Raw genomic sequence first — 144,179 nt, 5'->3', positions numbered from 1 at the left:
AATTTTTCCACCTGAGATGGTCGCATACACCTGGCCTCTGCAACCATTCTAACAACTCCTGGTCCCCCTGGGGTGGCTTCTCTTGGTTCATAATCTCCTCTTGGTACTAACAATGGTATCCTATCCGCTATATGTTCATCAAGTCGATCTCGTGTAATAGTCGGAGGGGTTCCATTGGTGTAAGTGAATTCAGGAACAGTACTGCCCCTATGTGTGTTCATGGAAGCCATAGACGCCGTCGATCATAAAGGTTCTGTTTTTGAGACTCGTTCATGTCCATAAGAATCCTCCACCCTGGTTTCTCAAGGGGCTCTCATGTACAGTCTCATGTCTGATGTGAGTAGTCGTGGTTTTTACTTCTTCCGGATTTACATAGTATTGGTGGAGTGGTCCTCCAAAATATATATATCTCTCTAACTCCTTCCGATCCATTGGAGAGTACTTTCGGCCGTACTTGTCCATTATGACCACCTGAATACTTCTGCCCTCCGTGTACGTGTAAACATACAAGTTTTTCCCGTCTGTTAATTCTTTGATGCGACGTTCGTCACATCTGTAATAGAGTGTTTGTTCTCCATTATTGAACTTATAAATCCCCACATATGTGTTGTCTGTGTTAAGGTGCTCTGTCTCATTGGTGCGTTTGAGTACCGCGTTTTGTTTCTCCATTTTGGGTGGTGCATCGGCTAGCTCATTATCTACTTTGTCCTTGGTGCCAATCATTCCCCATTTATCCACAATAAAAGGGTTATGAACCACTAGGTACATCATTCCCTCTCGGTCGAAATATCTATCCCCGTCATAATCAACATCTACAAGGTCTCTGAACTCGCTCGGCTTATTTTCCAACTTAACACAATAGCGGTCCATTCCATCCTTATAGATTTTAGCTTTAAGCACATTTTAAAATTGAAACTTCAAATACAACAATTTCACATCAGATGTAGGCTGAGAAGGACTTGCACCCATCGAAGTTGTTCCCGTAGGGTTTGACTTGTTAGAATATTCATTCATGAGGCCGTATGATCTCTCAGACGAAGTGTCAGAGAAACTCTCCTTTAAAATGGGTTCCAAAAGCAGCAGTGGTCTCTGATTCACGCTTTCTTTCGTTGAGAAGATGTTGGGGTTCCTATTCTGGTACAATCTTCTTGATTGCAGATTCATGAAGAATTGGTAATAAAAAATCCAAACCGAGTTACCTCATTAAATAGTTTGAATCTCCCGTTTGATCTTCTTGTTGGGTAGTATCTTCTAGTACCTGCAACCTGTCAAGAATTTGCTTGATAGCTGTAAGGGTACAGCAGCTCTTGTTAGTTCTTGCTTTTGTTCAACAAAACTTAGCACACAATTCCCTACACAACCTCAACAATTTTGATCCAATTTCAATTTTGAAAGAAGCACCAGGTTGCTATGAACTAGCTCCTTGTATGATAAGTTTCTGTTTCTGTTCTGACTCAAAGGTACATGGATTGTGATCCATGTTGAGAAGCCAGTTGAACTTTTGTTACTAACATCAGATTTAACATGATTAAGAGGTCTTCCAGTATCAATTTTGTTAGAAATGAATCTTTGGATTGGAGGCTAAGTTGATTTTGTCACTTTGCCTGAGCTTCTGTCAGTTCTGAGCTGTTGGAATGGTTTCTTGTATCCAATTTCAACTCTGGAAGGACCACTAGACTCTCTGTGATGCCCTCTAGCTATGGTACTAGTTTGGTATCAATTTGTGTTAGGGGAACATGGATCGCGATGCATGTTCCTTTGTGTCAAAATACACTTAATTTTGTCCCACAACTAGTCCTTGGCCTAGTGATGCTGGCTATATGGTTTTTGAATGCCTTAAAGCTTTTTTGGACTGACAAAAATCAGTTTTAGGGTTTATATCAGTGGTTTCCCCCTTGATCTGATTTTTGACACCTTTTGCCCTCTTTTTGAAATTTTCTAATAAGGGTCTTTCAGGATAAAGTGCTCTAATTGTTATCACTTCCTTGCTTGTCTTTTATCAGCTCAAACTTCCAAAAAGGTACATGGATTGCGATCCATGTTTGGCAAGATTTTGGATTGACACTTTGTGAGCTGATCACACAAGGTATGATGATGCTATTCCCCAAGTCTTTTTGGATTTGGTCAGTTTTTTCCAAGTGAGAAGGAGAATTTTGTGTCTGTTTTTTCCAAGTGAGAAGGAGGATTTTGTGTCTGTTTTGCGATTTTTTGCAAACCACTCCTTTTTTGGTATTTTGACCACCTTTTTTCACTTTTTGTCTATGGCTCCTTTTGGAAAAGTTGTTCAACTAGTAATCAGGAGTACACTGGTCAAATCTTACTATCAGATGTCTACCTGGAACATGGATCACGATCCATGTTGGAAGCATCTGGGCATGAAATTTGGTTCTGTTGATTCCTTGCTTCTAGTTGGTCCCACTTCTCATCCCTTTTGGGATTTGGGCAAATAAAAGTTTTGTTTTTCCTTTTTTCCAAGGTTTTGGTCTGCTCACCCCAATCTTTTGATTTTTATGATCTTCTAGCTGTCTTTTTCTCACCAAACTCAAGGTTCTGATGCCTGACAGCCTGTTCTAAGCAAAGGAAATAATTTTAGCACATTTTGCCAAAAAGGTACATGGATCGCGATCCATGTTGGACAGGAAAATTGGAAGTTTTTTTCACAGTCTTTTCCAACAAGTGTTTTTATCCCCTTCTTGAAAGTTTTACTGGGTTTGGTCTAGTTTTGAAGCTCTGACCATCACTTCTTCAACTTTTCAGAGTTATGGTCTTCAACACCAAAATAAGGTTTTTGATAGTTTTTCTCTTAATCCTTTTGGCCACAAATGATGGTGTAATTTGTTTCCTAACCTACTCCTATAACTGAAATGAATATGAAAACATAACTAAACTTAACAGTGCGGAAATAACAACAACGTGTGTGGTGGAACAACCCTTTCCAAGCATGTGAAAAATCAAAGAACAAAATATTGTCTTGTACTTCACTCATAACTTTCTCTGCTCTTAAGTAATAGCACTAGCTAGTCTCGGACTCCAGTCTCTATCAGGCACTAAACCTAGGTCTAGCTGCTTCACTGTCTATGGGTAAGTGGAACGGGTATCAAAAGCTTGAGACTGAGGAGTGTTATTATAACAAGGGATATGTGAGAGAACGACCATATGCTCCACAAGCTCAGGCGACATCCCCTCAAGTCCACCGATGCCTAGATATCAGACAGGCAACCTACCACGACTTGTAGGTGTAGAAAGACCATGACCAGTGTTGGGACAACAACCACCCCTACCAGGATTATGACCAGTCGGCATAAGATACACCCCCACAGTAAGTGAGTCGGATGAGAAGGATTTGTAATAGCACTGATGAATCACTGAAAGATTTTCCACCATATACCCCTATTGTGGAAGAAAATTGGCCTGAAGAACTATGGGAAACGGTGCGAAAAGCTCAAGAAAAATATGAGACAAAAACAGTCGAGTCGGCGCCTTTCTCGGAGTTGAACTTGAATAAGCCTTCATGGGATTTAGATGTTAACTCATTTCAAGGGGATAATGGTTCAGTTGCATCCGAAGATAGCAGACCAGCATCACTCAGAACTTTGCCATCATATATGGGGGACTATGAGGCAAGGTCAGAAATTCGAAGAGTACCTTCTCAAAGAATAGGCGGGTCAAATCAATTGGACACTAAAATCCTGACAGACTTGTTGGACCACTCCGGTCAAGTGTACAATCACATTGGCAGAATTGTTAAAAATTAGGCCAAGCATGTGGACGGAAGTGGGCAAATGTCTTGAAAAATTTGGTATAAGGACGCCTCTTAAGTTCTTCGAAACCGAGCTCAATGACACAGAACCGAAGAAAGTTAACACTAGACCAGTGCCACTCAACAAGGTAGGAGAGTATTGTGAGGGTGAAGACGGAAACACAACCCTACCAGTTGAATATAACAGCATAGAGACTAAGGCAATACTTGATAGTGGAGCTGGCATTGCCATTGCGACCAAAATGCTATGGGAAAAATGGGGAAAACCAGCAATACGAACAACTAGAATGAAATTGCAACTGGCGGATGGGCACATAGAAAGGCCTATAGGATTGCTTGAGGCAATTGTGGTATCTTCCTGTGGCATAGAGTACGAACATACCTTTGCCATAGTAGATTTTGGCAAGAAGAACAACTATGAAATTATCCTTGGTAGGTCGTTCATGAGGCAACTCAAAATGGTGCAGGACTGGGGGTATGATTATTTGTATCTAAGACATGCTGAAACTACTACACGAGTAAACATGAAAAATCATAGCTACCATGATGTCACGAGAACCCCTGTGGAAGAATTTGACTCAACCACCATTAGTGGATCAGAAGTCCCAGCGTGGCTTTGTAAGAAAAAGGAGATATGGATGTGCGGGGCATCTCAATGTAGTGAATTTGACCACAATGAAAAGACACTAGAGAGGGTCTTGGAAGATGATGCATATATACGAGAACCTTTTCCTGAAGAGAAGCTCGAACCCCTAGAATGGTCTCAAATTTTGGCTACATTGGATGTATGCATCAATGAAGTCACTCCCACCAAATTTTGTGATGATAATGGCTACGATATCATACCATACTACATGTTGAGCAAAATTGTGGAGGAGGACGAGAACGATGGAGATACTGAGAATATGAGGATCAATAAAACAGAAACGAAACTTGAGATTAAGATAGTGGGCTATGTGGACATCCCCACTAAAGAAATCAAGCACGAGGGAGAAGAATTTTATGATTCTTCTGATCAAAGTGAAAACAAGGATAATGCGGATGACGAGAAGTCGGAAAATATGGAGGAAGAGGACAATCAAGATCAAGAAAATGACGTCTTCTACAACTTCCCAAACCAAAGTGAGACGCCAAAAAAGATACAAGGGTAAACGACACCATAGCAGTCTACCAACCAAGCTGAGACCCATGCCGAAGTTTAGGGGTAAGACACATTTCCTTATGAACATTCATGTTGTTGATTGTGCTAAGGATAAAGTGTCAGGAAGATTTCTTAAGGTTGTTGAAGGCTCAGGATTTAAGTCCAGACTGTTGAAACCTAAGAAAACCAGCAAAGAAAAAAAAAGAGTTGCAACAGAAAAACTGAATGTCTCTGGTAGTCCAATTATGACGAAAATTGAACGGAAAATGAGATACAATGATTTGAAACAAAAAATTAAAAATGTATGGACAACTGAAATGGAAAGTAGCGATGGAACGAACGCTAGTGATGGGAGTAAAAAGATAGATGTACCTCCTCACTATTGTAAGTACACCATTCAGGAAAGAAGATTGGCGGTTCAACAACCAATGAGGGAGCCTAAATCAAACGAGTCCTACGATGGACCAGAGAACGCCAAGAAAATAAACTTAGCAGAGCCAGGAGAAAGTCCTCGACCTGCTTACATTGCCACAGATCTAGGTCGGGAAGAAGAGGACTTACTGATCAAAACACTTAAGGAGTTTTGATATGTATTTGCATGGTCGTACAAAGATTTGAAGGGGGTGGATCCTAAAATTTGTGAACATTCAATCCCTCTGAAGTCTGATGCCAAGCCAAGCAAACAACGTCCATACACGTATAATGAGACATTCGCCAAAAGGATAAAAGAAGAGATAGACAAACTTATGGAGGCTGAATTTATTTATGAGATAGAGCACACGGACTGGGTGTCACTGATAGTGGTGGTACCCAAGAAAAACGGGAAATTACGAGTGTGTGTGAATCTCAAGAAGATAAACGCAGCAACAATAAGGGACAACTACCCTTTTCCTATCACAGAACACGTCCTGGAACGAGTAGCAGGCAAGCAAGCCTATAGCTTTATGGATGGATTATCTGGTTATAACCAATTGGGGGTCAAACTAGAAGATCAATACAAAATAGCGTTTGCAACAGAATGGGGCATATATGCATTTAGGGTAATGCCATTTGGCTTGACCAATGCTCCAGCCACATTTCAGAGATTAATGACACACGCTTTTAAAGAATACTTGCGAATATTCTTGGATATTTACATGGACGACTTGTGTGTCTATTCTCTATTGAGATAAGACCATATAGATCATCTTAGAAAGGTATTCGAAAAATGCAGAACGTATAGGATTTGCCTCAACCCAGAAAAATGTGTATTCATGGTACGACAAGGTAAAATCTTAGGCCACATAGTGTCGGCTAATGGAATTACCATTGATGAAGACAAGGTAAAGGTGATCATAGAATTGCCAAGACCAAACAGTGTACGAGAGGTACAATCATTTATGGGACATTGTGGATACTACCGACGTTTTATCTACATGTAAACTGTAATAGCAAAACCCTTGTATAGTCTAATCACGCTCTTCATTTGGACCAATGAATGAGAGGAGTCATTCCAGAAACTAAAAGATGCACTGGTATCTGCACCAATTCTAAAAGCGCCAGATTGGTCAAAGATCTTCCATGTACATGTAGATGCTTCGGCATTTGCAATAGGCTGTATATTAGCACAACCACGGGAGGGTAATACGGATTTTCCAATCAGTTATGCTAGTAGACAACTCAACAGTGCAGAAAAGAATTATACTACCACTGAAAGAGAAGGATTGGGTATGATATATGCGTTAAAGAAATTTCAGCATTACTTGCTCGCGAACAAATTCACATTCTTTGTGGATCATCAGGCACTCTTGTACTTAGTAAACAAACCTTGTAACATAGGACGAATTGTAAGATGGTTCATTGTGTTGCTAGAGTTTGATTTTACGGTAGTAGTTAAGAAAGGGAAAACTCATCAAAGAGCAGACCACCTTTCTCGATTACTACATAGCGAAAAAGCTACTGGGGTAGATGATGATCTCCCAGATGCATACCTGTTTAATATAGAGATGGTACCGAAATGGACAGAGCAAATTATTCCGTTGCTGACATATGGAATGAATCTTGACGATAAAAACACGGTGGAAGACATTAGACAAGCACGAAATTACACAATGCTTGCGGGAAGATTATACCATCATGGAAGCGATGGGATTCTAAGGTTGTGTATAGGACCAGAGGAGTACGAAGCATATCTAGAGGAGGCTCATACAAAAACAGGGGGATTCCATAGAGGAAATCAAATGATGTATGAACACTATAGAAGACTTGGAGTGTATTGGCCAGGAATGGCAGGCGATGTAGCTAACTACATCAAGAAATGCGACTTTTGCACATCCAATACTACTGTGGATTATGCCACATTATACCAAGTGACAGTAGCACCCGCATGGAGTCAAGCTATTGTGGATTATTTGACTAATAAGGAGCTGCCAGGAGACTGGTCAAAAGCCAGACAAAAGGTTTTACAAATCGAAGCGAATAGGTATACCCTCATTAGTGAACAATTGTATAAAAGATGAACTGATGACCAGCTAAGGTTAGTTCCTCATGAAATTGACTACTTTCCATTATTGGAACAAGCTCATGCAGGCATAGCAAGAGGTCATTTTTCAGCAAAGAGAACCATGAAAATCATTATGGTTGTAGGTATATGGTGGCAGACCATGACTCAAGATGCAACAGAATTAGTGAAAAGGTGTGATGAATATCAACGCACTAAGGTACCAGTTAAAAGAGACGAAATGCCTTTAAGACCAATGATGAGTGCTCGAGCATTCGCTAAATGGGGATTGGACTTTGTTGGTCCTATCACTCCACCAGCATATCATTCACAAGCACAATATATCATAGTAGCCACGGATTACATGACCAAATGGGTGGAAGAAAAAGCCACAACAAAAGAAGACGCTAGAACCACGACACAATTCTTATATGAATATGTGTTTACACGTTATGGCCTTCCAATCGAGCTGGTGAGTGATAGAGGGACACACTTTGTAAATGAAGTTATCCAACATCTCTTAAATGAGTTTATGGTAATTCATCGCAAATCTGCACCCTATCATCTACAAGCCAATGGCCAAGCGGAAGCGACCAACAAAATATTGTGCACAGTTCTTACGAAACTGGTTAGTGAAACAAGAACAGATTGGGATCAAATGCTCTATTCGGCATTGTGGGCTTATCGAGTTGCATATAAAACAACACTCAATGCTACACCATTTAATATGGTATATGGGTTAAATGCAATATTGCCTATTGACTTTTTGATACCCACACTAAGGGTAGCCAAAAAATTGGACTGGACGGGGCATGAACTTTCAAAACGGTTAGAGGACATTGAAAAATTAGATGAGTTATGACTCAATGCTATAGCAGCCATATATGCAAAAAAAAGACAACAGAAAGAGTTTTTTGACAAGCATGTCAAGAACGAGGACTTTAAAACGGGCGACTATGTCTTAGTGTACACCCTTAAACAACATGCCAAAAAGCTAAAGAAAAGGGGAATGGGGCCTTATTTGATCCAAGAAATATCGTCCAGCGGAGCAGTAAAACTGTCGACACTAGATGGAAAAGAAATGCCGAACTGGATTAGTGGGTGTTGTTTAAAAAAATATCATCTACCTTTAACACCGAAAATTTTGTTTCAATTGCATTATGGAAAAGCCTATAGACAGGAACAACAAAGAATCCAGGACCAGGCTCAACAAGAAGCCAAGGAACGGATTGCTAAACGAAAGCAATTTCTAACGACAATAAACATGGTCACCCCAATGATGACTGACGAATATCCTCTTTCGACATCCCAAACAATCGAAGCGGATATACAAAGTGAAGAATTAGAAAAGACCATGACAGACTTTAGGGCTCAGGATGATAGCATCATTGACAACTTGGAAGATACGTGGTGTAGTCCTTACATAAAAGCTTATGCAGGCACAAAACAAGTTGAAATCTATACATTGCTTGGCACTGGAGCAAAAATGAGCGTCATCAGCTTTGAGCTCTTTCAGAAACTTGGACCAATGAGGACGATCCCAGAGACACACCGGTTGAAAGTAGCATCGGGTGATGAGGTGACCACGTTGGGGTCTATTATAATACCAATCACAGTGCAGGCACACCAGTACACTACAAAATTCCATGTACTGCCACCAAGTAGATCAGCAACGCCGTGTATTGTAGCAGTGTCATGGATGAAAGCTAACAGGGTATTCATTGATTTGGATACTAATGAAGCACTGTTCCGAAATGAAAACTTTTCAGAACCCTTCTTAAAATATAACCAATACATGTCAAGGAGGAAACAGGAATCAATACAACCGCAAGGATATGCCCAACAACAAACAGAGTTTACAAGTCCAGCAACGTCTTATAAAAAATCAACATCCATGCAGGGAACCAGGCAAGTTTGGGTACGGCGTACAGATCTGGCCGAGGCACAATTACATCAAAAGAGGAAATACAAAGTTTGGATAAGGCAGAACAGCTTAATTCCTATAAAAAAGGGGACATAAGAACAGACAAAACACCAAAAGCCAGCAAAACTTCAAAGAACCAAAGTCAATAGGTCGATTACGCAACGGACTATATTGGTATGGCGGCCAAAATTACCAATTCAAAACGGGCCAACAACACAAGAAGGGAGGCCAAAGATGACCATCGAGCAGTTATCTACAACTGTCAATGTCAAGCCACATCATTCAACCAGCACAAGGAAACAAACAAAATCAACAACAAAAAACTACAAGGATCTATAAGACCCAAGTCATCAAAGGAGAAAGAAAGAATGTTCCACCAGAAAATGCAACAAAATATACGACAATATCGACCTCAAAGGATCCACATACGCCAATTCAAAACCAGTGGAAAACAATCAAACAAAGAGCGGCAGATTTACAACTACTCCTTGCAAAGAAAATATGCCAGCCAACTCAAGCTACCACAGGAAACCTCAACGACAAATGCCAATAAGCGAATCGCTTATACCTTCCTCTTACACGCCATAAATTCTTTCTACATGCATTGACTGCACATGCATATAGGGCTATATTACAAGGCCTACATCAGCACGAGTTCACACCCATGCACAACACATACCCTTGAAGGTACCCTGTCGTTCGGGAGGACTCCAACTAGGAGGGGGGGAGACATTCTAAATGTAGACTCATGTCATATATTAGAGGGCAATGTTTGTGAGCAATTTTTCAACCATTTTTGCGTTTTATTGTGTGATTTTGAAAAAAAGAATATTCCCTCATAATTAATTAGAATTGGGGACGAAATCATCATACATGAGCCCCTAGGGACGTGTATAGACTATATAGAGAGTCAAATCTGGCCAAAAAAATGTCTAAAAACAGCAAAAAATAGGCCAAGGTTGACGATTATGAGTGAGAATGTACATAGACGAGAGAAAAGTGAGCTACAAAGTGTTTTGCTTTTCATTTGTATTTTTATAGGTTAGAATTGCTATTTTCAGGTTATTTTAGGAATTATTTGCTTTATTTTAGCCATTTTCTAGCAAAAATTATAGAAAAAAATCCGTAATCCAGATGGAAACACAAAAGAAGAGACGCCTGATTGGAGCAAGGTAAAGAAGACACAGAAAAAATAGGGACTGCAAAGGTGACAGGTCAAAATGACCACCGTCATGAAGGGACCTCCAACAGGAGAAATCTATAAAAATGGTAGAACAGGAGCAACCGAGGTCCAAATCAGGAAATTTGTGAGCCTAAACCGCATCTCACAAAAAGTTTTGGCCACAGGTAAAGATGGGAAAATTTTGTGTAGGAGTCTTGATTACATATAGAGAGGCTAGGCTAGAAATCTCTCATTTGAGTCATTTTCCATTGTGAGAGAGAGAGAGCTCCCTACAGCAGTTGAGACTTCCAGAAGCTCATCCATCACGCACGGTCACCAGATCGACATTAGACATGAGAGGTACGCTCGTCAACACTGACTCTAAGTGTTGTTTACTTCAGTTAGTCGCAAAACCTCGCCGGCATCACAATCACAACCTGTGCACACATACGGTTGACCGGTTGTTAGGGAGACCTAGAGGCCACCAAATGGAACCAAAATTGAAAGGCACAATGCCTATAGCTTAGCGATCAAGCCTATGACCTCGGAAAGCACGAAGGAAGCCGCTCAAAAAACCCTAATTTCATAGGACCTGCAAAAGTGCAACTGAACCAAGGTGATCGGAAATGAGCCAAAACTCATAGACAGGAAGCCAATAACCTCGACAAACCGACTGAAGGGTTAGACCATGAAAAAGTTCGTCAAAACGGAGCCTAAAGTCCCTATCTGACAAAAACTGCACAAAGCATCACGATACTCTAACGGACCGACCAAGTGACAAAATGACACCAAATTTAACAAGGTACATCCAAAAGAGGTCAACTACGAGATGGAATGTGTCCACTCAGGAAAAAAGCTCTTCCACTAGGGCAAATGCCAGCAACAGGCCATAAAGATGTCCAAATGGTCGTTTTTGGTGTTGTAAACACCAAAACAACAACTGACTGCTTGGATGGAAGGTCAAAAGGAAATAAAAGACAGCCGGAGTCATACAATGACCAAAAGGAACGGCGACCATCACCTAAGTGGTCTACTTCGACTTCACGACCAGCTAAGTGTGCAAACAGGGAGTACACTCTTCTAAATTGATTAAAACTTGATGTGTGTGTCTAGGAGAGCCTATTAACACAATTGGGGTCAACTAACATTAAAAAAAAAAGGTAAAAATGATTAAGTGCTAGTCTATCGCGATAGACTTGAATTTACAATTAGACCAATAAACTTTAGATTTTGGCTTCATGAGGGGTGCTAACAAGGAATATTAATCACCATTATCAAATCAAAGTGCAAGAGGGATCTCTTTTGGCCAAATAACCTAGTCTATCGCGATAGACTTGCTACACCAATAATTGGGGGAAAGACTTTTCAAAATTTGAACAAGATAGACTTGGGGAAGCACATGAAGGCAGTACACCAAATTTGATGACAGGATGGACTCATATGGCAAGCCGAGAAAGACATGACGAAAACTCAGAGTCAGAACAGGACATCTCGAGGGCAGACAATTAAAATTCACATGTGAGAGGTCAAGAAACCTTACATCAACTTGGAGAAGGCAGACAGATGATCATAGAGCCAAAAAATGACAAATTGACACTAATTACCAGTCTATCGCGATAGACTAAGCAGAGGGATACTAGGCCATCTAACCAAAATTTTGAATTAACAGTTGGATTCAGCATGATGCAAGAAGACTACCCACTAATTTTGAGCCCAAAACAACACAAAATGAAGGAGATAGACCAACATCTCCTTGGAAGGAATCTGGAAAAATGGGAGTTGATCCAAAAGGGGGTCACTTGACATTCATTTGAGGTGAAAATGGGATCAGATCATGTGCAAGGTATGAGAAACCAATTGGTGGGGGCACAACTGCAAAACAGGACCCCTGTCAAAAAATGGATAGTCTATCACGATAGACTGAGAAAAAGCTACAAATGAACTGATTTTCTATTTGGGATCATAGAGTGACCTTACATGCCCTGTGAACATACACCACACAAAATTTCAGAGAATTTGGACTTGTTTTCCTTCACCAACAACATTAATTTGAAGCCGTCAGAGTCGCACAAGGGAAGAGCTTGTCTATCTGCTAACATTTTACCTTAACTCATCTTGGAACTAAGAAGGCTCATCTAGATGCACGATTAAGTGGTAATCAATTTAGAAGGGAAGTACTATGTTTGTACATTAACTGTTAATTGTGAATACAGGATCCATGGATGCTTCTCCGGGGAAAAGAAAAGGCAAGAACCTGGCAACGGAAGGTGCAATACCATATGCACTTCTACCCAATTCACTAAAGCCATCGGCCACCTGGATACCTGCAGATGTGCAACAGGTAGCAGCCTTTCAGATCTGTCAAGGTTCATATGTGGATGACAAAAGAAACTTAGTGGATACAGTGATGATCCCCAAGGAGGCAGAAAATTACTTGAAAAGATCACCGCAAAGGTCATGGCTCAAAAAAGTTGGCTTGTGGAACTTTGTATCACTACCACCAGTAGGGATAGATTTCAAGAGGGTACAACACCTGATTGAGACTATCGAAGAAGATGGAACTTGTAGAGTGGCAGGCATGGATAATGAAGTGATGGAGATCCAGATCACCAAAGAAATCATCAAGGAGGCATTGAAATTGTCTGATCAAGGAGCCAACATGAGAGAAAGAAGGAAAAACCTCACAGTCTACTTGCAAAAGTCCAAACTACCTTCTTTCGAACTCATAGCAAACCCGGAAGTAAGAGAACTGACACAGATCTACAGTCACTGTTTGTTGAGCTACAACAAAAGACCGCCAAGATACACTACACCACACGGGAGCATCTCAACCACACTGACATGGGCTATGGGAATGGCCCATGAGTTATATATAGATCACGCATCATATCTGTTTGAAGAAGTGACAAAGCTAAGGTAGGACAAGCCAAATTACATTGTAGGAGGAGAAGTCCTCACCAGAATCATATACCAAGCCATAGGCGCGGCAGATCAGTTGCCACCTGCTCCCCATCAAAACGACTGGCTGGTGTTAAGAGAAAATATCGAAGACAGATCACAAAGGAAAGTACCGGCCTCTATTAACACCATTGAAGGACATAGGCTGGAAAGAGTAACAAGAAGTACACAAGAAAAGATGGAAGAAGAAAGAAGAACTGAAGAGGAAGATGTCCGACTAAAGAAGCGGAAAGCGAAAATGGAAAACAACACCAGGTTGTAGAAGATAGCAAAAATGGAAACGATGCTAGAAGGATTTACTCTAGAGAGATCTCTACGAGGCGATGTAGGCGCCACTTGGAAACCTTCTAGTAGCACTTACACACTGAGAATGAAGAATAAAAACAACCCATCTTTTGAGTTGGACTAGTTCGAGAGGTACATCCAAGAAAGAAATGCTAGGGACGAACCAGAGTTGCTACTAGAAGAGGAGGATCTCCAAACTTTGAGAGATCAATTGAGGCCAACTTCATGAGATCCGGAAACACCACCACCATCTCCAAGGCCAGAGACAAGTGAGAGGCAATCTACCCCACCTGCTGACTCTCCTTCGCATTCGGAAATCTCACACCGTGATGAGAGAGTTCATACACCACCGAGTGAAGAAGAAGAAGAAGAAAGAACAGATGGTCACCCAAACACTGGAACCATATCACAAATTGATAAAGGCAAGCAAAAGGAGGTGGATCAGACAAAAGATAAAGCTTCCTCCTCTCAAGAAATTGAGCTGGAAGCTACTATAGATGAAGATTTGCAGTCAATGGAGACAATACTAAACCAAACAAGACTGCACAGTCAATGGCTAGCTGATCAGAACAGGTCCAACAAAACGAAGTTAGAAAAAACCCATCAAGAAGTTATGAGACTGCAGGAGCAAAGAGATGACACTCTAAAATTGATCAGCATCAGAGATGCTGAGATCTTGGGGCTAAAAAGCACGGTAAATCTCCTCAAAGACAATTTACAGGAGTTTGAAGATTTCAATGCCATTTGTGAAGATACAATCAGCGTATTCCTTGAAGATGTCAGTGGCAAAGATGAACACATCCATAAGTTGGAAAAAGAAAAGCAAGATGCGCTAAAGACAGTCAAAAGTTTGCAAGTCGTCATCGATGACTTACAAATTGAAGTCAAAGATTTGAGGGCAGTAACAGATATACAAGCAAGGGAAATCGAGCGAGCTAAGAAACAAAAAACGTCTCTACCAACAACACCGGTAGAAGAAGTGGCTGCACTGAAGAGGGAGCTGGAATTGGAAAGAAAGCAACACTTAATGATAGCCGAAAGTGCGCTTAGAGCAGAGGATCAACTACAAAGGCAAATTTTAGACTTACAAAGTGAACAACAACAAGGACCAGCTCCTGACAGTGAAATGGAAAGCATTGTTTCCAAATCACTCAGGGAAGAAAATGAAAACTTGCAAATCAGGTTAAAACAGTTAGAGGAGTCTGCAGCTCAAAAAGAGATGGAATTTCAAGCTCTTCAAATCAAAAGTAGAACAATGGCTGCGCAAATCGCAACTCTTCAAACTGCAAGGCAACACCAAGGACAGGTAAGAGTGCACCTGGAGCAAGCAGCCACAGATTTGGCTGGACTCGCCGAAGTATATGGGGGTCAAGATGACTACGAGGAAGAATCAGATGATCAGGAGGCGCCAGATACACAGACTGATCAAACTGGCTCCAAAGACCAAGAAATAGACGAAGATTCAGTCACGAGATTGGAAGAGCAGAGGCTGGACGAGCAAATGGAAAAACAATCAGAGATGATATGGTACAAGGCAATGCAACTAGAAAAGGAGATGCTACAAGGGCTCTCCAGATCAGGCAAAACAGCAGCAGAGCTACGGGAGGAATGGAATGCCCCTATGTTACCCTATGCTCTGCTGAAATACAAAACTCTAACACATCAACGGCAGCTCGCAAAAGAAGAACAAGTGTCAGTGTTTGAAGGTGAATTACAAGATCGGGAACAACAAAACAGAATAGTAGACAGCCAGCCAAAGTGGAGGCGTCAATGGCTCTTGGATCATCCTAATAACCTGATCCATTTAGTCAACGCACCGCCTGAGCTGAGGAATGATAGAACTTTTTGCCCAACTCCCCGAACATACACCTACAACCAACATAAAGCACCACAAAGCAGAAATCCTACATGGCTAAATTATCCAGTATTGCCAGGGCCTGCAGAGGGAGAGAGAATATCCGGTTCTTACATGGTGAAAACCCTTCAGGGCGCCATTGCAAAATTCGGAGGCTCTCCCGACCTATCCTGCAAGATGCTATGTAAAATAGCTCGAACCTTTTTGGCATGTCTCACAGTCTTCTTAGAAAGCTGGACTTCAGAGTATATGAATACCGAAAGAAGCATCTCAGAGCTGTCATACGATCTAAGTGGGCCACCTACAGAGCCAGTATTGTATGCCTATTTCAGACGGCTAATGTTTCTGCCAAGCTACCATCTCCAAACCTTCGAAGAAGAATTTTATACAGGCTTCTTCATGTACAAGTCCAAAACTTTTGGCCCATTAATGGCAAGCGAGTCTATGCGATATGATGCGTTTCTACATCAAATCAACAAAGAAGGACGACAATGACACTGAAGACAAAGACGATCATGTAGTGGTAGACATGAATTAGGAAGGGGGGAGTGTTGGAGCCCCATTTGTCCAACTATTGTAATGAGTCCATCTTGTAAAGCATATCAAATTCCCATTTTATGTCAAAGATGTCTTATCATTTTGATCCATTCGTCTGGGTTATGTAAAGATTAATCAGTTAGTCAGGACTCAGATTTGTTCCCACTTTGTAATAATGAGTAAGAGAACCCCATGTACATTTTTGAGCTAAGGTGACTAAAGTATAAAAGTCACCTTAGAACCATTTTTAGAAAACATTATTTTTGAACATTAATCCTGTGTCGTACGAGTCTGAGAGAGAGAGAGAGAGAGAGAGAGAGAGAGAGAGAGAGAGAGAGAGAGAGAGAGAGAGAGAGAGAGAGAGAGAGAGAGAGAGAGAGAGAGAGAGTGTGTCTTATCCTCTTCGCTATGCGCTTCTCCCTCACCGGATTCACGACGTGACTACACCATTGCGGTAGTCTCTCCGAGAGCTACGCGTCCACGCCACGCATTCACATTTTTGAACTGTTCGTGATTGATCCTTCCTCAAGCTTGTTTTGCTTGTAAGTAGCACAAACAATGTCTGTTTTCAACAATCAAGTGCTTTATGGAATGAGAAAGGGATTAGCTACACATAGATACTCATAAACTAAAGTTTCGACCACTTTTGGATTATGACCTGTTAGTCTATCGCGACTGTATTCGAGATAACTAGGGTTCAAACTTGGTGAGATTAGACTTATAGGTAAGTATATCCTAGTGAGAGGATGGTGCCTAGTAAGTTTGATGCGATTCCGAGTTCATTGGAAGTTTAAACGGTGTTGTGAGCATTTAGGGATAGAGTGGGTTGTATTCTACCAGGGTTAGTGATTGATGCATCATAAAAGTGCGTATGTGTAGATTGGTCTCAGCCTGACAAGCTGCTAACGAGATTGCCTACGTGCACCTACGGGTTAGTCGTGTCATCGGATGATAAGTATGTTGTCTGTGTCGTGATTGTGAGCATGAACAGGGGAGTAGTTTTTCCCTAAAACAATAACTCAAAAATTGGCTTGCAATGACTTCTTTGCATTTTTTGGCAATTTCCCAAGTTATACTTGATCATTTTGGCTCATACTTGAAATTTGGCATGTAATATGTGTACAAGTGATAGGTGAGGTGATGATACAATTTTCAAGCCAAAATAGTGCAAAAGTAAATAATCATGATTATTTACAATAGTCAATATGTTTTTTGCAAAACTTGTAAATTTTGACTTAAACACATTCTATACGCCTAAAACAAGTCCTAAATTGAATTTGGTAAAGTTTGGTCTTGCCGAGAACCACTTTGTGCTTTGTCGACTCTGAAATCACCGATTTCTGTGACTACACTGCTTGTTGAGCTAGTTAGTCACTTTTGAAGCTATGGACTTGTTCGCAACGTAGTCATGAAGCAACTCATCCAATTTTGGCCCATTTGGATTCAATTTGACCTCGTATGTCGAATTTGAAACTTTGTAGTCTTCGAGCCATTTTCTGCTTTTTGAGGGCTTGGTTTGATTGATTTTACAAAACCAATCATATACATTGTATATAGACCTCATAGGTAAGCTGTCTGTGGAGTCAGAATCCAATTCTGGCATTTGCCAAAAACCTAGCTTTTCTACTTGGGACCCCCTCGACCCTTTCCGAATGGTCAAATGTTGATATAGAAGTGTTCTATTATGTTGGGACATGCTAAAGTTCAAATCTCATTAGATTTGGTTGAGCTGACACGCCGCTATGGTTATTTTTGGTCGTAGGTTTTCGTGTACTGCTCGGATTCTAGGGTTTTTTCTAGGGGTTTAGACTAGCTACCGGCCCCTCATGTCTCCTATGAGATGGCGCTAAAAATAGGTGACTGTGGACTCCGGAAAATACGTGCAAAGAGGGTCGAAAGGCTCTCTCTCCAAAGGCAACAAGTGGAAATGAGGTGATTTTAGCCTACCTTGGGTATCTGTACTCGGACTTTCCAAACGATTTTTCCCCAGATTCCCCTGTTAGTCCTACTAGACCGTGAAATCTATGTTAGACTCAAAACTTTTCCCAATCGGATTCATGTAGCTCATTCTGCAAGACTTCTGCAAAAGCAGGTATGGCCGCCTAATTTAGGCTTCCCGCTTCCATCTGCCGATTTGATTGAAATTATTTGTACCTATACGCCTTGTCTTTCTAATCACCATCATGTCTTCAGTTTTTCCATCTGAGCTTCTTTGCTATTTATTATTAATGTTTGACCTATTTATTGAAAAAATCAAAGAAAATAACAAAATACGCTAAAAAAGCAAAGTGAAAATTCAATAATTAAGAAAATCCATTGAAAAACACAACTTTAATGTTTTTTTTTTTGGATTTCTCCATGTTTAAATATCAATATCAAGAAAAATGACAAAAAAGGACTATTTTTTGATGATTTTCTGAGAGTAAATACACTATTTACGCTCATCGGGGAGATATTATTAGTTAAATTTCCCTTGTGGATGAATTATAAGGGCATTATTAGGTAATTTTGCAAAAAAATCACACATTAACATCATGTTTTTCCTCCCTCTTCAAACATTACCCTTAATTACTTAGTTTTTGCTAAAAAATCACACTTTAACATCAACTTTTTCCTCCCTCTTCAAACATTGCCCTTAATTACTTAGCACTCTTCCACCCCTTTTAGATGGCGTACTCCGAAACGACTATGTGCATGGGTTGAACAATCGTGTCTATTCATAGCTTTGGTTGGCTCTACCATCAAGGTCAATGATTTAGACATTCCTGAAGCTTCAGATCCGCAATCCCCATACAAGGATTGTACATCCATGTCCATATCAGGAGGTAGGTTGTCTAAACAAACTTCCTCTATAGGAGATGAATTTAGAGTTAGGATCCCATCATTGATCTCTCTAACTTTTTTCCATAAGTGTACTGGCCAGTCTTCCTCTACGAATGGAACTCCTTCTAAGGCATCTTTGTTGTCTGGCACTATAAGTTCTAGCTCTTTTGGTTCAAAGTGGGATTCTACCACCACTTTGAATTTTTTTGTATGGTCTCTTACCACAAGCTCCTCAGGTTTTGCCATACTCTCTATAAGAGATGACTTTAGAGTTAGGCTCCCATCATTGATCTCTCTAACTTTTTTCCATAAGTGTACTGGCCAGTCTTCCTCTACGAATGGAATTCCGTCTAAGGCATCTTTGTTGTCTGGCACTATAAGTTCTGGCTCTTTTGGTTCAAAGTGGGATTCTATCACCACTTTGAATTTTTCTGTATGGTCTCTTACCACAAGCTCCTAAGGTTTTGCCATACTTTCGAGCTTGGGTTTTTGTTTTTCCAGCATCTCTTGTGTGATTCTTACCAAATTTTGATAAGCTTCAAGCTTAGCTGCTTCCATGTCTGGAGAAGGATAGTTTTTCCATTTGTTTTCCATATTTTGTCATGCTTTAAGTCCTGCTTGGTAGGCTTCCAAGGCTGCATTAATAGGCACAAAAATTTTATCACCCAAAATTGATCCTCCAATTTCACGGTTGCTTCTTTGATTTCACTTCCAGTTTCTTTCACCTTTTCTTGGAATAGTTGTTTTTCTTTCTCCTTGATTTTAGCTCGTTATTTCTGTTTTCTCATCTCATACCTTTTGCTTCTGCTTCTTTTCGTCTTTTGAGAGGAAATTTTTGCATTCTCCGAATCATCAGAGGAGTTATGTTTCTTTTTCTTAAGCTGGACTCTAGTGATTACCTTGATTGGAACAATTGGTTCACTCTCAGATGAGCTACTAGGTATCACTTGAACTACGTTTACTACTGTTTTACCCTTGTTTAAAGGATTTTTAGGATAATCTTTTGAGAAGTGTCCTCCCTTTTTGCAACATTGTATGCAATAAGCTTGAATTGGCTTGAGGTTCTTGTCAGGATCTGGGCATTCATTTTTCCAATGATCATCTGCACCACAATTATGACAGTTTTTCATTCTTGGCTTAATCATGGGTGTTACCATAGGAGGTCTAGCACCTTGATTAGCCACACAATACATTGGTGCAAGCTCTGGTGGAGTATAAGTCACAAGTTCCACCATTGGTGGTGGATGTGTATTATACCAATCTCCTTCTTCCATTACTGTAGATGGGCTAGGCTCATCATAGGCTGTAATAGGCACTAGTGCTTGTTCATCTATGACTCCTTCTGAATGCATGTACTTTACAGGCACTGCATTATGTCCCAGATATGGAGGTTATTGACCCAACACGGGTTGAGGTCTTTCCATACCCATCGGTGGTCTTTGAGCTGGTGCCATGTTAGGCTGGTATTTGTACATGGGTTGTCCTTGTGGCCTCATGGGCACGTACCATTTATGTGGTCTAATTGGTTATTCCTATTGAATTATCCCTTGCCCTGGTCCCCTCATAGGTGCTTTTTGCATGTTATTCATCATGTCAATCATCCTTTTGAGCATGTCTTCTATGGCTGAAAGTGGTGCTGTAGCAACCGTTCCCACTTGTGCTGGTTTAGTGGATGATGTTTTATCACTTTGGTTATCCTTAGGGATATCTTCTTCGTTGAAAATATCACAGTTGTCTCTCGTAAGTCAATAGCATGTGACACACACTCTTCTAGGGTTGTATGCTTCTTGCTATAGAGTATAGCATGAAGTTCTTTATTTAGCAGTCCCTCTAGGAACAATGATACTAGTCGTTCTTCTGCAGGTATCTCTAGCTCTGGGCATCTGGCATTGTATTGTTTCATTTGAGTTGCACAATCCCTAACAGAATCACCTTGTTTCTGCTTAAAGCTGTAGATTTGAGCTACAATATTGTGTTTGATCCCCATTTTGAAACAAGCACCTACAAATCCTTGAGCTAATGTGTTCAAGTCCATGATTGACCTTGGTGGAATGTTTTGGAACCATGTCAATGCTTTTCCTTCTAATGTCATTCCAAACCCCTCGAATTGAGTATGAAAATCGAATATGCGTTCTGCTCTTAGCACTTGCTTAAAGCTTGCTAAGTGGTCGTATGGATCCCCTTATCCATTGTATTTTCTGAACCATTTTTGAAAATTAGCTGGTCTGACGCGTCTATTTGGTTCAACTCCCGGTCCCTTGGTAGTTGGTCCTGTTCCGAGTCCTTCAAACCAGTCTATTGGAAATAGTGACTCATGTAGCCTTGGCCTTAATGTCACCCGGTTTTTTGCATGAAGAGGTGGTTTCTAGTTTCTTAATATTACTCTTAGAATATCTCTCCCGGTGTTCATCTCTTGGATTGGTTTGCCAAGTATCCAACCTGTTAAGGTCTTTGGACAAGTTTCAACAAGTTTGGAAAAAATTTGTTCAAGTCTATCACTGTTTCGTGTCCGTGGACTATGATTTCAAGTATCTAGCTTAAGTCTCACTTTTGTGATCAAAATTTCATCAAAATTGATTTGTGTGGTCTACTTGATATGCTTGACCTTATGGTATGCTAAAATATGCAAGATTGTCAATTTTTGAAGCAAATGTAAACAATCGGGATTATTTATTCTAGTTAATTTTTTGCAATTTTTTGTCCCAACCTTGACACCAATCTGTTAAACACTTCAACTTAAGGTCTCTAGCTAAGTTTTATCAAGTTTGGACAATTTGTGGTCAAATGGTTATCAGTTTTCTGTCCGTAGACTAACTTTGCAAATTTGGTCACAATTTTCAATCCAATGATTTAAATCTTACCAAATTTGGTTTGTGGGCTTATTACAACATGGTTCTAGTGGTATGCTAACTTGGTCAAAAAAGTTGAAAAATGAGGCAGATGTAAATAAGTGCGATTATTTACAGTTGGCAAATTTTTGCATCTTTTCAGTCAATTGAGAATGTACACATGTCTATCACATCAATATAAGCCTATGAATCAAATTTCATTGAGTTTGGACAATTTTTTCCCAATTTACACTCAAGTTCTTGAAAGTCAGTACAAAGTTTATTTTTTATCCAATTTTTAGCCAGTTTGGTGATCCAAATCCAATGTGCCTTCACAAAAGTTGTTTGTACATATGCAGCAAATCACTAGTATCAACCTTGGTCAATTTTGAGTTGAAAGTAAATAATCACGATTATTTACTTCAGGCTTAAAATGAACCATTTTTTACACTTTTTTCATGGACAGTCTTTTCATGAGTTATGTTAAGCCTAGGAATCAAGTCAAAACATAATTTGGCCTAAAATGTCAAGAAAAAGTAAATAATCTGAGTTTTTGCAAACTCTTGAAACTTTTACCTCAAAGTGTCCTTGATCTTATCCACTGGTTCATAAAACTTTTAAGCATACTCTCCAGTCGGATTGAGTGGTTTGGAGTCTTTTTGTGCTATTTCTAGCCGTAGACCTAAAATTTTGCAACTTCAATTAAGAACTCACAATGATTCTTTCGGAGAGAGCAATGTTCTGAAATCCACCTCGGATCCTACTTACCCTACTCCTAGGTTCTCATGCAATGGGGTTGTGGAAAGTGTCCACAAACACTCGTTTTCTTGTTTTTTATTGTTTTTTGAGCATTGATCTTAAGACTTTTCTCGTCTATCAATCATTCTCCAAATCTTAATCTAGTTCTACAATCCTACAATCCTAAAGACACTCACAAGTACGATTACTTCCAATCTACCTCTACACAGCAAAAGACGACAATATTAAGCTATGCGGTTTCTAAAAAGAAAGTTTTTACTCTAGAATATCGTAGAGGAAGTTAAACGATAACTTCACAAGACGCTCGTGTTTTTTCCTAGTTTAGATCTCTTCGATCCCCGACAGCGGCGCCAAATGTGGGACGTGTGTCTAACCTCACTCTCCTATCTTATTACAGATCTATCGAGAACCACAATTAAATTGTCAATCCATGGGACAAATCTGACTCGACTAGTGCATAGAGGCTACTTGAGTCTAACTCAAGCTACACTCAGGTGACTCAAATCACCAAAAGCCAATCAATCACCATCGAAAAACAAATCACATCTGTTACAACATCAAATGACATCCAAACGTAACAAAACTTCTAGGACATGTTTATAAGACCTAGCATACATGCTTATGGTCTTAAATCCCACTTTAGGTCAAGTGCCAAAATTGCGATTATTAACAGCAGTGGATTTTTAACCCACTCATTTTTTACCTAGAATGCACCTAAATGCTTAGCAATGATGCCCCAATACCCCACCTATGCTTAGTTTTTGATTTTGGAGTGTAAATTCCTACTTATGATGAAATTAGGCTGCAGGTCGGCAACGCCAAAAGCTACAAAATACTGTGATGTGTTTATGTCAATACGTAGAGCTCTTACCTGCGGTTGCAATGCAGCAAACACAACTGCAATGTGACAACCAGGATGGAGTAGGAAGCACGAGAAGGGGAGAAGTGAGCGTCGTTAGCTCATGCTGTGTATTTTATTATCCAAAACTTAATAATAACTTACAAAAATTGGCTTTTATACCTTAGCCAAGATTTTTGGTGGTCAAAACTAATAATCTAGGAGCTCTAACTAAAGATGGGTACTGATAGGTTGATACAATCTAGAAGCTTGTAGACTTGGCTCATCAATTGCAAGGTTCACCCGAAAAATAGGAGTTACAATATTCCCAATTTATAAAAAATAATAAGTTTTTTTACAATGAGAGCTCCAAAAATGGTATTCGAGTGAGCTTGCTGCTAACAAGTTGCAAGAAAAAGGTACAATATTACAACAAAACGATCCAACATCAACGAAAGCACGTGATCAAGACAAAGCCAATGTAGAGAAGGCTCAACCCAAGGACATTGCCATAAAAGAATCAATCAATACAAAAAGAAATCCTGAGAAGATCAAGTGCAACATCACCAGTGAGAACGAAGATAAGCTGTCAAGTGAAGCAAAGCTAGATTTTCAGTTAGACAAGAACCTCATGTCTTTTTGCACTTGGAAAAAATGTGGCCAACCACAACTAAAAGATGCTCCTGAATTTGTGAGCATATCTGGAGACAAATGAGTAGAATGTTGGGGAATCATCTCCATCGCCATTCAAATAGGTCCACAGATCATCATAGCTCAATTTCATGTGGAAACAACAAAAGATGTACCACATAACATCATATTGGGAATTCCGTTGGCCCAAAAGGTCCTAGAGATACAGAGTTCAATGTGAAGCAGCAGTCAAAGAAAACAAAGGCTGAAGACTAAGATTGGTTGCTCACAGACGCCAACACAAAGTTAAAATGGAGACTGATATCAAAGAAGATCTTATTGAAGATGATTCATATCCATCGAACAGAACTGTAGAAGAACCTAAATCAAATCAGGCAATAGCAAGTGCATATCAAATAGAACAAAGAGCAACCACGATAGCTATAAAGCAAAGAATGCCACCAAGAAAAGGAGTAAAGAAGATCAAAATTACAGACATCCAGAAAGCAATTGTGTGTCCAAAGATCCAGACATTGCTGGCTAAATTAGTTGGATGAAAGTCAAATTGGAAAACAAAGTCTCAAGTCACCTTCCATAAAGACATGGCTAGATCAAGATGAAACCACAACAAAAGCGAGATATAGATCTTCAAGAGAATTTCCAATGGGAATAGTTATAGTTCTCAAAAATACAAATGGAGCGAGTGTCAGATGAAATGATCTATTGGATAAAGCAATAGAATACAATATGATTGCAGAGAACATCCAAAGGATCCTCCAGATCACTCCATCCAAACATGATAGCAAAACAATGCTAGGTATGCATACAGGTCAAGAAGACATGGTTGCTACACTTAGCATCCAGAAGCATGAAGAGTAGGTAAAGTTTCAAGTAAAGTCTTCAAAACACATGCATGCACATGTCATCCTTGGACATTAGTGGTTAAACACACACAAGGCCTACAAAGAAGATACAATACTACTACTCTACTTTCCAAGAGATAGCAAACAGCAGATACACGTACCATTAATGATGGATTCAAAGTTGCAAAAGTCACAAGAATCAAAGAAAAATCCTGCATACAAAGGTAAAGCTAAAATGGACCTTCCGCCGATCAACATGAAAGGTGTGATAGCATATGCCTCTACATCAAAGAACCCTCGTGGATCAGCTTCTTCATGCAAGTTAGGCTTTCAAAACTTCAAGTCAATTGTTGACCCAACTGAAACCTCTAGAAAGACACCCACAAAAACAAAGATGTATGAGCCCAAGTACTCAAGAAATCAAAAGAAAGTAAAGAAAGTGTTTGTTCAATAGCAGTTTAGTCAAAGTCAATGATCCAATTTGGATTAAAGACAGGAAATCAACACAAAAAAACAAACTCATGGGATGGATAGCATCACAATGGAGCTTAAAGGAATAGGAGTACTATAGAGGTAACAGACAGATATGGATACCGAAACCTCAGATAAGGTCATATGAAGTAACTTCAAGTCCCTCCTAAGAAAGAAGGCCCACAAGGTATTAACCTCGACAATATCCTAGGATACCTAAGAATCAAGTATACAATAGAACAACATTGAAAGATGCTAAAGTCTACCACAAATCCCAAGAGGATACAGAAAAAAGACGGATCTCAAAGAATCTTCCTCTTGGACAAGGATTCTACATAGGCTATACAAAGATTTGGCTACCAATCAACCACAAGCCAAGTGCAACTACACCAGACCTGCATGAAGATATCAAGAACTCAACAAGACCTAGAGCTCAACAAAGTCAATAAAAGAGTTACAAAGGTCCTCAAGAGATTTGTATTTCTAAGTCTTCCATTGCTCCTAGTCAAATGCCAATCCCAACATTGAACAAATGCCTACAACAACATCAAAGGCTCCTTACAACAAGCCTAATTGGAGAATCAAACAGATAATGGAGTCTTCACAGTCAAAGAAGGACAAGCCAACCAACACAAATGCAGATTTGAAGAAGATGTAATAGGTATGGAAAAAGAAACCCTCAATTCCAACTTGGTCCTTCACTAATCATCTTTTTGAAGATTCAAGCTTACTTTTACCTGAAGAAATGTTTGTAGTAAGCACAAGAATGTAAAAAGTCAAGTTGCCAAGGTACAAAAAACACTCTTTGGCATAGTCAGAGTCGGGCTGTTGAGCCATAAAATGAGCAAATCATTAGTCCCAAAGATTCAAGTCACAATAAACTCTGTGCTAAGAGTCGTATTTACTAGGCTTATGCTCAAGCTGGAAGAGTTCATCATATCTAAGTCATGTCGCTCATACTGGATGAGATGATCATAAGAGTTGAAGTCTATTAACTTACATTTGGTGGAGTGTCATAGAGTCCAACAATCATGCACAGTGCACACTAAGATGAGAGCATATATCCTCAACGATGAAAACCATTCTTAAAGGAGTGCCAGCTTGCAAAGCCACGACATATGCTTTTATAGCTACACCATCTTTTCGAAGAACCCCTCAAAGTCTTTCTTGCACAGCATATTGTTTCCCATGCATTTCTATGTATGCATACAGGATGTCCCATCATCGGACATATGCATTAGACACTCTTTTTTGCTTCCATCTATGCACCTTGACGATCAACATGAAGAAGCAATAAAAATTGGAGCTACACATTTTTCACATTTTCCCAAAATGGTCATGTATTGTAAATTCTCAATTTATTTCAAGCCATTGTAATAGTTTTAATGTGTTACGGGCTCAATGGGAGTTCCAAGCTGTAGGTGAAGCCCTAAAGGCCTTGGGTGCCTAGACATTACATTTTGAAACCTTGGCTAAGGTATAAAGGCCAACTTTGTAAAGTTTTGATTAAGTTTTGAATAATAGAAACACATCATGAGCTAGTAGCTCTCTCCTTCTCGCGCTTCGTACTCCCGAGTCAATTGTCACATTGCAGTGTCGTTTGTTGCATTGCAACCGCACGTAAGAGCTCTACACATTGATGTAAACATATCATGGTAAACCGTAGCTTTTGACGTCGCCAACCCGCAACCTAATTTCATCATAAGTAGGAATTTATGCTAGAAAATCACAAAGTAAGCATAGGCAGGGTATTGGGGCATCATTTCTAAGCATTTAGGTGCATTCGGGGTTAAAAACGACTAGGTCAAAAACTCACTGTTGTTAATAATCACGATTTTTACATTTCATCAAAAGTGATATTTGAGACCATAAGCATGTGTGCTTAGGTATTATATACTTGTCCTAGAAGTTTTGTAACATTCAAATATCGTTTGATGCTGTACGGTTATGATTTTTTTGCTGATTAGCGATTAGCTTTTGATGACTTAGGTCATTTGAGCATATCTTGTGTTAGATGCAAATTGTATATTGTTTTCCAAGACATTGACACCCTCTTGTAGCCTCTATGCACTACTCGAGTCAACTTTGTCCCATGGATTGACAATTATGTTTGTGGTTCTCGCTATGTCTGCAAGATAGGAGTGAGGTTAGAAACCTGTCCCACACCCATATTTTTTGAGGATGTTGTCAAGGATGACAATGGCAGAAAGCTATGAATGAAGAAATGGCTTCACTTGATGAAAATGAAACATGGAAATTGGTGCCATTAGCAAAGGATGAGAAGGCAATTGGATGTAAGTTTGTTTACAAAATAAAGCATAATGCTGATGGTAGTGTGAGCAGGTATAAGGCTAGACTTATGGCCAAAGGTTATGCACATATTTATGGGATTTATTCTGAGGAGACGTTCAGCCTCGTAGCTAAGATGGCTACAGTTATTGTGTTTATTGCATTGGCTGCTGCATTAAAATGGGTGTTGAAACAAATGGATATAAAGAATGCATTTTTGAATGGAGACTTAGAGGAAACTGTGTATATGGAGTAGCCACAAGGTTATGCAAATATGAGGCTAGTGACCTTGTATGCAGGCTAAAGAAAGAATTGTATGGGCTAAAGAAAGCACCTAGAGCTTGGTATGAGAGGATTGTGGTATTCTTCATTTCATTGGGCTTTGAGATGTCTGATGCAGACCATTCATTGTATGTGTGGAAGAATGCAGTAGGAACTGTGGTATTATGTATCTATGTGGATGATTTGGTTTTTGGAGATGATAATATGGCTTAGTTGAGGGCATGAAGGCTCTACTTATGTAAGAGTTTAGCATGAAAGTCTTGGGAGATTTGCGGTATCTCTTGGGTATTGAAACTATTTGCATAGAAGAAGGTGTATGGATGTCACAAAGGAAATATGCTTTGGTATGATATGACTGATTATAAGCCAATTGCAATTCCCTTAGATCAGAATTTGAAGTTGGGAAATAATGCCGGTCAAGTGCTTGATAATGCTACCATGTACATGAAGATTGTAGGTAGCTTGATCTACTTGAATATCTCATGTCCAGACTTGATCTACACATTTGGATTCGTGAGTTAGTTTATGTCATCTCCCCCAAGGAACCAAACTTGGATGCAGTGAGGTGCACTTTGTGCTATGTGAGTGCTACTTTGGATTATGTACTCTTTTACAGGGTTGATGTGGAGTTGCAGCTCTATGGCTACACAAATGCGGATGGGGCTGGTAGTACGTACAATCACAGGTCTCCCAACAAATTCATGTTCTCACTCGGGAGTGTTTCTATCACATGGAGCATCAAGAAGAAACCTATGGTTGCTATTTTGACTACAGAGGCTGAGTACATGTGTGTTTTAATGGTGGCATGTGAGGTAGCATAGTTGGGATTGCTACTTCACGACTTTGGAGTACAGGTACATAGGCCGGTTGTCATTGTGACAACCTTAGCAGCATACATTTGGCACAAAACCAAGTGTTTCATGCCAGGACTAAGCACATTGAGGTGCACTACCACTTCATCAGAGAGAGGGTCTTAGTAGGAACATTAGGGAAAATTTTGGACTCTCAAATGGGCCCTGTAAGGACTTTGACTTTCTCCCTCTTGTCCAAAAAGGACACACAGTAAAAATTTTACAAATGAAATCAAAACTTGTTGGAATTTTTAGATTTAGAATATACTCATCGAGATTTATCCATTGATATATAGCATGCCATTATATTCCTTATATTCTAGAAGATTCCATTTTTTGATGCGACAACTCCGTCTTATAAATGGAATCTCTCCCCACATTTCAGCTTCAGTGGAGAGGCAATAACTTCTACAAATCAAGTCCAAATTTTTCAGAGTTTGGGGATTTAGAACTTTCTAAGATGTTTCAAATGATATGCTGGTTGATAGGGTTTTGACAAAGTGTTTATGTACTTCACCGGGTTCCCCACTTCGGCCAAGAGAGGAAAGTCGAACCTCCTTAGAGGGCCCCTTTGAGAGTCCACATTTTTCCTAATGACATGGATTTGGAGTAGGTGGCAACGGATGATCAGGTTGCAGATATCTTCACGAAGGCCCTTGGACCGACAAAGTTATGGTGCTTTTGAGTGATGCTTGGCATATGAGAGATGGCATTGAGCCTGAGGGGGAGTGTTGAGATGTCAAGCTCAACATGTACGATTCTTGGATGACTACTACTAACAATCATCATCACTGGCACGCCTTGGTGGATACACATATCTTTGCCAGCAATACTACGGATGGACTACACCGAGTTGGTCTACCTACCGGAGTGACGACACACTTATCTACTCACCTCACTCACTAGCAATTTACACTAGAAAGTTGTACTAGCTCCCCTTTTTATGTTGTATTTTCCCTTATGTATTGTAGACCTCTTATCTTGAGTTTGTGAAGAAGAAGAAGTACAATCTTTTTCCTCCATCTTGGTGTGTGTGTGTGTGTGTGTGTGTGTGTGTGTGTGTGTGTGTGCGCTTGCAAGAGCTCAAGCTCTCTCCTTCTCTATCTCTTGAAAGAAGCCAGTTCCAAGGATGATGTGGACACCAAGAGCCTTCATGAACTAGTGTCGACTCCTATAGATTGCACAATAACCCTCTCAATGCTATTGTAGCTTAGACCTCATTTATCAGGTGAAATGGACAAAAAATTGGATAAGATGGGGCTAAAAATCCCTCACCAAGACATCCTCATAGGTGAATACATGAGTCAAACTGTACCAAAAAGACCAAAGGTGAAACCAATGCCTATAAACAAGGTGGGTGATTATTGCAAAGGAGAAGAGGGAAACACAACCTTGCTGCTAGAGCACAAAGGAGTAAAAACCATTGCTATACTTGATAGCAGGGCTAGAGGGGCCATTGCTACAAAAGAAATATGAGAAAAATGGGAGAGACCAACTCTTAGAAAAACACGAACCAACTTGCAGATGGATACATGAAAAGACTTGTGTGTATGCTAGAATAGATCATAGTATCCTCATGTGGAATTGAGTATGAGCATAACTTTTCCATAGTGGATTTTGGCAAGAGAAACAATTTTGATATCAGTTTGGGGCGACCATTTGTGGGTCAACTTAAGATGGTGCAGGATTGAGGCTATGATCATATCTACTTGCAGCATAAGGATGTTACAACGACATTCAATGTCAAGGACCAAAAGCTATAGATATATTCATCAAATTCTTGTAGAGGAATTTGACTCAACTATATTCAACAAAGCGTATATTTGGATGTGGGAGCCTGTTCAAAGAGGATTACATTCTAGAGAGATCACTGGAGGATAAGGACTACTATCAAGAGCCATTCCCAAAAGACTTGTTTGAACCTTTTGGGTGGGACCAAATATTGACTACTCTAGATGTATGTGTGAATGAAACAAGCCCAATGAAATTCTATGATGAGGAGGGTTTTGACATAGCATCCTTCCAAATGGTTAGCGTTATCTTGGAGTCGAGATCAAAGACCAAAACCCTAGAGACTCAAGAAATGGTTGAGTGCAAACGCATAGTTGATGAGGTACCCATCAGAGATTTGAGCGATAAAAGAGACAAAGAATTCCAAGATTCATGAGACAATGCACTAGAAATAGATGTTGAGGACCATCTATTGAGTAGATCTGATAATGAGACAAAACCAAACCAGAAAGAGTCAATCTTCTATGATTTCCCCAACTAGAAGTCTAGAAGATAGGAGAGGTGTTGAGCAAAATGAGTGAGGAAACAAAAGCACGTGCAAGGGAAACCTATGCCTCTTTTGAAGAGAAAAACGCAGTATTTGATGCTCATGGGAGCAAATGACTGTGTCAAGGACAAAATTACACAAAGATATGCAAAACCAGCCTCAAGAAAGACTAATCCAAAGAAACAAAGCAAGGGAAAAGCCAAAGACAAAGCTAGAACCTCATCCAGAATGACAAAAACTGAGCAAAAATGTGAGTACCAAAAATAGAAGCAAACCTTGAAAGAGGTTTACAACAAAAATATAGAGTGAGGAGGGATCTGACATGGACTTAAATTTGACCACCCTCTCACTACTAGGATATAGGATCAAAATATCATATATCAACGACCAAAGAGAGAAATTAAGGAACCAGGAACATCTTATGATGGACTTGAGAATGCCAAGCACGTTGACTTAGCTAAACTAGGAGAAGAACTAAAGCCCCAACATATATTGTCACCGACCTCACTGAGGAGGAAGAGTAGCTATTAATAGCTACGCTCAAACAATATAAATATGTGTTTGCATGGTCATACAAGGACCTTAAGGGAGTGGAATTGAGCATTTGCCAACATACAATACCCCCCTTAAGAGTGATGCAAAACCTTGCAAACAACGTCCCTATACATACAATGAAGCGGTTGCCAAAAAATTTAAAGAATAGATAGGTAAGCTTATGGAGACAAAGTTTATCTACGAGATTGAGCATTAGATTGGATGTCATTTATCATGGTAGTTCCCAAAAAAAATGACAAACTGTGAGTTTGTGTGAATCTCAAATAGCTAAATACTGGTACCATCGGACACAACTATCAACTCCCAATTACTCATCACCTTGGTGCAACCAAAGTGTGTCAACCATAGCAACAGGTACTAGTAGTATGTATGGGCTAGCAGGTGAAGATTGAATGGCTAAAGCATGTACAAAGATCCTGGGCAAGCAGGTGAAAATTGGGGATGTATGTTTAATGTGGTTTTCTAGGCCAAAGATACTCCAAAATGGGCCAGAGGGAATGGTAGGTGAAGGGTGTCCAAAGAGCCTATTTTTTTCTTGGGGAGGTGGTTCTCAAAGTGGTATACGAGCTGGTCTAGACGGCTCATTAAACAGAGCCACATGTGTGCAAGATATTTACATTTGAAGCTAAAATGGTTTGTAAATCCTAGATGGACAATGCCAGTGACGACAACTGATCTATAGAGATTGAGATGTGGATCATGTTGGTCTTTACAGATTGACAATTGGAGTCCTGCTTCCCAAGGTAGAGAGCTTTGAAGTTTTTCTAGTGGCCAATTTTGAGCCAATTTGGTTGTATTGGGAAATGTGCCATCCAAGGTTTTTTGAAGTTCAACAGGCATTTGGAGTGTAGTAACCATCATAGGGGCCAGAAGGAACTGACGACGTATCAATCGGAGTGCAACAAAGAAGATATGCCAGTTAGAAGTTGGTGCCAGCTGCCATCGGGTGTGACATCAGATGAGTTTTCATTGTTTTTTGTGGCCTCGGTTAGTGGGCCCACAAAGCTCAAAAAATGGCAGGATTGTCACGATTTGAAGCTGATCTGGTGGAGTTTCAATTCAGTTTTACTGTCGGAGCATTGGATTAGTGAGTTGGAAGTTGTTGCCAACTTAAAAGGGCAGTATGTGGAGAGTTTTGGAAGCAAATCTAGTGAGGTTTTTTGAGCACTTGAGGGCCAAGGTGTTGGAAGCATGCCATGTAGCGATGGTGTTGACTACTATGGCTAAAACACTGGAAGTGCCCAATTTTTGTAATACTTATTTTGACAAACTCGTTATAATTCTTTTGAGACTCGATTGAGTTTCCATATTTCAATTTAGTAAGTATGTAGAATCTCTAACCCCACAATAGATGGTAGGAGGTAATCTTGGTGAGTTAGAACCTCCAAGATGAGGTATAAAAGCCAATTTTTGTATATGTAATGCAACTTTTTGAATGAATCAACTTTTGAGCTCCACTAAGTATAGTGTTGTGGGTTGAGAGAGAGAGAGAGAGAGGTCTTCTTCTTCTCCCTATGCACTCTGAGAGGGCTACATTGCGAAGGCAGCATCGCCATTGTGTTAGTAACAGCAAGAGCTACACTTCAACGCCAAGTTTGTGCGCTTTTGGTCTCTTTGCAAACAGCTCTTCCACGAGCTTCAAGGTGAGTTTTCTCTCCAACCGTGCGTTTGTTTAGTGATTGCTATATGTCATTGCGACCATGACGGGATGAGCTACGCCTTAGACCTAAGCATGTTAAGAATTGGTGACCTATAACTTTTGGCATGTCTTTATACGCGATTTTTGCACCCGGTGTTTATGGGTAGTAAGTTGGGTTAGAGACCATAGGATGGCGTCCTCTAGTTGTGTAAAGGTTTAGCCCTTGAGTTTCATGATGATTTGATGATATTAGCTTACGTTTTGGTGAGAATTGGCTTCATACGAAAGGTAGTGGTTGCATTTTCTTAGTGTATTTCAGGTAGTGATTGTCTAAGAAGGTTGAGTAGGTGATTGGCAACCACCTATTTGTTTCCATACGCCTACGGGTCAAGCTTCGTCCTTGGTTGACATTTTGTTGTTTAGCCTAATTCTTGATTTGCTTGCGATTGTGAGTAGTGTGTCTGCCCAGCAACATTGGCACCGATATCGGGGACAAGAGCATTAGTTAGGTGACCTTAGACTAGTCCTACGAGGTAAAAGTACCTCCGGTTATCGGAGTCTTGTTATGTCACTTAGGAAGGATCGAGGAGTGGGACTCTTTGGATCTTAGGGGAGTGCTAGGGAGTGTGTGTCTCGCCCGAGATTTTTTGTCATAGGTAGTATTAGTCTTAGTTAGTGTTGGTTGGATTGTGAGTGATTTGTGAGGACATACAAGCGTTAACAAGTTCAAAAGAGACGGTGAAGTGTTTTATCTACTCTCATAAATACAAGTCCTTATACATGTTTTGTAGGAGTAGTTGTAAATAGGACATAGGATTGTGATCTAGAGTTGTCCATCTTTGAAATTTTTGCTTTCATGCTTGGTTGCATTTACGATCTTGGAAAAGTTGATTTTTTAAAATAAATGCAATAAACAAGCTTTAGTAGACAATTGGGCATGGTTGTGTGTTGTTGGGTATAAAAGAACATATATGTAAGAGATCTGGATGAGAAAAGTGTAATTTTTCATCAGCAAACATCATACGCATATGATGTCTAGGCCCTAGTTGGAGACCAAATTTGACAAAATAGACTAGACCGGAGTGTTCAAAAGGGGTGTTATACCCTAATGACACCTTGAGACTAGAGTCTTGGCCAACATTTAGTCCCCAAAAGACAAAATCCGAGAGTCAAAAGCGGAAAATTGGGAAACTTGTGAATCTGTGCTTTTGCATGGAGGATTGGTAAAAGTGCTCAAAAAACAGTACTAGAGACTAGGGGATGCTTGTGCATGAGTTTTGTATAAATATTCACCAGCAGACATTATATGCGTATAATGTCTCAAGGCTAGAAGTAGCAGGTAAGTTAGACTTTTGACGTCCTACCCACAGTCTGCAAGTTAAGTGGAACACATGAACCAAGTTTCACTTCAATTGAGCATATAGAGTGAGTATTGAGAGATTTTTACTCTTTTCACAAAATTCCTTAACAAAAATGAGGATATTGTGCAAATTAGTGATCCAAATATTTCTTTGAGCACACATGCATGTTGTAAACATCAAGGGGTGCCTGGGACAGAAGTAGAACTCCATTCTGAGCAAGAAGACACCATACTCGTATAATGTCTAAAGGCTAGATCTTGAGCAAAAAGGTCTCGATTTAGTGAGTCATTGTGATTAGGAAAAACTTCAAAGCAAATAGGAAAACTTAAATTGAAATTGAAGCAAGTTAGACGCTTGTAAATATCTAGAAACAGAATTGAGCAAGATGAATGCTTGAATTGATCATATCTAGCTCAATAAGGGTTAGAATTGAGAATTGAGACTTTCTAGAAGTTTTTGGTGTAGTGAAGGACCTCTGGGATCAAACTCATTCCATTATGAGCAAAAGGACATTACACGCGTATAATGTCTCAAGAGAATTTTTAGAGTCCAGATCTGACAACAGAGCTCACCAGGGTGTTAAGCATCCTAAAACAAGCTTGAGGGTCAAGTTTCACCCAATTTGGAGTATTTTTTTCTTAGTAAGCTTCCCCATAATCCGAGAGCAACCAAGGCTTACAAGGAAGAGATTGACCTATCTACAAGTGCTAGAACCACCCAACAACAAGGCTTAAAATTAGATAAGGCAACCAAGGAGAATGCATGAGTCAAGTTGGAGTCAAAACTGAGACTTTAGACATCATACGTGTATGATGTCTACATGCAAGTTTCATTCTTAAATTGGGAATATTCTAATCCAAAAGTCTTCTCTGTGATCCTAGCATTCCACCTGCCTTCACAGACCAATTGGAACTCACATAAGCATCTTGGCTTTGTATACAGTAGTACTTGGCAATCAATCTGTTAACTAAAGATTTGCAGAATCTAAAGTTTTGTGCAGACACCCAGAACGAAGGTTCCTTCAAGTTGATAGTCATTTGGGAGTGCAAAGTACTCCACCACTCTGAAGAGCACCTACAAAGAGAGTAGAGACAAAGGAGAAACTGCAAGCAGGCTTCCAAGGTAAGAGGTTTGGATTGATAGTTGTTTGAGCAAAGAGTTTGATGAATTTGAGATCAAGAAGGTGCATCCAAAGAGAAAAGAGAGTGACAACATATTAGGTTAGCTTAGTGTCAAATGAGGAGAGCATGAACCAGGCAAGGATTGATCCACTAGCACCAATTATAGAGGACGATAGTGAGACTAAGAGCAGTCTTTTTACCTCATGGCTAACCAAAACATCACTGTTAACCAACAAAACCAAGTGGGAAGAGGTAGCACCCCTAGGAATCCCACTCAGACAACAAAGTATACAACCCTTTTTCTAGAAGGACCAAATGCCCATGGAGCGCTGGTATATGCCGATGCAAGGGGACCCAAAAGCATATGCATAGAGGAAAAACCAGCCGACAGAGTGGAAGCCCTTCTAGTGTACGATGATGGGAATAGATTTTGTGATGATGAGAGAACACATTACCTCATTGTTAAGGACCCAGAGAACTATAACAAATATGGGGACAATGTTGCAAAAGGGAAGATGGTTTTTGAGATGATAGAAATGCCTCCTCAGATAGATCTTCCTAACACCACCCTGGTGCTTGACAAGAAGGCGACTAAAGTAGTAACAAGCCAAGGAGTGGTAGGAATCTACGAGTATGCAGATGGTAGGGCCAAACATATTTCAGGTGTTTAGCACCCTATGCTTTTGAATTAAGCATGGAATAGACTTTATACTTTTTTTTGTATGAATCAGATGAAGGGAGTCTCATAATGTATGTTGACAAGTATGGATTGGAGTACGCGCCGATAGAAAAAGCGGAAGTAGTGAGAATGATAGGCACTAGAATCATTTCAATAGATCCAATCACAACTCAAGGCCAAAACCCTACCTGTAGCAAGTCTAAAAATCCCTTTGAAGAAGTGGAAGATACGTCCAAGTTTACATCTAGTCAAGCTAGAGGGGTTGAAATGCCAATTTTCTCTTCATATCTGAACCCAAACCCGAAACCTTGCAATTCTGGTTGCATCCCACAGTGACGAGGGAACAAGAATTCTATAGAGGAGAAATACCTATCACAACAGGTTCATACGTAAACCCCATAGTGTCACCAATGCCCACTTATTCTTACTCTTATCCCAAGGAGGGCAAAGGACCGATGATGATATCGACCACAACAAGATTCCCCTATATGGAAAGGATCAAGACAAAAAGAAGATTTGTAGAGGAACCACTTTTGGATAGAACCTATCGAGGATATGGGTTTGTAAAAGGAGTTGATGCCAGATCGAGGCATGACCGAGGACCTATAAGAGGAGAGGGACGAGAAGATCTATACTAAGACTGGTAGATCACAGACATGTTAGACCCTCTCAAGTCCAAAAATGGATTAACAAGAAATATTTAGGGGAAAGAGACCCTAGAGACCATGTGGCTGCATTCTTGAGAGTGATCTGAGTAGAAGTAGTCAGGGCCTTTGATACATAGTTTATTGGATTTGGACTCACCTTAGAGGAAGACGCCTCCACCTGGTTTGACTCTATTGAAAGATGGTATTTTGAGACCATCCAATGAATTTGTGGAGGAATTCTCTCAAAGAGGGATAGCTCACAATATGGTCTCACAAATGCATAAGTTCAAGCAAAAAGAGGGAGAATATGTCAGGAAAGCAGCCTTACAATTGAAACGATACATAAATTTCTACCCAGTGGAAGATTTACCCACTAAATCTAGACTCATGTTGATATTCGTCTAAGGATTAAGAAATGCGGATTTTCAAAAGGATTTGCATATGAAGAAGTGCTCAACTCTAAATGAATTGACCAAGGAAGCTCTATACTTAGTAGACAATTGTGCAGTCCACAAGGAAGGTGACTACAAGGACTTAGATGATGATTCATCTCATCATAGCATAGTGGAACTAGGTCTACAAAGTCTGTACAAAAGAGTGAAGCAGTTGGGGGTCAAGAACATTGCAGAAGTGCTCAAAAGAATAAGCCCATTTTCAAATCCACACGCTAAGCAAGCAAAATGGTGTGCCATTGAGCAAAAATGGACCAATCATGCAACGAAGGAGTGTTACTTTAACAAGGGATATGTGTGAGAGAGACAATATGTCTCTCCAACCCAAGTAGCACCTAGGTATACAATAGGGAACTTGCCCGGACCTGTAGGGGTTGAACAACCACAACCAGTCTTGGGGCAACAACCACCCGTGCCAGGAGCGAGACCAGTGGGTGTAAGGTATACGCCTACCATAGAGGAACCAGAGGAACAAGAATTAGTGCATGTACCTGCATATTATGAAGAGCCAAGTGGACATGTGGCGACCCAAGTATACTATCCACCCAAAGAGACAAGAGCACCAGAACCATGGAGCGTGAGTGGAAATGTTGGACCACCAACTGTCAGACATGCTATAAGTGAAAGCAGGTATAGCTTAGATGAGAGAACATTGATGTTCATCACACATGGAGGGATAGCAATATTATGGCCTACTTATCAGCAACAACAAGGAGCCTAGGGAGGACCTCAACAGCCAAAAGGACCGTGCTACAAGTGTGATGGGGACCACTGGTTAAGAGATTGTCCCTATGAGGAGATAATCAGAGTAAGTGCAGATTGCACTAAGTGCGGAGTCACTCATCTAATTCACGATTGCCCAAATGTAATGTACCCAACATTTTTGCAATAAAACTATTTCATTTGCTTTGCAAATATTTAAGATTTGCATTTTGTTCAGTCATAAAGCGTTCCAGCAGAACGATCGGATAAAAAATCGGACTCTGGAACTATTAATTATGACCTTTATTCACTTGGAAACAATAGGTTGATGAAAAACACTTAAGCCTCAAGTCTTTTTCTAAAGATAAGTGTTGACCCTTAAGAAAGAAGGAGTAATTTTAGAAAAGAGAGAAAAATTTTAGGAAAGGAGAAGTATTTTTAGAAGAGGAGTAGGAGTATTTTTAGAGAAGAAAGGGAAGTGAGACAAGATTAGAGCTTCTTTTCTTGGAGTCCAAGCCTCTTTTCTTGGAATACAAGCCTATTCTAAAATTAAAGACTCAAAATCGCAAATCAAGATGCACGCCCTTACAAAAAAATTAAAAATAAATTTATTTTTTTAATATCCATGAACCCGCGCAAACTTATCTCCCTGCTTTTTTCTCCTCTTAGCTTGTGATTTTGGCTCTAAAGAGCCTATATAAAGGCCCCACTTCTCTCACTTTCAAGACACATGTTGGGATTCATCAACACAAGAATCTCTCTCAACAAACATACTCTCAAACAAAGAATCAAACTTCACTCCATAATCAAACTCATCACAAAACACAGTTAAACAACTTTAGACGGAGCAAAATTAGAGCTAAGAGAAGAAGATCAGACACAACAAAAAAATCCATTGATTAAAGCTTGAATACATCTCGTGTGTTGTGTGTTTGTTACCCACGACTTCTACTATGAAAGAGAGTTACAACTGTCTAATTGAATTTTCTTGGCATATACATCCGACTCATCAAAATCCTACCTAACAATATTCCGACAGAAGCCAATTTTGACCAGCATGGCATAATCCGACTGAGCACTATTCTGACAATTCTATTACCCTTTCAACACATGGCACGCCCCGGTGGTGGATTTTGTAGAAATCCGACTCGGATTTACATATCCCTTGATCCAAAACAAAATATGACCAAAAACAGCTTCAAAAATTACATATGCTACTCAGTCTGTAAATGCTAAAGCTTTATTCACTTCTCAGTAGCTTCAGAAACATCACCACCTGCAATTGCATCAAAAGAAACCTCCACTTGATGAGAATTGTCATCAACTGGTATTGTGAAATATGCTAACACAATGTCATGTAATTCCATTGCATGCTCAGCATTCACTTTTTGCTCTGATTCTTGGTTATTCATCTCTTGCAATGGTTTTTCTGAACATTCAGCTAACTCTAATTTTTGTTTCTCCTCTTCAACTACCACATTCTCCTTCTGTATTGCTTTGAGTTCCTAGACCTGCTTAATCAACCAATGCTCTCTTTCCTTCTTGAGCTGTTCTACTTCCATCATCAAGTCATCTTCATGTGTACTGGCAAAATCAGTTCTGACCATTTCATATGGGTGCTTCAACATAGTGGTTAATCTCTCTTTTATTGCTTTCCATGCCTCTTGCATTGTACTCTTCAATTGTTGCCTTAGCACCTGCACATCCCCTTCTAGCATCAATACTCCATTAACATCGTCCTCTTGATTCAAAACCTGCTTCTCCATATCCAACAAAGTTTTAAGCCTCTGTTCAGACATCATATTGTGGACCTACAAATCTGCATTTCTGCTAGCCAATTGCTCCACGTCATGGTTCACTTTCTCTTCCAAAGTCATTGTCCATTCTCTGAACATCCCTAAAGACATTTTGACCCTTGTTAATTCACTCTTATGCTGCATCATTATATCATGCATCTCATCTTTATGTTGCAGCTTTAAATTCTGCCTTTCCAAGTTCAAATTCTGCACAATATCAACTTGTTCTTGCACCAACACCTGTGCTTCCCCTGTTTTTGACATGGACTGCACCTGATTGTCTACTTGTATCTGTTGGCTGCTCAAAACTTATGTACCTCTGTTAAACATGTGTATAGCCATCCCTGTATCCTCAATGGAAACCTTCTGTTGCACCTTCTTGACAGTTCTAGTTCAAAGTCCAGTTGTCTCACTGCTATAAACACTTCAAATTCTACCTTTCTCTTCTTTGATAGTGTGAAGACCTTTCCCAACTTGGTTGTTGTTTGCACCTTCTTATTAGATATAATGATTGGAGTATCCAACTTCTTCATGGATTCAATCATTTTGGTATTTTGCACAGTCTTCAATGCTTCCTCCTCTGAATATCCTGCTTGTATCAATACCTAAAGGATGACATCTTTTCTTGATTTTCCTGCACATCTACTGGCAGCTCTACTTTTTTGCTTGAATTCTCATCCTCCTTCAACACCTTTGTTCTGCCCAACAAACTTGCACTTGTTTGCCCATTTGCACCCTTATGTTCACTGAGGATTTGTATGAAAAAGTGAACATAGCTACTAAACATGCAGATAACCTGTTGCAATTATGAGCCTTTCTTTTATCTGACATGTAAACCTCAACTGCAATTTTGTCATACAACGAATTTTCCCAATTTAATTTACCTCCCTGCTCTACAAAACATAATGGTCCATAGTTCTCCTTTGACATATAGTCGAACTTTATGAGAAAGCATAATCTCTCTCAATCCCATTTGAGCTATTCTCTCCTTACAGAAACTACATTCTTCAGCATATGGTATTTCCTACCACCCTCTGTAGGCCCAAACTCTTTCTTCAACAAAGCTTTAGAACATTTAGGTATTGTGATGATACCTTTCAATGGTAAATGAAATACATGTGAAACCAATTTTGGGGTCAAGGATATTGTGCTTGAAATCATACCCTTGGTTTTCCAAAGAATATTTAGCTATGATTTTGCATAGTAGTTATGTCTCCATTCATCCCATGGAAAAGTTGCAAATGCATGAATTCCTATGCTTTGTAGCCATACCACATTAGTCTCTAGTGTCAAGTCTAGGAATACCTTAAAATCCATAAAAGGATCCATCAAGGATTGCTGCAGTTTTGTTGTGCTGAGAGGAGTCTCTACAACCACCTCTTCCTCTCCCGTAGCTTCTTCCTCCTCAACGGCTGCTGATGTTGACACTCAGCACTTGTTCCTTGCGACACAATATTCTTGACGGTTCATCATGCTCCAACTCGGGTTGCATGGCACTGGTAAACTTCCCTCTCACCATGGCTGGAGGTATGTGTAGGGTGGGTGTGTACTTGAAGAAGTCGGGTGACAACATAAGGCAAGGTAGATTTCGATAGAGGTGATGGTTCGTACCTTTGAATAGTGCATCCTGCTTTTTAGTCACGACTAATAGTACTTGATGCGCTATCATTTCACCTAATGGAGAATTATCCCGCATTTCAATGTAAATTTTCAAATCTCCCTTAAAAAATCCGACCCAAAAATATCCGATCAGCAAAATTTTGATTTTCGGTATTCCAAAAATCTAACTTGACCACGTTGAACAATGATTCCTCTATCTTGCTATTAAACTATTGTGCATTGTATAATTAACCTCAACACTATTGTTGGTCATCCCCTTTTAAAATTGATGAGCTCCAAACCTACTTCCCTGACAACTTTCTGGAAACTCTTCTGGTTGAATCAATCCTGCTAAAGGCCATTCCAAATGGGTTGGTTTCCCTTGAATTCTCTTTAGTCTGAAACCATTGACAGGTTTCTCAACTCTGGTACCAAAAACATCAGCAACTATGAATGTTTCCTATCCCAATTCTTGGACAATCTTATATGGACCGATATATCTCAAAGTTAACTTGCCTGGATGTGGCCCTAATCTGGAGTTATACAACATTACCCAATCTCCAACCTGGAAAACTTTAAACTTAACATCCATACTCACCCAATCTTTCCTGCTTCTCTAAATCACTTTAGATATATATGAACTTATCAACTTGTCCTCTTCTAACTGCATCAAATATCTGCTCCTGTACCTGACTGACAATTTGGGACTCATTTTTTTGCAGTTACTCTAAGGCTTGGAACTACAAATTCCATAGGGACCATAGCTTCTAGAACATACACCAATTTGAATGGAGTCATACCCGTGGTGACCTTGAAAGCTGTCCTAAAGGACCACAATGCTAAATCAAGCTTCTAATCCCAATCCTTCTTGTTGTCTTGAACAATTTTCTTCAATATCTTCACCACGGTCTTATTTGTGCTTTCAGGTTGTCCATTAGATTGAGGATGATAAGCTGTGGATTTTTTCTACATAATAATATGAGTTTCTGTTAACTCGGCAATCACCTCATTTAGAAAATGGCTTCCTCTATCTCTCACCAACTCCACAGGACATCCAAACCTAGTCATGATGTGATGATCGAGAAATCTGGCTACACTTTGAGCTTTATTGTCTTTGAGAGCAACAGCTTCAATCCACTTGATACAATAATCTGTACTCACCAGAATGTATTTACATCCTTTACTAGTGGTGGGCTTGACAGGTCCAACAAAGTCCATTCCCCACTTTTAAAAAGGTTCTAGAGGTAATATAGGATGATCAGACATTCTATGCCCAGAATTTGGTTGACCCTACCGCTGACAAATCACACAGGTTCTAGCGTGGTCATAAGCATCCTTCAATATAGTGGGCCACCACAATCCAACTTGCAAAACTTTCTTACCTGTTATATCACCTGAAAAATGTCCTCTTGTTGTTCCTCAATGAGCTTCTTGCAAACCAGCCTTTTGCTCAAAATTTGTAACACACCTTCTAATGACTTGATCGATCCCTTTCCTGTATAATGCTCCTGCTATATCACCAAAAATGTTCTACTTTTTAAAGCAAGTTTCCTTCTCTGGTCACCTAAAAATCCATTGGCATTGGACCATCTATCAAAAATCTTAACATCTGATCATACCATGATTCAGAGACTGTATTCTGAACTTCAAACAAATCAACATCAGGTAGGTCACCTTGAACATCTGTTGGTTCCTCACCAGTATCAACTCTACTCGAATAATCAGCTATGGTGTGCTCTTTGCCAGGAATATGAACAATTACAAAGTCAAATTCCTATAACAATAACATCCATCTAACTAATCTTCTAGTCAGCAATGGCTCTTAATCAGGTAAAGCAATGCCTGATGATCCACATGAAAAATAACTATGTTGCGCAACAAATAATGTCTGAATTTGGTTAAAGCATATACCATGCCAAGAGCTTCTCTTTCTGTCACAGCATAATTCCTTTTAGCTGATGTTAACACCCTACTACCATAGTAGACAGGTATGAACCATCCCCTAACTCTTTCATGCATGACGACAATACCAACAGCCATATCCGATGCATCAACAAATACATGGAAAGGTAATGACCAATCTGGAGGTTGTAATATTGGTGCTACTAACAACATCTTTTTTAACATCTGAAATGAGGTCTGTGGAGGTTCGGCCCATATAAAAGGTACACTCTTCTTTCTTAGATGAGTAAGAGGTAAACAAGCATTTGCCAAATATCTGACATATCTAGCATGCCATTTCACCTAACCAACAAACCTGCTAACTTCCTTCACATTTTATGGAGATTTTGCTCCTTTAATAACTTCAATCTTCTTCTCATCAATGGACATCCCTTCATAAGAAACCACATGACCTAAAAGTACTCCATTTTTGACAAATTTGACACTCTTAAAAGGATTAAGGCACATTCTGAATTGTCTACACCTTTCAAAACATAATTTCAAATGATGTAGATGAAGTTCCTTCTTTCCAAATACTGAAAAATTATCCAAAATAACTCTCATGAAATCCTGCAAATAAGATTCAAATGTCTTGTATGCTGTAGAATTGAATGATGGGGGTCCATTTTTAAGTCCAAAATTCATAATTGTAGATGCAAAAGCACCCCACTCTGTGATCAAAGCTCTTCTGTGTTGATCCTTTTCAGCCACTTGAATCTGATTGTACCATGAAAAACCATCTAAAAAGCTATACATTTCTTTCCCTACTACAACATCCAATATGGCATCACAAAATGGCATTGGAAAAGGATCTGTAATAGTGGCTACATTCAGCTTTCTATAATCAACATAAACTCTGATTTTTCCATTTTTCTTGGGCACCACAATGATTGGTGACAACCATGTAACCTCATGAATTTATTTGATAAACCCAACAGGTAATAGCTTATCAATCTCCTGCTTTACCTGTTTTGCAAAGTTTGGATTCAGTCTATACCTCTGTTGCAAAATCGGAACTGCATCCTCCTTTATATTAATGTGATGTTGATGTAAACCAGGATCCATACCTTTCACTTCAGAATAGTCCCATGCAATAACATCTTTGTACTCCTTCAACAACTGAAACAGATCATGCAAAAAATACCCATCTATATGAATACTGACCTTGACTTTGGGATCCTCTTATGTACCCGAATTGAGATCCTTCAACTCATCTTGCTTGACCCTAGAGCTGATCCTCCAAATCTTTTATTCTAAATATTTTCATCCAACTCTCTTGATTCCTTTTCCTCTATCTATAAGGCTTCCTTTGGATTAGGATTTGAATTACAATCCACCATCTGCACCAACTCTGATCCATGTATTATCTACACAGGTAATAAGTTGGAATCTATAGGTTCTTGTTGGGGTATAAAGCCCAATGTGGTCGCCCAGGTAAGTGGGCGGGCCAGGTATGTACACATATTCTTTTGTGAAAACCTAATAAGAACTCACTATGCTCTACACATTACTTAGAGTGAGTTCACCATATCGTCGTGCTCTTCTTCTCGCACTCTCTCTCACGTCGCACTTCCACTCGTACTCCTTCAACTGGTATTAGAGCTCAGATCGAGGCTCGGGGCAGCACTGCAGGAGGTTAGAGTCACCAACTCAGATTGGAGTGAAATTCGACAGGAAAAGACACGGCCCCAAATCCTGTGGGAGAGCTTGAAGGGCTTGGTGTTCTCAGAATTTCATTATGAGGTCATCTCGGCCACCGTTCGGCTTCGACAAAGTTCTGCGCAGGCCATTTCCCAAATTCTGTGGGCAAGCCCGAAGGGCTTGGTGTTCTCGAAGTACGTGGTCTCAGCGGGTGCATATCCGACTCTGCAAATTTGGGGTTTTTGGCCTATGACTGCAGATGCTGAGGATATCGACACTCCCAGAGTGTTGATTTGTGGCTGTCTACACATCGAAGGACGGCTCACAGTTCTTGGAGGCGTGTCACATACGACACGGGCGCATCTACACACAGACTGCAGGCGACATCCACTAGTTCATCAGGTAGCTTGTGTTTGCTGCTTGATATTCCAGATTTCATCCTGACATTGTAGGTACTTCCACATGGGATGTATTGTCAGAGATGATGTATGTCTGTTGAGGGTTTGCTGGCTGTGAGTCACGCAGCAAACACCCGCCACAGCGGTTACAACATACAGTGGGAAATTTGTGGATGTATGACTTTGTGGGAAGTCTATGTACTGCTAGATTTACTGCAGCCTTTGTTGAGGGTCGAGTGAGGTTTTATTGAGCTGGGGGATTCTCGAATGTTGAGATCCTTTCGGTGATACAGGTCTTGGAGCGATCCCTCGAGCACCCTTAGATAGGCAGCTAGGATGTATTGACTGTGAGTTAGACACTTGGGATTTCATCTTTGCTTTACTGCCGTTGAGGCATTGTCGCAGCCTATGCTTACGGGACAGTGCAGGACAGCGAGAGACAGTACAGGTGCAGGACAGGTTTACCCACAGCTTACAGTGTTAGAGAGATAGTGGTTTTTTGAGCTATTTTTGGTCTGTTTTTTGAGTACACCAGAGCCATTTTACAAAGGAGACTCTGCCAAAAATTTTGCAAAATCTGAAGCTTTCTTGGTTCATTTGACAGGTTGATATTGGTTCAGAGGTCAGTTTACAGGAAAAAATCTGCCGAATTTTTCCCAAGAAAGTAAACTACTGTGAAGCGTAGCTATGGCTGGATCACAGGACACTGCTCTTTACAATATCAAGAAGCTGGATGGAACCAATTTCCCATTGTGGAAGAAGCAGATTTGGCACATGTTGGTACAAAAGAAGCAAATAAAACCTATAAAGCTCAAGGGGATAAAACTGTTAGGAAATAAGACGTAGCTAAATAGATAATTGAGTAGATTACTTAATGGAGAGAAACAGATTTACATACACGAGATTATAGAGTAGAGCAAGAGAGAGAGAGTACACACGATATACGTGGTTCACCCAATGTGGGCTACGTCCACAGGAAAGCAGCCACTCAATGGCTTTAGTACTTCAAAACAAGAAGTAGTTTACAAAGGGATTATACCCTTAATGGAGCTCCCACCTTGCTTCACTCTCACCACCTCACACTCACCTTGTTGCATCAACTTCACACTATGAAATGTGTGTAGAAATAGCCTCCTTTTATAGGCCAAAAGGGATGCCCTCTCTTATGACAGACAGCCATGTGTAGCCGCCCTTGTGCGAATAAGTCCAAATCGGACCCTCCAATCCGCCCATGTGTGGCCGCCCTTGAGAAGACAAGTCCGCCTTTGGATTTGGCCACCGGCCATTGAATTCGGCCACCGGCCACCGGCCATTGACTTCCGACCACCGACCACCGGCCATTGACTACCGGCCAACCGACCGGTTGTTTTCCGACCACTTTCCGGCCGCTGCCCGGCCATAATATTCCGACGAAAAGGAATATTCCGGCGAAAAAAATCTCGGGGGCCTCTGAAGTTGCCCCTGATTCTTGTCCGTGAAAATTTTGGTTTCCGGTGAGTGATTTTCCTTCATGTTGTCGTGCTGTGACACGTACATAGTGGGAACGCATGCTACAAGATCTATCTTGTATTTTTTTAGATACATAATTATATTTCCTATAGTGTACATATGCATATTTAAGTATAATAATAAGCCTTCTATCTCATCCTATTATTTTTCTCAAGGGTAACATATCCTTACTTTACCATCAGAAAATACTATGGAAAAAGCATCTAAAGCTCCGCCTCTTTAACTTGGGGCAAAAAGCATTGATTCTTTATTTCTACTATTTCATTATCATCTCACACCCTAGATAGATCCTATATCTAGGGTAAACTCTAATATATATATATATTCTATGTATTTTTTATACTTTTCTTATATTTCTTTTTAAATAGCTACTAGGAGAGAATCAAATCCTAGTGGGACACTAGGTGGCATGATTTCAAAGATACACTTATTTTAATGCATTGTTGCAAGCATGATTACAAAAATTTGTCAAGGAGAAATGTCATGCTTTCATATGGCATGAGGTGTCCTTTGGAATTAAATGAAAGTCTAGGCTAAGGGGACCACGGGAAGACTTTTGCTGCCAGAAATGGACCCTATTTTGATGAATTTTTTACACAAGGTTCCAATCTGAATTGGAGAATAATTTTAAAATGAAAATCGTAGCTAATGAGCTGAAGTTTCTGCCCATATTTTTACTTTTTTATTTGGAGCCACGGTTGAGGAGATATGATCAAAATACTGGACCCCAGTCTGCCCACATCATGCAGGGACAGCTCATTTCCAACTTTTCCAATTCCTGTTCACACTGGCTCCTCTCTTCTTGTGTAAACCCTTGGGGGTTCCCTTCACCTATAAAAGGGGACCTCTTCTTCCTTGGAAGGAACTCAAGCATTTAAGCCATTGATGAGAGGAATTCATGAGGGAGTGAGTAGTAACGCCTAATTGTACTTATCCATTAACATAAGCCCAAGCCTACACTTTTTCCTAAAGGGAGACTAGCCATTCTTGCAACAAGCTAACCTTGGAAGATCAACTCTAATCAAAGAAGGTCTTGCACTTGGTGTATCAATCAAAGTGGAATTATCCACTCTTCTTCTCTCTCCCATCAATAATGGTGCCGAAGGGTTTCAAGTAAGATGTGTTCTACATTGATATTTTCTTGATTTCTTGTTGTTTTCATTTTCATCTCTAATCCAACATATACATATATATGTATCTAATCTCATCTCCTTAACCAAACCTATCTCTCTCATTCTTAGTAATTCATCCTCTCTAGGTTCTCTTTGCTACAGGTACATCTCTCCCCGCAGTATCCTTATTGCCTACAGGCAAGAATAGGGCTTGGGAGGGAAACTTCTCATCTCTTCACTTCTCTCATATCTACATTTCTCACATACTATCCTAGATGAATAACCCACATGATGATCATTAGAATTAACGTATGGATTAGCCGTAAAATACACTTTCAACAACGTATAGTGTTTCTCTTCGGCCCTGAAAGGCTCAGTAAAATACTTCTATCACCAGATCCCATCATACTACCTCTCATAGATGATAATTTTTCTTTTGATGTAAGCGTAGTTATTTTGCTATGAACCAAGAGGATTTGTACACACAATTAATCCCAATCACTAGACAAAATATCTATATTATGGTAAGCACAAAACTACAATTCCAAAGAACAATTCGTAGCCTATTTGGTCAGCCAAGATTGAATGCCATTAACTCATCCATTAACCCTTTCATATTACCCATGATACGATATGACCATAGCCTTGATGTTTTCATCTTCGTATTGTTTTGACATTCTCTTTTGCGTTCTTTCTTTGTGTGTGTGTGAGTGCAAGAGAGAAAGAGTGAGTCTTCTTTGATTGCACTTCTTTCCAAACCCTAGTCTTCATGGCATCTATGGTTTAGCTCCTTTATATAGTTTTTGTTGAGTTCTCTCACAAACTCTCACAGCCATAAGCCCGGTGCTTTCCTAGCAAGACCTCAAATTTCTCGACATATTTTTGGTGAACCCGACGCCAATATGCTAGGGTGAGAGTTTGTGGGTAACCATGGGTGATCATGTTGAGCAATAGGGTATGCATTTTGACCCAGCAACAATGCAAATGTTTCAAGCATTTGCAATGTTCATGCAACAACAACATGCTATTGAAAGAAGGGAGATTTCAGCAACGAAGGCCATACAAGCGGTCGTCAACAGAATGGATCAGTTCAATGGCAAAGATGTAACCAAGTACTTACGCGAGTATGTGAAGGAGATGGAGCTGCATCGCATGTCAGAAGGTGAGATGATTCAAAGCTTTGAGCTAGTTGTTGCTCCAGAAATTAGGGAGCATGTTAGGGCAATTAAAGATGGGCATGGGAGAAATTGGGAAGAACTCAAAGTAGCTTTAAAGGAGGAATATTTCATGGAGGACTCCGAGAGAGTGACCAAAAGGACATTCTTAGAATGGGTAGTCAAGCCAAAGCAAGGACTATCAATAACAGAACTACTTAGGGAATTTGAGCGGCGCTATGCACAACTCACAAGGACTGAAAGGGCCACACTAGATACAGAGAAGACAGATCTTTTCTTACAAGCTGCAGGTAAAGAGTTTCAAGAAAATTTGGAGCTTCTTCTTGAAGATAAAAATGCTGAGCAAGGACTAAAGACCGACTGGAATGAGGTTGAAGGTGCTGTCTCACCATTAGGAGAAATATGAACCTTGCATGGGCCTTGTAAGGAATCCTAATTTTTAGGGATTAAGGCTAATGTTGTGTGGGGTTTAGGGGGCAAGGGCATTGAAGAAGGTAGTTTTGAGTAGGCTTTTCTAGCCTTTTTTTTAGACAAATGTAGGATGTGGACCTAAAAGGTTGCTTTCTCTCTCTAGCCTTTTTTAAAGTGAAGGAAGCATAGGGGTGTGTCCACATCAGCAATTCCGTGGGTCAAAAAGAGTCAAAATTTGACTTTTTAAAAAAAAATTCATTTTTATTTGTTTTTTACTTAAAACTCCCTCCCAACATATATACATATCCAAAAATCATTTTTTGACCCATTTTTTAACCCACAAGCTTAGAAAGTCCATTTTTTCAAAAATCTTTTCCCCCAAAAAGTAATAAACATTTTGTTCTCTCATCCTCCTCCCTCCTCTCTCCCTCTCTGCCCCTACCTTCCTCCTCCTCCCCAATCTCTCCCTCCCCTCCCTCCCTCCTTCTCTCCTCCCATCCTGCTCGGCCTCTCTACCCTTCCCCCTCTATCTTTTCATCATTTGCTTCCTCACGCAACAGCTTCCATGGTGCTCACGGACATCACAAATGGTTTTCTTCCACCACCACGTACTCCGCACACCAAAAGCATACATATTCGCTTACCCACGGCATTTGCACCGAAGACCACTAGTGAAGGTGATCAAAGGTCATCACAGGAACGTCGCACCGCTTGTGAGACCAATGTTGACATTTGGGTGGATGGCCATTTGTACCCTTACGATCCTATAAGCCGCTTCCATCCACCGTTTAATAGCCTTTCCACATTTCTTCAATTTCTTGGGAGGGGAGAAGCAGGCTTGTTAGGCTATTGCAAGCGGCTGTGTGTGGGTGCAGGTGCTTCTTTGCATATGTGGATGCACGAATGTCAAGCTCTTCACCTCAAGACAACGGCATTACAAGAGAGTGTTGCCTCTTCGGAGAGGGTAGTTAAAAGTCTTGAACAACAAATGCAAGAAAAGGAGTCCCACATCCAGAAGCTTACCAACACCATCACATACTTGAAAGAAACACCCCTTGGTGCAAGGGAACGCAAACGCCCGTATTCATCCATTGAAACTCTTGCACATTCCGGAGGAGCACGCAAACGATGAGTTACAGCCACAAGGTGATTTGGTCTTTACTTACATGCTGCATTCTTACTTCACACTATTTTCTAACATTTATGTTTATTTGTTGCTAGAAACTTCATCCAGGAGGCATGCGGTGGAACAAGCCAAGATAATCGAGTCAACCTTCTCACTAGTTGTCTCAATACCGAGGACGTTATTTCTATCTTACAATCACATGGAGGTAAGCACATTAAGGATGCAGTCACCAAGGACCTTATGCGTAAATTAAGAAATGTGGTTAATGATGATGACGTTCAACAAGCTTGTGATGAGGCTGGAATCAGCACCAAAGCCTATCAGGCTATATTTCAACTCCTAAAGGATGCCCTCAAAGAACATGGCATTGTGGAAAACCTATTTCCCGTTCCTCACAAGGTCAAGATCGCAAAGAAGGCCACAAACAAAGATGTGTTCTCCCGCATTGGGACATACCTACACATTGAGGACACAATGCCAACTTCCCTTTATGCTTCGTGCGCAACAAAGACAAGGGGAAAAGGTAAGAAACAATCCATAAGACCTTCGAATAAGGGGTTTCCTTACACAATGTGGAACAATATTTTCGTGGATCTTAGAAGGCTTCAAGAAGCCATGCTTAGATTTTATGAGTTACCTGAAGAAGGTGACACACTTTACTTTTTTCTTTGGTATTATTCTTTTCATAGAAGCTGAAGTTTAAGGTCTTAGCACTATTTATTTTGTAGTGCTTGGCACAAAAGTCGCTTTTGTGCTGAAACTCGATGAGTGTCAAATAGTGAAAGGCCGAAGGTTAGAGAGGCTAAGTGTCACTCTAATGAAAGAGGCCCTTCTGCAAACCAAGCGAAGGGATTTAGTTGAGCCATATCCCACCCTATCTTTTAGCGTGCAATCAGAGAAAGAAATTTGGTGGTTGGGTGCTATTGAGGTGCCCAAAGAGACCAATGGAGTACTTTCGTGGATTTTTGAGAGAACTCCATGGATCACAGAAGTAATACACTCCCAAATTGCAGGTCAGAAGTTGGAGATTGAGGGCTTTGGTAGTTATGATGTGGAGTGGCACTTAGGTGGGGATTTGAAGACCATAAAGTGTTTGCTTGGATGCAAACAAGGGGCTTCTTCTCTCATGCCTTGTCCATTTTGCACTCGAGGGTACAAACCTAATGGACAAAAATCACATAAGAGCACTGCAAAGGCCAGTTACATGCTTCCATGGCAAGGGCATGGAGAACAAGGGTTAGATTGTCATGATGTCGGAGATGAAGGTAGAGAATGGGAAGCGTCTATTCTGAGATGTCCCATGCTCAATGCCCCAGACCGTGATCAAAAAGACCACACTTGGAATCCAATCTTTCGATTTCCTCTATCGAATGTACATTTTTGTACATTACACGCATTCATGCGTATTTTTGATAGGCTATTGAAGCTCCACATTCACTATGCTTTCACAATGAAACCGTTGGAAAAGTCCCAGGAAGCGATCGAAAGAGTGGAGGTACTCTTGAATTCCATTGGCTGTCATGGTGGAAATGTGTCTATAGTTGCTGCAAAGAACACAGGGGAGGCCCATGAAATTGCTCAACAAGTGTCAATGAGTGGACAAAAAGCTACACACTTTTTGAAGAAAGTTTCCCAAGGAAAGCCAAGTCGATATGATGCTCAAAGCAGCTCCAACCAGCAGGCAGGTAACCTTTGGGAGCTTTGGAAGGAGTTATGCAAAGCTACTACTGACAATGATTCAAATGGCGAGCTTGCAAACAAGCGCAAGCAAGTTTGGGCCCATTTTGATAAAATGGTCAAGCTTATGAGCCTTAATAGCACAACAGAAGAACAACGGCAATCATTTCAAGAAGCTTTGGCGGATTTTACCAAGGTCTTCACCCTTTCTTGGGGTGAAAATAACATCACACATTACATGGTAAGTCATTCATGGTGTATTCATTACAAGGGATTGTTTTTATTTACTAATGTGGATCGTTTGCTCATGTGAACAACATATCTTGTTTGCGCATGGTGCATTTTTTATGCACAAGTATGGATCGCTTGAAATTTTTAGCACTCAAGGCATGGAGAAGTCCCATTATCGAGCAAGGGGAGTGTACTTCAAAAATACTCGACATGGTGGTGGAATGGTGCAATCCAATTATTTGGAGGAGATGTTCAACTGGTTTTTTCGCACAACATTTGCTCGTAAGCTCACAATGGAGCGTGCGCGACAATCCAAGATTGCTATTGAAGTGCGCAAATAGAGTCGTCAAGAGCATAGCAACAAGTGGAAAATGTCGCAAGGTCCCACCAAGCATGCTGCATGGCGGTGATGCAGAGTGCGACAAGGATCAAAGTGGATACTGCGCGAGTCACTAAACGTGAACGCAGGGTCCAACTCTTAGCGACATGTTTATTTAAAAAATAATACTTCTTTTAAAAAAATTAGTGTGAACAGGGCCCTTTTTAAATGGGCCCTTATAAATATTGCATGCTCTCATAAATCACTCATTTCTTAAGAACAGGTGAGCTCTTACCAACGAAATGGCGCGCACCAAACAAACCGCGAAAGAGCATCCGCCTGCCAACAAAAACACCCTCCAAGGATGTGAGAAGCCGTCATGGCTTAAAGGCACAAGAAAATGGCCACGAACACCTGGCCGTTCCAGGAACTCTTCTGGTAGTGGGCATGGTGGTAGGGCATGAGAGTCATCAAGGACTGTTGAATCTCCACCTCCTCAAGATATAACACCTAGAAAGAGAATGAAGCAACGTGCCCAGCGCTGGAGAGAAGCAGAGGGCCAGCAAACATCAGAGTCCGATAGGGAGCAGCCGTCACGTCCCCAATCACAAGCAGGACCATCCAGGACTCGGGTGGTCAATACAGACACCGAATCAGAGAGTGAGCCATCATGGCTGCGAGAAAACATACCGCGCACACACAGGGTGGCCGTTGGGGGGAAGACATTGCCTCAAGGCAAGGGAGCTCTCCCCACACGACAAGATCGGCAACCAAGGGAAGAGGAAGAATCAGAACAGGCTGCAGAACCAGTCCCTAAGCATGTAAACAGACGCAAGTCTAAGTTTTTCAAGAAGCCTTCACGCCGCCCGCCAGCAAATGTGCAAGTGCCCCCAAGACAACCGTAGCGACGCCGAAAAATAGCAAGGGCATTCGCAGAAATCCGCCACTACCAGAAGACGACGGAGCTCTTGATTCGACGCGCCTCCTTTGCTCGCACTGTGAAGGAAGTGCTTCAAAGCTATGGAAATCAGTATAGAATGCAAGCAATAGCGCTAGAGGCTATTCAAGAAGCTGCAGAGGCCCACATCATTTCAGTGTTGGAAGATACCAACCTATGTGCCATTCATGCAAAGCGAGTGACAATACAGCCAAAAGATATGCAGCTTGCACGACGATTGCGACGAGACTTCGAGCATTAGCCGAAGTTACCCCTCTTTTTGTATTGCACACCCTTATCTTTGTAATGATTTGACTTTCCAATGACAATATGATCAACAGTTGTGTCTACTCTGTCTATTATCTTTGTAATTTCAAGTTCTGTATGTAATTGTAGTCAATTTCAGTAAATTTGTGCATTTTAAGTAACCTTAGGGGTAGATAAGCCTACAAGGGGCAGAAAAAGGCCTGGCCACAAGGGCGCGCAAATGGCCCATCCAAAACTAATGGATGGGCCATTTGCGCGCCCTTGTGGCCAAGCCTTTTTTTGCCCCTTGTAGCCTTATCTACCCCCAAGGGTACTTAAAATAACCAAATTTACTAAAACCTATTGGTTTTGCATCAATATTTTATATGGATCCTTATGGACACCTTTTTTTGGTCATTTCAAGCTTTGAATTCCTTATAGGACATCAAAACTAATAACATATTGTAAAACCAAGTGTCCAATGTAATTTGACTTTTTGGTGCAAGGGTGTAGTAGGTAGAGCAAGTGATAGTTTGCTGGAAACTTCATTTTATAATTGATTTGAGCTTTTCAAGTGTCCTTGAGTGTGAACATATACTGGAATTTCCATAAAAAGGTTGCATTTAAATGAATGATGCAAAACCAATCCATTGCAATAAATTTGTGCTTTTTAAGTACCGTAGGGGGTAGATTGGCCTATAAGGGGCAAAAAAATGCCTGGCCACAAGGGCGCGCAAATGGCCCATCCAAAACTGATGGATGGGCCATTTGCGCGCCCTTGTGGCGAGGCCTTTTTTAGCCCCTTATAGGCCAATCTACCCCCTAGGGCACTTAAAAAGCACAAATTTATTGCAATGGATTGGTTTTGCATCAATATTTTATATGGATCCTTATGGACACCTTTTTTTTGGTCATTTCAAGCTTTGAATTCCTTATAAGATATCAAAACAAATAACATATTGGGAAACCAAGTGTCCAATGTAATTTGACTTTTTGGTGCAAGGGTGTAGTAGGTAGAACTAAAGCAAGTGATAGTTTGCTGGAAACTTCATTTCATAATTGATTTGAGCTTTTCTAGTGTCCTTGAGTGTGAACATATACTGGAATTGCCATAAAAAGGTTGCATTTAAATGAATGTTGCAAAACCAATCCATTGCAATAAATTTGTGCTTTTTAAGTACCCTAGGGGGTTAGATTAGCCTGTAAGCTGCAAAAAATGCCTGGCCACAAGGGCGCGCAAATGGCCCATCCAAAACTGATGGATGGGCCATTTGCGCGCCCTTGTGGCCAGGCATTTTTTGCAGCTTATAGGCTTATCTAACCCCCTAGGGTACTTAAAAATCACAATTATACTCAATTTGACTTCAATTACATACCTTGAAATAACAAAGTCAAAAAACAATTCATATCACCAATTGAAACAATTTTCAAGATTGACAAATCAGATTGAAAAGAATTTGCATTATAGAGAGACAATTTCAAATATTTTTTATTCCTTCTAGCACGGTGATTTTACATCATGTATCTGAGGAGTTCAGAATTTTTTTGACCATTTCCTGGCGCCTATTTTGCGCGTAAGGCAACTCCCCAGTCAAGAGGGACTGCGCTATGGCATTTGGGTCAGTTGAGCCAATGGAAGCATGTATCCCTATCTGGGCAAGCACTTTACCACGAAAGCCAGTGCCAAACGCTGTGCATACAAGGGATCTACGCACTAGGAACACTTGATGCGCAGTTTGAGCAATGGTACTCAAACACAAAAACTTGCTCAAAGCTTTTAACGACCAAGTCATAAAATGGGCTTGGGGAGTAAATTCATTATGGATAATGGCCACATCTCCAGGGGGGAGTTGTCCGAGGTAATGCGCAAGGGAAGCTTGAGGTCCAAAGCCCGTCCGCTTGCCACCCGTCCTTGCAGCAAAATCATCAACCTCCACAACATCCTGTCATAAACCGATGAAGGTTGAGAAAAAAGACAACGAAGGATAAAATAGTAACATGAAAATTAGGTACAGTTTACCTCCTGCTCCTTGTCATCCTCCTCCCTGTTGCCCTTTGCATCCAAGTCAATGGTCCCATGCACCACAGATACAAGCTTTGGATCATCAGATGGGAGGTTGCATAATGGCATAGGCATCCTAGCAGCCTCAACCTTGGCTTGCGTGGCTTGGAAATCTTCATCAGCCACGTGCAACTGCTCTGCTACCAGGACCTCCGCACATACAACTGCAATAGTGTCAGCAACAGAGTCCCCATCTGGCAAGAGCTTGCTTTCTAGGGCATCTGGCGTATTGTCTAAGGGACATTTGCTGCTGTTGCATAGCACGCTCAAGCATTCATCCATGCGCAGGCCAAATGCTTTTTCCAAATCATGCAGGAACACAAACTCCTCCCTATCCACTAACACTGAGGAGAAGCGGCTAATTTCTACCTCTGGGATAGCCACATCCGTCAGTGGTAGTGGCACTGGAGTGTCACTAGGGCCAGCCGCAACTATGGATTTCTCAACCACTTCCTCAAGAACCCTAGGGTACTCCAGCTGGTGTGCTTTTCCTTCCGCTGCAGGGTTCATGGGGATAACCTGCTGCTCCTTGGTGTCCTTGATAAAGGACCCAACTTGAAGGTGTGGTAAGCGGAGCTCCTCCAAATCAGGTTCCTCGCTCACCAAGAAGATAAATGTTGCGAGCCGAGAAAGGTACTCCACCCCCAACTTGCGCTTCTTGAGCGCTGACACCCCAGGGGCTTGCTCGTCCAAGTAATGGCCTGCATTGGTTGCAATTTCTTGGAATCGTTGCAACCGCTTGGCGAATGGACGATCACCTTTGTGTATATAGCGCAAAAGATCGCAAGGCACCCAGATCCCTGTATGTGGGGGGATAGATACACAATATTTTATGATGTGCTCCTCCATGAACGCAGAAATCTCCTCAAATGCATCCATGTGAAGGGCAACTGTGGCGTCAAGGTCGGGGAGACAAGTAAAAAAGGTGTGGAGGTCCAACTTCCCTTTGTATTTGGTGTCCTCGAGGAAGAGGATGAAGCGTGACAAAGGGGTGGATGTGGGTACAGATGTAGAGGCTGTGGCAGCATCCATGTTTAGCCTGGGGTGTGGATAGAGAGTAGAGGAGCTCAGGAGTTGCAAAAGTGAAAATAGTGAATGAGTTAGGTGGCCCCCCCTTTATAATGTACCCTTTTTTTAAGACATTAAAAAAAAAAGGCACTTTCACCAAAAAATGATTTGTCATCCCAATGCAAAAAATTATATTCAAAGGCATGATTTGCCGAAGCAAATCATGTTGATTACAACGGGGATCAATATGAAAATTGCAAGAGTTACAAAGTTATAAGATCGATAGCATAGTTCCATCTATCCCCCAGTCCTCCTCGACCTTCAATTTGTCTTCCATTCTCTTCCCAATCTGCGGACATTCATAACAATAAGCATCTAATGATCGACAAACCATGATGTATTGAAAATGTGGTGGAAGGATTCTCACCTTGTGACCTTGTAAACGAAATTGTGCTTGTTGAAGGGCCTCAAAACCCATAATAACCAAATGTTCTCGAACATTACTGAGAGTCCAATGCTTGTTCACTTGGACTGCCTCCAAAGCATCGTTGGGCATCTTCACAGCAATGTCAAAGCTTGCAATAGCGTCGTCTACACTCTATAAGGGAGTCCACACTCCAAGCTTGCACATCCAACGATCATAGTGAAATCGTATGTACAAGGAGGTGCGGGATTTCAAATAGCGCATTCCAATACCTGAAGCTCCAACCTTACAACGGTACCGGTCCTCGTTGTGCATGCCCTCCACAAAACCCCAGTCCTCTTCTAAAAGCCTTCCTAATTCCTCGTAATGCGCATCTTTACATACAAGCATTGTGGTAGTCTCCACAAATCCAAACTCTTTAAAAATGTGCACAAAACAATGAATAGGCAAACACCAGCTCAAGCCCACAGACCTAGAAGCTTTAGAGTATTTCAAAGAGTTTTGAACATCCATTATCATCTTTTGCTTGAAAGATGCTACCGACCACAAATCTGGGACCGGCCACTCCATACTTAATAAGGAAGTTACTTTGATGGGTTCAAGCGTTCCAAATGCTTGTGTAGAAGTAGGGACAATATAGGAGTGAGAATAGAAGAAAATCCTTCTTTGAACCAGTTTGGTTGGGCAAAGATGCGGGAACATTATTGCTCCAATATCCGCATGTATAGCATTGAATGTGCCGGAGAGACTATGTAGTGGCTGCTCCTCCACCAACGTGGATGGAAATATGACTATAAATGCATGACAAATGTTAAGTATGAATCCATAATAACATTACACTGTGATTTCACACCTAGCTTTGTATTCTCAAAACATGTACTTACAATGTGTTGGAAATCGAGGTGGTTGTTGCAAGTGCATGGTTGACATTGAGAAAACATGTTGCACAATGGCTATGGTCCCCTTGTCTTTGCGGTTCTTGAAGCCAAGGAGCTTTCCTTTCCAATGAAGATCCAAGTTTGCACGATTCCGCACACGATGAGGGCCAACAGCAGATGGTTGCATGTATACCCAAGCACCTTTGGTGAACTCTTGTGGCACCCACTCATCATCTATACCTCTAGTGTTGTGGCATGCAAGTGCTGTGACCTCATCCTTTGGTCGCCTTTGCAAAGTAGAGTTGGCCATGGTTGAGCAAAGCAAATTAGGAGGAGGAGAAGAACCTTGCTTGTTGCTACAATGTAGGTGTGATAAAGTGATATGAGAAAATGGTCAACCCTTGTGGCAATGGGAGGAGAAGGTGGACAACCCTTGCTTGGTGTGGCACTGGGAGGAGAAGGTGGATAAGCCTTGCTTGGTGTGGCAATGGAAGGTGGTAGGGGAGGAGAGAGGAGCTTCCTTGCTGCAGCAATGGAGATGGTGTAAAGAGAGAGAGTGTTGGAGTAGAGGATGAGTGTGATGGTTGCAACCAAGGAGGGGTTGGAAAAGGGGTTCTAGAGAGAGAAAATCCCTTTTTGCCTAATAACTAATTTTGGGGGAGCTCTGGATAGCAAAAAAATATTTTTTAAAAGTTTTTTAAAAATTTTGAATTTTAGGGTTTTTGGATGCACGTTTTGACTTTTTGAGATCAAATAATGCTTTTTTGACCATAAAATAGTTTTAGGGGGGTTTTCAGAAGATGAAATTTGAGTTTTGAAATTTTTGAAAAATTTCAAATTTTTGGGATTTTTTCAAAACCGGATCAAAAAGGAGGGAAGTGGAGGTTCCATATGGCCCACCCCCCCCCCCCCCCCCCCCACCCCACCTTCTCACTAGGTAAGAGCCCATTTAAAAAGTGTAAGACTACTTTGTCCCCCTACATTTTTGAGGGCATAGAGTGTGTCCACCACCCTCTTCTCATTGGCTGGCCTCTAATTAACCTTAATCCCAAAGGGCCCCTAGAGGGTTCATATTTTTCCTAATGCTGCTTGCCAAACGACAAAGAAGAAGGGACAAGATGGTAGTAAACACTACAAGTCCTTCCACCTCAACTTCTGACAAAATGGTAAAGCCTACTTTTATCGCTCCTAAGTTTGATGAGTCCATGCTAGATGAGCTTGTGAAGGGAATGCGTGACTTGAAGGTGAAGTTTGCAAAGCTTGAAGAAAAAGGCCAACCATCAGGGCCAGTTCCTAGGCAAAGACAACAGCCCAAAGAAGGGTTTGTTAATAGATGTATTTGGTGTGATAGTACAGACCATGTAAGAAGGGATTGTGATGATTTTAGTGATGCTTTGTCAAAAGATGTTGTCTTTTTTAAGGATGGTAAAATACACTTAAGAGAGACAGGTCTACCCTTGAGAACTAACTTTGGGAAGGGGGGAATGCAAACCTTAGTTGAAGATATGGCAACCAAGCATGCCACCTCTTCAGTTGAGGCAGCTACTTATGGAGTAAAAATTGAACATTTTTGTGATGAAGAGGTGAGCGACCATCATGGTCAAATTTGGCCAAATGTCATGCAATTAGCTAAAAAGGGAAATCTTACAAAAGAGATTCTACATGAAGCAGGTGATTGCATACGTCTAGAAACAGGATGGAATGATCCAGTGGACTCATTGTCAGTGCATGCCTACATTACAAAATGCCAACAAAATGAGGCAATTGTAGAAGAGAAGCGCAGACGTCAGAATGTTGATGAAGGACCATCAAAAAGAGCTTCTAGAAGTGGGGGAAGAAGCGACTCAATGCCTTCTCAAACACCCTCAACACATGGAGCATCTCCACCTGAAGTACTCATGGAGGAGTCTACAACAGGAAAGAAGAAAGAGCCAACGAAAGGTAAGACAAAAGGCCCAACTTATAAACTACAATCTGATATTGAGGTTGCTACAGATTTAAAGAAAGTCTTGGAGGAAAGGATCTTGAATAGCAAGATTGAGTTTACTCTGGGAGAAGTTCTTGGCATTGCAAAGCGTGAATTCCATGAGGAGATCATTGACATCATCAAGAGAAAGAGGCAAACCCTTGCTGAAGTTTCTCGTCCACAGGTTGAAGGGGAAACCTCAAAGACACAAGGGATGCAACTGCAAAATAAGGAGAATGATGGAGCTGTGGTAGGATGCTACCAATCTAGTGGGAGAGTGAAGCAAGTGTATTTCTCAAATGATGATAAAGAAGTTGAAGATATTCCTAGGAGTTACTATTCACGAAGTCATTGGGCAAGGGCTACTACAAAAACTTTGGTCAAGGTAGGTGATCTTGAAGAGCCATTTGTTGCCTTGATTGACCATGGTTCAGAAATAAACATAATGTCAAAGAGTCTCTACAACAAGTGCAAATGGCCGATGGACATAGATCATGGCTGGATGGTAAAAGTGGCAAACAATTCATCCGGTGAATTGTATGCAGCATGTCCAGGTGTGAAGGTAACAATAGGTGATGTAAAGATTGACCAAAACTTCTTTGTACAGGATACATCTTCATATCATCTCATCCTTGGACAACCCTACATTGTGGGAGTTTGAATGGAAACAAAGGTAATGGACGATGGTTCAACATATGCTAGAATACGTAGCAAAGATGGTAAACGAGCTGTCCAATTTCTCACAGTCTGTGTAAACCATGAAAGAAATCGTGACAACCTCAGAGAACATCCTCTACCAATGGTAAGCAAAGATTTTCATGATCATAGAGAAATGATGGGTTTTGGCCAAGTACCATTGTAAAGCGGGATTGCAGTGGTACAGAAAGAAAAAGGGTCTCGCTTGATCCAAAAATAGGTGAAACTTTCTCGATGAGCTCCTTGGTAACAAGGAATGGATCAGTATGTTTTACAAAACTTGAAGATTTGAAGAGATATGAGAGGCAATATGTGCATAATGTACAAAGAGGCATGAAAAAGAGTGGGTTGCTAAAGCCTACTGAAAATGTTTTGGGTTTGTGTGAACAAGTTTCTTTTGTAGATACTATGGGTGAGCTTGATGCTATAATGAGGTGTAGTTTGCATCTTGAAAATGAAGTTGTGGAAGTTTGCTCTATGGAAATGTATCAAGTAATAGAAGCCTTTAAAGAAAGCCAAAGAGTTGGCCCAGAAGTCCGTGTTGAAACTAAATACAAGAGTGTAGCAAAGAAGGTGAAACCAGTAGCTTCACCCTTACCACCCAACAACAAGGAAAAGATTGAACAGGCTTCTTTACAACCAAGTTTGCGGAATCCTAAAAAGATCGGGCATACCTTCACAAAGGAGTCCTTTCAAGAGTTGCAGATTGGTTGCGAAGAGTTTCTAACACAGGAGGAGACAAAGTGCTTCAAAGAAATGCTTTCAAAGCATGGTAAGGCTTTTGCATTTGAGCCACATGAGATAGGATGTGTCGATCCTTATATTGTAGCTCCTATGGTAATTTTCACAATACCTCATGTGCCTTGGAATCTGCGGCCTATTCCGGTTCCAAAGGCTCATTTGCCAAAGTTAGTAGAGCTACTGAATGAGAAAATCAAAATGGGAATCTTGGAGCCTTCTTGTGCTCCATACTCAAACAGGTGGTTCACAGTTCCAAAGAAGAATGGTTCTCTACGCTTCATCCAAGATATGCAACTAGTGAACAAGGTGACAATTAGAAATGTAGGAACAGGTCCAATTGTGGATGAATTTGCAGAGGCGTTTGCAGGGAGGGCAATCTACTCAATGGGGGATCTCTACTCAGGGTATGATCAATTTCAGCTTGCAATCGAAAGCAGAGACTTGACAACCATGAGGACACCTTTGGGTTTGGTAAGAATGTGTACCTTGCCACAGGGAGCAACCAACTCGGTTGCACATATGATGAATGGGATGAATAAGGTCTTACGTGACTTTATTCCTCAAATCACAATGCCTTTCATTGATGATTTGCCTATCAAAGGATGTGAAGAAAGTGACAAAGATGAAGCTTTGGATCTCAAGGGATGTCGCAGGTTTGTGGTAAATCACATAAATGATTGTGATAAAATTTTGTCTAGGTTGGAAGAAGTGAATCTTACATTGTCAGGGAAAAAGTCTATGTTTGGTGTCAAAGAAGTGCTCATTGTGGGGCACATGTGCGGGCCATATGGCAGGAAACCTTGTCCATCAAAGGTAGATGCCATCAAAGAATGAAAGAAACATGCACTAGCATCACTGAGGTTAGAAGGTTTCTGGGAGCATGTGTCTTCTATGTTATTTGGATTCCACATTATGCACATGTAGCTGATCCTCTTTATCAGCTGCTTAGAAAGAATCAAAAGTTTAAATGGACAGAAGCACATGTAAAATCCATGAAAAAGCTAAAGGAGTTACTCCAGTCAGCAACGACTTTGAGAAAGGTAGACTATGAGTGTCAAAGGCCAGTGATTGTGACAGTAGATACCAGTCCTACAGGGATTGGATTGGCAATAGGGCAAGATGACAAAGAAGGACACAGGTATGTGGTAAGATTTGGAGCAAAGGTACTAAGTGCTCGCCAAAGAAACTATCCACAGATAAAGAGAGAGTTATGGGGTATGGTTACAGCCTTGAAAAGTGGGAAAGAGTACCTAATTGGTGCATGTGTGGTTGTAGAAACAGATTGTCTACCACTTCTTGGGATGATTACAAGCTGCTCAACACCAGACATTGCTATGTTGCGGTGGATTGCCTACATTAAGTCCTTAAATCCTGAGTTTAAGCACATTGCAGGTAAAGACAATACAGTGGCAGATATGCTATCAAGGGCAAGGTATGAAGATGAGTCACAAATGATTGATGAGGGAGATGATGTAGGCACAAAATTCTATTCTATCTCTCATGTCAAAGGTAACAATGTCTGCATGACTAATTCACTTGAATTGTTCTTGAAAGATCTTTATGAAGGTGATTGGCTTTCTATTGGAAGGTACTTGATTACTCTAACAAAACAGGATGATTGGTCTGAACAAGAATTCAAGAGGATACGCAGGAAAGCATATGGGTACTTTTTAAGGGATGGTTACTTGTGGAAGCATCCTAAACAAAAGGGTGCTACACCACAACGGGTTATATGTAAAAAAGAGACTCAAGTAAAGCTCATGCAAGAGTTTCATGAGAGTCTATGGGCTGGACACAGGGGTGTGTGGGCAACCTTCTCCAAGTTGAAAGAAAAATACTGGTGGAAGGGTATGTATAAAGATGTATCTCAGTTTGTAGAGTCATGTGTAACTTGTCAAATGTATTCAAATGTTTTCACATCGTGATGGATTTCACCCTACATATCCACTAGCCATGCACTATAAATGGGTTGTGGATCTAGTCACGATGCCTTTAGGACTCTGGCAGACGAGATACTTGGTTCTTGCACGAGAGGACCTAACTAACCAGGTTGAAGGAAGAGCATTAAGAGTTAAGACCATAGAAGCTGTGTGCAAACTCCTTCTTGACGAGGTGATTTGCCGTTATGGTTGTGTGGGAAAAATCACTGCAGATCGAGGTGAACTGGATGCCGAAGAAGCAAGGGAGTTCTTTTCTAGATTAGGGATCAAGCTTTCTCTTACTACAGCTTACAACCCTGAAGGCAATGGAAAGAGTGAAAGAGGGCATCCTCCTATCATCAAAGCTTTGGCCAAGGCTTGCGAAGGAAGAGTTGGTGAGTGGCCAAAATTGTTACCATATGCTTTATGGGCTGATCGTACAGCTCAGTAACTGGCTACATGCCTGCGGAGCTAATGCATGGTCAAAAGCCAGTGATGCCGATTGAAAGTTCTCAAAAAGATGGTTTGGACCGTATGTTGTAAAGCATGTGCATGAAAATTCTACTTACAGCTTGTTTGAACTAGATGGTACAGAAGTAAAGATTCCCATTGCACGAAAAAGGATTAAAATGTTTAAGAGAAGAGGAGATAATGATCTAGAAGATATTGATGAGGAAGAAGAGAAAAACACAGGTGAAGATCAAAGTGAACATGAAGCTCTGGAATCATCTAGTGAAGAAGAAGACAAGGAAGATGTACAAGAGGTCTAATCTTACAAAGAGACAATGTGGCACATACCGGACGATGTGCAGGTTTAGAGGGGGTGGATGTCGTCTGTGACACGTACATAGTGGGAACGCATGCTACAAGATCTATCTTGTATTTTTTTAGAGACATAATTATATTTCCTATAGTGTACATATGCATATTTAAGTATAATAATAAGCCTTCTATCTCATCCTATTATTTTTCTCAAGGGTAACATATCCTTACTTTACCATCAGAAAATACTATGGGAAAAGCATCAATAGCTCCGCCTCTTTAACTTGGGACAAAAAGCATTGATTCTTTATTTCTACTATTTCATTATCATCTCACACCCTAGATAGATCCTATATCTAGGGTAAACTCTAATATATATATATTCTATGTATTTTTTATACTTTTCTTATATTTCTTTTTAAATAGCTACTAGGAGAGAATCAAATCCTAGTGGGACACTAGGTGGCATGATTTCAAAGATACACTTATTTTAATGCATTGTTGCAAGCATGATTACAAAAATTTGTCAAGGAGCAATGTCATGCTTTCATATGGCATGAGGTGTCCTTTGGAATTAAATGAAAGTCTAGGCTAAGGGGACCACGGGAAGACTTTTGCTGCCAGAAATGGACCCTATTTTGATGAATTTTTTACATAAGGTTCCAATCCAAATTGGAGAATGATTTTAAAATGAAAATCGTAGCTAATGAGCTGAAGTTTTTGCCCATATTTTTACTTTTTTATTTGGAGCCACGGTTAAGGAGATATGATCAAAATACTGGACCCCAGTCTGCCCACATCATGCAGGGACAGCTCATTTCCAACTTTTCCAATTCCTGTTCACACTGGCTCCTCTCTTCTTGTGTAAACCCTTGGGGGTTCCCTTCACCTATAAAAGGGGACCTCTTCTTCCTTGGAAGGAACTCAAGCATTTAAGCCATTGATGAGAGGAATTCATGAGGGAGTGAGTAGTAACGCCTAATTGTACTTAGCCATTAACATAAGCCCAAGCCTACACTTTTTCCTAGAGGGAGACTAGCCATTCTTGCAACAAGCTAACCTTGGAAGATCAACTCTAATCAAAGAAGGTCTTGCACTTGGTGTATCAATCAAAGTGGAATTATCCACTCTTCTTCTCTCTCCCATCAAAAATGGTGCCGAAGGGTTTCAAGTAAGATGTGTTCTACATTGATATTTTCTTGATTTCTTGTTGTTTTCATTTTCATCTCTAATCCAACATATACATATATATGTATCTAATCTCATCTCCTTAACCAAACCTATCTCTCTCATTCTTAGTAATTCATCCTCTCTATGTTCTCTTTGCTACAGGTACATCTCTCCCCGCAGTATCCTTATTGCCTACAGGCAAGAATAGGGCTTGGGAGGGAAACTTCTCATCTCTTCACTTCTCTCATATCTACATTTCTCACATACTATCCTAGATGAATAACCCACATGATGATCATTTCTATCGCTTTCACTATGTACGATCTATTAGAATTAACGTATGGATTAGCCGTAAAATACACTTTCAACAACGTATATTGTTTCTCTCCGGCCCTGAAAGGCTCAATGAAATACTTCTATCACTGGATCCCATCATACTACCTCTCATAGACTATAATTTTTCTTTTGATGTAAGCGTAGTTATCTTGCTATGAACCAAGAGGATTTGTACACACAATTAATCCCAATCACTAGAGAAAATATCTATATTATGGTAAGCACAAAACTACAATTCCAAAGAACAATTCGTAGCCTATTTGGTCAGCCAAGATTGAATGCCATTAACTCATCCATTAACCCTTTCATATTACCCATGATACGATATGACCATAGCCTTGATATTTTCATCTTCGTATTGTTTTGACATTCTCTTTTGCGTTCTTTCTTTGTGTGTGTGTGAGTGCAAGAGAGAAAGAGTGAGTCTTCTTTGATTGCACTTCTTTCCAAACCCTAGTCTTCATGGCATCTATGGTTTAACTCCTTCATATAGTTTTTGTTGAGTTCTCTCACAAACTCTCACAGCCATAAGCCCGGTGCTTTCCTAGCAAGACCGCAAATTTCTCGACAACGCACGATGGCTTCTCCTCATAATGGGGCCTTACAAATGTGCACTTTTACCACAGAAAATTACAAGGGTAAATCAGGCTCCATACTTAACAAAAACCCGAAGATATGGACAAAGATTAATGGAGCGAAATGGATGAATTGGCACTTTCTACCATTATGCTGACTTTGGCAGAAAGCGTTTACTTCAATGTAGCAGACGAGATGTCAGCTTATCAAGCATGGTTAAAGCTGAGTGATCTTTATGAGAAGCATAGTGCAGCTTCACAGGTATACTGGCTTAAGAAGCTTGTTGACTTGAAGATGAAAGAAGGCACACCTATTTCCAATCATCTGAATGAATTCAACACAATCTATAGTCAGTTGTCAGCTCAAGGTGTCAAGTTTGATGAACTTGTTAGAGCTATGTTCCTGTTGATCACATTGCCGGAAAGTTGGGACACTTTTCGCACAGCTTTGAGTAATTCTGCACCTCCAGATGGTTTGAACATAGCAGGTGTAGAAGGAAGTCTGCTTACTGAAGAAACCAATAGAAAGAAAATGGACAAAGGCAAAGGAACAGCCTTAGTTGTCAGGGGAAGGACCAAAGAAAAGTACAAAGGTGGAAAGAGGAATCAGTCTCGTAGCAAGTCTCGCAGTGCTAAAGGCAAGAGTGACATAGAATGCTACCATTGTGGCAAGAAGGGTCACATGAAAAGAGACTGCAGAGAATGGAAAGCAGAAAAAAGCAAAGAGAAAGATGAAGACCATGGTGAGAAGAACAAGTCCTCAGTGAAGATTCAAGAAATAAATGTGACAAACACTGTTGCAGAGGATGACAGTCTAGTGTCTGGAGACATCTACTTTTTGAAGAATACAATGGACTCAGCTCTTCTTACAGCATCTGATGGAAATGCACTGAGTGACTGGATTATAGACTCAGGGGCATCACTTTATGTGTCTCCAAACAAGGAGTGGTTTACCTCTTATGTGACCACTAAAGATCATGTTTGGCTAGGCAATGGGCAGACATGTGAGATCTTAGCTGTTGGAGATGTTCAATTGAAGTTTCAGAATGGCTCTTCTTTCATGCTGAAGAATGTGAGACATGTTTCCGCAATTACAAAGAGCTTGATCAGCACAAGTTTACTTGATGATGCTGGCTACGTCACCACTTTTGGACAGAACATGTGGAAGATATCCAAGGGTTCTATGACAGTAGCACATGGAGTAAATTCTGGAGGACTTTACATGATTTATGTATCAAATGTCTCTAAAAATGTAATCAATGTAACCGAGCAGCCGAACGTTTCTTTGTGGCATAGCCGGTTAGGACATATGTCCAAGAAGGGAATGGAAATCTTGTCTCGTTCTGGTTATTTGCCTGGCTTTTCATTTAATGATTTTGAATTCTGTGAACATTGTCTGTATGGTAAGCAAACACAGCAGCCACATAAGCATAGAAGCACTAGAAGAGATACACAGTTGGAACTTGTTCATAGTGATTTGTGTGGACCTATGCCTAACCTATCTCTAGGGGGAGCTTCTTACTTTATGACATTTATAGATGATTACTCGAGGAAAGTATGGGTTTACTTTCTCAAGCACAAGGATGAAGCGTTTAGTGTTTTCAAAACGTTTGTGACACTTGGGAGAATCAGAGTGGCAAGAAGCTTAAATGCTTACGCACTAACAATGGTGGAGAGTATTTTTCAAAGGCCTTTCAGAACTTTTGTGAGTCAAAAGGTATAAAACGTGAACTTACTGCTCGTTACAATCCTCCTCAAAATGGTGTTGCTGAGAGGATGAATAGGACCATACAAGAGAAGGTCATAAGTATGTTGTCTAATGCACAGCTGCCACATGGGTTTTGGGCTGAAGCTGTATCAACAGCTGTTCATCTTATAAATAGATCTCCTAGCAAGGTTTTGCAGAAGGATTTAGTGGCAGATATGGTATGGTTAGGCAAGGTGCCCTCATACAAGCATCTCAGAGTCTTTGGCTGTGAGGCATATACTCACGTTGCAAAGGAATTTAGGAACAAACTTGAGCCAAAGAGTAGAAAGTTCATCTTTCTAGGCTATGGTAATTCTGGTGAGATGGGGTACAGACTTTGGGATCCCGAATCCAGAAAGGTTGTCCACAGCAATGATGTTCACTTTAATGAAGCCAAAATCATTCTAAACCAGAGAGGGTTGAGGAGATTAGAAGAGTTGTCTTCCAAGAAGATGGACCTGCACGTGCAAGACAAAATGTCAGGGCTCAAGAGGAGCAAGGACAGGATAGAGTGGAACCACAGGTTGTGGCTGAGCCTGAGCCACCTATTGTGCATAGATCTGGACGTGTCACACGACCTCCTGATAGGTTTGTTCCACCTATTGTGCATAGATCTGGACGTGTCACACGACCTCCTGATAGACAATGAGCCTTCATGTTACAAGGAAGCAGTGAAAATGAAGGACTCCGGGAGTTGGCAATTGGCCATGCAGTCAGAGATGACAGCTCTGCATAAAAACAAGACATGGAAGCTAGTTAAATTACCACAGGGCAAAAAGGCTCTACCTTGTAAATGGGTTTACAGGTATAAGATCACCGCTCATGATAGTCATCCAAAGTACAAAGCAAGGCTTGTTGCCAAGGGCTTTAAGCAAGAACAAGGCATTCTTCTCTCCGGTGGTCAAGATGACTACATTGAGATGCTTTCTTGCATTGTTTGCCACATTATATTTGGTGTTGCAACAAATGGATGTCAAGACAGCGTTCTTGCATGGTGATTTAGATGTGGAAATTTACATGCAGCAGCCAGAAGGGTTTGTTGAGAAAGGCAAGGAAGATTGGGTATGCCAGTTGTTAAAGAGTCTTTATGGCTTAAAACAATCACCGAGGGCATGGTACCATAAGTTCCACAAGTTTATGCTTTCTCAAGGCTACAAACGTAGTGAGTTCGATCACTGTCTATATACAAAGAGAGCTAAGGATGGCAGTTGGATGATCCTTATTTTGTATGTGGATGACATGTTGATTGCTGTCAAGTACTTGGAAGAAATTTCAGCTTTGAAGTCAAAGATGGCAAAATCGTTTGACATGAAAGACATGAGTGAGGCAAGTCATATACTTGGTATGCACATTGAGAGAGACAGATGAAAGAAGTTGATTTGGTTATCTCAAACAGAGTATATTGACAAGTTTTTGCAACGTTTCAATATGGAGAAGGGAAAGGCATTGAGTGTTCCATTGCCACCATATGTGAAACTGAGCAAACAAGATTGTCTTGTGTCTGAGGAAGAACAGGCTGAAATGGATAAGATTCCATATGCTTCTGCAGTGGGTAGTTTAATGTATGCAATGATTGCTACTCTCCCAGACATTGCATTTGCAGTGGGAGTAGTAAGTCGATACATGTAAAACTCATGCAAGAAACATTGGGAGGCAGTGAAAGGAGTATTGAGATACCTAAAAGCTACAAAGAGTATGCGTATATGCTATGGGAGTCAGGAGCTAAGTGTAAAGGGTTTTACAGACTCAGATTATGTAGGCGACTTAGACAACCGAAGGTCTACGTCAGGGTATGTCTTTACATTGGCTGGTGGAGCAGTATCATGGCGTTCTAGATTACAAGATTGTGTTACTCAGTCTACTACAGAGGCTGAATATGTTGCAGCATCAGAGGCATGCAAAGAATCAATTTGGCTTAATCGACTAGTAACAGATTTGGGAATCAAAGAAGAGATGCCTGTGTTATATTGTGATAGTCAAAGTGTTATACAATTGGCTCGCAATCTAGTTTATCACTAAAGACAAAGCATGTGGATGTGAAGTATCATTGCATCAGGGAAATGCTCGAGGATAAGCAACTTCAGCTTGTCAAAGTTCACACCACAGAAAATCCTACTGATCTACTTACAAAAGGACTTCCCTCAGAGAGCTTTGCACATTTTCGCAAGCAGTTAGCTGTAGGGTAGTACATCACTTCTCTACATATCTTGTATATTAGCTTGTATAGTAGCTTCTCTCACACTTAAAGTACCACATTGGACTTTAAGTGGGAGGTTGTTGGGGTATAAAGCCCAATGTGGTCGCCCAGGTAAGTGGGCGGGCCAGGTATGTACACATATTCTTTTGTGAAAACCTAATAAGAACTCACTATGCTCTACACATTACAGTAGAGCGAGTTCACCATATCGTCATGCTCTTCTTCTCGCACTCTCTCTCGCGTCGCACTTCCGCTCATACTCCTTCAGTTCTTCCTCTTCATCCTTCTGCAGGATACCTTCAACATGAGCTTCAAATACTGGTATAATGGTTGGATTTTCTTTTAAAAATTCTTCTTTATCATCATCCTCCACTTCTTCTGCTAAGTTAATTGTTTGAGCATATAATGGTCTTTCCTATTTCAATTTCCTGCTTCCCTTTCTTCATGAAAACTTAATTATCACCCCAATCCTACTTGACTTTAGCCAGTCTGAACCAGGGCCTCCCCAACAACATATTATAGGAGGTATCACCTTTCTCCATCTTCAACACAACAAAATTCACCTGAAACTGAAGTCGTGCAATATAAATAGATTGATGTCTCAATATTCTTGATGGTTGAACTCTCCTCTGATCTGCCATCTTCACATGAAATGGTGCTGGCTGCAATTCTCCCAGCTTCATTTTATAATACACAGACTCAGCTAGAATGTTGACTCTAGATCCTCCATCCAATAATACTTTATCAAACAAAGTGCTCTGAAATACAAAGTCGACATCTGTTGGTCAACTTTGTTCACTACTACTGGCTCAAGTATGCTATTTGTCCAAATTGAACACTCCCTTGATAGCAATCTATTCAATAATTTTTCTTTGAAGGCTAGAACCATACATAATGAGTGATCCAAAGACATCTGCAATGGAGAATTTATTAATATTTCAAACCAATCCTTGTCATCTTCTTTTGTTAAAGGTTTCCCATAGTGCTATTGCAATTGATCCTCCTGAACATCTGAAGTACTATCATCCACATTATGATTCTTTTGGTCCTTCTACACCTGTTTCTAAACTTGTTCTTTGATTCCTTTTTGTTCCTTCCAATCAAAAGGACCTTTAGCCTTAGACCTTGTAACAGCCATTACATCTATCTCTTGGTTCTTCCCACATTGATTACAATCACAAGCCCATTCATCACAATGCTCTTGATATGGAAACTCCATATTCTCACCAAGGAATACATATGATGTTTGTTGCTCATCAATTTCAATTATGATGATATTTGCTTGAGCTGGTGGTTGATGTTGGTGCTGCTGTTGTGGGTTATCCTGCTGATTATCTTGGTTGTAGGGTACAACTGGCATACCTCTTTCCTCCCTATGCTTGACCTACAAAGAACAATTCAGACCAACCCAATGATCTGGTGTTGGACAATACACACATGGCATTATGCCTGGCGGTCTTCTCTAATTCTTATCTTGATTTCTCCAAGGTAGTCTTGGAGGTCTAGGAGGTCTTTGAAATGGTGGCCTCCCTCTAAATGGAGCTATTTGATTTGTTTTAACATAATTTCTCCCTTTGCCTACTTGTGGAGTTGATCTAGTCCTATTATTAGGGTTGTACCGACACTGGGCTGTGTAATGGCCTTCCCTTTCACAAATCTGACAGTATTGTTTTTCCTTTTGAGCTACAACAAAATATCCTATTTTCCTCAACTGACTAATCCAACCTTCTTCCTTATCTTTTTTCTCATTTTTCTTCTGACCACTCTGCTTCTTCTTCTTCTATTTTCCTTTACTGCTTTCAGCCTCACTATCACAAGATACCTCAGAATAACTATCTTCATCGATTCCAGACTCAACATCTGACTCTACTTTTGATTCATAGCTATGCTTGCTCCTAGATTTTGACCTGGTCATACCAAGTCTTTTTTCAACCCTTGTTGCAGCTGTGACCAAATTGTTAAAGCCACCTACAATGTCTATGCTAGCCACAAAATTCTTCAATCCCTTTCTTCGACCTTTCAAAAAATAACCTGCTAACATCTCATCTATGGGTATCTCATTACCCTATAATATCTCCACCAAACTTCTAAATTTTTTAGCATAATCTTTAACCAACATACTTCCCTGTCTACTGTCCCTGATTTTCTTTAAAATATTAGTCATTCTCTTTTCTAAATCTCTGTAAGAATGCTACTCTGAGTGCAACATAAGTTGCAAAATATGCAATTCCATATTGGCTAAACCAACTCATTGCTTTACCCTCTAGTGTTGCTGCAAATTGTGGCAATTTTACATCATCACCATATATTGCCTAATGTCCACTAGCTTGCCACTTGGTCTCAAATTGAGCCACATGACACTCTGCATCTTCACCTGACTTGCCTCTGGATTTTTCTCCTTTAACCTTGGGATTAGGAGGTGGTTGAGCCATAGGGGGAGGCTGAGGTGCTCTCCTAGGTCTTTGCCTAGTAGATGCTTGTAGTGGGTCAAAGTGGATTCTTCTTCTACTTCTTGTAGATCCTTCTGTCAAGAGTAGAGCCCCAAAAAATTGACCCACCTGCCTTCTTGCGGATGTTCCTGAACTCTCCTCTACCTGATTCCCTGGTTGCACTTCAAAGACATCCACTTCTACTTCTTCTTCTATTGTATCTTCATAATGGAAGGGATCAATATTCCCTGCTTGGGTTTGAGCCCTTGTGTAATAGACCCTAGATGCCCTTCTTGGTCGCTCTGACATACATCATCAGTTAATGAAATAGAGATACCCGCAACAATGCTGACAATGAGAGAATTCCGACCAAACCCTAACAAATCTGTAAACATAGCAGGATCACCAAATGTGTTGGGGTTCATCAACACAAGAATCTCTTTCAACAAACATACTCTCAAACAGAGAATCAAACTTCACTCCATAATCAAACTCATCAGAAGACACAGTTAAATAACTTCAGACAAAGAAAAATCAGAGCCAAGAGAAGAAGATTAGACACAACAAAAAACTCCATTGATCAACGCTTGAATACATCTTGTGTATTTGTTACCCACAGCTTCTACTATAAAAGAGAGTTACAACTTTCTAGCTGAATGTTCTTTGCATATACATCCGACTCAGCGAAATACGACCTAACAATATTCCAACTAAAGCTAATTTTGGCTAGCATGACATAATCCAACTAAGCACTATTCTAAAAATCCTATGACCCTTTCAACAACACACCCAGAAGTTCTTAGAAGCGGAAGCTCTCTTGCCTTGACATCGGAAGTATCTTCTCTCCCTCAACCTCTCTCTCAAGATTACCTTCAATCCGTCTCCATCTCCAACTTCTTCTCTACCATCGGCGTGCTGCCCCTCAAATTCTTGGGTTCTCTTTCTCTCTTTCCCCCTTCCCTTTTGTGATACGATGGTCCCAAAGTGAGTGACTTGAAGCTCCAAGGATGCTCTTATCATTTCACCTCCAAGAAAGGTGCAAAGGAAGGTATCATCTACTCCAATCATAACTCAAGCAAATGTATCAACTCCGAAAGAAGGTGAAATCGTCCAACCTCAAACACAGGAGGTAGTTGAGCATGTCGCTAATCCGGTAAGACAAATTTATAATTTTGCATTGTTAATCATGTTGACCTAGGAAGTCAAGCATAGGGAATCTCTTAAATCGTCTAAGAAACATGATTCTATCGTAGTAATTAGAAAACAAGAATAACGGGTGACTGTGGTATGGAAAGTGGGAGACTAGTATCCGTTAGGATACTAGTCTACGGATGGGTGGACCCCGATTAGTCAGGTACTTTTCACAAGATTACTAGCTAGTTTAGACTATGTCTCATATCATATTTAGGGTTTATGAATGGCAGCCTTGCCTCTTAAACATGGGGAAAAAGACATTGTTTATGGATTCTACATATGTCAATGGGATTTCATCTCTATGTTATAGGAATTGGTTTCCATTAGAATCCTTGATTTATTGACCTGGCATGTGGCGTATCACCCTTACAACCACGATCACTATGGATAGAGGACTTCCTCTCTTCTGTTGCTCGTATCTCTGCTTCATGGAAATGGAGTAGGGTGTCTTCAACAATGATTGATCATGTTTGAAGAATCATTTAAAGAGAAGAATTGTTGGAAGAATATATTTCGTGCCTTGCAGGTAGCAAGATGCCTTGCAATTAGCGAGATGCCTCATGGTTAGCGAGACGACTCGTGATTAGCGAAACAATTTTGTGAGTAGCAGAGATTAAGTTCAGGTTATCGGCTCTCTTTTATTTCTCAAAGTTAGAGAGATGCTTGGTGGTTAGCAAGATACCTCATGGTTAGTGGGATGCCTCGCGGTTAGCGAGATGGCCGGAAGCTTGTGCAATTTGTGATTAGCAAATAAATCTCTTGCAAAGGTTCTGTTGGCTAGACAGAGAAAGTCCGCGGGTAGCGTCAACTTATAAGAAATTGGAAAAGCTATTTTTGTTGAAATATAGGACTGTCTTCATTAGACCTTGTTTGAATTGTTTTGGTATTTTTTGAAGGGCTCATAAAAGAACATGTGTCTGGAATTAATTAAGGAACACTGTTTGTATATGTAAAACAATGTGGTATAGTAATTAGAAAACAAGACGAATGGGTGATTGTGGTGTGGAAAGTGGGAGACTAGTATCCTAACGGATCTAGGTCTACGGATGGGCTCTCTTACGTTGCTCGTATCTCTACTTCGTGGAAACGGAGTAGGGTGTTGTCAATGGAACTTGAGAATAAAGGATGGCCATCTATCAACTCATCCCAATCTTTTGGGGTTGGGGATCTCACAATTGGTATTGATGGCCAGTTTTTGAAACCGGGACCGCGAGAACCATACCCCAAGAAGGGGAGAGCATATTACCAAGGAAAAAGAAGAAAAAAAAGTTCCTTTAACATTCACCACCCCTCTAGGCTTAACCACACTGGCAAGGCGCCACCAATTCGGCCACATCTTCCCATTATTGCCAGAAGACAGATCCCTCTCTCTCCTACTGCTCGGCTCCACCACACTCTCTCTCACTTACCCTACCGCTGCATCACCTGGCCTAGTGGGCGCATAAAACGAGATACCATTGTCACACCCCCCTCTGGCGGGCCACCAGTTTTGTAAATATTCTCTCTCTCTCTTTCATTTATTCTCTCTCTCTCTCTCGTCTCTCTATGCTCGTTCATATCCAAGCCTGGCGGGCCATGCAACTTGTACCCCTCCCTCTTCCCTCTCGTCCACACCCCCTCGGCTTCACTCTCCTCCCTATACCCCCCCCCCTTGTTTTCTTCCCACCGGCGGACCACCGCCCTAACCTCTTCCCCTATATTTTTCCCCCCTCACTCACACACTCTCTCTCACTCTCTTCCCCACGGTGGGAACCCAGAGCTGTGGATGTGCAGCACATCATATTGTGGAAGCTTGCAGCAGCGAGAAGAGTGTATATTGGAAAGAGCACTTGAAGATAAGGAATACATTCCTGAGCCTTTTCCAGAAGAGGCACTCAAGCCATTGGAGTGGACCCAGATACTAGCAACCCTAGATGTGTGTGCTATTTTAAATGGCCCCACTACAAAGTTCTGCAATAAGGACGGATATGATATGGTTCCTTACTATATGGTCAGTATGGTGCTAGGGAAAGACCAAGAGAAACCCTCAAAAAAACCCAAGATGGATGATATGGAGAAAGAAGCTGAAGAAGAGTTTTACGACTCTTCAGAGCAATTCGAATGCAAGGATGATGTGGACAATAAGTGCTCAGACAACCTGAGTGACCAAGAGGAAACAGGAGTAGATGTCCAGTTTTATGAGTTTTTAAACCAAAAACCTAGACATCAAGAGCACTACAAGAAAAAAAGATCTAGAGGCAGAGCGAGAGAGAACACCGTGCCTAGGATAAGGGATAAAACACAATTTTTGATGATTGTATCAAGGAAAAAATATTAGGGAGATACTCTCGGCCCAATATCCAAAAACAAAAGCAAGAATGAAAAAACAAGCTCTAGAGTTTGAAACAAAACCCAAGAAGACAAAGGAACCTGGGTAGGATAAAGGTGGAGAGCCTATAAGTGGACGAAGATAGAGAGGAAAGAGAAGTACAGAGAGCTTAAGAAAACTCTCAGGGAAGTATGGACAACAGAAGTACTAGAGAGTGGCGAAGGAGAAAACGAGAAGAATGAGGACAAAATGAGTGTGCCATCCCACTACAGAAAGTTCACCATACAAGACATGAAGATAGTGATGACGCAACCTCTCCGAGAGCGAAGGGACAAGGAGTCTTACAATGAACTTGAGGATGCAAAAAACATAGAGTTGGCAGAACCAAGAGAAGATCCATGACTAGCCTACATCGCAATGGATCTAAGTCCAACAGAGGAAGAAAAGATCATAAGTCTTCTGAAGGAGTACAAGGACGTTGATGGAGCAAAAGGTGTCGTGCGCACACTCACACGCCCAGACATCTCAACACCACACAAGAGATTTACTTAAATTCCAACCCACACACACCACCACTCAAGAGTTCAATAAAAATACTACCCACAAGCTCAATTCAAACTCCAAACACCTCAACCTACAAGCCTTTGCTTGCCCGCAGACACTACAAGGTGAGTCGAGTTAATCAAAAGTTGAAATCACACTTGATTAGTGACCCAAATATTACAAGAAAAACCATCAAAAACTCAAAAATCCAGCCACAAAAGGCCTCTCTCAAACCATTGCAAAGCCTTCACCAAACTCCACTCTGTTGGACTCTTTGGAGTAGCGCCAACCCTAATGGCACCGATACAGGGTCACATAGTCTTGCAAAAAGCCGCACCTTCTTCCATCAATTCCTCGCACACACACATCCATGGAAACCTCAAAACTTCCATAGACTCTCCCAAGTGCAAAATTGAAGAGATAAATCTCTCATTCACTCCTCCACACACTCGAAAACAGGACGCGAACGTGACGGGACTGCACTAGACCACCTGTAGGAACCCTGCTTTCTCCCACATACAGAGAGGTGAGAGTGCTGACTATTGGCTTCAAAAGTTTTCCTTCAGCTTGAGCACTCATGCCACCATGACTGATATGGAAATTTGAAGCCTTTTCACACCTTTTTTGACCTTTCTTGGCCTAGTTTTGGCCAATCATGACCCCCGGCAGGCATTTTTCGCAAGAAAAACCCCAAATGGACTCCAAAATTCACCAAATTTTGTACTCTTGATCCTTGATATCCAGATCCCTTTTCCACATCCCCACATTCTAGTTTTGACCACTTCTAGAGTGGTGCATGTATCACCACAGATCAGTATTTGCATCTGGAACCACATCCCTCGCAAAATATTTCTTCAATCTATACCCAGTTATTCTATAGCGCAAACATTACCTTGACAACTTCTCCAACTCATATACGCCATTAGGAGATACATGTTTCACTATGTATGGACCCAACCATTTGTCCCTCAACTTCTTTTGAAAAGTAAAATCCAAGCGAGAGTCATCCTTCATCACCAGAGCTCCCTCTTTAATCTCTTTCTCTGGTAGCCTCTTATTCAATTTCTCCATCCTTGTCTCTGCTTGTTGAAGATAATAATCACTGGATTTCTCTCTATTCATTTGCAACAACTCTAGAGAAAGAATTATTTCTTGCAGCTTGTCATTATGTGAACCTTGCATTTTGCACAACAACTTCAAGGCATCCAACTGCACCTGTACTGCACCTATATGGGCACAACAACTTCAAGGCATCCAGCTTACACTTCTTTGGGTTGAGTTGCCCACCCTCTTCTTGAAGCCTTTCAAAAATCAACCTCAGCTTCTCCAAATGTGTGACCCTAGAGCTATAACATCCAATGTCATCCATGAAAACTTAAATGAACTTACCCAAGTAGGGACCAAACACTCTATTCATCCATCCTTGGAAGGTAGCATATGCATTTACTAGCCCAAAAGGCATTCTTTTGTAGGAAAAACAACCCCAAGGAGTAATGAAAGTCATCTTCAATCGATCTTCAATTGCTATCAAGATCTGAAAGTAGCTAGAAACTCCATCCATGATTGAGTAACATTCATGACCTACAACCTGATTGAGGATTTCATCTAGAAAGGGTAGTGGATAATGTTTCCTTTTTGGGACATCATTTAAAGGTTTGAAATCAACACATATCCTAAATCTTCCATTCTTCTTGGGCACAATAACAACTGGAGAGACCCCCAACCTCCTAAGCTTTTGAACCTTTGGCTTGGCACCTTCTTTTTTATTGATTCTATGCTCAACCCCTTTAGCTCCTTGCAAATCTGTATATTCAGTGGAGAATAGCTTTGGAAACTCAGTGAACATGTCTTCATACTCCTTTTCTTTCTCTGTCAAGTCCTCTCCTAGTATGCTCCTTGCATTCACTTTGGCAGGCTCTACAATTTCTTTTGTATTATTCTTCTCCTCCTTGACCTTCACCTCATTCAGCAATGCTTCCTTTTTGACACTTATCCCAAAAAGATCAGGAAATAATTGCATCAAGCCTTCCTCTAAACTTTATTCTGATGATGTAGACAAAGCATCACTATTGTATGACGTAATTTCTATCAAATCTGTATCTTGCATCTCCAATAGGGGTTGTGTATGGCTCTCATGTGTCTTCAGGTTGTAGACAATGGTCCTTCCTTTCTCTTGGTCAGGGATGGTGATCAAGCCTGTGCCCCAATCCTACTTAGCACCAAGGGTTATAAGCCATGGCCTCCCTAAAATGATTGGATAATCATTCTCACCCGCTTGCATCACATAGCAATCAACCAAACACTCAATCCCAAGACTTTTATCTTCACATCTTTAGCTATCCCAACACACCTCATGAGACACACCTGGGCACCACCATCCACATATGGCTGCATTTCCGTCTTCTTTTCCAACATAGCTTCAACTATTGGCACCATATCCACCGGGTGACCAACCGTGAAGGAAGACAACATGCTTTGATGCTTCTCCTTTTTGGAAGGAAGCCACGTACTTACACACTTGGTCCACTGCCTCCTCAATTTAGTGTTCAAAGCCACCAACTAACCAAAAGATATATTTGCCTTTTAATTTTGTATGTCGTCGACAATATCATAGTCTTAAAACCTTGGCCAAGGGGGTAGTCCTTTGGACCTATTTTCCTTCTTCATCGCCTCTTGCTACTCTCTGGTTTGTCTTCTACCTTATCCTTTCCTTTCCTTGCGCTTGTTTCTCTTTGTTCTTTTGTTTCTTTCTCCCTATCATGCCTAGCTCTCTTATTGGCCAAAACATCCACATCTTGATGCTCAAGGGTAATGATGTTAATAGACTACCTTCTCCATTTGCAGGCAACGGTTGTGGTTGTTGTTGCGGTGGTGGTGCTTCTAGTGCCCGGTCTTAATGATTTTCTTCTATTCTCCCTTGACCACATCCATATAAGGGTTATATCCCTCCTCTCTCTCTTGGTGGTTCAGGACAATCAAGGGTGTAGTGACCCTCTTCATCACAATTGTAGCATCTGCCTTGAATCCTTCGTCCCCTACCTCTCCCAGCTGGCCGCTCTTCTCTTTGGTTCATATTCATTATGTTAATTTTTAATTCATGCAACTGACCGGCAAGATCATGCAAAACTCGGGTCGTAACAGGATCCGGACCTTGAACCACTCACTCCACTCTGTCATCCACTGCCACAGGGACCATTGGGTGCACCACAACTGGCTCAGCACGTGTCATGCTTTGCTCCCACCTTCTCTTGATCTTCTTACTCTTGGCCTCGGCAATTTCCACAGCTCTTTCAAATGTAGCAAGCTCCTCTTAATCGCCCTTCTCCCTTACACTTGGATGGACACAATCCATAAACTGACGCACTTTAAAGAAATCCCTTGGAGGTACTTGGGATGCCGCCTCTAATTGCACCCAAAGTCCTTTGAAGTGTTGCAAAAAATCTTTAAAGTTAGCATGAACATCTTGCTGCAAACCTCTCAATTTTGTCGTTTCTTCTATTGCGGTTAGCTTCTTTCCAAACCTGTCAAAAATTGCCTACTTCACCTGCTCCCATGTTTGCCTTTTGTCTTCCTCTAAACCTTCAAACCACTCGTGAGATTCTCCTTTGAGTGCAAGACAAAATACATAAATCTTTGCTTCATCATTCACAATATGCATACCAAGCAGATGCCACTCGAATTCCACAATCCAATCCTTCACATCCTCCTTCCCTGTGAACAATGGCCGACTATATGCCATCCCTTCGAAATCCTTCTCCCTTGTGCAAGTAACTCCACAAAAAATGAAGTCTTGCACCTCAACCAAGACACCACTTTTCTTCAATGAAGCTTAAACTTCACAGCAAAACCGCATCACCTGGGTTCTCAACCGGAAAATTTCCGCTCCCCAGTGGGATCGCTAAAGGATGATGGAGCAAAAGATGTCATGCGCACACTCACACACCCAGACAACTCAACACCACCCAAGGAATTTAATTAAATTCCAACCCACACACACCACCACTCAAGAGCTCAATAAAAATACTACCCACAAGCTCAATTCAAACTCCCAACACCTCGACCTACAAGCCCTTGCTTGCCCGCAGACACTACAAGGTGAGTCAAGTTAATCAACACTTGAAATCATACTTGATGGTGACCCAAATATACAAGAAAAACCATCAAAAACTCGAGCCACAAAACGCCTCTCTCAAAACATTGCAAAGCCTTCAACAGACTCCACTCTGTTGAACTCTTTGGAGTAGCGCTAACCTAATGGCACCAATACAGGGTCACATAGTCTTGCAGAAAGTCGCACCTTCTTCCCTCAATCCTCACACACACACACATCCATGGAAACCTCAGAACTTCCATAGAATCTCCCAAGGGGAAAATTGAAGAGAGAAAGCTCTCATTCACTCCTCCACACACTCGAAAACAAGACGCGAACGCGACGGGACTGCACTAGACCACCTGTAGGAACCTTGCTTTCTCACACATACAGAGAGGTGAAAGTACTGAGTATTGGCTTAAAAAGTTTTCCTTCAGCTTGAGCACTCACGCTGATAGACCGCTTTTGGCGTGTACAAAGTAGCATTTATATGCATGGTCATACGTACAAGATGATGTAAATACATGCATTTGGGAGCTTTGCAAAGTGGTTTTAAGTTCTAAAAAAGATGCAACGTGTACACATTGTGAATAGGCAGGTTCGCGTGCTAGCAGTCGAACACATGTACATGCCCAGATAGGGTATCGAGGCCTTGGATATAGTTCTAGGTGGCTTATTTTGGCTCTAGAGAATGTGTTTGAGCTTTCTAGAATGTAAATAATGCAAGCAACAAGTATGGGTACTCTCATCCCGCACGAGAAGTTTGGGACATACGATAATTGTCTATTTACGGTGCCTGATCTGCGATGATGCATGCACCACCCTAGAAGTGGTCAAAAATAGAATGTTGGGATGTGGAAAAGTGATTTGGGTATTTAGTATCAAGCGTACAAAATTTGGTGAATTTTGGAGTCCGTTTGGGGTTTTCTCCCACGAAAAATGCCCGCCGGGGGTCAAAACTGACCAAAACTGGGTCAGAAACTGACCAAAAATGGTCTGAAAAGACTTCAATTTTCCACATCAGTGATGGTGCCATGAGTGCTTGATCTAAAGGATCATTTTGGAATCCAAGTCTTGGCACTTTCACTTCTCTGTGTGGGGAAGGAAGCAGGGTTCCTACAGGTGGTCTAGTGCAGTCCCGTTGCGTTCGCGTCCTGTTTTTGAGTGTGTGGAGGAGTGAATGAGAGCTTTCTCTCTTCAATTTTGCACTTAGGAGAGTCTATGGAAGTTCTGAGGTTTCCATGGATGTGTGTGTGAAAGGAATTGACGGAAGAAGGTACGGCTTTCTATAAGACTATGTGACCCTGTATCGGTGCCATTAGGGTTGGCGCTACTCCAGAGTCCAATAGAGTGGAGTTTGGTGAAGCTTTTGCAATGGTTTGAGAGAGGAATTTTTCAGCTAGAGTTTTTGAGTTTTTGATGGTTTTTCTTGTATATTTGTGTCACCATCAAGTGTGATTTCAAGTGTTGATCAACTCGACACACCTTGTAGTGTCTGCAGGGAGGCAAGGGCTTGTAGGTCGAGGCACTTGGAGTTTGAATTGAGCTTGTGGGTAGTATTTTTATTGAGCTCTTGAGTGGTGGCGTTTGTGGGTTGGAAATTAATAAAATTTCTTGTGTGGTGTTGAGATGTCTGGGTGTGTGAGTGTGCGCACGGCGTCTTTTGCTCCATCATCCTTTGGCGATCCCGCTGGGGAGTGGAAATTTGCCGGTTGTGCACCCAGGTAAAGCGGTTTTTCTGTGAAGTTCGAGCTTCATTGAAGAAAAGTGGTGGTTTGGTTGAGGTGCAAGACTTCAACATTGTGGGTTTACTCACGCAAGGGAGAAGTGACTCTGAAGAGATGACTTATAGTCGGACAGTGTTCACGGGGAAGCAGGATGTGAAGGAGTGGATTGCGGACATCTAGTGGCATACTCTTGGTATGCACATTGTGAATGACGAAGCAAAGCTTCATGTATTTCCTCTTGCACTCAAAGGAGAAGCTTGAGAGTGTTTTTAAGGTTTAGAGGAGGACAAAAATCAAACATGGGAGCAGGTGAAGCTGGCAATTTTTGATAGGTTTGGGAAGAAACTAACCGCAACAAAAGCGACGACAAAATTGAGAGGTTTGCAGCAAGATGTTCATGCTAACTTTAAAGAGTTTTTGCAACACTTCAAAGGACTTTGGATTCAATTAGAGGCGGCATCCCAAGTACCTCCAGGGGATTTTTTTAAAGTGTGTCAATTTATGGATTGCCTCCATCCAAGTGTAAGGGAGAAGGTCGATCAAGATGAGCCTGCTAGATTTGAAAGAGAAGTGGAAATTGCCGAGGCCAAGAGCAAGAAGATCAAGAGAACGTGGGAGCAAGGCATGACACACGCTGAGCCACTTGTGGTGCAACCAATGGTCCTTCTGGAAATGGATGATAGAGTGGAGAGGGTGGTTCAAGGTTCAGATCCCGTTACGGCCTGGGTTTTGCATGATCTTGCCAGTCAGCTGCAAGAATTAAGAATTAACATAATGAATAGGAACCAAAGAGAAGTGTGGCCAGCTGGGAGGGGGGAATATAATAAAATCATCAAGAGTGGGCACTAGAAGCACCACCGCTGCAACAAAAACCACAACTATTGCCTGGAAATGGAGAAGGTAGAGCTATTAACATCATTACCCTTGAGCTTCAAGATGTGGATGTTTTGGCCAACAAGAGAGCTAGGCATGATAGGGAGAAAGAGACAGAAGAAGAGAGGGAAACAAGAGCAAGCCTAATGAAAGGCTAAGGTAGAAGACAAACCAAAAAGTAGCAAGAGGCAGCAAAGAAGAAAAATTGTTTCAAAGGACTGCCTCCTTGGCCAAGGTGTTGAAGACTATGATATTGTCGACGACATACGAAATCAAAAGGCAAAATATATCTTTTGGTCAGTCAGTGGCTTTGAACGCTAAATTGAGGAGGCAGGGACCATGTGTGTGAGTACGCAGCTTCCTTCCAAGAAGGAAAAGCATCAAAGCATGGTGTCATCCTTGAGGGTTGGTCACCCAGTGGATATGGTGCCAATAGTTGAAGCTATGTTGGGAAAGAAGACGGAAGTGCAAGCATATGTGGATGGTGGTTTTCAGGTGTGTCATGACTGAGGCTATCATGAAGGAAGCAGGCGTTAAGATGTCAGTGAATGCTTTGATCCGTATGAGGATGGCCAACCACAAAAAGGCAAGGTGTCTTGGAATGGCTGAAGATGTGAAGATAAAAGTCTTGGGGTTGAGTGCTTGGTTGATTGCTACATGATGCAAGCGGGTGAGAATGCTTATCCGATCATTTTAGGGAGGCCATGGCTTATAACCCTTGGTGCTAACCACGATTGGGGCACAAGCTTGATCACCATCCCCGAAAAAGAGAAAGGAAGGACCATTGTCTACAACATGAAGACACATGAGAGCCGTATACAGCCCCTAGTGGAGATGCAAGATACGGATTCGATAGAAACCACGTCATACGATAGTGATGCTTTGTCTACATCATCAGAAGAAAGTGTAGAGGAAGGCTTGATGCAATTATGTCCTGATCTTTTTGGGATAAGTGTTGAAAAGGAAGCATTGGTGCATGATGTGAAGGTCAAGGAGGAGAAGGATAGTCCAAAAGGAGTTGTAGAGCCTGCCAAAGTGAACGCAAGGAGCATGCTAGGAGAGGACTTGACAGAGAAAGAAAAAAAGGAGTATGAAGACATGTTCAAGGAATTTCCAAAGCTATTCGCCATTGAATATACAGAGTTGCAAGGAGATAAAGGAGTTGAGCATAGAATCAATCTAAAAGAAGGTGCCAATCCAAAGGTTCAAAAGCTTAGGAGGTTGGGGGTCATTCATGAGAAGGCACTTCATGAAGAGGTGACAAAGCTTTTGGAAGCAGATTTCATCTTTCAAGTGGAGGAGTCTGAATGGGTCTCTCCACTTGTTATTGTGCCCAAGAAGAACGGAAAATTTAGGATATGCGTTGATTTCAAACCTTTGAATGCTGCCACAAAAAGAAATCATTATCCACTACCCTTCCTAGATGAAATCCTCAATCAGGTTGCAGGTCATGAAAGTTACTCAATCATGGATGGATTTTCTGGCTACTTTCAGATCTTGATAGCGACTGAAGATCGATTGAAGACGACCTTCATTACTCCTTGGGGTTGTTTTGCCTACAAAGGAATACCTTTTTGGCTAGTTAATGCATATGCTACCTTCCAAGGATGGATGAATAGAGTGTTTGGTCCCTACTTGGGTAAGTTCATTCGCGTTTTCATGGATGACATTAGGTGTTATAGCTCAAGGGTCACACATTTGGAGAAGCTGAGGTTGAGTTTTGAAAGGCTTCAACCAGAGGGTGGGCAACTCAACCCAAAGAAGTGTAAGTTGGCTCATGCCAGAGTCCATTTGCTAGGACATGTGGTTTCCCAAAATGGAATAGAAGCTGACCTAGAAAAAGTTAAGGCTTTATTGCTTATGGATCCGCCCAGCAACACAAAGGATTTGGCATCATTTGTGCATAAGCTCAGGTACTTGTCATGTTTTTTTTGGATGCATTGTAAGTATGTGTATCCTCTCCAGAAATTGAGTCAAAGAGTTCAAGGGTTTGAGTGGAATGAAGACATGCAACAGGATTTTGATGGTATCAAGGAGGTATTTTGTGCTTTACCAACAGTGAGTCCTCCCGACTTGCAGTCAATTTTCTATGTATCTATTAGTGTGGGGTCAGTAGCTTTTGGGTCGGTTCTCTTACAAAAGCAGGGAAGGAACTTCAAGCCAGGTTGTTTTGAGAGCAAGATGAAGAATGTAAGCGAATTCTCCTACACGGAAATAGAACAGTGGGTATTCGCCTTGGTTCTTGCTTGTCGAAGGTTCAAAACCTATCTATTGCCCCAAAAGTTCTATGTGCTCACCACAGCGAATCTTTTTCCTGATGTAGTACAACATTTGAAGCCTAGGAAGCGCATCTTAAAGTGGACTTTGGAGCTTCAAGAGTATGAGTTTCAGTTTAAAGTGGATCATTCTGTTAAAGCTCACTTGGCAGACATAGTGGTACATAAGGGGGGGGAGCTTCCATCTTACCCAAGGATTGACAAGGATGATCATGAAGAGGAAGTAGATATTACAGATGCGTATACAATGATGTTTGATGGTGCATACAGGAAAGTTCTTCAAAAGGCAAGTGGTGGGGTAGTCATTAAGAACCCAAAAGGCGATGTAATCTTTTCTAGAGCTTACGATCTTGATGAAGCTGAAAGTAACAATGAGGCCGAGTATCTCATGCTTTTCCTTGGGTTGAAGCAGTGTGTTGAGTTTGGATTGAAGAGGGTCATTGCAAAAGGGGATGCATTGTTAGTCATGAATCAATTGCTTGGTTTGTGGAATGTTAAGAAAGACAATTTGAAGAAGTGGTTCTATGGCATCAAGAAGGTTTTGCATGAGTTTGAGAAGATACAGTTTAAGCATGTTCCTCGTGACCAGAATAAAGAAGCTGATGAGTTGGCTAGGGACAAGTTGGATGCCTTGGTAGCTCCTTTAAAGGTCAAGGAAGCCTTGTATGCAGGAAGGGAATCATTGCAAGATGTAGAAGTATTTCTTGGTAAAAGGCAATGTCCAGAGGGCATGTCAAAGGTTCGGCGTAAGAGAATAGCTGCAAAAGCAAGAAACTACACTTTGGTAGGTGAGAATCTCATGCTTTATGGCAAGGATAGCATTTTGAGAAAAGTGTCGTACAAAGAAGAGATAGGCTTGATTTTGGAGCACTGCCATGAAGAAACAGGCCATCAAGGCAAGGATCATGTTGTCTTTTGTGTTTTGAGAGCAGGTTACTATTGGCCCTCTATGATGAGAGATGCTTATTTTTGGTGCAAGTCATGCCATGAACGCCAAGTGTTTGCAAATCAGAAGCTTTTGGCTGAGTCTCAAAAAGCTATAATGTCTTTTGATGCATTTGCAAAATGGGGAGAAGATGTTGTAGGTCCAATGCCAAGAACCAACAATGGAAAAATGTATATCCTTGTGGCTATGGACTATTTGACAAAATGGGTGGAGGCAAGAGCAGTAAAAGATATAACAGTAGGAAGAGTGGCCTCTTTTTTATATGAACAGGTGTGGGTGTGTTGCAGGTTTGGAGGTCCTATGGTTATCATTTCTGATCGTGAACCAGGGTTTAGGGGAAAACTTGTTGCTGCTCTCATGGAGAAATTGAAAATTCAGCATAGGCATTCTTCTCCTTACTACCCACAATGCAATGGGTTGGTTGAGAACTGCAATGGTCAAATTGTGAAGATGCTATCACAGTATACTAGAGAGCATCCTAAAGAGTGGGACTTGGACTTGGAAAAGTGTTTGTGGGCTTATAGAACTGCATATAGAGTGTCAACACAATTTACACCATCTGAGCTTGTTTATGGGAAAGAAGCTCTTATGCCCATACAAGTGCGGTTGGATGCCTTGAAATTTTTGTGCAGAATGCAAGGTGAGCATAATGACAAGCTGCAAGAAAGAATTCTTTCTCTAGAGTTGTTGCGAATGAATAGAGAGAAAGCCAGTGATTATTACAATCAGAGACAAGGATGGAAAAAATGAATAAGAGGCTGCCAGAGAAAGAGATCAAAGAGGGAGATCTGGTGATGAAGTATGATTCTTGCTTGGATTTTACTTTTCAAAGGAAGTTGAGGGACAAATGGTTGGGTCCCTACAGAGTGAAACAAGTATTTTCTAATGGCACCTATGAGTTGGAAAAATTGTCTGGTGGATGTTTGCGTTACATAATAAATGATTATAGATTGAAGAAATATTTTGCGAGGGATGTGGTTCCAGATGCAAATAGTCTCTTGGTTGAGCATAAATGCTCTACGTAGAGGGTGGGCAATGATGATAGACCGCTTTTGGGGTGTACAAAGTAGCGTTTATATGCATGGTCATATGTACAAAAAGATGTAAATACATGCATTTGGGAGCTTTGCAAAGTGGTTTCAAGCTCTAAAAAAGATGCAACGTGTACACATTGTGAATAGGCAGGTTCACGTGCTAGCAGTCGGACACATGTACATGCCCGGATAGGGTATCGGGGCCTTGGATATAATTCCAGGTCGCTTATTTTGGCTCTAGAGAATGTGTTTGAGCTTTCTAGAATGTAAATAATGCAAGCAACAAGTATGGGTACTCTCATCCCGCTCGAGAAGTTTGGGACATGCAGTAACTGTCTATTTACGGTGCCTGATCTGTGGTGATGCGTGCACCGCCCTAGAAGTGGTCCAAAATAGAATGTTGGGATGTGGAAAAGTGGTTCGGGTATTGAGGATCAAGCGTATAAAATTTGGTGAATTTTGGAGTCCGTTTGGGGTCAAAACTGGCCAAAACTGGGTCAAAAAATGACCAAAAATGGTATGAAAAGGCTTCAATTTGCCACATTAGTGACAGTGCCGTGAGTGCTTGAGCTAAAGGAGCATTTTGGAAGCCAAGACTTGGCACTTCACCTCTCTGTGTGGGGAAGGAAGCAGGGTTCCTACAGGTGGTCTAGTGCAGTCCCGTTGCGTTCGCGTCCTGTTTTCGAGTGTGTGGAGGAGTGAATGAGAGATTTCTCTCTTCAATTTTGCACTTGGGAGAGTCTATGGAAGTTCTGAGGTTTCCATGGATGTGTGTGTGCAAGGAATTCAAGGAAGAAGGTGCGGTTTTCTGCAAGACTATGTGACACTGTATCGGTGCCATTAGGGTTGGCGCTACTCCAAAGAGTCCAACAGAGTGGAGTTTGGTGAACTTTTGCAATGGTTTGAGAGAGGCCTTTTGTGGCTGGAGTTTTTGAGTTTTTGATGTTTTTTCTTTTATATTTTGTTCAACATCAAGTGTGATTTCAAGTGTTGATCGACTCGACTCACCTTGTAGTGTCTGCGGGCAGGCAAGGGCTTGTAGGTCGAGGCGTTTGGAGTTTGAATTGAGCTTGTTGGTAGTATTTTTATTGAGCTCTTGAGTCGTGGTGTGTGTGGGTTGGAATTTAAGCAAATTCCTTGTGTGGTGCTGAGTTGTCTGGGTGTGTGAGTATGCGCACGACGTCTTTTGCTCCATGAATGCCACCGTGACTGATGTGGCAATTTTAAGCCTTTTCACACCTTTTTGACCTTTTTTGCCTAGTTTTGGCTAATTTTGACCCCCGACGGACATTTTTCGCGAGAAAAAACCCAAACAGACTCCAAAATTCATCAAATTATGTACTCTTCATCCTTGACACCCAAAGCCCTTTGCCACATCCCCACATTCCATTTTTGACCACTTCTAGGGTGGTGTATGCATCACCGCAAATAAGGCACCATAAATAGACAATTACTGCATGTGCAGAACTTCATGGGCGGGATGAGAGTGTCCACAATTCCCACTTGCATTGTTCACATTATGGAAAGCTCAAACACATTCCCTAGAGACAAAAGAATCCACCAAGAACCATATTTAAGGCATCGATACCATATCCAGGCATCTACATGTGCTTGACTACTGGCATGCGAACCTGACTATTCACAATGTGTACACATTGCATCTTTTTAAAAACTTGAAACCACTTTGTAAATATCCCAAATGCACGTATTTACATCTTTTTGTACATATTACCAAGCATATACATGCTACTTTGTACACGCCAAAAGCGGTCTATCAACGTGTTTGCTTGGTCATACAAGGACCAGAAAGGAGTAGATCCTATGATATGGCAGCACACGATTCCCTTAAAACTTGATGCCAAGCCTAGTGGATAGAGACCGTACACATACAATGATACATTTGCTAAGTGCATCAAAGAGGAGATTGATAAATTAAAAGACGATGAGTTCATCTATGAGATAGAACACACTGACTAGGTATCTCCCATTGTGGTGATACCTAAAAAGAATGGTAATTACATGTGTGTGTGTGTGTGTGTGTGTGTGTGTGTGTGTGTGTGTGTGTGTGTGTGTGTGTGTGTGTGTGTGTGTGTGTGTGTGTGTGTGAATCTAAAGAAGGTTAATGCAGCCACAATAAGAGATAACTATCCCTTGCCTCTTACAGACCATGTCGTAGAATGAGTAGCAGGCAAACATGCATACTCCTTCTTAGATGGGTTCTCAGGTTACAACCAACTTGCAATTGCCCCTGAGGACCAAAACAAGACAGTATTTGCCATGGAATGGGGTATATATGCATATAGGGTGATGCCTTTTGGCTTGACAAATGTCCCAACAACATTCCAACGATTGATGGTACATGCCTTTAGGGAGTACTTGAGAATTTTGTTGGAAATTTATATGGATGACTTATGTGTACACTCTCTCTTGAGAGAGGAACATACCAAGCACCTCAAAAAAGTGTTTGAGAAGTGCAGAACTTATCGGATCTGTCTTAACCCAAAAAATGCATATTCATGGTTAAATAGAGCAAAATCTTGGGGTAAATTGTGTCAAAAAAATGGGATAACAATTGATCTGGATAAAATCAAGGTGATTGTAGAAATGCCTAGACCACAAAATGCAAAAAAGGTACAATGCTTCATGGGATACTATGGGCACTACAGGAGATTTATACATATGTATGTAGTCATTGTCCAACCCTTGTATATACTTATAGTAGTATTTGAATGGACAACTGGGTGTGAGGAAGCATTTGAGAAATTGAAGAAAAACACTCATATGGGAGAAGATCTTTCATGTTCATATATATGCTTCGGAATTTGCTATTGGATGCATATTGGCTCAATGAAGAGAGAGAAATATGGACCTTGCAGTCTGCTATGCAAGCAAGCAACTCAATAGTGCTGAAAAGAATTACACCACTATGAAGCGAGAGGGACTGGGAATGATATATGGTGTTAAGGAATTTTGGCATTATCTCCTTGCAATAATTTGTGTTTTTAATCGATCATCAAGCTCTCCTTACCTCGTAAACAAACCATGTAATACAGGGCAAATTCTACGATGGTTTATCATTTTGCTAGAATTTGAGTTTACAGTTGTGGTTAAAAAAGGGAAGACACATCTACGAGCCGATCATCTTCCCAGAGTATCAAATGAAGAAGCTCCAGAAGAAATAGACGATGACATTCCTTGAAGTTTATCTATTCAACATTGCAATGATCCCTAAGTGGTTAGAGGAGATTGTCACCCTACTATCCTATGGAGGAGAGTTCAATAGAATAGGGCAGGAGTTTAAACGACGAGCGGTTTGACAAGCAAGATATTTCCAACTACTTGACAGATGTTTGTATCATTTAGAGATTGATAACATTTTGCATTTATGCATAAGTTCAAAGGAGTACAACTGTTACCTTCAAGAAGCACATGTTCAGGACTTAGCATTCCATTGTGCACAAACAAAAACATTTCGGTGCTTGAAACTGTAAGGTCCCCAACCCGCCTATACCGAGATCGGGATGGGATCCTTGACAGGTCTCTAGGTCTAATAAAAATCAGAGTCTCTAAACAAGAAAAATCCAAGGAATAGACCTTTACCATTGACAATGGCTTGGGTCTATAGCCTTAGAAGAAGACCTAGTCATGTCTCGCAGCGGAAACGGGACAACGTATTCAAACGGCCTACAAAAAAAATTCTTATTCCGGCCCTATAGCTTCATTATTCAGATTATGGTTTCCTTAGCCAACGCTTTTTTCCCCCTAACATATGTGAGGGCACAGTCGTTGGTGGATTCCTCTTCCAAGTGAGAAGTTTCTAAAACGTTTTAGTGCGCGGAAATGGATAGTTACCTGACTAATCACGTCCACCCGTCCATGATTGACAACCTTAGTCAATCCCCACTTACCACCCCGCACTCACACACAAGATTCATTTATCTTATTATCACATTGTTTTAATATTTAAAATAATGGTTTCTTATAACGTTCCATCACGGTAATTCCTTGAAGACAGCATTGAAAGCATTCTTTTAGACAACAGACATCTTTAAACTTAAGACAGGGTACTGTCAATCAAAACATTATCCATAATAACCATGACCAGTACTCGTCTTGTCTCAAGATCACCTAAGGGTGAAAAACGGCACCCATTCCTTGTTCAAATCCGGAGTGGAATAAACTCCCACCCAAGGTTCCGGGTGCCCATACACCAAACCAGTTGCCCATACAACCAGGTGGCTCCCCTAGGATAAAAACGGTATCCTAACTTATGTAGAAACATCAAGACATGACACGGAGTAGAAACTCATCGTTCATGGGGGTAACGGACTTATCCGTGGCTAGAAAGCCAATCATTATCATCAAAATATTCCAAGGAGTCGGAGGTGTCTTGAGACAAGCTGTCTTAAGGATGATCAATCATATCTTTCATAATTCAACCAGTTTTAACCCAACAATTCTTTCCTACAATATAAACAAACGCACGCTGGAAGTTACCTTCCGTTTTCAGCCAGTTTATCCTTCTAACGTATGCAATGCTAGCGTATAAAAGAAGTCAAACTAATTAAAGACTTAATTGAATAATGGGAAACCCACCTGGGATTGACTCGCCATGTGTTGTTGCGCTGGCGCCTGAAGACTCTCCTCCGTAGGCCTACTACTAGGCCCGGCTTCGTCGTCATGTGACGCTCTAGCTTGTTTTGGAGCTACTTCCTCATCATCAAATGTAGGATTTGCTCGGGTCCTTTTTTATGCCATAACTTCTTATCCTTGTAAAAAGGACGTCTAATCATTAGGTAAATAATTCAAAATCTAAACTTAACCTTTGCATTCAACCGTAACCCATCCAAGGTTAAATTTATAGTCTTAATTGATAAATTCTTGACCTAGTAATTTCTTATTTGTCTATATAAGCATGATAACTTCTTCCACCGCTTCCCTAAGGGTTTTCTAAGCTCTCCTAAATTTCTTATAATTTTCTATATCTCTTTCCTAATTTTTCTATCAACTTTTAAGCTAATAATTTACTTATCTTGGGCTTAATATTTATTGTATTTAATTTCTCTTAAAGATTTCATTTCCTCAACTTGATATCATAGGTTTACACTTACTATAATTTTCTTAAAAAATTTTGACCACAAAGTCTATTTATTTTAATTAATCATTCGCTAAAAATAGGACTTTTGGTCAATTATAATTTTCTAACTTCACCAATTAACTATGGTATAATTATGACAAGTAGATAAGGTAATTTTTGACCTCTAGTAATTATCTTATTATTTTCTAACTTAATTATATAATTTTCATCTTCAATTTTTAGCTAAAAATAGTGTAATTTGACTTAGATAAATATCTATACTACTTTTCTAACCTTGACATAATTATCACGGCATGTAATCATATAGCATGATTTACTAATTTCCCTCTTTACTTTTTAGGTAAAAATAGTGTAATTTGACTTAGATAAATATCTATACTACTTTTCTAACCTTGGCATAATTATCACGGCCTCTTTACCCTATAATATAGCTCTGATAAATAGGATGTAATCATATAGTATGATTTACTAGTTTCCCTCTTTAATTTTTAGCTAACAATAGAGTCATTTGGCTTAGATAAATATCTATACTACTTTTCTAACCTTGAAATAATTATCACGGCCTTTTTATCCTATGATATAGTTCTGATAAATAGCATGTAATTATAGCACAAGATTTACTAACTTCCCTCTTTAATTTACCCCTAAAATTAGCGTAATTCCACTAAGATAATTAATTAAAGTAATTATCTAAGATTAGCATAATTATCACAGGTTATCTAACATCTAATTCACCTCTAAAAAATAACTCAATTCAATTTGAACCTATTTACTAATTTCCCTTATTTAACTTTCTCAAAAAACACAGTAATTCTGCCAAATTAATTAGCTACATTAATTATCTGAGCTTCTCCTAATTATCATGGGTTTCTTAGCACCTAATTAACCATTAATAAATATATCACAGCAATTTAAATCAATTTACTAATTTCTCTCATTTAAATGACTCAAAAAATAGAGTAATTCTGCCTAATTAATTAACTAGATTAATTATCTCAGCTTATCCTAATTGCCATGGGTTCCTTAACACCTAATAAACCATTGATAAATATATCACACTAATTGAAATCATATTACTAATTTCTCCTGTTTAAATTTCTCAAAACATAGAGTAATTCTACCTAAGTAATTAGCTAGATTAATTATCTGAGCTTTTCCTAATTATCACGGGTTTCTTTACACCTAATTAACCCCTGATAAATATATCACAGCAATTGAATTCAATTTACTAATTTCCCCTATTTACATTTCTCAAAAAATAGAGTAATTCTGCCTAAGTAATTAGCTAGATTAATTATCTGAGCTTCTCCTAATTATCATGGATTTCTTAACACATAATTAACCCCTGAAAAATATATCACAGCAATTGAATTCAATTTACTCATTTCCCCTATTTAAATTTCTCCAAAAACAAAGTATTTCTTCTAAAGGAATTAGCTAGATTAGTTTTCTGAGCTTCTCCTAATTATCACAGATTTATTTACACCTAATTAACCCCTGATAATTATATCATAGCATTTGATATCCATTTACTAATTTCCCCCATTTAAATTGCTCAAAAAACAGGGTATTTCTACCAAATTAATTAGCTAGGTTAATTTTCTGAGCTTTTCCTAATTATCACGGTTTTTTGAACACCTAATTAACCACTGATAATTATATCACAGCATTTGAATTTCATTTACTAATTTCCCCTATTTAAATTACTCAAAAAATAGGGTATTTCTGCTAGAATAATTAGCTAGATTATCTTTATCAGCTTTTCCTAATTATCACGGGTTTCTAAACACCTAATTAACCACTGATAATTATATCACCTCATTTGGAATTCATTTACTAATTTCCCCTATTAAAATTGTTCAAAAAATAGAGTAGTTATGCCTAATTAATTAGGAAAACTTCTCAGAAAATTATAGGATCATTTTTCTAGATTAATAACTAGCTAATGTATCTCTGATAAATAATTCAACTTAATCTAATCCTAATTAATATTTTTACCATTAATTCATGGTTAACTTGGCTAATTTCCGCCTTAATATGATAGGATAAATAATCAGCTTAGTATTACTAAGCTTAATTATAATAATCAATAGAGATTAATTAATTTAAAGAGGTTTAAGGAGCATGCATAGGCCTAATCTTTGATTTATTAGCAATTTATCTTAATCTAACCTTGCTAATTAAGAAGGATTAGGTTAATTACCGTTAGGGTTAATCAATTAGAGATTAAAATCTAATGATTTCTGCGTAGTGTTCTCTCTAAATGAGAGAGAGAGTAGCAAGGCTCCAAGTCTGTGTAAAATGTGAACCTAGGGGTCCTATTTATAGTTTTCTGGCACTCTTAAGCTCTCACAGGCTGAAAAAGGCAGTTGCTTGAAATTCAAGCAACCCTCAGCAAGTCAAAAAACACCCCCTGCTGCTAAATGAGTCCCTGGCAGGTCAGCGATGACCCTCCCATTACCTGTCAGCTTTTAAAATGTCAATTTTGCTATAATTTGACCTATTTTTGCTTAATTGGTAAATATCTTGTAAATATCTGGGAGACCTTTAATAAATTCTATGCTTAAATGATTACTGCAACCCTTCAATTTTACCTATTTTACTCAATTCACATTGTAAACTTCCAGGGGTCATAACTATGCCAATTTTTATCGGAATTCAATTCTGAAATTTTCTAGCCCAGGGTTTGCTGTGCTTAAGATTCCAAAAATACCAAAATTTTCCATGGTCGGACAATTCTTCATTGCTTTTTCAATAATCATATCAGTTTGATTAAGCTTTATACAACCTTTAAGGTTTCAGAAACTGGAAACCTTACAATCACCCCAACTTAAGAATTTGAGATGTCCTCATCTCAACCGAAATTGGAAAAATCTTTGAGAAAGAGAAATTCATCCTGCCCAAGTGGCATCTTCGAAGGGATAACCTTTCCACTTTACAGAATGTTACTGATTACTCTAAGAGTTCTTTCCAGTTTCTGGTTGGAGTTACTTGCTAGCCAATTTTTCCTCAAGAAACTCTTAGTGTTGAACCCATCTTAAAAACCTTTACAACCCATTTGTATCATCTCAAAATCCAGGTTAAATCAATTCCATAAAAGATCCATATATCCACCTTGTCAACATGAACGAGCTCGGTCTAACTGACCATTCAGAGCAATCAGCGTTTGACAAATATCATGTATTTCAGCTTTGCCAATCTGAACGCGCTCGGCGTGTTCTTGCCATTCTAAGCAATCTGCGTTCGGCACAAGCTTCCACCATTGCACCAGAGGTACCTTCTCTGTTCTCTAACCTGGTTGACCAACATTATGTAAAGGGTTTTAAGAAGTATCATACCAAGAGTTCTTTTCGGCTTCCCATTAGTCTCGTTACCTTAATACTTTCATATCTAGGTCATTTTCCAAGGAAGGTTATCGTGTGCACAAGGAATGTGAGTTGGTTGCTTAATAACTATCTCAATCTCAAGATTCAATTTCTTTTCATACTATCGAGAACTTTGGTCTCATTTGTTAGATCAACCCTTAATTTCTTGATTAAATACCAACTTAACTTTAGATTCATTAAGTAATCTTGGAGAAGAAAATCATGTATTCCATTATAATATATAAGTAACTCAAGTTTTTACATTATTGATTTATAGAGGTTTACAAAGCTCTAAGATTGCTAACTATGGCCAAGCGAGTGGCTCTTTTATCTTTCTTATTCGTAAGGTTGGTTCTCCTATGATTGCATAAGATCTGGCTCCTCTTGCTCTTCCTCTACCTCGTCCTCCATTTCTACTTCCTCTTAGATTATCTCCTTGGTTTTGAGGAATGACTCTAGCAGTAATTTGAGGGTTTTGTTCTTTTAGACATTTATTGTGCGCTCCTTGCCACACTGTCGAAGCAAGGGCCTTGCCTAACACTGTGTGCGAGCCATAGACGGCTCCAAGCACACAACTAGCTTAACTAGTAAGCTCAAAAGAGGGCAATGGTGTGTCACTCACCGCTCTATGCTCCTGCCGTGGAGGATTCCTCGCCGCGAAGAAGAAGGAGACGCCGCTACGTCATGCTCAACCGCTTCACCGCCGTCGTGCCACCGCAATGCTCGATCGCTCTCTCTCTCTCTCTCTCTCTCTCTCTCTCTCTCTCTCTCTCTCTCTCTCTCTCTCTCTCTCTCTCTCTCTCTCTCTCTCTCTCTCATACACACACACACAAGGAGGTGAAGAAGAAGAAGATGGAGATGGAGATGGAGCAAGAGCACTCTTCTATTGCACAAATGAGAGAATGAGTGAATTTTAGGTTTAGTTGGCTTTTATATGAGCTCACCCCATTCACACTTGGGCGCCCATGCTTAGCCAACTAATCCCTTGAATGTCCCAGTTAGAGTGCGCCTCTCATCGGCGATCACTCTTACCCTTTTCCTATTGGACCGACAAGCCTGGTACCTGACTCTACCAAATAAATAATACAATGTCCACCGTAGGTTACAGCATCCGTCTCGTAGGTGATAGGGTGTCTGTGAGCCGTGATGGTTAACATGCCCCCCTTCCTGGTGTAGATTCCGTCCTCGGAAGCTATTGAGTTGAAGCTCGTTGGTCGAGGTGGAAGAGCATTTGAGATGAATGTCCTTAGCCTTCATTAGTCACTGCAAAATCAAACAACATTGCACAGTAATTGCATTTTCATCAGCGATTAAAAAGCATATGCAATTCTAAGCAGACAATTGATTGGTAACAGAATTTTAAACAATTTGTCAGCAATAAGCATTAAATTGCAATGTAATCAAATGCATAAACATATGTAAAGGTAAAAAATTAAACAAGTCTGGGGTCGCTAATTTAACGGTCGAAAGGCACTAGAGATCGACTATTAATACCATGGGTAAGCTTCTTAATTTTCTCTGGTTAATTAAGTTGTTTAATCGCGAGAGCCAAGTATTTCATCTTCGAGGGCTGACTAGAGGCTATACCTAGAGGACCTTGTAGTTAAGCTACGATAAAAGGAATTTCTCATGAAATCATCGCCTAACTGATTACCTTTTCTTTGACCTCCCAAAGTGTTTCACAGTGATTCAATTTGATGTGTGTGCTTATTTTGTATGCCTTGGGTTTTTTGCTTTTCAAGGAAAAGCGCCCACACTGGGAACCTCTAGGGCTCTAGTACCATAGGCAATACATGTGAGTGAAGTACCAAATCAAGCTGAGATTTCTCTTCCAGCTTAAGATTTTACATTGTGGCACTTTGATTTTTTGTTTGTTCATTTTCAGCATTTTAATTTTGTAACTTTGGGGGGTCATATAACACTGATACACCTCCCCAGGCTCATCACACTAGTAAAATCCCTTTATAATACTTAAGCGAAAGGTCAATAGGGTCAAGCCCACTAGAAATCCCTAGTACATTTCACACAATGCTGCCTAAATCGGATTAAGAACCTAAGTAACCATTGATTATTAGGAAGGCATTCCCCATGGTATTAAGAGAAGATCTCTAACACCTAACTTGGTCAAACTAGCTTAGTCGGACTGGTTGATTTTTAAACCTAGACAAGTGAATATGACAAAAAATTACATTGAATTAAATGTTTGTTACTAAGCAAATGTGATGGATATTATCCTACCAATCACAATCAAAGCAGACAATCATAGATGCAAAAAAGATAAGGGGCAATGCTAATGGACAAGAAACACCTGTTTGTGTCGATGGTCGCGCTTGATTTGAAGAGTGAGTCGAGATAAAGATTTCATGAAGGTCCAAATCCTATCAATAGCAACACGCTCCTGTACACACTAGGAAACAAAAGGAATACCTCCAGGAGGCAAGACTCCTACCATCGGGTAGTAAAACCTCAGAGGGAGATAGTCCTAAAGGATCAGGAGGTGCAGTGGATGGAACATTCACATGCACACTTTCAAGAAGCATAGGGTCTATTTTAGGCATGAATGACGAATTTACTTCCCCACTCCCTTCATTTATTTCATTAACCGCATGTTTGGAGCGAGTAGCTCTACTAAGGGTCTCTTTTTAGTGGCTTAACACGCTGGACCCGGGCCGTGGGCCCATGGCATGCATGTCTTGACTTGAACTATCAGGGTTTGGTGTAGGATACCCCTCCATGACTTCGTAGTCAGAGGAAGAATCACTAGACGTGATATGAGGATCTTGGGTCGCGCTACCTTGAGTCCCGGTCGAAGGTCCAGAACCTAGGGTGGAGGAATAATGGGTGCCCGCGTAAATGGAGGCACTACCAATATGCTCGTGCTCTAAAACTCGTCTAGAGCGTAGGTTCATATGACTTGGATCCCCTAGAAGTGTAAGTGAGTGCCCGTGAAGGGTGCTCACCTAGTATTTTTGGGTGTTTTGCAACCCAAGTCTTTTCTTATTTATTTATTTTTTGATTTTTTGGTCCTTTTTTTCTGACCCAGCTATAGAATAGAACGTATGATAGCTCAAAACGAGAGTCTCGGTCAGAGGGACGTGCCGTGCTTTACAGCCCTCCGTTTGGTCACTTTATGCCCTCGGAATCCCTAAAACCGTCAATTTCTAGTAGGGAACTAGGCCCAAATTAGAAAGTCTAAGGGTGCAAGTGGGAAGAGAAGGGAGGAGAGTGGAGGACTTGCCCCACATGCTCTCATTCCCTCTTGAGGGGATAGGGTATATATATAAGAGTGAGTCTAGTATATATCATAGGACTGAGGCCTGGGCCTGGGCTTGGGGAAATGATCCCGATCCCGACCAAAATTTTAGTGTAGCCCCCCAGTCACTCATGCTTAAATATTTTCGGTTCACTCACGCTTAAATTTTTTTTATTTTTTTATTTTTTTTGAGGCAATGACCACGCGCGGTTTAGGTGACCCTTTCTTGGCCACACACACTGTCAACACCTACCTAACCTCTCTGTCAACAGCTCACTACCTTATCTACTTACTAACAGTGCTGCTAACCACTAACTAATCTGTTAACCACTCTGCTAACTGCTTACTGACAGTGGGCTAACTGTCCACCTACTTCCTCTCTCACTACCTTACTGTGCAAAGACTGTGTGCAGGCAAACCTTGACAGAAAACTGTGTACAGACTTTGTGCAAACAGAAATTGCTAATTGCCTTCCTACTTATTCATTCACTTCGAACAAGCTAACGACTACTAATTGTGCAAAGACTGTGTGCAAACAGAAAACACAGCATTATGCAGAAATCACAGAACTTGCAGACAATCCACAAATTAACAACTTGCAAAAAAATAACTCATTCCTCTTCCTCTTCATCTTCTTTCCTACTACAAACAACTCATAGGAGAAGCACAAAGTGCCTCTTGGGCTTAGTGCAGGGCGATTCCCCGATAGCGGCGCCAAAAATGTGCGCTCCTTGCCGCACTGTCGAAGCAAGGGCCTTGCCTAACACTGTGTGCGAGCCATAAACGTCTCCAAGCACACAACTAGCTTAACTAGTAAGCTCAAAAGAGGGCAATGGTGTGTCACTCACCGCTCTATGCTCATGCCGTGGAGGATTCCTCGCCGCGAAGAAGAAGGAGACGCCGCTACGTCACGCTCAACAGCTTCACCGCCGTCGTGCCGCCGCAATGCTCGATCGCTCTCTCTCTCTCTCTCTCTCTCTCTCTCTCTCTCTCTCTCTCTCTCTCTCTCTCTCTCTCTCTCTCTCACACACACACACACACACACACACACACACACACACACACACAAGGAGGTGAAGAAGAAGAAGATGGAGATGGAGATGGAGCAAGAGCACTCTTCTATTGCACAAATGAGAGAATGAGTGAATTTTAGGTTTAGTTGGCTTTTATATGAGCTCACCCCATTCACACTTGGGCGCCCATGCTTAGCCAACTAATCCCTTGAATGTCCCAGTTAACATGCGCCTCTCATCGGCGATCACTCTTACCCTTTCCTATTGGACCGACAAGCCCGGTACCTGACTCTACCAAATAAATAATACAATGTCCACCGTAGGTTACAACGTCCGTCTAGTAGGTGATAGGGTGTCCGTGAGCCGTGAGGGTTAACATGCCCCCCTTCCTGGTGTAGATTCCATCCTCGGAAGCTATTGAGTTGAAGCTCGTTGGTCGAGGTGGAAGAGCATTTGAGATAAATGTCCTGAGCCTTCATTAGTCACTGCAAAATCAAACAATATTGCACAGTAATTGCATTTTCATCAGCGATTAAAAAGCATATGCAATTTTAGGCAGACAATTGATTGGTAACAGAATTTTAAACAATTTGTCAGCAATAAGCATTAAATTGCAATGTAATCAAATGCATAAACATATGTAAAGGTAAAAAATTAAACAAGTCTGGGGTCGCTAATTTAACGGTCGAAAGGCACTAGAGATCGACTATTAATACCATGGGTAAGCTTCTTAATTTTCTCTGGTTAATTAAGTTGTTTAATCGCGAGAGCCAAGTATTTCATCTTCGAGGGCTGACTAGAGGCTATACCTAGAGGACCTTGTAGTTAAGCTACGATAAAAGGAATTTCTCATGAAATCATCGCCTAACTGATTACCTTTTCTTTGACCTCCCAAAGTGTTTCACAGTGATTCAATTTGATGTGTGTGCTTATTTTGTATGCCTTGGGTTTTTTGCTTTTCAAGGAAAAGCGCCCACACTGGGAACCTCTAGGGCTCTAGTACCATAGGCAATACATGTGAGTGAAGTACCAAATCAAGCTGAGATTTCTCTTCCAGCTTAAGATTTTACATTGTGGCACTTTGATTTTTTGTTTGTTCATTTTCAGCATTTTAATTTTGTAACTTTGGGGGGTCATATAACACTGATACACCTCCCCAGGCTCATCACACTAGTAAAATCCCTTTATAATACTTAAGCGAAAGGTCAATAGGGTCAAGTCCACTAGAAATCCCTAGTACATTTCACACAATGCTGCCTAAATCGGATTAAGAACCTAAGTAACCATTGATTATTAGGAAGGCATTCCCCATGGTATTAAGAGAAGATCTCTAACACCTAACTTGGTCAAACTAGCTTAGTCGGACTGGTTGATTTTTAAACCTAGACAAGTGATTATGACAAAAAATTACATTGAATTAAATGTTTGTTACTAAGCAAATGTGCTGGATATTATCCTACCAATCACAATCAAAGCAGACAATCATAGATGCAAAAAAGATAAGGGGCAATGCTAATGGACAAGAAATACCTGTTTGTGTCGATGGTTGCGCTTGATTTGAAGAGTGAGTCGAGATAAAGATTTCATGAAGGTCCAAATCCTATCAATAGCAACACGCTCCTGTACACACTAGGAAACAAAAGGAATACCTCCAGGAGGCACATTAGTGGGAAAAGGTACCAACACTTATTGAACACAACAAAAAACATAAGGAACCCTAACCTAATTATTTGCACTCCCCTAGAGAGTCAAGGAAATAGGATATTGTAGAGGTTGGGGGGAAACCCTAAGGCTAAACCCCTATCCTCGTCGTCGAGATAAACAAATTCATCATCCATGAGACCATATGTGCCATCCGTGTAGTCTTGTAAATTTTCTTCTTCATCATAGGTGCCCATGTTTACTAAGAAGGTCACTAGACACCTATAGTCATCTTGGTCAAAAGGGTAGGCTTGTGCAATGGGAGAAACACTCTCTACTAAGAATGGATAAGACGTGGTCAAGAGACGTATGAGCCATTCTAACTCCTCAAAATTCCTCTCACATGCTAGCGTACCTATCAAATCCCATTCACATGCAAGCACTAGAAAGACCATGTGAAATATTTGTGAAAAGTAACAAGGGTACCCCTCACCCAAGGCAGGAGTGGATGACTCTAGCGTACTAGCCATATCTGTACACGCAAATAGATGATGGTTAGAGTGTAAATATTACAAGGGTCGTGTTCTTGTGTATAATTTGTTTTTATGATTTGTGTTATGGCTCTTGCTCTTTTACTTTTTTATCTTGTTTTTGTGAGTATAAGGCTTTATATATACATTCCCAAAGATTGGAGATTAAGAGGTCAGGGAGAAAGGTTGAGAGGGAAGCAAGTGAATAATGGATGTCCACAAACACTCCCCCCTTCCTTGGGTAGATCATATCGTTTGAAATGACGTCGTCACCCTTTGAAACCAGTTGTTCCAAGTTGTTATAGGTGAAGATTTTTGCCAGTAGTTTTCCATTACCTTAGGTGCCTCGTCCATTTGCAAGGGTGGTAAGGTACTCTCCCAGGATCGAACTTGAAGTGGTTCATTAGGTGATTCTTGAACACTGGAAGGTGTGGATTCCTTTGTAGCTTCATGGAGGGCCACTATTGTAGGTGGAGGCTGTGTAGAAGCTTTTACCTCTATGGATGTATTACATGAGGAGCTAGAAGCTTCATGGAACTCCCCCCTTCCTGAGCTAGGTGGAATAAATTGGTTTTTCCTTGGAGCCCAAACTAGCTCTAGACTAGGTGTGTAGCATTCTGTGATCTTTCCCTTTCCACGGTCTGCCATTGGCTTTAGCGTTACACTGTTTGACTCATATGGGTTTGTTGTCGATAGGGAAGGACACATTTTACGTTTAAGTACCCAAATTTGCTCATTTCCATCATAGTAGCCTTGGGCTTCTAATAGTTGTTTTGGAATCCATCGTGATTTGGTCTTGACTCTCCTAGGGCGCGCTCTTGGTTTTCCGGGGAAATTTTTTGTTGGAATGGATGGGAGGGTTGAGGTAGTTGGAAGTAAGGCCTTGGGGACCCATTGATATGTACTCTTAGGTCGTGCAGGTTGAGTACTTGCAATATTACTGCTTGCTGCAACTACAAGTGTTGAAGTGCTAGGTTCATGGGTAGCTGGCAAAGACGAGTTAACCACCTTGGCTTGTGAATGTTGGCTATCCTTCAACTTTGCTAGAGTTTGCAACGTAGGTGACTTTGCTTGAATGATAGGGGTAAGAGTTGGTGGTCGCGTCGTGACACTACCAGTATCCCAATCAATAGTGCATTTGGTTGCCAACATCCACGTGCGTCCTAGGTTTACGTTTGTGAGGTCCCCACCCCGTCGTATCAAACAACGGATCTGATGGTAAACCTGGTGGCCACTAGATCTATAGCGGAAGCAAACAAAATGGTTCAGGGTTCAACTAGCGGACGATCTCTCATCACAAAGTGAGTCGAGTTCGAGCCTACTAGCAACGAGATCTAGCTCCACCTCACAGGGGAAGCGTACTTAACTATCTAGCGATCCTAAGACCCACCTTCCAAGAGGAGAGAAACCCCGAGTGCCTTTTTCCCCATGTTTCAGAGGCATGTACTCTTGAGGATTCGCCGCTCTAGGGGCAATGAGTAATACCAATATCGAGTAAGCACTATGGGGACAGAGAGTTCCCGACCAATCGGGACCACCCATCTCGTAGGCATTGGCAACCTGAGCCAAGCCCCCACTTTCCACCCCCACACTCACACTTCCTCGTGTGACCTAATTACTACCACAAAGGTTGTTCAACATAGATATTCCTTGTTTAATTCCGAATCACATGGTTCGTTAAAACAGCCCTTCAACCAGTAATGCAAACAACACCAAGACAGAATTCTAGTAAAAATTCTACTCAAACTTATTCATAAAAATTCCAATGTCCTGGAGGTACAACATCCCCCCTCCAGCGAGAGTTCACTCCTCCCATTGTCGCCTAGCTGCCCATACAACTAGGTATGTCCACCGCATAGAAAGCACGTCATGGACACTCCCACCGCATAGAAAGCAAGACGTGGGTTCCCACCGCTTAACCAGCAGTCGTGGGTATCCACCGCTTAACCAGCAGTCGTGGATTCAAGAGCCCTTAACCAGGAACTCTGCCCCTGTGATCAGGAGGGGTTCATGACTAATTCAACATTGGAAATAGAATGAACATGCCGAGCTAAATTTTCCCTAGCAGACATTCTTTCCTATTGCAAACAGCATTCCCATTAATCATTTCCTTCCTACTTTAGAACTTAACGTACAATGCTTTCAATGCCGAGGTTTCCGTCGGATTTCTCCAACATGTTTGGGGATATGAGCATTCCTAACTAGCGTATGCAATGTTAGTTTAAACAACTTGAATAAAAATATGATCTACCTCTTCCCCTTCTTCATCGATGGCCCGTGAGATGGCCGGTATTTGCTCGTCCATGGGAGCCTTTCCTTTTCCGTTGACATTGCTTGTTCCTGCTTCGCGATCATGGGAACCACCGAAGCGCGTCCTCTTAACCAGGGCCATTTCTCACTACTTAAATGATTAGCTTGGAGAAAGAGCTAAGATTCACAAGCATCATAACAGTCCAATGGGTAGATTAGTGACATCAATTAATCCCTCCTATATGAGAGTCTAGATTTCTTTCATAAAGCAATCATTAAGGATGGCACATAATCCTATGGGAACCGGCTCTAAGATAATTACTCGGCTTACATGATCAAGAATAATTAGGATTTCACTATTGGAATTACCAGAGAATTGGATTAAGTATGATTAAACTATTTTCTAGCAATTAGATGATGCAGATTTACCCTATGCATATGTGTGAGGAAAAACCAATTTTTAGAGACTTTATTGACGGATTAATCTCTCCTTAATTACGTCTTAATGCATAAGAGAAATGAATTCAATTAAGCTACAATGTTAATGAGTGATTACAATAGTGATTCTCTTCAATCTGCACAAATACTAGCTTACCGATTAATTACTATGCTATCTAGAGAGAGAAGATTCTGATAATTATGCTCTAATCATTAAACGAGAGTGAAGAATGGCTGATAATTCAGCTATGGGATAATGATTACATAATAGAGTACGAATAAGGAGAATTTAGAAAGTAGTCATAGAGATTTCCGACTAGGAATAGACATAATGTACGAGAAATTTTGATGGTAGAGAAAGGGATTTTCAGATGGCATTAGATAAATTGTCGTTACCGTGATTAAGAGCTGGTAATCTTCTCAATTTTCTGAACTAATCGAGCTTCTTGAGATGAAAATTCGGCAGCACCTCCCTCCTTGCTTCTTCTTCAATAGGTGTGTGATCCGGCAGCACCTCCCCAATGTATGTGGGTGTGTGTGTATGCATTGTGTGTGTGTGTGATCATAAGTGTGTGTGTGTGTGTGTGTGTGTGTGTGTGTGTGTATGCAGGTCTTTAAATAGGCTCCTACAGGCTGAAAATCGATCTGGGTTGCTAAATGCATCTGGGAGCTTCTCCAGTTAAGCATGGCAAGTCCAGTTCTCTGCCCACCAAGTGTCAGGTTGGCTTGGTTAACTGGTTCTGAGACTGAGTTGCAGGCTTGGCAGCTTTCCCAAGACTCCCTCAAAGCAAGAGGGCACCCCCTAGCTGCTAAAGCTGATCTGGAGTGGCCTGGGACCTGTTCCCACACACTCCCGGACCCCCGGTGGCTCCCGGACAATTTTGTGAAAATTTGGTTTTAGGCTAAAACGGGTCATACGAATCGGATTTTGATGCTGTAAATTGCCATACGAAGCTCTAACTAAGGCGTACTGGCCCGACTACCTGCCATATTTAGCAGCCCCTGGGGTCCGAAAATGCATTTTTTTCAAATTCGGGGTACGGGTGCAGATTTTCGAGACGGTCAAGACTGGACGGGTCGGGTGACCAAAAACTTACTATATTTAGAAAATTTTCACAAAAATTATTTTAATTCACATTTCGAAGCTTTATGACATTTTAAACATCATGGAACTGACAGAATTCGAAAAACTGCTAAAAAATAGTAACTTTTTTTCGTTATGATCATTTCATGGTACAAGGGTGCTCTTTTTGGTTGGGGTCAGAGACCTTACAACGTTGCCTTCCATAGCTCCCGCGGGCATGACTAGAAACCTCTGCACTATGCTTCCATTGTCATAGACAAGAGGGGTGTGAAGGACTCCAAGAATAGCAGTTTTCTTTTTATTAATGCCCTTGACTTGCATCGTACTCGGGGATAGGGTCGGTTTCCCTAATTGACACCAAACTCCATAGGATAACAAATTGTGTTTAGCTCTAGTATCTAATAAGGCATTGTATAGTACTTTCCCATAGGGGCTATTTAGCTCAATTGGGTATCGTAGGGGTGGTTCAGATTCTAATGAGTCGTCATCTGTGTCCTCGAAAAATGCTTGCGTGATTCCCAGATTAGCCTCTCATTGGCGTCTAAGACATTGTTGTCGTTCTCGAGTCTCAACTCTTGCTTGAATTTTTTAAAGCTCTGCTTGTTCCTTGGCAGCCTTCTTTTGATGGATGGCTTGCAACTCTTCCTGGCTTAGAGGATCATAATATCTTTTGAATTTACTCCCATTAAGGAATCCAATGGTTTCAACTCCATCTAGAGTCTCCACACGAATGGTACCTTGCGGGGTAATTTCACACACTCGATATGGTCCCTTACCAGCGTATTTCAATTTCTTCTTTTCATTACGTACCCTGTACATAAGAAATTTATCACCAACCTTGATGTCTTTATCCTTTAAATGGCTATCAAACCACTTCTTTCTCCTATCCTTCTCCACTAGAGCATTTCGCACAGCTAATTGCCTCTCTTCATCTAGCCTTTCCAGGATATATAATCGCTCCACTAAGGGGTTACCATCCCAACCTTCTTGAGAAGCTACTCGAAGACTAGGAATGACAAACTCCCATGGCATAACTGCTTCTTGGCCATACACTATCTTAAACGGTGTGCAATCAATAGCAACTTTATACGCAGTACGATAAGCCCATAAAGCTGATGTAAGCTTTAGGTCCCAATCATTGCGATGAGCCTCAACTGTCTTTGTCAAAATGGAGATGAGAGTTTTGTTGGTACTCTCAGCTTGGCCATTTTCTTAGGGATAATAGGGTGTAGACTTGTGGTGAGATATCATGAAGTTTGATGTGAGTTCTTTTATTACTTCATTTATAAAATGAGTTCCATTGTCACTCACAAGTTCAAAGGGGCATCCAAAACGTGTGATAATGTTCTCAAAGAGGAACTTAGCTGTTGTTTTTGCATCCGCCTTTCGTGTTGCTTTTGCTTCAGCCCATTTGGTTACATAGTTGGTAGCCACAATGATATATCGTGATTGCGTGTTACGTGCAGCTGGACTAATCGGTCCTACAAAGTCTAAGCCCCACTTTTCAAATGGTTGGGTTACCTTGATGGGATGTAGAGGCATCCTATCACTTCTTTGTGGCTTCTTGAAGCGTTGGCATTCATCACATCCCTTTGCAAAAAGTGATGCATCCTTAAACAGAGTGGGCCACCAATAGCCTGACTGTAAGATCTTTCGGGCAGTCAACTTTCCTGAAAAGTGACCACCAGCTACGTCCATGTGCGCCTCTTGTAGAATATATAAATACTCATCCTCGCGGGCACAGTGTCTAAGAACATCATCTTTTCCTCTCTTATAGAGAGTTCCCGCCAGTAAGCAATAGGGTTCGCATTCCTTGATTAATTTTCGAGCTATATCTTTTCGCAACTCTTTGGGTGGAAAACCATTAACTAAGAAGTTAACAATCTTTTCACTCCATTCAGGCATTGTCTCAACAATGAACAAAGGAGTATCATGCAATTCATCATCAACCCCCATAGGAGCTTCGCCATTAGGGATACGAGATAAATGATCCGCCATGACATGTTTCCTCCCAGGCCTCACAACAACGGTGAAGTCAAACTCAAAAAGAATTAACAACCATCGTGTAATTCGACCTGTGGAACACGGCTTGTTTACCAAATATAGCAATGCTTGATGATCAACATAAAACACAAACTTGGTAGCAAGAAGGTAATAGCGAAATTTCTTTACTGCGTAAATCATAGCTAGACCTTCGCGCTCTGTAGTAGTGTAGTTCATCTCGGCATCATTTAATTGGCGACTTGCAAAGCTAATAGGGTAGTCCAATTTATGTTCTCCTGGTTGAATTAGAACACACCCAATAGCAAAATTTGATGCATCAATATGCACATGAAAAGGTACATTCCAATTAGGTGTTCGTAGGATTGGAGCACTTGTTAGGGCCTTCTTTAATAACTCATAAGATTGATAACATTCTTCCGTCCAGTGAAACTCGATAAGAAGCTTGTACAATGGACGCGCTATCTCGGCAAAGTTTAAAATAAACCTTCGATAATAACCAACATGGCCCATAAATCTTTGAACTCCTTTATAGTTAGTAGGTGGTGGCAAATCGGCAATGGCTTTAATCTTACTCTCATCTGTGGATATCCCGTTCTTGGACACTATATGCCCTAGAATGACTCCATGCTTAACCCAAAATTGGCATTTGAAAGGGTTCAATGAGATGCGATAAAATCTGCACCTTTCAAATATTTTTCGTAGATATAACAAATGCTTCTCCCAAGAAGAATAAACACAAAGGTCGTCTACGAAAGCTTCACAAAACTCCCTTAGAAATTCTTTAAACGCAATGTTTATTAATCGTTGGAATGTAGCAGGGGCATTTGTTAAGCCAAAAGCCATAACACAAAATGCAAACACTCCAAACTCTGTGATAAAAGCAGTTTTAGTTTGGTCCTCTAATGCAATTGTGATTTGATTGTAACCAGAGTACCCATCTAAAAAGCTATAAGCTTCCTTGCCCGCAACTCTTTCAAGCACATGTTCTGAATATGGCAAGGGATAATGATCTCTCCTAGTAGTTGCATTAACTTTCTTGAGGTCCACGCACACTCTTAGTTTCCCATTATTTTTTGGCACAATGACTATTGGAAAAACCCATTCTGAGTGCTCAATAGGGTATATGAATCCACATTGGATAAGTTTTTCAATCTCCTCTTGTACAATCTTGGCGTACTTAGGATTCATTGGATAGGGTCGTTGCTGGACAGGTTTAGCAATGTTGATCATGGGAATTGTATGTTGCACCACAGAAGGTGGAACGCCCTTCATGTCATGATATGTCCAAGCAAAGATATCCTTGTATTCCTTGAGGAGATCCTTAAGTACAGCCTCTTCGGTTTCGGTAAGGTCTTGAGCAATAAAGACTGGTTTAGACTCCTCACCTGGTTTTGCTAATTCTATCTCTTTAACTACCGCTGGACCATCATAGACTCCACTGCTTCCATTGGTAGGTATTCGTTGGGCTTTGGCATACACAACCTGTTGCTCCCCCTGTGGTATAAGATTTAAAATATTCAGGAGCCGTATGTAAGTCAGCAGGCTCTTGTCCTGACGGAGACCTTTCTTTTAGTTCTGCCTCCTTTTGTTGTTGTGCTAACTCTCGGTTTTGACGTCTTCTTATAGTTCGACTCAATTTCGGCTCTGTAACCTCCAATTGAGCAAGGTCAATGGGTCGCGGGCTGCACCACATGACACTCTGGAGATGTTCACCCCAATTGTCTACTAGCTTTCGATGAGCATCACATGCCCCTAGATAGCTAAGCCATTCTGCAGTAGATCTTTCCTTGTTTATCCTAGCTCTCACATTTGCTCGATATCGTCGTCTCTTATATGACCTTTGTTTCTTGTTAAGGTTTTGATTCTGGTAAATGTTTGAACTCGACTCGCCTGATAGGTCTTCGCTTGTATCTTCTTCACTCTCATATAAATTACCATAGATGGTCGTACTAGGCCTTGAGTGTTCAGTTTCTATACTTGGTTCACTCGATGTTTCTTCAGGTTTTGAATCCATTTCTCCCTGAGATTCCGTTTCTGATGTGTATTGGCCTGAAGCCTTTGAGGAATCATCGGTCTCACTCTCAGGTAGGTGTGCCTCTTTCTTATCATCGGATGTTACATGCGCTACACCTAACATGTTTACTGGTGCAATGTGTGGTATCTCTTCCCCACCTGGTGTTACCCAGGTTGTTCCTCTAGCTCCCCATGTATCTATAGTTGCTGCTAGGTGCACCCAATCGACATTGTCTGACTCAGCCATTCCGGGTAGGATATCCATATAAGGAGAGTTCTCCCCAATATCCGTGTCTTCGTTACACGTGTAACAATACTGTAATGGAGCTGAGTGAATTGTTGTGTCTGATCGATTATCAATGATGAATTTATTTCCTAGAGGATGCGTTTGACCACTTAAAAGATCAACTCGAATGACAGAGTCTTGGAACTGTAAGTAGACGTGGTTTTTGGACCAGTCATGCACCATTTTTGCTTCCCTCATTAATGGACGCCCTAAGATCATCTCAAATGACATAGGATGCTTGGAAAAATCCATAACAATGAAAGTCTGCCTTACCTTGTGTCCCAAGACCTTGATTCTGAGATCCTTTAGCATTCCAATAGGCGTAACAATAGATCCATTAGCCATTTTTACCACTACGCATGTGGCTTCAAGGTGAGGTCGCCCCATAGACTCCCCACAAATCTTTGTCACCATGCTGACTCCATTTTTACCACTACGCATGTGGCTTCAAGGTGAGGTCGCCCCATAGACTCCCCACAAATCTTTGTCACCATGCTGACTCCCGCACCACCGTCAAGGACCCCCTTTACAGTTAATCCTTTAGTAGTGATTGGTAGAGTAGCATTAGATTCATCACCTTCAAAGTATTTCCCCAACTTGTTAACGGGTACTTCAATTACAGATTCATGTCCCGCTAGGTCAGATGGTGGTGCTAAATGTTCCTCATCATTCATTACCGAGTCAGGTTTGTTCATATGTGCAAACTGTGGTAATCCGGCCTGTAATTCTCCATTGAGGAAGGCTCGAAGAGCTGAGACTAGCTCGGGGTCTTTATATAGTTTGGACATGATGTTGGTTCTAACTTCTGAAGACATGAAATCCATCAATTTGGCAACATTTAATGGCATCTTGTGGGACGTAGGACCCTGACAAGAGAATGGTGAAGATGGAATCTCCACTTCCTCAAGGGGGTCGGGCATTCCCTCACCAAACATTCTCTCTAGTAGGAAAGGTGTGTGTCCACTTTCAAATGTCCTACCCTCACTCTCTCCCCGAATGATACTGGGTATAGCTAACGGCCTATAAATCTTGTGAGGTTGAACTTGTGTGGGAAACACTGTGTCCAACATCTGGATATGTTTGGGTTCAGGTTCTAATGTTCGTTGAGTTTCTTCCACCAAACCCCTCAGTTGTTGGACTCGTTCAATTTCCACTGTTGGGTTTGGATAGGTTCCAATCTTTCTCTTGCAATCCTCATTTTTTGTCTCTCGTGGCTTATCTTGGGGGTTCACAACTGGGTGGTTTAACTTTGAATACTCTTTTGGTGTTCGTCGTAATTCCCTCTCGTGATCCTCCTCACTGGCTTTTTCCTTTGTAGTAACAGTTTTGGTCTCCGTGGTCTCTATCGAATCTGAGTCATCCTCAGGGTCATTCATATACATGGGATCCTCTCCTATCCCTATGTTAGTCTTTGAACTAGGTTTTGAGCTAGAAGCATTAAGGGATTTCTTTCTTCGTGTTTTCTTCTTTCTCGCTCGGCCAATGGATGCAGCATCTCTCTCTTCGAGGATGTAATTTTGCTTTTGGAGCATCGACCGTGTGAGTGCATTCACTGGTGCTATGTTTATAGTTGGTGGTGTCCCATCAACAATCTCTATTAAGTTCAATGGTGTGATTTTTGGTGCGTTTGGATTGTTAGGACACTGTGCGATCAAATGATCTATGCCACAAGGATTACAAGTGAGTATTGGCATTGCCAATGCACTCCCTTGACTTGTTTGCATTAGTGCAGCATTCTTTTGCATTCTAATGGGTTTTTTATAACGTTCCATCACGGTAATTCCTTGAAGACAGCATTGAAAGCATTCTTTTAGACAACAGACATCTTTAAACTTAAGACAGGGTACTGTCAATCAAAACATTATCCATAATAACCATGACCAGTACTCGTCTTGTCTCAAGATCACCTAAGGGTGAAAAACGGCACCCATTCCTTGTTCAAATCCGGAGTGGAATAAACTCCCACCCAAGGTTCCGGGTGCCCATACACCAAACCAGTTGCCCATACAACCAGGTGGCTCCCCTAGGATAAAAACGGTATCCTAACTTATGTAGAAACATCAAGACATGACACGGAGTAGAAACTCATCGTTCATGGGGGTAACGGACTTATCCGTGGCTAGAAAGCCAATCATTATCATCAAAATATTCCAAGGAGTCGGAGGTGTCTTGAGACAAGCTGTCTTAAGGATGATCAATCATATCTTTCATAATTCAACCAGTTTTAACCCAACAATTCTTTCCTACAATATAAACAAACGCACGCTGGAAGTTACCTTCCGTTTTCAGCCAGTTTATCCTTCTAACGTATGCAATGCTAGCGTATAAAAGAAGTCAAACTAATTAAAGACTTAATTGAATAATGGGAAACCCACCTGGGATTGACTCGCCATGTGTTGTTGCGCTGGCGCCTGAAGACTCTCCTCCGTAGGCCTACTACTAGGCCCGGCTTCGTCGTCATGTGACGCTCTAGCTTGTTTTGGAGCTACTTCCTCATCATCAAATGTAGGATTTGCTCGGGTCCTTTTTTATGCCATAACTTCTTATCCTTGTAAAAAGGACGTCTAATCATTAGGTAAATAATTCAAAATCTAAACTTAACCTTTGCATTCAACCGTAACCCATCCAAGGTTAAATTTATAGTCTTAATTGATAAATTCTTGACCTAGTAATTTCTTATTTGTCTATATAAGCATGATAACTTCTTCCACCGCTTCCCTAAGGGTTTTCTAAGCTCTCCTAAATTTCTTATAATTTTCTATATCTCTTTCCTAATTTTTCTATCAACTTTTAAGCTAATAATTTACTTATCTTGGGCTTAATATTTATTGTATTTAATTTCTCTTAAAGATTTCATTTCCTCAACTTGATATCATAGGTTTACACTTACTATAATTTTCTTAAAAAATTTTGACCACAAAGTCTATTTATTTTAATTAATCATTCGCTAAAAATAGGACTTTTGGTCAATTATAATTTTCTAACTTCACCAATTAACTATGGTATAATTATGACAAGTAGATAAGGTAATTTTTGACCTCTAGTAATTATCTTATTATTTTCTAACTTAATTATATAATTTTCATCTTCAATTTTTAGCTAAAAATAGTGTAATTTGACTTAGATAAATATCTATACTACTTTTCTAACCTTGACATAATTATCACGGCATGTAATCATATAGCATGATTTACTAATTTCCCTCTTTACTTTTTAGGTAAAAATAGTGTAATTTGACTTAGATAAATATCTATACTACTTTTCTAACCTTGGCATAATTATCACGGCCTCTTTACCCTATAATATAGCTCTGATAAATAGGATGTAATCATATAGTATGATTTACTAGTTTCCCTCTTTAATTTTTAGCTAACAATAGAGTCATTTGGCTTAGATAAATATCTATACTACTTTTCTAACCTTGAAATAATTATCACGGCCTTTTTATCCTATGATATAGTTCTGATAAATAGCATGTAATTATAGCACAAGATTTACTAACTTCCCTCTTTAATTTACCCCTAAAATTAGCGTAATTCCACTAAGATAATTAATTAAAGTAATTATCTAAGATTAGCATAATTATCACAGGTTATCTAACATCTAATTCACCTCTAAAAAATAACTCAATTCAATTTGAACCTATTTACTAATTTCCCTTATTTAACTTTCTCAAAAAACACAGTAATTCTGCCAAATTAATTAGCTACATTAATTATCTGAGCTTCTCCTAATTATCATGGGTTTCTTAGCACCTAATTAACCATTAATAAATATATCACAGCAATTTAAATCAATTTACTAATTTCTCTCATTTAAATGACTCAAAAAATAGAGTAATTCTGCCTAATTAATTAACTAGATTAATTATCTCAGCTTATCCTAATTGCCATGGGTTCCTTAACACCTAATAAACCATTGATAAATATATCACACTAATTGAAATCATATTACTAATTTCTCCTGTTTAAATTTCTCAAAACATAGAGTAATTCTACCTAAGTAATTAGCTAGATTAATTATCTGAGCTTTTCCTAATTATCACGGGTTTCTTTACACCTAATTAACCCCTGATAAATATATCACAGCAATTGAATTCAATTTACTAATTTCCCCTATTTACATTTCTCAAAAAATAGAGTAATTCTGCCTAAGTAATTAGCTAGATTAATTATCTGAGCTTCTCCTAATTATCATGGATTTCTTAACACATAATTAACCCCTGAAAAATATATCACAGCAATTGAATTCAATTTACTCATTTCCCCTATTTAAATTTCTCCAAAAACAAAGTATTTCTTCTAAAGGAATTAGCTAGATTAGTTTTCTGAGCTTCTCCTAATTATCACAGATTTATTTACACCTAATTAACCCCTGATAATTATATCATAGCATTTGATATCCATTTACTAATTTCCCCCATTTAAATTGCTCAAAAAACAGGGTATTTCTACCAAATTAATTAGCTAGGTTAATTTTCTGAGCTTTTCCTAATTATCACGGTTTTTTGAACACCTAATTAACCACTGATAATTATATCACAGCATTTGAATTTCATTTACTAATTTCCCCTATTTAAATTACTCAAAAAATAGGGTATTTCTGCTAGAATAATTAGCTAGATTATCTTTATCAGCTTTTCCTAATTATCACGGGTTTCTAAACACCTAATTAACCACTGATAATTATATCACCTCATTTGGAATTCATTTACTAATTTCCCCTATTAAAATTGTTCAAAAAATAGAGTAGTTATGCCTAATTAATTAGGAAAACTTCTCAGAAAATTATAGGATCATTTTTCTAGATTAATAACTAGCTAATGTATCTCTGATAAATAATTCAACTTAATCTAATCCTAATTAATATTTTTACCATTAATTCATGGTTAACTTGGCTAATTTCCGCCTTAATATGATAGGATAAATAATCAGCTTAGTATTACTAAGCTTAATTATAATAATCAATAGAGATTAATTAATTTAAAGAGGTTTAAGGAGCATGCATAGGCCTAATCTTTGATTTATTAGCAATTTATCTTAATCTAACCTTGCTAATTAAGAAGGATTAGGTTAATTACCGTTAGGGTTAATCAATTAGAGATTAAAATCTAATGATTTCTGCGTAGTGTTCTCTCTAAATGAGAGAGAGAGTAGCAAGGCTCCAAGTCTGTGTAAAATGTGAACCTAGGGGTCCTATTTATAGTTTTCTGGCACTCTTAAGCTCTCACAGGCTGAAAAAGGCAGTTGCTTGAAATTCAAGCAACCCTCAGCAAGTCAAAAAACACCCCCTGCTGCTAAATGAGTCCCTGGCAGGTCAGCGATGACCCTCCCATTACCTGTCAGCTTTTAAAATGTCAATTTTGCTATAATTTGACCTATTTTTGCTTAATTGGTAAATATCTTGTAAATATCTGGGAGACCTTTAATAAATTCTATGCTTAAATGATTACTGCAACCCTTCAATTTTACCTATTTTACTCAATTCACATTGTAAACTTCCAGGGGTCATAACTATGCCAATTTTTATCGGAATTCAATTCTGAAATTTTCTAGCCCAGGGTTTGCTGTGCTTAAGATTCCAAAAATACCAAAATTTTCCATGGTCGGACAATTCTTCATTGCTTTTTCAATAATCATATCAGTTTGATTAAGCTTTATACAACCTTTAAGGTTTCAGAAACTGGAAACCTTACAATCACCCCAACTTAAGAATTTGAGATGTCCTCATCTCAACCGAAATTGGAAAAATCTTTGAGAAAGAGAAATTCATCCTGCCCAAGTGGCATCTTCGAAGGGATAACCTTTCCACTTTACAGAATGTTACTGATTACTCTAAGAGTTCTTTCCAGTTTCTGGTTGGAGTTACTTGCTAGCCAATTTTTCCTCAAGAAACTCTTAGTGTTGAACCCATCTTAAAAACCTTTACAACCCATTTGTATCATCTCAAAATCCAGGTTAAATCAATTCCATAAAAGATCCATATATCCACCTTGTCAACATGAACGAGCTCGGTCTAACTGACCATTCAGAGCAATCAGCGTTTGACAAATATCATGTATTTCAGCTTTGCCAATCTGAACGCGCTCGGCGTGTTCTTGCCATTCTAAGCAATCTGCGTTCGGCACAAGCTTCCACCATTGCACCAGAGGTACCTTCTCTGTTCTCTAACCTGGTTGACCAACATTATGTAAAGGGTTTTAAGAAGTATCATACCAAGAGTTCTTTTCGGCTTCCCATTAGTCTCGTTACCTTAATACTTTCATATCTAGGTCATTTTCCAAGGAAGGTTATCGTGTGCACAAGGAATGTGAGTTGGTTGCTTAATAACTATCTCAATCTCAAGATTCAATTTCTTTTCATACTATCGAGAACTTTGGTCTCATTTGTTAGATCAACCCTTAATTTCTTGATTAAATACCAACTTAACTTTAGATTCATTAAGTAATCTTGGAGAAGAAAATCATGTATTCCATTATAATATATAAGTAACTCAAGTTTTTACATTATTTATTTATAGAGGTTTACAAAGCTCTAAGATTGCTAACTATGGCCAAGCGAGTGGCTCTTTTATCTTTCTTATTCGTAAGGTTGGTTCTCCTATGATTGCATAAGATCTGGCTCCTCTTGCTCTTCCTCTACCTCGTCCTCCATTTCTACTTCCTCTTAGATTATCTCCTTGGTTTTGAGGAATGACTCTAGCAGTAATTTGAGGGTTTTGTTCTTTTAGACATTTATTGTGCGCTCCTTGCCACACTGTCGAAGTAAGGGCCTTGCCTAACACTGTGTGCGAGCCATAGACGGCTCCAAGCACACAACTAGCTTAACTAGTAAGCTCAAAAGACGGCAATGGTGTGTCACTCACCGCTCTATGCTCCTGCCGTGGAGGATTCCTCGCCGCGAAGAAGAAGGAGACGCCGCTACGTCACGCTCAACCGCTTCACCGCCGTCGTGCCACCGCAATGCTCGATCGCTCTCTCTCTCTCTCTCTCTCTCTCTCTCTCTCTCTCTCTCTCTCTCTCTCTCTCTCTCTCTCTCTCTCTCTCTCTCTCTCTCTCTCTCATACACACACACACAAGGAGGTGAAGAAGAAGAAGATGGAGATGGAGATGGAGCAAGAGCACTCTTCTATTGCACAAATGAGAGAATGAGTGAATTTTAGGTTTAGTTGGCTTTTATATGAGCTCACCCCATTCACACTTGGGCGCCCATGCTTAGCCAACTAATCCCTTGAATGTCCCAGTTAGAGTGCGCCTCTCATCGGCAATCACTCTTACCCTTTTCCTATTGGACCGACAAGCCTGGTACCTGACTCTACCAAATAAATAATACAATGTCCACCGTAGGTTACAGCATCCGTCTCGTAGGTGATAGGGTGTCTGTGAGCCGTGATGGTTAACATGCCCCCCTTCCTGGTGTAGATTCCGTCCTCGGAAGCTATTGAGTTGAAGCTCGTTGGTCGAGGTGGAAGAGCATTTGAGATGAATGTCCTTAGCCTTCATTAGTCACTGCAAAATCAAACAACATTGCACAGTAATTGCATTTTCATCAGCGATTAAAAAGCATATGCAATTTTAGGCAGACAATTGATTGGTAACAGAATTTTAAACAATTTGTCAGCAATAAGCATTAAATTGCAATGTAATCAAATGCATAAACATATGTAAAGGTAAAAAATTAAACAAGTCTGGGGTCGCTAATTTAACGGTCGAAAGGCACTAGAGATCGACTATTAATACCATGGGTAAGCTTCTTAATTTTCTCTGGTTAATTAAGTTGTTTAATCGCGAGAGCCAAGTATTTCATCTTCGAGGGCTGACTAGAGGCTATACCTAGAGGACCTTGTAGTTAAGCTACGATAAAAGGAATTTCTCATGAAATCATCGCCTAACTGATTACCTTTTCTTTGACCTCCCAAAGTGTTTCACAGTGATTCAATTTGATGTGTGTGCTTATTTTGTATGCCTTGGGTTTTTTGCTTTTCAAGGAAAAGCGCCCACACTGGGAACCTCTAGGGCTCTAGTACCATAGGCAATACATGTGAGTGAAGTACCAAATCAAGCTGAGATTTCTCTTCCAGCTTAAGATTTTACATTGTGGCACTTTGATTTTTTGTTTGTTCATTTTCAGCATTTTAATTTTGTAACTTTGGGGGGTCATATAACACTGATACACCTCCCCAGGCTCATCACACTAGTAAAATCCCTTTATAATACTTAAGCGAAAGGTCAATAGGGTCAAGTCCACTAGAAATCCCTAGTACATTTCACACAATGCTGCCTAAATCGGATTAAGAACCTAAGTAACCATTGATTATTAGGAAGGCATTCCCCATGGTATTAAGAGAAGATCTCTAACACCTAACTTGGTCAAACTAGCTTAGTCGGACTGGTTGATTTTTAAACCTAGACAAGTGAATATGACAAAAAATTACATTGAATTAAATGTTTGTTACTAAGCAAATGTGATGGATATTATCCTACCAATCACAATCAAAGCAGACAATCATAGATGCAAAAAAGATAAGGGGCAATGCTAATGGACAAGAAACACCTGTTTGTGTCGATGGTCGCGCTTGATTTGAAGAGTGAGTCGAGATAAAGATTTCATGAAGGTCCAAATCCTATCAATAGCAACATGCTCCTGTACACACTAGGAAACAAAAGGAATACCTCCAGGAGGCAAGACTCCTACCATCGGGTAGTAAAACCTCAGAGGGAGATAGTCCTAAAGGATCAGGAGGTGCAGTGGATGGAACATTCACATGCACACTTTCAAGAAGCATAGGGTCTATTTTAGGCATGAATGACGAATTTACTTCCCCACTCCCTTCATTTATTTCATTAACCGCATGTTTGGAGCGAGTAGCTCTACTAAGGGTCTCTTTTTAGTGGCTTAACACGCTGGACCCGGGCCGTGGGCCCATGGCATGCATGTCTTGACTTGAACTATCAGGGTTTGGTGTAGGATACCCCTCCATGACTTCGTAGTCAGAGGAAGAATCACTAGACGTGATATGAGGATCTTGGGTCGCGCTACCTTGAGTCCCGGTCGAAGGTCCAGAACCTAGGGTGGAGGAATAATGGGTGCCCGCGTAAATGGAGGCACTACCAATATGCTCGTGCTCTAAAACTCGTCTAGAGCGTAGGTTCATATGACTTGGATCCCCTAGAAGTGTAAGTGAGTGCCCGTGAAGGGTGCTCACCTAGTATTTTTGGGTGTTTTGCAACCCAAGTCTTTTCTTATTTATTTATTTTTTGATTTTTTGGTCCTTTTTTTCTGACCCAGCTATAGAATAGAACGTATGATAGCTCAAAACGAGAGTCTCGGTCAGAGGGACGTGCCGTGCTTTACAGCCCTCCGTTTGGTCACTTTATGCCCTCGGAATCCCTAAAACCGTCAATTTCTAGTAGGGAACTAGGCCCAAATTAGAAAGTCTAAGGGTGCAAGTGGGAAGAGAAGGGAGGAGAGTGGAGGACTTGCCCCACATGCTCTCATTCCCTCTTGAGGGGGTAGGGTATATATATAAGAGTGAGTCTAGTATATATCATAGGACTGAGGCCTGGGCCTGGGCTTGGGGAAATGATCCCGATCCCGACCAAAATTTTAGTGTAGCCCCCCAGTCACTCATGCTTAAATATTTTCGGTTCACTCACGCTTAAATTTTTTTTATTTTTTTATTTTTTTTGAGGCAATGACCACGCGCGGTTTAGGTGACCCTTTCTTGGCCACACACACTGTCAACACCTACCTAACCTCTCTGTCAACAGCTCACTACCTTATCTACTTACTAACAGTGCTGCTAACCACTAACTAATCTGTTAACCACTCTGCTAACTGCTTACTGACAGTGGGCTAACTGTCCACCTACTTCCTCTCTCACTACCTTACTGTGCAAAGACTGTGTGCAGGCAAACCTTGACAGAAAACTGTGTACAGACTTTGTGCAAACAGAAATTGCTAATTGCCTTCCTACTTATTCATTCACTTCGAACAAGCTAACGACTACTAATTGTGCAAAGACTGTGTGCAAACAGAAAACACAGCATTATGCAGAAATCACAGAACTTGCAGACAATACACAAATTAACAACTTGCAAAAAAATAACTCATTCCTCTTCCTCTTCATCTTCTTTCCTACTACAAACAACTCATAGGAGAAGCACAAAGTGCCTCTTGGGCTTAGTGCAGGGCGATTCCCCGATAGCGGCGCCAAAAATGTGCGCTCCTTGCCGCACTGTCGAAGCAAGGGCCTTGCCTAACACTGTGTGCGAGCCATAAACGTCTCCAAGCACACAACTAGCTTAACTAGTAAGCTCAAAAGAGGGCAATGGTGTGTCACTCACCGCTCTATGCTCATGCCGTGGAGGATTCCTCGCCGCGAAGAAGAAGGAGACGCCGCTACGTCATGCTCAACAGCTTCACCGCCGTCGTGCCGCCGCAATGCTCGATCGCTCTCTCTCTCTCTCTCTCTCTCTCTCTCTCTCTCTCTCTCTCTCTCTCTCTCTCTCTCTCTCTCTCACACACACACACACACACACACACACACACACACACACACACACAAGGAGGTGAAGAAGAAGAAGATGGAGATGGAGATGGAGCAAGAGCACTCTTCTATTGCACAAATGAGAGAATGAGTGAATTTTAGGTTTAGTTGGCTTTTATATGAGCTCACCCCATTCACACTTGGGCGCCCATGCTTAGCCAACTAATCCCTTGAATGTCCCAGTTAACATGCGCCTCTCATCGGCGATCACTCTTACCCTTTCCTATTGGACCGACAAGCCCGGTACCTGACTCTACCAAATAAATAATACAATGTCCACCGTAGGTTACAACGTCCGTCTAGTAGGTGATAGGGTGTCCGTGAGCCGTGAGGGTTAACAGTTATTTCTATAGTGTCCCATTTGATTGCATCAATAGCACCTAACGTTTGGGAAGATTTTTTTTTAGTTCACTACTGCAGCTACTCCACATTGTTGATATCCCTGGTTGGAATTTTTCCCTGGCTCTTCCCCTAAAGTTACTAAATCCATTATAATTTCTTGTAGAGTTGGTTCCTTCAGCTGCAAGAGGCTTAGCCCTGAGAAGGGCATCCTGTATTGATGTATGCCTCATGGCTTTTGATCCATACCTTTGCATCTCGTTCCACGTTGACCCCTTTTCCTTTGAAGTTGGGGGGTTGCACTTGTTTGAGAAGAAACAAGCATGGTATAAAGAACAGAAGCAGGTATCTACATGGTTTCGTAAGATCGACAGATTGGCAATTTAAAGACTTATGACACGGCTAGGACTTAACTTCAGAATAGACACAAGATCAAGATATTCGATTCAAAAGAATTGCCTAATTATCTAAGCTTTTCTTAATTATCACGGTTTTTTGAACACCTAATTAACCGCTGATAATTATATCACAGCATTTGAATTTCATTTACTAATTTCCCCTATTTAAATTACTCAAAAAATAGGGTATTTTTGCTAGAATAATTAACTAGATTAACTTTATGAGCTTTTCCTAATTATCACGGGTTTGTAAACACCTAATTAACCTGTGCGCTCCTTGCCGCACTGTCGAAGCAAGGGACTTGCCAATACACCGTATGCGAGCCACAAACGGCTCCAAGCACACAACAAGCCTAAACTAGCAAGCTCAAGAAAACAAAGGGTGTGTCACTCACCGCTCTACGCTCGCCTTCGTGGTGGATTCCTCGCCGCGATGAAGAAGAAGCTGCAGTCGTGCCGCGCTCAACCGCTTTGCCGCCGTCGTGCCTTCGTAATGCTCGATCGCACACACACTCTCCCTCTCTCTCTCTCACACACACACACACACACAAGGAGGTGAAGAAGAAGAAGATGGAGATGGAGCAAGAGCACTCTTCAATTGCACAAATGAGAGAATGAGTAAAAATTAGGTTTAGTTGGCTTTTATAGGAGCTCACCCCATTCACACTTGGGTGCCCATGCTTAACCAACTAATCCCTTGAATGTCCAAGTTAAAGTGCGCCTCTCATCGACGATCAATCTACCTTTCCCTATTGGTCCGACAAGCCCGGTACCTGACTCTACTTAAATAAATAATACAACGTTTATAGATCATAGGGTGTCCGTGTGCCGTGAGGGTTAACATGCCCCCCTTCCTGATGTAGATTCCGTCCTCGGAAGCTATTGAGTTGAAGCTGGTTCGTCGAGGTGGAAGAGCATTTGAGATGAATGTCCTTAGCCTTCTTCAGTCACTGCAAAATCAAACAACATTGGCACAGTAATGGCATTCTCTTAAAAAGCATATGCAGTTTTAGGTAGACACATTGATTGGTAAAAGAATTTCAAACAATTTGTTAGCAATGAACATTAAATTGCAATGTAATCAAATGCATAAACAGATGTAAAGGTAGAAAATTAAACAAGTCTGGGGTCGCTAATTTGACGGTCGAAAAGCACTAGAGATCGAATATTAATACCATGGGTAAGCTTCTTAATTTTCTGTGGTCAATTAAGTTGTTTAATCGCGAGAGCCAAGTACTCATGTTCGCGGGCTGACTAGAGGCTATACCTAGAAGACTTTGTAGTTAAGCTACCATAAAAGGAATTTCTCATGAAATCATCGCCTGACTGATTACTTTTTCTTTGACCCCCCAAAGTCTTTTCACATTGATTCAATTATGATGTGTGTGCTTATTTTGTATGCCTTGGGTTTTTTGCTTTTCAAGGAAAAGCGCCCACACTGGGAACCTCTAGGGCTCTAGTACCATAGGCGATACATGTGAGTGAAGTACCAAATCAAGCCGAGATTTCTTTTCCAGCTTAAAATTTTACATTGTGGCACTTTGATTTTTGCTTGTTCATTTTCAGCATTTAAAATTTGTAACTTTGGGGGGTCATATAACATAGTTACACTCCCCAGGCTCATCACATTAGTAAACTCCCTTTATAATACTTAAGCTAAAGGTCACTAGTGTTAAGCCCACTAGAAAGCCCTAGTACATTTCATACAATGCTGCCTAAATCGGATTAAGAACCTAAGTAACCATTGATTATTAGGAAGGCATTCCCCATGGTATTAAGAGAAGATTTCTAATACCTAGCTTGGTCAAACTAGCTTAGTCGGACTGCTTGATTTTTACACCTAGACAAGTGATTATGACAAAACATTACATTGAATTAAATGTTGGATACTAAGCCAAGTGCGCTGAATAGTATGCTACCAATCACAATCAAAGCAGACAAACATGGATGCAAAAAAGATAAGGGCAATGCTAATGGATAAGAAACACCTGTTTGTGTTGATGGTCGCGCTTGATTTGAAGGTTCCATGAAGGTCCAATCCTATCAATAGCAACACGTTCCTGTACACACTAGGAAACAAAAGGAATACCTCCAGGAGGCACATCAGTGGGAAAAATTAAAACTCCTAAAAAACAAACTCAAAACACCATCTAGACCCCTAACCTACCTATCTGTCACCCCTTTTAGAATCAAGGAAAGAGGATATTATATAAACCGGGTGGCCACCCTAAGGCTAGGCCTCTATCCTCATCATCTAGATAAATAAAATCGTTGTCCGTGAGGCCATAGTCTTCCTCGGTCTCTATTAGTTCCTCTTCATCATCCTCTTGTGCAAGCATGCTAATCAAGAACCTCGTGATGCGTGGATACTCATCTTGTGCAAAAGAATAAGCATGTGCCATTGGAGACACATTCGCTACTGGGTAGGGATCACTAGTTAGCCATAGACGTATCAGCCATTCTAACTCCTCAAAATTTCTCTCACATGCAAGGCTCTCTATCAAATCCCATTCGCAAGAAAGTATAGGGTAGCATACGTAGAACACTTGTTGAAAAGACAAGGGGTACCTTTCATCAAAAATAGAAGTGCATGCTTCTGGTGAAGTAGCCATTTCTGACAAGACAGATAGATTTGGTTAGGCCTTTAAAACATAAGAGTTGTTTTTGTGTGTTGCTTGACTTGACACGGTGAATTTGGACTTATATGTAAGATCTGATAGGGTGCTCTCTCATTGCTAGGCGCTCTTGCTCTTTACTATTTTTGTTTTTTTGCGAGTATAAGGCTATATATATACATTCCCTAAGATCGGAGATTGAGAGGTCAGGGAAAAAGGTTGAGAGGGAAACAAATGAATGATGACTGTCAGCAAACACTCCCCCTTTTCCTTGGGTAGATTAACCGTTTGAAATGAGCTTGTCACCCTTTGAAACCAATTGTTCCAGTTGGTAATAGGTGAGGATTTTTGCCAGTAGTTTTCTATTACCCTAGGTGCCTCGTCAAGTTGCAACGGTGGTAAGGTACTCTCCCAGGATCGAGCTTGAAGTGGTTCATCAGGTGATTCTTGAACACTGGGAGGTGTGGATTCTTTTGTAGCTTCATGGAGGTCCACTACTATAGATGGAGGCTGTGTAGAAGCTTTTACCTCTATGGATGTATTACATGATGAGCTAGAAGCTTCATGGGACTCCCCCCTTCCTGAGCTAGGTGGAACAAATCGTTCTTTCTTTGGTACCCAAACTAGCTCGGGAGCAGGTGTGTAGCATTCTATGATTTTTTTCTTTCCACGATCATTGATTCGTTTTGGAGCTATGGGATTGGGCTCACTTGGGTCAGGTGATAGGTAAGAGCACAATCTACGTTTTGGCACCCAGATTTGATCATTTCCTTGATAGTAGCCTTGGGCTTCCAATAGTCGTTTAGGGATCCATCGCAACATTTTCTTACTTTTCTTGGAGCGAGTGGTACGTTTCTTACAAGGCTTCTATTTTTTAGCACTAGGTATGGTCACTAAAGAAGCTTTAGGGACCCACTTGTATGTTTTCTTCGTTACATTAGGATGAGTCTTGTCAGAAGCGATATGCATTGCTTGTAGCATATTTAAGGGTATAGGCATTTCATCCCCCTCAGGTGTTACCCAGGTCGTCCCCCTATTTCCCCAAGTGTCTATGGTTGATGCTAGGTGGACCCAATCCACATTGTCCGACTCAGTCATCCCAGGTAGGATATCCATATAAGGAGAATCTTGGCCAATGTCTGTATCCTTCTTACAAGTGTAACAATATTGTAGTGGGGCCGAGTGAACCGTGGTGTCAGAGCGATGATCAATAATGGTTTTACTCCCTAAGGGGTGTACCTTACCAGTTACCAAATCCACTCTAAGGACAGAGTCTTGGAATTGCAAATAGACATGATTTTTAGACCAATCGTGAACCATTTGTGCTTCCCTCATGAATGGTCGTCCTAAAATCATTTCATATGACATAAGGTGTTTAGAGAAATCCATTAAATGAACGTATGTCGTACCTTGTGTCCTAGAACTTTGATCTTAAGATCCTTGAGCATCCCCATAGGTTTGGCTATGGTACCATTTGCCATCTTTACCACAATGTTAGTAACACTGAGGCAGGGTTTTCCCATGGATTCCCAACAATCTTTTGTAACGATGCTAACTCCCGCACCACCATCAAGAATTCCCTTTATAGTTAATCCCTTGGTAGTGATGGGTAGGGTCGCATTAGACTCGTCGCCTTCAAAATACTGCCCTAATTCGTTAATGGGTACCTCGATCACAGACTCGTGTCCATCTAAGTCAAGTGATTGCACATGATTTTCCTCATCAATCATAATCGAGTCAGGCCTATTTGGTTGCGCAAACTGCGGTAATCCCGTTCGTAGCTCTCCATTAAGGAATGCTCGAAGTGCAAGGAATAACTCAGGATCTCCATACAGCTTTGCTATGATCGTGGTTCGGACCTCAGAAGACATGAAGTCCACTAGTTTGGCAACATTCATTGGCGTTTTGCAGGGTGTAGGTCCTTGACTAGGAACTGGTGAGGATGGAATCTCATATTCCTCAATGGGATCAGGTATTCCTTCGTTAAACATCCTTCCCAACAAGAAGGGTGTATGCTCACTTTCTGATGTCCTGTCCTCACTCCCTTCTTGGATGATACTAGATATGGCTAACGGTCTATGGTTCATGTGGGGTGGATGAACTTGCGTGGGAAACACTGTGTCATGAATTTTGACCTGCATGGGTTCTGGTTCTAGTTTCCTTTGAGTCTCCTCCACTAAACCTCTTAGATGTTTCACCTGCTCAATCTCGTCTACTGGGTTTGGGTACGTCCCAATCTTCTTTTTACGATTCTTCCCTTTTTGCCCCTGCGGTTTATCTTGGGGGTCTTGGATTGGATTTGGAAACACTTGTGGTGTTTTGAGAGGCTCTTTATGGTTTTCTCTCATTCGGTTTTCATTTGGTTCCATGTTACGGTTTTCTTTGTCGGTCTTTCCCTTTGTGGTATTGGTTCTAGTCTCCATTGTCTCGACTGAATCTGAATCATCCTCGAGGTCATTCATATACACGGGGTCATCTCCTGTTCCTATGTTTGTTTTGGAACTTGGCTTTGAATTTTCCGTATTCTGCAACTTCTTCCTTCGTGTCTTCTTTTTCTTTGCTTGGATAACTGACGCGGTATCTCTCTCTTCGAGGATATGGCCTGGCCCTTGAAGCATGGACCGTGTAATCGCATAAGCGGGTGCGACGGGTGGCATTGGCGATGTCACACTAGCAATTTTGACCAAATTCAGGGGTGTGATTTTAGGCACATTTGGGTTATAGGGGCATTGGGCAATCAAGTGATCTATGCCACAACGATTACATGTGAGTATTGGCATTGCAGACGTGCTCCCTTGATTCACTTGCATCTGTGCAGCATTCTTTTGCAGCCTAATAGGGCACTCCGCTACTCGATGTGGTCCACCACACTCATAGCATTGAAGAGGTGGCCTCCTAGCCTGGGTGTTGATATTTTGACCTCTGGATGCGAGAGCAGCAGCTTGATAAACCGGCTTGACTTGTCCCCAACAATCTTCCATGTAGTATATAGGACACTCTTCCAATGTATCAAGTCCGTAGGCAATACTAGTGTCTATTTCCTCCTCACAACCATCTGCATAAGCATTTGATGGCTCGCAACCCACTTGGTTCATAGGGGCGACTCTTGGATGCGGGGGCTGCGGTCCTAGCACAGGAGGTGGTAGCGGTGTAGCTTGTACAACATTTTGAGGTCTAGGGACCATGTGTTGCGGTAGTTGCTCAACAGGTGGAGTAGGCATCAATACAGGAGCTCGAGGCACATCCGTCCAGGCTACAGGTGGTCTATTTGCCATCATACGTTTGATCATTAAACAATCCTTAGCTTGGTGACCATACCTACCACATGCGTTGCAAGTTCCATTAAATTTTACTCTAAACGTAGGGCACTCACTAGTGCTATGTGGACCTAAGCAAATGGAACACCATTGTTGCTCCCTTCTTGGATACATGTGACTATTTTGAGGGGGTCGATTATCCTTAAGAGACTCTTGGATTGCCTTGGTGAGGTCTGTCAAGAATGTCTCAAATACCTTTGGCTCATTGGCAATGGGCTTTGCAGTCATGGGTTCATACTCAATGGCTTGTGAGCTAGTGGATCTCGTGTCAGTAGACACCCTCATGCCTGCTATCATCAAGTTGCCCTCTAATTGGATTGCATTGGCAGTGACATCTTCCCAGGTTGTGATACCTCTAATCACTAGTCCATTATAGATTCCTTCATTCCTCAACCCTCGAATGAATCGATCAAGCAGTTGGTTATTGTTGAAGCGCTCATTTACAGGGCAACGAGAGTTTAAGTGCTTTAGACGACTAATGAAGTCCCTTACTGACTCTCCTTCCTTACGTTCGGCCTTCTGTAGCTGAGATGCTACACCCCAAAGCACACCTTCTCGTATGTACTCCTTTAGAAACAACCTTCGAAGGGTAGGGTAGATTGTTTTCTCGTCCACCCTTAGGGTCCTATACCAATCTCCAGCCTTCCCACTTAATGTCAAGCTTAAGGCATTGCACTTATGTAGTTCGTTGTGTTCCCCTAAGGAATCACATACTTGTTCAAACACTTCAATGTGTTTCCTAGCATCTTCGTCCCCATTGAATTTTTGCGTGAGTTTGGCAATTTGTACTGCCTTACTTCTAGGCTCTCTATCAGATGCGTGACGCATATTTTCCGCGATAGATCGACCTATGGTTTGAGCAAACGCTGCCAAGTCACCTATGTGAGGAGGTAGGGCCGGTGGAGGTACTCTTGGAATCATATGTGGGAGAGGAACGGGTACCGGTCTTGGCATATGTGTGGATGATGCAGGATATGGAACATAACCGGGCATAGGTCCACTCGGATAAGGGCTAGGGAGCGGCACTCGAGGAGCGTAAGCAAGTGGTACTATTGGAGGTGTGGGGGCCATGTGTGCATAAGGGGCTAGAGGCACATATGGTCGAGGCCCCATATTAGGTACTACGACACTAGGTAGTGGCACTGCGCTAACCGTAGATGTCATCGGTACATTCTCTGTCAGGCTTATCCCTGGAGTGAGCACTGTGTTTTCCTTGATAGAGGGTTGAGCCAAGTTAGGGAAGCGAAAGTTGTCGCTCGGAGGCTCAGATTGCATAGAGACCCCAGGTGAAATGACGTAAGATGGGTCCATGGGGCTCATTAGAGGAGTCTCCATTTGTGATAGAGTAGGCTGTTGAGCCTTGCTCGTATCCAGAAATCTCATGGGGCCAGTTGAGAGTATATTTACCCCTCGGTTTTGCCTTTCTGATTGAATAATGCCATGGATAACATTACAGATCATTTTCTGTTGATCTTCGATGCTCGTGGCACTAGAGGTGGATTGTACAATCTCTATCCATCCTACATGGTAGGCGTGGCCAGAGTGTAGATCCGTCAACACCTCAGTGTGGAGGTCATATGTCCAATGATCATTAATGAACAATCCTTCTAGAGTCGACGTGTTAATGGTTTCTTGTGAGGTAGAAGCAATGTTGCTCCCCGTGGTTTTACTTGTCACCAACGGTACTCTAGAGGGAACTTCTGAAGGAGGTAGCTCAACAGGGCCTTCTTGGTAAGAAGTTGGTAGGATATCCACATGGACACTCTTTGGGGGTGTGGGGTCCACGTGCGATGTGAAAGGAGATTCCACTTCCCCACCCCCTTCGTGTGCTTCATTTGCATCAGGTTCTGAGCGAGTAGCTCTACCTAATGTTTCCATGAAACGGCTAAACATACTAGTACTAGGCTGTGGAGCTTCGGGAGGTGCATGGCCTTCTCTCTCAGTGTTTTGGGTAGGGTATGCTTCCATGATTTCTGAGTCGGAGGAGGAATCACTAGCGGCTATTTTAGGGTCTTGGGTGGTGCTACCTTGTGTCCCCGCTGAGGGTCTAGAGCTTATCGTGGATGGGTAATGGGTATCCGTATGAACAGAGGCACCCTCAATATGATCGTGTTCTAGCACCCGCCCAGAGCGTAAGTGCATGTGCTTTTGATACCCTAAGGTGTCAAAAAGCTGCTCTAGGAGGCCTTGTGACTAGTTTTTAGCGTGTTTTTTGTTTGTTTTTTTGCTATATTTTTTAGAGCGTGTCGTGGAATGGGCCATGTGATAGCTCGAAACGAGCGTATCGGTCAGAGGGTCGTGCCGTGCTTTACAGCCCTCCGTTTGGTCACTCTATGCTCTCGGAATCCCTAAAACTGTCAATTTTCAGTAGGGAACTAGGCCCAAACTAGAAAGTCTAAGGGTGCAAGTGGGAAGAGAAAGGAGGAGAGTGGAGGACTTGTCCCACATGCTCTCATTCTCTCTTGAGGGAGTAGGGTATATATATAAGAGTGAGTCTAGTATATATCAGAAGACTGTGGACTGGGGCTTGGGCTTGGGCTTGGGCTTGGGAAAATGATCCCGATCTATCTTTTATACAAACCAACCCGTACGTTTTAAGAGTCACGTTTTTTATTTTCGAAAAATTTCGCCGCCCGCTCACTCGCGTTTTTTATTTCTGAATTTTTTTTTTCTTTTTTTTTTCACAAATATTTTTTTTTCTCAAAAAACTTTTTTTTTTCAATAATTTTTGTAATTATTTTTTTTTGTTGATGCAGAAAATACAGAAATTGAAAAACGCAGAAATGCAGAAATGCAAAAATGCAGAAATTGCAGAAATGCAGAAAAAACGCAGAAACTGCAGAAAATGCAAAAAAAACGCAGAAATTGCAGAAAATTGAAAAAACACAGAAATGCAGAAAATTGCAGAAATTGAAAACGCCGAACTTGAAAATGCAGAAATTGCAGAAATTGAAAAAACGCAGACAATAGCAGAAATTGAAACTTGACAGCAATTGCAGAAAACGCAAAAAACAAAAACCTTCCACACACTCCTTCCCTGCCTTTCCTATGATAGAATTGCACCACAAGGAAGCGTAAAGTGCTAACCGAGCTTAGTGTAGGGCATATCCCCGGCATCGGCGCCAAAAATGTGCGCTCCTTGCCACACTGTCGAAGCAAGGGACTTGCCAATACACCGTATGCGAGCCACAAACGGCTCCAAGCACACAACAAGCCTAAACTAGCAAGCTCAAGAAAACAAAGGGTGTGTCACTCACCGCTCTACGCTCGCCTTCGTGGTGGATTCCTCGCCGCGATGAAGAAGAAGCTACAGTCGTGCCGCGCTCAACCGCTTCGCCGCCGTCGTGCCTTCGTAATGCTCGATCGCACACACACTCTCCCTCTCTCTCTCTCTCTCTCACACACACACACACAAGGAGGTGAAGAAGAAGAAGATGGAGATGGAGCAAGAGCACTCTTCAATTGCACAAATGAGAGAATGAGTAAAAATTAGGTTTAGTTGGCTTTTATAGGAGCTCACCCCATTCACACTTGGGTGCCCATGCTTAACCAACTAATCCCTTGAATGTCCAAGTTAAAGTGCGCCTCTCATCGACGATCACTCTACCTTTCCCTATTGGTCCGACAAGCCCGGTACCTGACTCTACTTAAATAAATAATACAACGTTTATAGATCATAGGGTGTCCGTGTGCCGTGAGGGTTAACATAACCACTGATAATTATATCACCTCATTTGGAATTCATTTACTAATTTCCCCTATTAAAATTGTTCAAAAAATAGAGTAGTTATGCCTAATTAATTAGGAAAAATTCTCAGAAAATTATAGGATCATTTTTCTAGATTAACAACTGTCTAATGCATCTCTAATAAATAATTCAACTTAATCTAATCCTAATTAATATTTTTACCATTAATTCATGGTTAATTTGGCTAATTCCGCCTTAATATGATAGGATAAATAATCAGCTTAGTATTGCTAAGCTTAATTATAATAATCAATAGAGATTAATTAATTTAAAGAGGTTTAAGGAGCATGCATAGGCCTAATCTTTGATTTATTAGCAATTTATCTTAATCTAACCTTGCTAATTAAGAACGATTAGGTTAATTACCGTTAGGGTTAATCAATTAGAGATTAAACTCTAATGATTTCTGTGTAGTGTTCTCTCTAGATGAGAGAGAGAGTAGCAAGGCTCCGAGTCTGTGTAAAATGTGAACCTAGGGGTCCTATTTATAGTTTTCTGGCACTCTTAAGCTCTCACAGGCTGAAAAAGGCAGTTGCTTGAAGTTCAAGCAACCCCCAGCAAGTCAAAAAACACCCCTTGCTACTAAATGAGTCCCTGGCAGGTCAGCGATGACCCTCCCATTACCTGCCAGCTTTTAAAATGTCAATTTTGCTATAATTTGACCTATTTTTGCTTAATTGGTAAATATCTTGTAAATATCTGGGAGACCTTTAATAAATTCTATGCTTAAATGATTACTGCAACCCTTCAATTTTACCTATTTTACTCAATTCACAGTGTAAACTTCCAGGGGTCATAACTATGCCAATTTTTATCGGAATTCAATTCTGAAAATTTCTAGCCCGGGGTTTGTTGTGCTTAAGATTCCAAAAATACCAAAATTTTCCATGGTCGGACAATTCTTCATTGGCTTTTCAATAATCATATCAGTTTGATTAAGCTTTATACAACCTTTAAGGTTTCAGAAACTGGAAACCTTATAGAAACAAATAGGGGTTTATTGGCCAACCATGAACACGGATGTTCAGGAGTACATTACTAATTGTACTTCTTGTAAGCCTAAACCACTTGCAGAGCTTGCTACCCTATTTCACCAAGATGGGGCCAATACATAATTGACTACCTGACAACAAGGAGGTTTCCTGAAAATACCTCTAGAGCAAGAAAAAGATCTATAGAAATAGAGGTACGAGATTATGTACTAATTGAAAATCAACTCTATAAGAGGAGGAAAGACAATCAACGTTGGATATGTGCAACTAAAGGTATGTACTTGCCAATCCTAGAGCAAGCACATGAAGGAATCAGTAGAGGCCATTTTTCAGGGGACAAGACGACAAAAATTTCCTTGACTGTGGGAATATGGTGGCCTACATTACATATGGATGCCGACAAATACGTCAAAAGATGTGATTCCTACCATCACACTAAAGTACCAATACGAAGAGATGAGATGCCACTAAGGCCAATGATGGGAGCCATAGAATTTTCTAAGTGGGGTATAGATTTTGTTGGACCAATCTCACCACCTACTTACAGATCTCATGCCCAGTATATCATTCTAGCTACTACGGACTATCTCACAAAATGGGCTGAATCTAAGGCCACACAAAAAGAGGATGCAAGGACCACTACATAGTTTCTAAATGAAAATACCTTTGTTAGATATGGCCTACCCATAGAAATTGTCAGTGATCGTGGCACACATTTCATCAATGAAGTGATTGCAAATCTCTTAGATGAATTCATGGTGATCCGCAGGAAGTCTACTCCATACCACCCACAAGCGAATAGACAAATTGAAGCCACAAATAAGACTCTATGCACTATCCTGACCAAAATTGTGTCACATTCACGGACGGATTGGGGCCAACGATTACACTCAACAATGTGGGCTTATTGAGTAGCCTACAAGACCTCAATTGGCACAACACCGTACAACATGGTGTTCGGACTTAAGCTATATTGCCTATGGAGTTCTTGATCCCAATGCTTAGAGTGGCTAAACAACTCAAATGGACGGGCCATGACCTGTCTTCCAGGCTAGATGACCTTTAAAAATTGGATGAGCTTCGCCTAAAGTCTATAGATTCTATTTATGCTCAAAAGAGAAGGCAAAAAAAAAGAAAATGATAAGCATGTATGCTCTAAAGAGTTTAAAACAGGAGACTATATTCTGGTATATGCATTAAAACAACATGCTAAGAAACTTAAAAGGCAATGGATGGGACCCTTTGTGATCAAAGATTTATCACCAAGCAGGGCCATCAAGCTTGCTACATTAGATGGTGAAGAAATGCCTAGCTAGATTAGCGGTTGTCGGCTTGAAAAGTATCATTTGCCACTAACCCAGCATATTTCAACAAATACACGCGGATAAGAAAATATCTCAAAAAAAAAAATGAATAGTCAAGGAAGCTCAAGACAAAGCAAAGGAATGAATCGTTAAATGAAAGCTTCTACGACAACAACAACAGCATGGGTGGCCATTACGGATCAATGTCATCAATACAATGGATTTTGACAAAGAGCATACAATGGATTCGATAATACAAGTTAAACTTGGAGATAAGCAGGCGGAGACTCATGCACTCCTAGATTCTAGAGCTCAAGGTAATCTTCTTTCCTACAGCTTATACAAGCAACTAAAACTTGTTGAAGCACTTAATCCAACAAGCCAAGCAATTCATAGTTATTCGGAACACAGAACAGCTCAATGGTTGTTATTTCCTCATTCCACTCTTGGTACGAGAAATAAAGAAAACCTCACCATCGCATGCCAATAAGCATATTTGCTTATGCCCTCCTCTTGCACAGCATTAATTTTCCGTTCATTGATAGAGTATGCATATAGGGTCGCATTACATGGCATGCATTAGCACAACATTTGACCCATGCACGACACATACGAGGGCGATCCACCGTTGTGCCGGAGGACTCCATATACGAGGAGGGGGGAGGCATTCTCAATGCTAACCCAACAAACCTAGAAAATACTAGAAGGGCATTGTTTTATATGATTTAAGTTGATTGCATTTGATTGCAAAAGTATTTGGGTAAACCCAAATCTATAGGCCTTATTTAATGTGAGTCTACAAAGAGATGAGGACAGATGTCAAAAATGAGCCTCTAGGTGAGTGTATATATGTAAAAATAGCAGTTTTTATAAAAGAAACTGAGGGAAACAGAGTCACTTGGCCAAAAGCATGGAAATTAAATGCATATAGCAAATTATTGTGCTATTTTGGATTTGTTTTGATTTATTGGTATTTTTTGGGTTACTTTCATGAATTTCCTTTTATTTTTTACTAATTTCGAGAGAAAAACAAAGTAATCGTTACAAAACGATGTTTTTTGAGCAACAAATTTCCAAAAGGGTTAGCCATAACACCAAATGCTACCTCGAAGCCATGGGAAGGTGCTCTATTGCATCTACAAGCTCAGGAGGTGAATCTCAAGAAGAATTACCAAGAAAAGTCATCTCCACGTGAAAAAATCCCTTTCGGGGATTGAAATGCCAAACAGGGAGTTTCTATTCTAAACCAATAACTTTTTAATCTAAAAACTAGAAATTAGGGCTTAGGGAACAAGCATAAATCACTGCAAAGCACCAAAAGATGATTTTTATCAAATAGACATCATACGCGTATAATGTCTCACATCCATATTTTGCACAGAGCTCACTCCTATGAATACACAGATACAATATGCATACCCTAAACATGAAGTACACAAAATTTCATAATATTTGGAGCCAAGGAGGATGGTTGATACCCAAAAACGCAAAGTCTAGGCTAAACCTCAAAAATTGGCTTTATATGTCATAATAACTAATATCTAATTCTCCTAAATGGTTCTGTCATGTTAAACTGGTCATTTAATATGGGGAAGTACCAGGGGAGAAAAAGCTAGAATACTGGTTAAGCTGGCAGACCGGCCACAGTAGGGATCCAAAGGAGGGAAAATAGGGATCCAAAGGGGGGGTCATCTGCAAAACAACAATGTGCAACAATGGGCTTTAAAGACCCTAAGGTTCAGCCCATTAAGACTTCCAAAATGCTAAGGTTCCAAAAATCAAAGGTTGTGTCCAATGGTCAAGCTTAGGAAAATTGGATGCTTTGTGTGTGTACAAAAAATTCTTCATGAGTCCTACATAGGAGGGGGCGAGCTCTGTAAGTAGGGGATGAGAGAGAAACACACACACACACACACACACACTCACAAGCTTCCTTTACACAAAGGGAATGAGGGACACATGCCAGGTCCCTAGCCCAGATGCCCACAAGGTGCACTCAAATCCTATTGGATGGCCCTTGGATGGCCATGGAGGTGGACCAATGAGAATTAGGCTAGAGTAAATGTAGTTAAATTAATTTAAAAACACTTAATAAAAGAACCAATAAGAATTAAGCTCTGTAGAAGACTATTGGACAGTCTCCCAAGGGGTCCAATGAGCATTCAGCAGCCCAATGGCTTTCCTGATTCTTATTGGCCAGGAGACAAAGGGGTTCAATGAGAGTTTAGTTGCATTAATTAATTACCTAAAGCTCTCACAAAAGGGGAAAGGGGGACACATGTCAGAACGCTATCACTTATGCTACTTAATTTTCATTGGCTAAGCTAGGAGAGGTCCAACGGGGTGTCAGCATGAGTAATTTGCATGAGGGGTCGACCAACAGAGAGGGGGCTGGATTTCTCAAGGCATTATTTCACACACACTCACACTAGCTCATGTGTGAAGCAAGAAGACTCTCTCTCTCCTTCTCAAGCTTTATCACCTACTCCAAGCTTGTGAGAAGGGAAGCCCCAACAACTCTTGGCTTTGTGATGCAAATCCAACCAAGAGCCTAGCTTCAATGCATGATCATCTCCTATACCATGCTAATTACTCAGCTTTTCTATGCTAATATGAGTGATTATGTGAGGCGATGTACATCTTTCTCGTAAGACTACTCCTTCTTCCTCTCAATCTACTCTCATACCCCACTAGCTCTCACCATCTTTGAAGGTGTGTGAGGTCTTGGGTCTAAGACCGTGAGGGACTTGATGTTGTGTTTTATAAGTGTTTTGCTTAGTGCTTGAATCTTCCATCTTCATTGCACTAGCTAGTTATTGAAGGAACACAAAGAATTGTATTGTAAGATGTCTCTCTTAATGGGGGAAACCTATAATACAAAGCCTTTTGGAGGGGTGACCGGCTCCATGTAAATCCGGTCCTCAACTGTTGTCAATAGCTTAATTTCTCTTTCTTTTGAAGTATTGTTCATGCCTATCTAACTAGGCGTTATGCTTTCTGTTGCTCTGTCCACCCAAGGACCCTTGCTCATTAGGAAACTATTCTAATGAAATGCTCACTATGTTCATGTTATTTTCCGCTACACACAAGTTACTAGGCCATTAAATGTTACATTAGACCTATCAAAAGTAACTCCAAATCAAGTCAAAACAAGCACAAATCATGCACTTAGCACATACATTATGCCCTTATGTCGGCATTTTGACCATCCAAAAATGTACATTTTGACCATCCAAAATTGTACCTCATGGTATATACATCACATATACCAGGTTTGTGCACATTTGGGCATGACTTGACCATCATACGATTCATTTTACAAATTAAGGATCCAAAAACACATTCTGTGGTCTTGGGCACATGAAACCTCATCCAAATTCCATTTCAAGCACATCAGATCAATGCACACATCCTGAGCTAACTTCACAATCAGTCTCAGCCATAAAAGATGAAATAGACATCAAACGCGTATGATGTCTAACCCCGTACAAAATCATAAGGTGCAGGGCTTATGAGGTTACCAGCTATTCCATCACAACCTTATGAGCTTGCCAATCAAATTTCACCATGAATGGACATCATTTATCCATGATATATCCACATGGTGGAAATATGAACGCACAAACTCCTTTTATGGCCTCTTACCTACAAATCCATCTCCAAATCCAGTTTTGAAGCCAAAAAACATCATGCACAGGTTATCGGCATCCTATCCCATGATTTTCAAGCAAAATTGCTTCAAGAGACATCATACACGTATAATATCTAAAGGTATTCAAATGTCATTCTGAGAGGAGTTTTGCCTAGCCAATCTTCATACCACCTGCTTATGAGTCCTCCCATCAAGATTTAACCCATTTGAGCATCATTTTCTCAAGCCATGGTCAAAATACACATCCAATGCCAGAGAAAAGCTACAGTGGCCACATCTTGCCCAAATGACACCCAAACTCAATTACAGGCATATATCCATGATGCATATCACCAAACTGGAAAAAGTAGATTTGTACAACTTCTTCATAGCACCACGAGCAGGTGTAGATTGTTAGGAAATAAGACGTAGCTAAATAGATAATTGAGTAGATTACTTAATGGAGAGAGACAGATTTACATACACGAGATTATAGAGTAGAGAGAGAGAGAGAGAGTACACACGATATACGTGGTTCACCCAATGTGGGCTACGTCCACGGGAAAGCAGCCACTCAATGGCTTTAGTACTTCAAAACAAGAAGTAATTTACAAAGGGATTATACCCTTAATGGAGCTCCCGCCTTGCTTCACTCTCACCACCTCACACTCACCTTGTTGCACCAACTTCACACTATGAAATGTGTGTAGAAATGGCCTCCTTTTATAGGCCAAAAGGGCTGCCCTCTCTTATGAGAGACAGCCATGTGTAGCCGCCCTTGTGCGAATAAGTCCAAATCGGACCCTCCAATCCGCCCATGTGTGGCCGCCCTTGAGAAGACAAGTCCGCTTTTGAATTCGGCCACCGGCCATCGGCCATTGACTACCGGCCACCGGCCAACCGCCCAGTTGTTTTCCGACCACTTTTCGGCCGTCGTCCAGCCATAATATTCCGACGAAAAGGAGTATTCCGGTGAAAAAAAAAGTCTCGGGGGCCTCCGCCCCCGAGGCCTCTAAAGTTGCCCCTGATTCTTGTCCGTGAAAATTTTGGTTTCCAGTGAGTGATTTTCCTTCACACACGATGGCTTCTCCTCATAATGGGGGCCTTACAAATGTGCGCTTTTACCACAGAAAATTACAAGGGTAAATCAGGCTCCATACTTAACAATCTCCCACTTGGAGACTGATCTCCAAACCAAACCTGTGACTGCTTTCCATTCTGGCTTCTTATCCTTGAATGCCGATTGAAGATGAGCAAAAGCTCAACTTCTCCTTGTTGACCACCTTTGTAAACATGTCTGCAGGATTTTCACTTGTATGCACCTTTCCTAGCTTTAGCTGTCCCTCTTCCAAAAGAGTGCGTATGAAGTGATATCTCACCTCAATGTGCTTTGTCCTTGAATGAAAGGCTGAGTTCTTCGCAAGATGGATAGCGCTTTGGCTATCACTGTACAAGACACAATTGTCTTGTTTGAATCCAAGCTCTTCTAAGAATCTGTGAAGCCACAGAATTTCTTTGCTTGCCTCCGTCATTGCTACATACTCTACTTACGTGGTAGAAAGTGAAACCACTTTCTACAGCTTTGAAGCCCAGTTTACTGCTGTGCCTCCAACCGTGAACACATAGCCAGTAGTGCTCCTTTGAGTATCTTTGTCACCTGCCATATCTGCATCAGCATACCCTTCTAGAAAAATATCAGTTCCTCCAAAATACAAAGCATTTGTTGTTGTCCCTTTTAGATACCTAAGTATCCACTTCACAGCTTGCCAATGCTCTTTACCTGGGTTGTCCATGAACCTACTCACAACTCCCACTGCATGTGCAATGTCTGGCCTTGTCCAGACCATAGCATACATTAGAGAACCTACCGCTGCAGCATATGGAACTTTAGACATATAGGCTATCTCCTCTTGTGTCTTTGGACACATATCCTTTGTTATTTTAAAATGACCAGCCAAAGGTGTAGAAACTGGTTTTGCATTTTGCATTGCAAACCTTTCTAGTACCTTCTTGATGTAATCTTCTTGAGATAGCTTTATTGTCTTCTTCGTCCTGTTCCTTGATATTTTCATACCAAGTATCCTCTTTGCAGCACCTAAATCTTTCATTGAAAAAGATTTGGACAGCTCCTCTTTTAGGTCTTTGATGTCCTGCATGTTAGCACTTGCAATCAACATGTCATCAACATACAACATTAGGATGATGAATTTCCCATGGCATGGCACTTAATGCCTTGCACTTGAGCAGCTCCGTAGAACCATGCTTGGAGAATTCTGTGTGAGCAAATCAAAGAACGGATGGCCTTAGATGGCCAAGGTAGTGCCATAGGGAGCTATCTCAACTCATAGGAACATTGCACAAACCTCGAGTACGTATTGCAAACTTATCAATATGGTATGCGGTCTGCAAAACATTATAAACAACTTCAATACTTGCTGTAGGATACAATAGACTATCGGTAAAGTTAAAAAGTGGTTACCTTAGTTTCTTCATCCATCTCTTCAAGGGTTTCCTTGTAAGGTTGATGCTAGAGCGATCTTCTCCACCCATAATGGTCAGCGGTTTGTGTGGATGAAAAGCGTTTTTGGGGATGCTTTCATAAAATGAGGCACATGATTTGATTTCCATAAGTGTATTTGCCACGGTTTGTACCAAATTCTGCTCGTTTTCACTAGGGAGGAATGAGAGGCTTGGCGGGAGACCTTAGTCTTCAAAGTCAACTTGAAAGTTGACCTTCTCTTGCTTTCCACTGGGATTTTTCATTCCCGCATAGATAGCGAGCACTGAGAGCGACTCATCTTCTCTGAGTCTTAATGTCTTTGCAATGTCATCAAGGAACAAGAAGTGACAACCATCCACCACCACTACATGCAAAGTGAGAATTTGGAGGTCAGGAACTTCCTCCAACACCTCGTCTCCCTCTATCATCCGATCCTTTCCTTCCTAGTGGAGCTGGGATCTTGCAGGAGGACGAGTGCCATAGATGCTTCAGCCTACTCATCAACCTCTTTAATAAATTCATTTGATTCCTCCACAATGGTTATAGGAGGTTTCTGGTTGGCCTTTGCCTTTTATTTTCCCTCCTCCATGCCCTCAAGTATAAGCAAGACCAAAACCATGTCCCAAGAGATGAATGGGTGCCTATGCACCCCATGCCCAAGTCTATGAGGTCATCCTCATCCTCTGTCATGTACTCCCGCTCAGTGAGCCCTTTTATAAAGCTCAACAAGCGATAACAAAAGTTTTTGTTGGCCGCATAGAGGTGTTTGAGAAACTCCACTGGCAACCACGCCATGTCAGATCCCTCAAAGACTATTCCATATTCTTCCATGTGCTCCATCATGTAGTCAAGAAAGCTTTGGAATCCCTCTACATGAAGGTTAGCAGTGGCATGCATGTCGATTGTCCCCTCAAACATAGTGACTAGTTCATGTGCACGATCTGCAAGTCCTATCTTTTGTAGTTGTGTGAGAAGTGTATCAGAAGATGTTGCCATGGGTCTGTTCGCGAAGAAGATAGGAAGAGAGTTTAAAGCTTGTGTTTTGTGAATGTGAGAAATGAAGTTTAAAACCTAGAAAGTCACTTTTATACTCACTGTCACTTTTTAAAAGCACTTAAAATTAACGCCAAATTAACTTTAAACTATGATTATAAACAAAATCACGCGACAAGCATTGAAAGACACCAACATTAAAAGTATTCACGCTCCACATTAAAAAACTTGCATATTTCAAACGGAATCTTGAACAAATTGAAGATGAAAAAGAGATTCAAAATGCCATATGTATTAATGGGTGCAAAATCGCTTCAATTACAAGATTTTACATTAATACATTGCAGAAAACCAATGTTTTCACACAGAAAGCTCTTCTGTTTTCTGGAACGAACAACCTTTTCATTGATTACAAAAACATATTGATTGGGCAAGATATATCTAAGATTAAGATACTCGCAAAGGTGATTGAGATTCCAGTCGTTATTCACCGAGATGTTGTGCACTGCATTGTCGTGGAGGCATATTTGCAGATCAATTGATTCTCTAGGAGAAACATCAGAGTCTAGTGCCTCCCATTCTCCCTTCGTCAGCTTCCATCTTCTGCAGGGAAAGACAATTGACAAGCTTTGCTTCGTAATATGGTATCTGCATGCCACATTCTCAGCAACTACAGAGCACTTAATTGTATCTCCCTGTTGGTTGATCACCTTAGTCTCCCATCCAACTGCAAGGAAGCCATCGATCGCACTTCCCCCTTTTCAAGTCCACATTGTTGGTGTCATGTAAACACTCTACAGTCGAAAGATAAACACGAACACATGAAGGGACATAAACCAAGTTAGGGAAGCTTTGTGGGAACCATTGGTGCACTTCATTGGTGAATGCACATCCACCTCGATTCTCCTTTTGGTTGTTGTGATCAAGGCACTATCAAGCTTAGTCCATCGGTTGTATAGAGGAAGATTCTTGATGGTACACAAAGATGAAGGATGCCACTTACTGTTATACTGCTCCACCTGATTGTTGGCTTAATTGGGAAGATAATGTTGCAAAGCTTGAGAGGAAAGTAGATCCTCTCTAGAGAGCACAATGGAGAAGGAGCAAGAAACCTATTGAGGAAAGAAAGAGGGATGATCTAGTAGAAGGATATGCTGTAGGTCTTCAGCTTTAGGTGAGGTGTTTAGTGAGGCTCATGGAGAAATGGAGAACTTCAGCTTGAGGAGAATGCAATAAGCTTGAGGAGGGAAAGGAGGTTCAAACTTCTGCTCTGTAGAGCTTTTGGGAGGGAAAATTGAAAGGAAGGAAAGAGAAGCAACTCTTGCAAGGTGCAATGAGCTTGAGGAGGGAAAGGAGGTTCAAACTTCTGCTCTGTAGAGCTTTTGGGAGGGAAAATTGAAAGGAAGGAAAGAGAAGCAACTCTTGCAAGGTGAAGTAAAGAGAAGTGAGAGATGGTACAGTAGAGAGAGAGGGAGGGAATGATCAGCATGTTTTTGGAGGGATCCCTTTTTTGGAGAGAGGGGGGGATAAACTGACAGCCACTAGAGAGAGAAAGTATTGGTTTTTACTCAACTATTTAGAGAAAAGTTCAATTTTTTGAATATATAAGAAATTTTCTCTTTATATTCTATAAAAAAGTACAAGTTTGACCACTTACTTTTAGGCCTTACCATACCCACCATTTCAGTCCACATGGCATCCACCCATTTTCCCCTTCCATAATCTCCTTTTTAATCCCATGGCAAATAAAGAGGCCCTCTTAGACCCCATTCCCTTCCTAATGCCATGACCTGCTGGAGTATGCTCGAATTCAATCCGACCTGGTGGTGCAGATGAGGTGTTGATGCTCAAGCCTTGCTTGACTTTTCTGCTCGGTGCCAACCTACCCGATCTTGCTTTAGTTCTCTCTCTATCTCCTTGTTGCTCGCTGACTATGTTGGTTTCCTTCTTTGGCTCTACAGAGCTTCCATTTCTCTTCATTCCCTAAGCCTGAGAGGGAATGTGCACGCGGGGATGCACGGAAGCTCGAGATTCATGCTCCTGTTCTCTGATACCAAATTGTGGGGGTTGTCGTGGCGGAGCGTGTGTGTGAGGAATGCATGCAATAGAGAAGAGAAGAGAATTAGGGAAGGGGATGAAGCACAGACAAGGAGTTGGGTTAGTGGAGAGGAAAGTGAGAGAGCGCCAACTCTCTCACTTTCTCTCCCTATATTGATAAGGGAAAAGTACAAGTAAGGGTGGTTTCCTACGGCCACCTGGCCTACATCCCAAGAGGACCCACAGCACCTAGAGGAACAGGTACATACACAGGTGGAGGGAGAACAACCTTTAACTATAGAGGAGGAGACGTGCCTCCAAACTCTGATTGAACAATCCATAGCTGAAGACCACAAGGCAGCCTTGGAATGCGAAAACTGAATGATCCACTTAGTAGGAGTCCAAGGGATCGCCACAAATGTTCTTAGGGAGGAATGGATGCGACCTTCACTCCCCTACCCTCTCCTAAAGTATGAAGTTTTGGTGATAAAGAAAGAGACAAAGCGGAAGCAACAGAGCGAGTGTATGAGATAGATGTCAAAGATTCAGACATTGTAAAGAAGATAGTGGACTCCCAACCAAAGTGGATAAATG

Source organism: Adiantum capillus-veneris, chromosome 4 (assembly GCF_014529385.1).
Source record: "Adiantum capillus-veneris isolate H3 chromosome 4, ASM1452938v2, whole genome shotgun sequence".
NCBI classification, from domain to species: domain Eukaryota; kingdom Viridiplantae; phylum Streptophyta; class Polypodiopsida; order Polypodiales; family Pteridaceae; genus Adiantum; species Adiantum capillus-veneris.
This window is presented reverse-complemented; position numbering follows the sequence as displayed.